At 37.1% G+C, this 108985-nt stretch overlaps 4 protein-coding genes and 1 long non-coding RNA gene across 6 annotated transcripts; 3 read left to right on the top strand and 2 right to left on the bottom strand.

The window, feature by feature from the left end:
• Positions 1-8878: 8878 nt before the first annotated feature.
• Positions 8879-21830, top strand: LOC139132445 (uncharacterized). The gene is made up of 5 exons (XM_070698790.1): positions 8879-9032; positions 10132-10156; positions 18804-19019; positions 20544-20762; positions 21574-21830. The coding sequence occupies exons 1-5, from the start codon at positions 8991-8993 to the stop codon at positions 21813-21815; spliced, it is 744 nt and encodes a 247-aa protein (XP_070554891.1). The 5' UTR covers positions 8879-8990; the 3' UTR covers positions 21816-21830.
• Positions 21831-22322: 492 nt separating this feature from the next.
• On the top strand, positions 22323-25722 carry LOC139132583 (uncharacterized). Its single transcript, XM_070698875.1, has 5 exons — positions 22323-22326; positions 22606-22824; positions 23645-23863; positions 24677-24894; positions 25522-25722. The coding sequence occupies exons 1-4, from the start codon at positions 22323-22325 to the stop codon at positions 24892-24894; spliced, it is 660 nt and encodes a 219-aa protein (XP_070554976.1). The 3' UTR covers positions 25522-25722.
• Positions 25723-32965: 7243 nt separating this feature from the next.
• On the bottom strand, positions 32966-51220 carry LOC139132816 (uncharacterized). The gene is made up of 14 exons (XM_070699076.1): positions 50990-51220; positions 50282-50430; positions 49561-49768; positions 48894-49051; positions 48366-48564; positions 47863-48011; positions 46720-46873; positions 46169-46311; positions 43756-44069; positions 43147-43211; positions 40327-40478; positions 35197-35377; positions 34763-34935; positions 32966-34654 (listed from the first exon to the last, which is right to left on the bottom strand). The coding sequence occupies exons 1-14, from the start codon at positions 51084-51086 to the stop codon at positions 34409-34411; spliced, it is 2388 nt and encodes a 795-aa protein (XP_070555177.1). The 5' UTR covers positions 51087-51220; the 3' UTR covers positions 32966-34408.
• Positions 51221-51378: 158 nt separating this feature from the next.
• LOC139132449 (uncharacterized) lies at positions 51379-66832 on the bottom strand. Of its 2 annotated transcripts, none has more exons than XR_011552298.1 (4): positions 66743-66832; positions 60250-60429; positions 53078-53315; positions 51379-51635 (listed from the first exon to the last, which is right to left on the bottom strand). It is a non-coding gene; the product is annotated as an uncharacterized lncRNA (long non-coding RNA). The 2 variants fall into 2 exon arrangements; XR_011552296.1 differs by lacking the exon at positions 51379-51635 and adding an exon at positions 52492-52552.
• A 7767-nt stretch (positions 66833-74599) lies between these two features.
• On the top strand, positions 74600-91792 carry LOC139132444 (uncharacterized). The gene is made up of 5 exons (XM_070698789.1): positions 74600-74737; positions 80770-80794; positions 83233-83448; positions 85683-85900; positions 91597-91792. The coding sequence occupies exons 1-4, from the start codon at positions 74696-74698 to the stop codon at positions 85898-85900; spliced, it is 501 nt and encodes a 166-aa protein (XP_070554890.1). The 5' UTR covers positions 74600-74695; the 3' UTR covers positions 91597-91792.
• The last annotated feature ends 17193 nt before the right edge of the window (positions 91793-108985 follow it).

Here is a 108985-nt window from a genome sequence, read left to right as displayed (position 1 = left end):
CTAATTTCTTTTTGTCACTTCTAACGAAAGTTCAATGTAACACGATTGGAACTAATTTGGGAGATTAGTATCGTTTGTTTGTTTGTTTAAACTTGTTCTCATTCAGGTTTTTACTAAAATAACTAGTTAAAAGTGTTGCGCTATGTTCTTCTCGTAAGATCCTTACCAAGCCTTCACATACCTTGGCCACTGAGGGACGCTTCAAGATAAGCTGTTTTCTGGCTTTTTGATACAGCATTCTTATACAATTAATACATCAAGTGGATAAAATTGTATTGCCAAACATTCGAAATCATAGAGAGGACATGCAAATTAGGACTTTACATTACGTCATTTGAACGTAAGCAAACTTTCGGATTTCCTTGATATGAACTCCGGGAACATACGAAATATGTAAAATATCTTCACGTGATGAATTTTTAATTGACCTCTGGTATTTTTTTCTAAAACGGGCAAAACGGCATTTGGTAATCTGAATGCAGTTTCATTGACACATATATAAAAACAGTAAATGTGAACAGGGCATCCACATCTGTATGGTAAGAGGTAAATAGAAATGAAAGTGTAGGTGAAAAATATAATGTTGAGCTTTTCCATTTTACTTTGACTTCATGTTTGATGTCTTCAATTGTATCTCGGCGATATATTCTATACATCAATCTGTAAACTATAAAACTGTCCTCACCCACGGGACTGTGCCTTTTACCAGACCTACCAGACTTTTAACCTGTGCTTATGTGGCATTTGTCTTGAGCACGAAATGCGCCAAGAGCGCAGGTAATTGCAGGTTTCTCGATCGTAATTGAGAAGAATTGTGTACAAAATGTTTTATCCACAAACTTTATAGGTTTATCTATACATGGTAGACATGCCGGATATCTTGGAAAAATCTCCAATGGTTCGAATCGAAATAACCTCAAAGGTAGTTATAATCTACTAAATTTACGTATTTTTGTTTGAAGTGAAATGCAATATATCTTAAGTTAGGACTTTGACATTTTAAGAGTACTTTGCTGGCCTGCTTTCTCGTATGGCTTGGAACAAGTGAATTATTTTTCATAGTCTTGCTTCTGCAAAATTATGTCTTAATGTATATAATAATTAATGTTACAGAACAAAGTCAAGGACATTTTCATGAATATTCCACTGTGTTTTATATCCCAAGATAAGGTGTTGCAAATATCTCAAATAACAGATCTTCAAAGAACAGCTATCTGAACAACAGAAACTCCTAAAATAAATACAGTTTATAGCTTATGTAGCAGAGCTGTAGAACCACAAGGAAAGTTGTTAAAAATCATCGATATAAATGTCCCTACAGATTACGTTCTAGTACAATATGTATATTAATTAATGTTTTGACTTATTCGATTTAGTTCTATTTATATTACCTTGAAAAATTAATTGCAGTCAGTTCAACCTTTATCACAGGCCTTAGACAATGTTGTTTGTTCAATGTTTTTGAACAATTGTTCCAGTATTTATCTCCTTCAGCGTGTGCAAAATACAGCAGCTAAAATCGTTTCCCCGTCAAAATAGCTAGACCATATTATTCCAGTCCCCCAGCACCTTTATTGTATACCAGTTCATTTCAAACTTGACTAATTCTACTTCTGACAGACATAACCCTCAATGGTCATACTTCAGTATACATTCAGGATTTTATTAAGCTCTGGAAACCTGTTTAGTTTAGTTGGCTTTATATAACCATTAATACACCTCGTTGAAATTTGCTTTGGCAGATCTAGCAATCCTCAAGGGTCAGTTCGAACAATCACTGTTGTTACTATTCGTTCTTTCTGTGGGGAGTTTGCTTCGTGAACTCGCCTGCTGAGAGGTACCTGAGGATCTTCAGTGTATTGACTACACGAGACGGCCAGAGTTCGTTTGTACTACGTAGACTTTATTTCTCTGTAGACAAGCTTGACAGTTGCCATCGCCCAAGATACGCTTCTCCCATAGTCTAAATGTCTTGGGTCCGCTATGTTCCTCTCTCTCAAGCAACTATCTTCGAGTAACTATCCTCGTTGTATTGGTTTAGAATGGGATTTTAAATGTTATCTTTAAGGCGTGGCTTTGATCATACGATAGACATGAATTAAAGATAAAATGATACATCCAATCATAAACATCAATCCAGGTCTTGATCTTAAATTGACATTTTACCATTAATATGCAAACGTAATTGACTACCTTCATGATTCTTAATATAATTCAAATATATTCTTGTTTTCATCCAGACTTCCATAAACGTCCTCGTAAAACGTAATTAGCGTTATTGTGCGTTTGTCTCAAATATGGTTGGTATGCATATTGACTTATAATTGAGATCTTGTTGTTTTAATTAATTATTTTACTGGTATCAATGACCGCTAGGTTCATTAACCTTTGTGTGGGATAAACCATCTCCGTAATACTGTAACCAGTGAAACGTAGCCATTTCCATTTTATGCTTAATACAGAGATATAAGTGACGAAAGTCACCTTCAGTTCTGATCAGCATCTGCAGTGATCAAATAAAAAAACTTGGTTCTAGTCTGTGACTTGTCAATGTTCGAGTGGGGTGAACGTGATGATTTGTATTCTAAATTCATGTGAAACGCGTGAGTAGGGTGAAGCAATGGATGGAGTGAATGCTATACAGGGAAGTTTCTGTACCGGAATCATTAGACAGAAACTAACTCACTACTGCGCAGACTCAAACACAAAGCATTCAATCGCTAGGAAAACCTGACAAGGGCTGCCAAATTCAGAAAAAGTTGGTATGGAATAGGAGAGACACAAAGAAACTAGTACAGATGATTTTATTTAGAAATTCACCGACTTGAACCAACTCTATGCTCGGCCCTCTCCTGTTCATAATCTACACCTCTCCTCTTGGCAAACTTGTTGGCCAACACAATCTACATTTTCATCAATATGCAGATGAAAATCAGCTCTACCTGTTTCTTCATCTTAAAGATTCGTAATCTGCAGTCACCTCAATAGGAACCTGTATCACAGGCCTTGTACACAATGTTGTTTGTTCAATGTTGTTGATAGTATTTCTCTCCTTCAGCGTGAACAAAATACAGCAGCTAGAATCGTTTATCCGTCAAAACAGCTAGACCATATTATTCCAGTCCCCCAGCACCTTTACTGTATACCAGTTCATTTCAGACTTGACTAATTCTACTACTGACTTACATAACCCTCAATGGCCATGCTCCATTCTACATTCAGGATTTAATTAAGCTCTGGAAACCTGTTTAGTTTAGTTGGCTTTATATAACCATTAATACACCTCGTTGAAATTTGCTTTGGCAGATCTACAGGTGCCGCCAACTAAGCTGTTCGTGCAAAAAGAGATTCGTGCGCAATTTTTCAACTGGCGGGCAAATTTCAAAACTAATCAGCGGGCGGGGAGAAAAAGTCAGTATTTACTGTAGACGGAGAAGAAATTTCATTTTTTCAGTGGGCGGGGAGAAAATTTTTTACAGTGGGTAACGGAAAATACGGAGAGGGAGGGGAAAGTCGTGCTTGATAGAACTTGTGGGGAGATATAAGCGCCTAACTTAGAGGGGCGCAATGTTCTAAGGTATAGTACTAGCTGATTTCAAGGTTTTGCGCTGTCTTTGATTGCCTAGAGGACATTACGTGGGCAATGAGGAATGTCAGTGGTGGGGAGAGGACAGTGGGGAGCTTGTATTGTTGTAGGGAGTGGGGAGCAGGCAGACTATAGATACTGGAGGGCAGTGGGCGTCAAAATTCAGTGGGAGGGCATTTTTCCCATGTTTGCTAGTGGGAAGGCAGTAACGAACAGTTCTAATTTCCCCTCCAAATTTTAGATCAAGGTAAAAAAAAGTAAAATCGGTATAGCAGCCTTCAAAACATGTTTTGTCATGATTTTGCGAAACTGATGAAATCTACCAGTTGGCGGCACCTAGATCTAGCGATCCTCAAGGGTCAGCTCGAAAATAACAGTAACCAGTGAAACGTAGCCATTCCATTTTATGCTGAGTACATAGATAGAAGTGACAAAAGTCACCTTCAGTTCTGATCCGCATCTGCAGTGATCCAATAAAAAAACTTGGTTCAAGTCTGTGATTTGTCGATGTCCGAGGGGGTGAACGTGATGATTTGTATTCTAAATTCATGTGAAACGCGTGAGTAGGGTGAAGCAATGGATGGAGTGAATGCTATACAGGGAAGTTTCTGTACCGGAATCATTAGACAGAAACTAACTCACTACTGCGCAGACTCAAACACAAAGCATTCAATCGCTAGGAAAACCTGACAAGGGCTGCCAAATTCAGAAAAAAGTTGGTATGGAATAGGAGAGACACAAAGAAACTAGTACAGATGATTTTATTTAGAAATTCACCGACTTGAACCAACTCTATGCTCGGCCCACTCCTGTTCATAATCTACACCTCTCCTCTTGGCAAACTTGTTGGCCAACACAATCTACATTTTCATCAATATGCAGATGAAAATCAGCTCTACCTGTTTCTTCATCTTAAAGATTCGTAATCTGCAGTCACCTCAATAGGAACCTGTATCACAGGCCTTGTACACAATGTTGTTTGTTCAATGTTGTTGATAGTATTTCTCTCCTTCAGCGTGCGCAAAATACAGCAGCTAAAATCTTTTCCCGTTAAAACAGCTGGACCACATTATTCTAGTCCCCCAGCACCTTTACTGTATACCAGTTCATTTCAGACTTGACTAATTCTACTACTGACTTACATAACCCACAATGGTCATGCTCCATTCTACATTCAGGATTTAATTATTCTCTGGAAACCTGTTTAGTTTAGTTGGCTTTATATAACCATTAATGCACTTCGTTGAAATTCCTCTTGGCAAACTTTTGACCAGCATAATCTACATTTTCATCAATGTAAAGATGAAAATCACCTCTACCAGTCCCTTTCTCTTAAAGATTCGTAATGTGCAGTCACTTCTATAGGAAACTGTATCACAGGCCTTGGACAATGTTTATTGTTCAAGGTTGTTGAACAATTGTTCCACTATTTCTCTCCTTCAGCGTGCGCAAAATACAGCAGCTATAGAATCGTTTATCCGTCAAAACAGTTACACCATATACCATATTATTCAAGTTCCCCGGCACCTTAACTGTATACCAGTTCATTTCAGACTTGTCTAATTCTGCTACAGACTTACATAACCCCCAATTGCCAAACTCCAGTCTACATTCAGGATTTAATTAAGCTCTGGAAAACTGGTTGTGTACTTCGCGCGGAATCGAAAACTCAGATGTACGTATCCCCGTATAGACTCACTAGTTTGTCAAGACATTCAATGTACACCGACTCAACCACCCCTCTGAGAATAACATGATTGTTTATCGAATTTGGCGTGTTATCAATATTTCAATTGATTGATTGCATGAGTTTGAATATCGAAACATGGAAACGTGACGTTTGCAATTTTAATCTAAGTGCAGAGATAAAAGTGGCAATGGTCACCCTGAGATGAAATCAGCATCTACGGACCTGGTTGAAAGCAACTAGTCAGTGCTTTAAAAATACAAGCGTATACCTGCAATATCTAATCAGTACGAAAATATGGTTCGATGGCGTGACAACCAATAAACGCACATGATCAGAATCATGCAATGTTTGACGATAGCACATAAATATCAGACTTTCAAAACAAAAAGTACATCGACGACCGTGTGAGAAAAATACTACAGTTAATCCTAGAATTCTGTCAGCAGTTATGCGTATACCACTATATTTTGATTAAATTTGCATCACTACAGGTAAGTTCTTTCACATACGATCATATTGTGGTGGTCAGCTCTGGTGCTTTATCGAAAGGCAAGAAACCACCTGTATCGTTACACTCTTACCTAAAGATCAATGCTATGCAATTTAGAAGAAAACTATTAAGTAATAGATATCATTACTTTGTACTTGAAGTAATCTGTTTATTTATAACGCTCTACTTAGCATTGAGCAATGTAATTTCCCACAAGGACATCTGTATACTTCGATATATATAGAACGTACCTGCACTATTCCTATCGACACGGAATGATTAGAATATACTGGTGCTTTTCATCACAAATCCAATTTAGAGATCTGACTGAATGCCTAACTAATGATGCCACCATCCCGCTATAAAACAGCAAGTCCAGCCGCTCAAAATGCTGGTCGTTACCCTTAATATAGTAACAAGTCGAATGTCTAGAGTCAATCGTTTGGGATTATTTTCTGTATGTTTGCCCCGATCACAGTCCCTCTATTTGAATATTACTCACTTGAGTAAATCGGTCGCTCTCTAAATGTGTAAATAAATATAAAAAATAGATGGGTTTTGATGATTTTAAAAATAGAGTTACTATATGACTTTTTTTGAATTGCTACGGGGGGAATTTCCTGAAAAGAATACGCTGTTCTAGAATCAAGTCAAGGGAGATTGACATATCATAAGTAAATAACTAAATCGGCTACATGTGAGTGATAGTCAAAACACAAACTCCTAAAATAAATACAGTTTATAGCAGAGCTGTAGAACTAGAGGACAAGTTATTAAAAATCATCAATATAAATGCAGATTACTTTCTAGTACAATATGTATATTAATTAGTGTTTTGATTTATTCGGTTTAGTTAGATGTATATTACCATTAATACAGCTCGTTGAAATGTTTTGCAGGATCTAGCGATCCTCAAAGGTAAGTTCGAACAATAACTGTAACCAGTGAAATATTCCGTGGCACATTTCGGCCCACCAATAAACCAATTTGCACCTTCGAAAAAGAAAATCAAAATGGAGCTAATTTTCAATTTTTAAAGGGTTAATAATCTTGATTATTAACATTTAGGCCTATTTTTTAATTTAAAACTTTGGTCTTAAATTGAAATATAGGAAATAGGTATATACTGCTGTTAGGATGGCACGTTGCGGCTATTCAAATTTCCTATAACAAACTCTATTTCCAACAGTGCATATTTTCCTATAGTATCTATCTTTGGTCTAGGAATGCATCAAATTTTGACGGTTGTTCAATGGATCGAGTACCGAACATACCAAGAACAATTGTGTTGCTGCTGGAAAGGAAAGTCCAACAGAATCAGTTTGGCCTGACCTGCTAAAGTTTTGGGCGCTTTTCGTCAATGTCTCAAACTTATACGTTGTGGAAAAAATTGTGACAGCCATCAGCCCAATGGGAGTGTGGCACCCAATTAAATTTTATCTGATTACTTTATTCAGCTGTCTATCCTGAAGCTTGTACGCGACATTGTTCTCCGCATAATGATCTTAGTACGTAATAGTTTTTAAACCATATACTGGCCCACTTTATGAATTAGATCCGTTACAACCCGATCCAAATCTTGACCTTGAGGGCGTTTCACAGTAAGTGAGACTACCCACAATTCCCCTTGATTTATGTGCCAGACATTATTTGCTAAAGGCCTCTTCAATTTTATCATTTTCTGAACAATTCGAAACTTAGAATTTAATTTAAGGATTATTGGTTAAAACTATGTTCCAAAATTATTGATCATGTTTAAAATTCAGGAGTAAATTGAATAAGAATTCGATGTTTGAAGGTGCTAAAAATTGTACACTTGTCAAGGTAAAGTTATCAGCAACTAAGATGGTCTCATTATACCACCTGTCAGACGTGTTAATTTCCTTTATTACATACATTCAAAAAAATCAATGCCCTTTCTTTCGCCAAAACAGATGCAATATTCCCTTAGTTTCCTTGAAAATATTGCATAAGGCTGTCAAAAATCTATGTTGACGAAATCACAAATTGCTATCTCCTCTGCGGAAAAGGGGTTGATCTTCTCATTATTCACAGTCAGAAATTAGAGAATTATGATTATCAAAACTATGGTCCCAGAATTTTGAAATATGGGCCGAGCTGTTCTGTGTACAGAAGAAATGTGCTTCAGTTCAGTGAGTGATTTCCGTGTGTATGGATCATGGAGAATTGTGGGTAGCCTCACTTACTGTGCGTTTGATATCATGTTTTGAGAAGGTGTCGTCTTTCACTTCATTCAGAAATACCACTTGAACTGGGCAAAATATTTTGAGATGAACACTTATTTCACGGTGACTTCTTCCTTTATCAACCATTTCTTGAATTTCTTGTGGCGGAACGCACTAATTTAAATTCATTGCCTGAAGTAAACATACTCTACCAACCAAAGAACAGTGTTTCCTTCTCTTCCAGTATAACTATGTTGGTCGTGAGACGATGTTAATCTCTGCTAATTTTTAAAATTATGTTGTGCAATTATCGTTACCGCGAGTCCCCGAAGTACATTTGTTACACCTTTATTCCAATTCGATACATTTATTTCCGCCATAGCATCCAAAGATTCAAAAGATATTGCGCCAAGCCCCAAATAAAATGGGAAGATTGGGTATTTAGGATATTGGAAATTGAAAAAATCGGAAATGTGCACTGTGGGATATAGAGTTTGTCAGAGGAAAATTTGAATGGCCGCAAAGTGCCATCCTCATAACACTATACACCTATTTCCTATATTTCAATCTCAGACCAAAGATTTTAAATTTTAAAATAGGCCTAAAAGTTAATAATCAAATTGATAAAAGCATTTCAAAATTGAAAATTAGCTCCATTTCGATTTTCTTTTGTTAGGTACAAATTGGTTTTTTGGTTGGCCGAAATATGCCACAGATTTGAAACGTAGCCATTTCCATTTTATGCTTAGTACAGAGATGGAAGTGACAACAGTCACCTTCAGTTCTGACCAGCATCTACTGTGATCCAATTAAAAAAAACTGCAAATAGTCAGCGCTGTGTGAATACAACCATGCCTGCAATATTCACAGTGGTACGACAATAGGAGAGGTTATACCAATAAACACGCGGGATGGTTTTATTAGTGCATGCCTAACGATAGCATAAATATATATATGTGTGTACCAGACTTCAACCAAACATTTCAACTCCTGCAGTTTGAACAAAGGTAGTGCAGAGAATCTTACAATTCGATCACCATGCGTAGCCAATTTATTTTCATGATATTGGCATTCATTCAGGTAAGTAATAAAACTGAACTAAACTTTACTTTGGTGTTCAAAGTTGGTACGTCGTTCACAGTCAAATAATTGTCTGTGGTTTTGTTACTTCTTGTAAAGAGCGAAATGATTTCTCATCAGCAATTGACCCACAGTATCTCATTCACCGTTTATTCTTTTCAGCATTATGCACTACTTTCTCACATTTAATCTCTTGCGAAAGATTATTAATGTACAGATAGGCATAATTGTGAATTTGAAAAATCAATAATGGATTGGAACTTGAAATTGGCCATTCTACTATTCTGTTTTCCTATAGCAAATATCTATACTGGAAGGCCAAACTGTGCCATTGATTTCTTGCTTTGGTATATTGCTATAGTAGTCAGGTAATTGTTGATGTTGTTTTAATATTGTTTATAAAGATTAAAGTGTATATTATACAACACTTTCACCTTAATTCATCTTGTCGCTCTGTATATGTATTTCCTTCGATCAAAATATTAATTAAAACACCGGCCTCGTAATTTTATCAAACAGCTTTAAAACGTTTTTTCTAGGTTCAAAATTAAATGCGACATTCGAACATTGTAAGATAGCGTTTTTATCCGTCAAATGATATAAGAATTTGAATTTTGTAAAAAATATCTCGTGGTTATCTTACTACTAAAAGTATGAAGTCAAATATATTTTTGTCAAATATTGACACATATATGATGGTATTTGCTTGTTCAAAAAGAATGCAATGAAACAATATACCGGCAGAGCAACTATAATTAACCTGGATGTGATTTTTTCGGTGATGAAAGTCTTGCATAGGACAGTTGTCTACATTTTCATACGGCTCGACATGTAAAAACGCACCAACAGCTTAAGGAATCTGACTGCATCTTCCCGCCGCCGACGACTGGAGGAAGATCAGCGAACAGTTAATTCGAGTAAAATAATTGTTCGATTTGAAAAATGGTACACGATTTCATTTTGAAGTCAGTGTTGGTAAGTACCAATAAAATTACCTTGAGAAATAAAAATTAAACTACGGTAAACCTCAGTTGCATTCTAATCAAACCTCGGTCATTGTATTTGTCAATTGCCAACGTCGTCTTTCTGTCTTTTACAGGTCTTTCCAGGCTTGGTAAGATCAGGTGAGTGCAGAACGATACCGGAATACCTGGTGCATGTGGTATTTAAATACTGTAAAATCAACGCCTAAGCCCTACCATCCTTCAACCAGATGGTATTTTATTGAAATTCAATGTATTGGGCTTGACTTCTTATTTCTAGCCATATTTAATTCGTTGAACGGTTTTAACAGAGACCATAGCCCGTTGTTAATGATTTTGTCACTGATATAGTTCTGAAATCAAATTCGACCAAGACCAAAATCATGTATATTTCTTCCAAACGGATCAAAGTCCATCCAAGCGAAAAGTCATAGACAAAGCTTGTATCAAGTATGTCGTTGAATACATGCATCTCGGTTCTATTTCGGTAGATAGGCTTTGATGGGAAAGAAATGCAGTAAAACTTACAACGCATTTTTTACCATTTGGTGTTTACAAATCCCCGCTATCACGTCCAAACATATTTTTTACACATTGCCGTACCAGCACACAAAATAAAACATTATTATTATTATTATTATTATTATTATTATTATTATTGTACTTGGGCCTCAGCCCAAGTACATTTGTTTTCATTCCGTGGGAAAAAACTGTAAGGTATAACCATTTCTGGCTGAGACCAGGGAGGGCAAAATGTATTGGCTTCATCTTTCTTGGCATAATAAATGGCGTAATGATGTTAACTGAATGGAAGTGCTGCTCTCAGCCAGTCTTGAATAAGTGAGATGTGAATATAAATGCTTCTCTATCTGAGTTTTTGCCACAAAATCTTCTGAATATAATCAAAATGTGCATCGAAATGCAACAATTAATGCACCCTCCGTTTACTAGGCGATGGCACGACCCTTGCTACACCCACTGGACGAGCCAAAGTGGGAGGGTAATTTCGGTTTGGTCGAACAGGAGGGCTCGAGACCAGAATTTAACATTTAAACTTGAAACATGTTTAATCACTGACAAGATGTGGATTAGTGTTAATCAAAGAGAAAGTTTGAAAAGGAAAGGTTTTATATCCCGGACACAATGAAAAACATTACGACTGGAAACTGTACCCCCGGTTGAGAATAGTAACGCCCACAGCGATGGAGAACATTATCCTTGAGCTGAGAAAACCAGACCATCATTTCGAAATAGAGCTGCAGATTCGAGAAGCTCGTTAAAAATAGCTAGGTACACCCCATAAGGGTGGTTTCGAGTCTTGAGGGCAAATTTCGCCTCCTTCATTTAGAAATCGTACGTTTGTTTTTCCAGGGGAACACATCATTTGACACAAAATTTGCATGAAAAGGGGTCGCCAGTAAGCACGTGGTCAAATCTGGCATAAGAAACAATATGAAATGTTGGGTAAAGCCAGTCCAAAATAAACTGATTTGAACTTTTGTGTTTTGTAATTTATACCACTGCAGTAACATGACTTTTTTTTGACAACATCACACAATGTAATACGTTTTGAAACTGAATACTCCGACGTATTCTGTGTACCCTTTGCTAAAAAATACGGTATGCCGATTACCATGTAAGGAGATGATGACGTCAAGACAGATTTGTAGTGCGTTTGGTCTTGGATGGTGCATGGTGCACGAAGTTTTGTCGAGGTAGCTTGTGTATTTATATTCTAAATGGGAGATATTAGGGTCGATCTAAAAGGCCGAAAAATGTTATGATACTCTAAGCGAGCTGAACTCCAATGCGAATGGTTGGATAATTTGGAGGATGTCTAGACTGATCTCGTCTCATTTATTTGGCGGTCAGTATTGAATTTCAACTGCGTCACAAGTTTGTGTCGAACGGTCAACGAACGATATTTTAGAAATCTGGAGACATGGCACATCGCAGTTTTATTTTAGTATTTTATATTTTACAAAAGATGTAAGAAGCAATGATTTTGTTGAAAATTCTGAAAAAATATAGGAAGATTTGATCGCGAACACATTTTCACTTGGGGGTCAACTAGCCCTGCGTACGATGCTGTGTGTTCCGCTACAGCTAACCGCCCCGAACACCACAGCCCTGCAAAGACCCGTACGTTGGGTCGGTGACTTCAAATCCATTTTGGGACTTGACGTAAAAAGCCAAATTACTGCCGAAATTCAGCGTTCTTGGGCCCAAGTCGTATCCCAGCCTACCTCAGCTACTCGATCGCTTCCAAAAATGACAGTCTTTTATTCACTTCTCGTAAATAACCGTCGATGTCGGCAACTCTCTCGCTGGCCCTGCGTACGATGCTGTGTGTTAGCTGTAGCACATAGCATCGTACGCAGGGCTAGGGGTCAACATGGGGTCGCAGCCATGTTGCCTCAAAACTTATTTCTGTCTGCACTCAAAACTCAAAAATGTCGCATATGAACCTGAAAAATCGATGTAATTTTGTCAAACTTCGGCGAAATTTCAGCCTATAGACAAAATTTCATCTAGGTAAGGTAAATTTACTGAAATTTGATCGACAAATAATCCTGAGCTTTGAACGTGACAGCTCGCCTTCTCCGGGAAGTCATGCATCCGGCCACAGTCGCTCGAGAGCTATTCAGCTCTGGGACTATTCGCCCCATAGACGAGTATACAGAAGCGAGAAATACCTCGCTTCTGTATACTCGTCTATGGGGCGAATAGTCCCAGAGCTGAATAGCTCTCGAGCGACTGTGATCCGGCCAGCTGCCCATATGGCCGGGTGCATGAGATTGTTTTCAAGCGACGGCGGCAGACAGTACGGGGCTCTGGATATGAACCTACCGCCGGTGTAGCTGTAATAACTGTTGCGTTGTTTTTAATCACCACGGACGAAGTCCGAGGGACTTATAGGTTTGGTCATGTCCGTGCGTCCGTCCGTCCGTTCACGCCTACAGTACCCAACCCCATACAGATGCACGTCGATTTGTTTCACAATGCTATCAAATTTGGCCGTGTTAGAGGACTTTTTAGTTTACACCTCCATAGACTCCCATGTATAAGGCAGTTCTCCATAGACTCGCATGTATGATGCCAAGAAAAATAAAAATTTAGTTTCTCATCGTATTCATATTGCCTAAAGGATGCAGTGACACAGTTTTTTTGTCCCCACGGATAAAGTCCAGGGGGCTTATAGATTGGCTCATATCCGTCAGTGAGTGCATCAGTGAGTCCATCGGTTCACGCAGATATCTCAGACATCTTGACAAAATATCATGTGACCTTGGTGACCTTTGACCTCAAATATACATTATTGTCCATGACTCAGTAACCACAAGTGCTAAACCTTTCATATTTGGTATGATGGGACACCTTATGATGCCACATATTGTACTCCATTAATTATGTGCATATCTAATTATGAGCGAGCCAATAGAGCAAGAGGTCTGATTTCTGTATATAGGGATAAGTTAACAATATAATTTGTTTGACAAAACTTCACGTGACCTCAATGACCTTTGACCTCAAATATACATATTTGTCCACAACTCAGTAACCACAAGTGCTACACCCTTCATATTTGGTATGAAAGGACACCTTATGACACCATATATTGTACCTCATTAATTATGTGCATATCTTATTTTGAGCGAGCCAATAGAGCTAGAGGTCTGATTTTTGGTATATAGGAATAACTTAGCAATACAATTATTATGACAAAATGTGACGTGACCTCAATGACCTTTGACCTCAAATATATATATTTGTCCACAACTCAGTAACCACAAGTGCTACATCCTTCATATTTGGTATGATACGACACCTTATGACACCACATATTGTACCTCATTAATTATGCACATATATAATTTTGAGCGCGCCAATAGAGCTGGAGGTCTGATTTTTGGTATATAGGAATAACTTAGCAATACAATTATTTTGACAAAATGTCACGTGACCTCGATGACCTTTGACCTCAAATATATATATTTGTCCACAACTCAGTAACCACAAGTGCTACACCCTTCATAAATGGTATGATGGGACACCTTATGACACCACATATTGTACCTCATTAATTATGCACATATCTAATTCTGAGCAAGCCAATAGAGCTGGATGTCCGATTTTTGGTATATAGGGATAACTATAGGGTAGAAATCTAAATATGCCCATCTAAATATTAGACATCTACCATCGAGAACAAAAGAAATTTGCTGTAATTTGAATATTTAAGGAGTTTAAGCAATTCCCGCTATAATAAAGAACCCCTGCCTCAAACTCCACAAAAGTTGCTAGACATATTTTGCCGTTGTCATGCCATTGCTTCGTTTAATAACCAGTTAATCAAATGCCTCATTGACAGGAGGAAATTCAAGACCATATTTGAATAGTAGTATATATTGTCCTCAAAATTACTCTATCACGGCCCAAGTACTCATTGCCTTCAGCAATACTGCCTTGTTATTATTATTATTATTATTATTATTATTATTATACTTTATTTCTCGAGGGTAATCTGATTACAATAGATAAATATCGTAATTTACATCAGAGCCCTCCAGAGCTGTACAAAAGCTCAAGGAGATGTGAGAAAAGTACAGTTCGTATAAACAATAAATACAAATTTTAATGATCTAATCCAGATCAGAATCTTCGTTACAAAATTTCATGAAGAGATAACTGTGCAAAGCAGATTTAAATGACAACAAACTTTCACAATTACGAATAGACACAGGACTAGAATTCCAAATTTTCGTAGCTCGAAAAGCAAACGACCTTTGACCCATGGTAGTCCTGAACCTTGGTGGGTAAAGGTCACCAGCGCTTACACTTCTAGTACTTAAACGATTCATTTCAAAAAAAGGTCGGAAAATATCTCTAATAGAGCTGGGTGCTAGGTCATTAAGAGCTTTGAAAGACATAATAGCCGTGAAGTACACAATGCGAAAATCAACTGGTAACCAATGCAAACTGATAAGCAGAGATCGAGAGGAAAATGTCATGTCCACACCAAGATTGACCCTGCTAGCTCTTTTCTGAAGTTTATACAAACGTTGCAGATTTGTCTTATACGTATTACCCCATACAATACAGCAGTAATCAATCAAAGAAAGAAAAAAAATATAAACCAATAAAAGTACATTTCTTTGGCAAGTAGCGCGAAGTCGTCTAAGAACACCTAGTCTGGTCGAAATCTTTTTACAAAGATCATTTATGTGGTCGTCCCAACTTAAAGTGTTGTCTATTTTTACACCAAGTAGTTTGTGGCTAGTAACATCGTCTATTCTAGTGTTATTAATATGGATATAAAACACAATGTCAGAGTCAAAAAACTTTGATTTTGGGGGAAGATGCAACAACCATACACTTTGTTTTTGTAGCATTGATAGCCATGTTATTGTTATAGACCCAATTTGAAACTGGAAGAAGATCTCCGTTCATTCGATTTTCAATGTGATTAATATCAATACCTGAAACACACATGGTCTGGTCATCAGCAAACATATTTAAACTTCCCGAATTGAGACAAAGCAGAATATCATTAATAAACATTAGGAATAAGAGGGAGTCTAAAATAGAACCTTGAGGAACTCCACTTGCCATCGGCATAACATCAGAGTGTGCTCCCATGTACGTGACAAATTGTCTACGCCCTGAAAGGTAGGAACAGAACCACTTTAGTGACAGTTCGGAAAGCCTGTACATAGAAAGTTTTGTAAGCAATATTTCATGGTCAACGAGATCGAAGGCTTTACGTAAATCTAAATACATAACACCACTGTATAAACCCTCATCCATATTCTGTAACAGCTGATCAGTAAACTTGGGTAAAGCGGTGTGACAAGAGTGATGTTGTCTGAAACCTGACTGTGAATCGACAATAAGTTTGTATGACTCAAGAAATTATAAAGACTAATATATACATGCTTTTCCAGAATTTTGGAAAGAACTGGTAAAAGGGACATAGTCTATAGTTGTTAACATCGTGCTTAGTTCCTCCCTTATGTATTGGAATAACCTTGGCACATTTAAAACAATCAGGAAATACACCTCTGTTAATAGACGTATTAAATATATCGGTAACAGATTCTGCAAAACAAGTGACACCAAACTTCTAAAGCTTTGGAGAAATATTATCGCTACCAGCTGATTTAAATTCATTCAATAAAGAAAGCTGCACTTCAACAAATTTAACGGACATCGCAGGGATGTGGAAATCGACCATGTTATCACTAGTTTGAGAAATAACCCAATCGCCAACTTTGAATAAGGCTAAAATCATCAGGTGTTGGACTGAGAGAATGGCGATACTTACTAACAATACCAGTAAAGTGAGTATTAAATGCCGGGGCAATATTCTTATGAGTAGTAAGTGTATTCCCCTCATACTGAATGAAAGGGTTTTGAGATCTGGAATCACCATGGGAGGGAATTTCGTTGATTGATCGCCAAATAACTGAGGGGTTTCTGGAATTGTTCCTAAAAATGTCACGATAATACTCTCGCTTTGCATAGGAAATCGAATGCACAACTCTATTTCTCAAAGATCTATAAAGTGACCAATCATTGGGGGACTTAGAGCGGGTTTCTTTAACAAGATGATAATCTCTTACATGAATAAGATAAAGAATGTCTGCTGTAAACCACGGTGGTTGTCTGAGTCTTTTCACTCGCTTTTCAATAAAATGAGCATGCGCATTACAGACATGATTAAAACAATTGATCCACTGATCAAAGAGAACTTTGACATCATCTATAACAGAACCACGAGGCCATTTGGTAGCCTTTGAAGTATGAATAAAATCATCAACGGAAAAATTACAAAACTGCCTGCATTTAACAGAAATATGTGATCCAGTGGAAACGTTGTTACCATGGAGACGTCTCACTACACAAACAGGATAGTGATCGGAAATGCCTACTTTGGGTACAAAAACACTTGAACTATTCATTGCACAGCTCACATATATTTGATCAATAAGAGAACCCGATAGAGGGCGAGTAGGAACATTAACAAGTTGCTCAAAATTTAGGGACTCCATGGCTTGTAAATAATGTGTTTTGTTGAAGCTTTGAACATCCTATATTGTTGCTGGTACGGTGATGTGAAAGGCTGGACCTAAAATAGAAGAAACATAGAATATGCATTTTATAAACAAATGTTTCAAGATTTTCTTTAAACAACAGACCAGCATTCTCACTCAATATGAAATAATACTCTCCACGGATGGTCATTCAATCGTGAAGCCGAGATAAAACAATTGTCAGAACACGATGAGTCATAACATCTTCAAATTATCGCCCCCGCAGTGTCAGCACTCTTGTTTTTGAAAACAAATATGGCTAAGATTGATCAATTGGATGATAAATGTCGAGTCAATTCAACTCGATTCGTTGTGCACTATTCCATCAAAATTCAATCAGGTTAATTTCTGTTAATGTCTCAACTTTCAATCATATATGGGTAAATAACGGTAATATTGTATTAAAGTTTGTCATACTGTAACACATAATTTGTTTGAAATAAACTATAGATCTCGCAGTCATAAGAAGATCAGTTAACCATTGTCAAATCACCTGTATGTATTTGCATCCTTTGCCTTTCACATCGGACACCATGTTTGTACTAAAACTCTAACAATTACGGAAAATCCGAGCTCAATACCTCACAGAAGTTCATCGCTTATCGCTCAAGTTCAAGAATGATGATCCGTTTGATATATGAGCATGGCGAGGTTTATGTGCTCAATTTACAAAGTGGAATTTATTTCGTACTTAGAAAAGTTTTATATGATCGTGGGATTTTGAGAGATTTCAACAGTCATTACTATGCATATTAACGACTTACTGAACTGTATTTGACGTAGTGCTATTTGCTGATTATATTCGAAGTAATGTTATTTTGTTGAACATTTGTCCACACGAGTCTGGTTTTAACTTGCTTTTAAAAGCACTAGGAGATTTAATATATAGGTACAAATTTCATTATTTCTCTAAGGCCTCTAGTTTAGACTCTATATCTTATAAGTATCCTACTGAGTGGCCGTGTACGAGTGTTTAGTCCCTAGACTTCTTCTGGAACTTAGTTGTCATCATTAGATGTGTGTTCAAAGCCGCATTAACATCGTACTTGCATGAGTCCGAATTAGCCATATTGCCCTCTGCGAACTCGCCTTTTTTGTTGGTAAGAATGTAAAAACCTCTACGATTAACTATAACCATAGAAGTGTAATAATCTAATATTCTCTTAAGTTCTCTGAAATTCTCAAATGAAAGAATTTATTCATTGCATTTGGACGACATGAAAAACTAATAGTAGCTAAATATTGTCACAATCTTAAATCATAATGCATATATATATATATATATATATATATATATATATATATATATATATATATATATATATATATATATATATATAATATAGTTATTAGTGTGACAATAATGCAACAGTTACCGTACAACCTGCACAGCACCGTCCAGAGTAGCAGACCCTTGTTGTAGAGAACCACAAAACCTAAATGTTAAGATAAGACGAGTGCTGATTATATTACCATGACACACACACACATATACACAGCCACACACAGCCACACACACACACACACACACACACACACACACACACACACACACACACACACATATATATATATATATATATATATATATATATATATATATATATATATATATATATATATATATATATATATATATAGGCCTATATATGATCTTATAGAAATGTAACTCTTATTAAATTCTTCCATCAAAGACGATTGTGAAATACAATATGGCTACCGTAGACCTGGCAACGACTTGAACAATGGGAATCAAAACGATAAAGATAGTGCCGAGGAGTGTTGTGAAGATTGCAGAAATACTGAGGGATGCGTCGCTTGGACTCTGACACCAAAGAAGAAATGCTGGTTGAAACACACCATTGGCGAAAAACGATCTCAATGTGGCTATAGAACTGGCATAATCATACGTAAGTATAAAATTATTCAACATTTTCAAGGTTTTACTATGATTTGCGTTGTGTTTTTACGCAACACATGTGTGAAGGAATTTAGATATATAGTTATTGCTTCTCGGTTCCGAGTTCCTTGTACAAAACTATTATCTTCATTCAATAAATACAAATCAAAATATACTGCACTTCTAACAACATGCCATGCTTTATTAATGTTGTTTTGTGTAGAGACCAAACGGAATTAACATTTTCCAATGCAATGTCATCCCGGTCGAGGGCCTTGAACATTGCAACAAGATAATATTAATTCCTTCAAATTTTCGAGTATAAGCCAATTTATCTTTTTACGCTCTTTATACTGATCATAAAGTCGTGAGGTTGTACATGAAGGTTTACTTGGAATGTCTGCTGTAACTGTGCATGAGAAGTATTCAAAGAATTAATGTATTTTATTTGTTGGAGCTTTCTCCAAAGAAATGTAAGGCATATCAAAAAGACACACGCAATGGCAGCTGGATAGACTTTGTACATGTACTGATTGTTTGGTATGTAAATATAAAATGGTATTTCAAGGTATTTATGTCCATGACATTAGTCCAAGTATGAAGTATTTTTTCACAACCTGCTCTCAAAAGCAACATAAGATACCGACTGTCTTTGTTCGTTGATGCAACATATAAAAAACTAACAGCGTCGTCAATAACAATAATATACATTACTAACATATGGCAATCGTGATTATCATATACCATTCACGTGCCTGTGTAAAGCTATGGAAGAAAGCGCCCTCAGATCCGTGTATTTTGTTTACGTATCACGCCCCGGCCCGGTGCCCAAATATGGGCAATCGCGTGCATTTCTGGACTATCTCGATTCTGGTTACTACGCGCGTTGCTATCCACAAACGTTCTATTCCTACACAAAGCAAGCACGAGATTTTGAAAACGTCTGCTCGCTCAGATCGTAGTTGCGCGTGGCGACAGTGGAGCCGCGCCGGTAACATCGGCTTTTATTTCTAAATTCTAATGAAACCCTGTGTATACTAAGTGCGTGCCTGTTCAGTATAAATGACAAGAAACTGACGTTACGCTTGATTTAAGCATTGATCTCTGTTGGTCACGTAATAGTACGCATTTTGCTTTGCGCGTTCTAGATTTCTGCAGGTAAACAAATGACGTCATTATGTATGTCAATCCGCGACGGGAAGCGGCCATCATATTTATGAAAAACTGACACAATGGCGATGAATTTTTGATATTGCGCGCATTTTAATCTCCTAAACAATGTTGAATATTATGTAAACTACATCATTCCATAATGCATACGGTAAACCCTTTACGGCCCTGATACGACTTTTGCGGCCCTTGGTCGTACGGCGTACGGCCCCTCTCACGCTCGGGCCCTTCCGCCGGACGAACTCGGGCCGCAAAAGTCGTATCAGGGCCGTAAAGATTAAAAATCAATAAGTAATGGTATAACATAAATGTTGTAACAGCACAGTCATCGTTAACATCGAAATACCATTTCGTGAACTTTAAGGTCCAAGTTGTGAAATCGAAGAAAACCTTCGCAGACCGGGCAACGACTTGAATAATGGTAATCAAAACATCAAAGCTAGTGCTGAAGAATGCTGTGAAGATTGCAAAAATACTGACAGATGCGTTGCTTGGACCCTAACTCCAAAGAATGCATGTTGGTTGAAACACACTATCATTGACGCGAAGGCAGGCAATGGCTACCAAACTGGCACAATTACACGTAAGATATACGGGACATTTTAGAATTTTATGATTTAAACCAGATTCGCATTTGTAAGTCATTTTCAATTTACATATCGGCATCTCCTATCTCACTACCGCACTCAATATATATGTTTGTAATATACCCTGAGGGTATTGCTGTTGCAAAGAGACTGTGTATCTTATTGTCGTTTCAACATCGCCCGTTTATTGCCAGAAAAAGACTATTACCAGACAAGCATGACTAATTTACTATGGCCGTTATTATTATAATCAGATTATCCTTTAGAAGGCTTTCCGAAGTTGTTTGTTTGGACACATTCACTTTATATTTAAGTTATTCGAAATTCAGGCTTTCCATTAATGGGTTCAAACACTTTTGAGTCCGTTTTTTTCGTTGATTTTATGACAAAAGATATTCTGAATAAAAACTTTCACGAAGCCCAAAGGTTTTTGTAACCACTTTAAGAAATCAAGTATAATACATACAAATTCTTTACCCGTTCACCCTATTCCCTGTAAGCAAGTTCAGACTCAGGTTGATAACGATGGGTTGGGAACAAACCATGCCTGTGAAAGGGGTTATGACTGATCTGGAAGCGTTAACCAATAGTCTAAAATTACAATAACATTTACCTATGGTTATCGTTTTACTCGCAATCTAGTGCATCTGTATCCTGTACCATTCCATTACAACAAAATCATTCCATAACCATTCCGTTACAGCAAAAAGTGTGGGTAGGATAGGGTATATAAAAAAGGTGCATTGTTCGTAAAGCACATTAGCAAAGTTATTTTAATTATTTAAATGTTATTTCAAATACTTTAAGGTTCAAATTGTGAAATCGAAGAAAACCTTCGCAGACCGGGCAACGACTTGAATAATGGTAATCAAAACATCAAAGCTAGTGCTGAAGAATGCTGTGAAGATTGCAAAAATACTGACAGATGCGTTGCTTGGACCCTAACTCCAAAGAATGCATGTTGGTTGAAACACACTATCATTGACGCGCAGGCAGGCAATGGCTACCAAACTGGCACAATTACACGTAAGATATACGGGACATTTTAGAATTTTATGATTTAAACCAGATTCGTATTTGTAAGTCATTTTCAATTTTCATATCGGCATCTCCTATCTCACTACCGCACTCAATATATATGTTTGTAATATACTCTGAGGGTATTGCTGTTGCAAAGAGATTGTGTATCTTATTGTCGTTTCAACATCGCCCGTTTATTGCCAGAAAAGACTATTACCAGACAACCGTGACTAATTTACTATGGCCGTTATTATTATAATCAGATTATCCTTTAGAAGGCTTTCCGAAGTTGTTTGTTTGGACACATTCACTTTATATTTAAGTTATTCGAAATTCAGGCTTTCCATTAATGGGTTCAAACACTTTTGAGTCCGTTTTTTTTCGTTGATTTTATGACAAAAAGATATTCTGAATAAAAACTTTCACGAAGCCCAAAGGTTTTTGTAACCACTTTAAGAAATCAAGTACAATACATACAAATTCTTAACCTGTTCACCTAATTCCCTGTAAGCAAGTTCAGATTCACGGTGATAACGATGCGTTGGGAACAAACCATGGCTGTGAAAGAGGTATTGACTGATCTGGAAGCGTTAATCAATAGTCTAAAATTACAATAACATTCACTTCTGGTTATCGTTTTACTCGCAATCTAGTGCATCTGTATCCTGCACCATTTCATTGCAACAAAATCATTCCATAACCATTCCGTTACAGCAAAAAGTGTGGGTAGGATAGGGTATATGAAAAAAGGTGCATTGTTCGTAAAGCACATAAGCAAAGTTATTTTAATTATTTAAATGTTATTTCAAATACTTTAAGATTCAAATTGTGAAATCGAAGAAAACCTTCGCAGACCGGGCAACGACTTGAATAATGGTAATCAAAACATCAAAGCTAGTGCTGAAGAATGCTGTGAAGATTGCAAAAATACTGACAGATGCGTTGCTTGGACCCTAACTCCAAAGAATGCATGTTGGTTGAAACACACTATCATTGACGCGAAGGCAGGCAATGGCTACCAAACTGGCACAATTACACGTAAGATATACGGGACATTTTAGAATTTTATGATTTAAACCAGATTCGCATTTGTATGTCATTTTCAATTTCCATATACACCGGCATCTCCTATCTCACTACCGCACTCAATATATATGTTTGTAATATACTCTGAGGGTATTGCTGTTGCAAAGAGATTGTGTATCTTATTGTCGTTTCAACATCGCCCGTTTATTGCCAGAAAAGACTATTACCAGACAACCGTGACTAATTTACTATGGCCGTTATTATTATAATCAGATTATCCTTTAGAAGGCTTTTCGAAGTTGTTTGTTTGGACACATTCACTTTATATTCAAGTTATTCGAAATTCAGGCTTTCCCTTAATTGGTTCAAACACTTTTGAGTCCCTATTTTTCGTTGATTTTATGTAAAACAAAGATATTCGGAATAAAACTTTGACGGTGCCCAAAGGTTTTTATAACCATTTTAAGAAATCAAGTAAAATACATACAAATTCTTAACCTGTTCACCTAATTCCCTAGTAAGCAAGTTCAGATTCAGGTTGATAACGATGGGTTGGGAACAAACCATGGCTGTGAAAGGGGTATTGACTGATCTGGAAGCATTAATCAATAGTCTAAAATTACAATAACATTCACTTCTGGTTATCGTTTTACTCGCAATCTAGTGCATCTGTATCCTGCACCATTTCATTGCAACAAAATCATTCAATCCATAACCATTCCGTTACAGCAAAAAGTGTGGGTAGGATAGGGTATATAAAAAGGCGCATTGTTCGTAAAGCACATTAGCAAAGTTATTTTAATTATTTAAATGTTATTTCAAATACTTTAAGGTTCAAATTGTGAAATCGAAGAAAACCTTCGCAGACCGGGCAACGACTTGAATAATGGTAATCAAAACATCAAAGCTAGTGCTGAAGAATGCTGTGAAGATTGCAAAAATACTGACAGATGCGTTGCTTGGACCCTAACTCCAAAGAATGCATGTTGGTTGAAACACACTATCATTGACGCGCAGGCAGGCAATGGCTACCAAACTGGCACAATTACACGTAAGATATACGGGACATTTTAGAATTTTATGATTTAAACCAGATTCGTATTTGTAAGTCATTTTCAATTTTCATATCGGCATCTCCTATCTCACTACCGCACTCAATATATATGTTTGTAATATACTCTGAGGGTATTGCTGTTGCAAAGAGACTGTGTATCTTATTGTCGTTTCAACATCGCCCGTTTATTGCCAGAAAAAGACTATTACCAGACAAGCATGACTAATTCACTATGGCCGTTATTATTATAATCAGATTATCCTTTAGAAGGCTTTCCGAAGTTGTTTGTTTGGACACATTCACTTTATATTTAAGTTATTCGAAATTCAGGCTTTCCATTAATGGGTTCAAACACTTTTGAGTCCGTTTTTTTCGTTGATTTTATGACAAAAAGATATTCTGAATAAAAACTTTCACGAAGCCCAAAGGTTTTTGTAACCACTTTAAGAAATCAAGTACAATACATACAAATTCTTAACCTGTTCACCTAATTCCCTGTAAGCAAGTTCAGATTCACGGTGATAACGATGCGTTGGGAACAAACCATGGCTGTGAAAGAGGTATTGACTGATCTGGAAGCGTTAATCAATAGTCTAAAATTACAATAACATTCACTTCTGGTTATCGTTTTACTCGCAATCTAGTGCATCTGTATCCTGCACCATTTCATTGCAACAAAATCATTCCATAACCATTCCGTTACAGCAAAAAGTGTGGGTAGGATAGGGTATATGAAAAAAGGTGCATTGTTCGTAAAGCACATAAGCAAAGTTATTTTAATTATTTAAATGTTATTTCAAATACTTTAAGGTTCAAATTGTGAAATCGAAGAAAACCTTCGCAGACCGGGCAACGACTTGAATAATGGTAATCAAAACATCAAAGCTAGTGCTGAAGAATGCTGTGAAGATTGCAAAAATACTGACAGATGCGTTGCTTGGACCCTAACTCCAAAGAATGCATGTTGGTTGAAACACACTATCATTGACGCGAAGGCAGGCAATGGCTACCAAACTGGCACAGTTTAGGTAAGTAGCTATACTGCAGTCCGATTATCTTTGAGAGGTATAACATTGGTTGTTAGTTTACGCGTAGATTTTTGAGCCAATGTCTATACGTCTGTCCTTCGATGTTTGTTAGCAATCATACTGAACTTGTTATTGGAGGGTAAAAGATACCGAATAGTATGTCAAAAATGTATTGCAATTTTTGCTCAACTGTGTAGTAAATGTAATCTGCGGGGAACGATATGTCAGTAACCATTATCATCTCCACATAACGCCCGCTATGGTGTAATTTTAATAACATTCGTTTATACTGTTATCTTAAAGTGTATAACGTCGAACAAAACCCTTGAAGAAGGTCGACTGTTGTCATGTGTAATCTTTTCTCTTCAGTTAATCTAATAACTTGTGTCTTCCATCTTTCCTTCTGAAGCTGTTTACTGAACTTTTTAGAAATGTGTAAAAAGGTTCTAGTCTTGTGTACGGTTTCTCATCCAAGGGATCGAATTGGCTCAGCTGATATGAAAATTGCTGAAGTGTTGTTACTCATTTTCATTTGAACTGACGTTTGGAGTGTGAGTATATAGAGAAATAAATATAACATATGCCTTAAAAGAACTGACAGAGTCTGTGTTTTTCATTGCATTTCAGGACAAGTGTGATGGACGTGATAATAGTAAACAAAGGAAGTGGAATAAAAGTATACTATATCCTGTATCTTATCACTAAATATTGAATTTGCAAATACTATGAATTCTGTATGCATGTCATTCTTAATCTCTGCTAACACAGCAGACACTTTCAGGCTTTATTAAAAATAAAATGGTCGCCCATTTTCTCTAATGACCACAAGGCACTGTTTTCGTCTGCTCATTTGTCTCCCCTATACCTTCGAAATGAAAGAGGTGTAAACAAAGTAGCTGAGCACAATCTCCCAATTACCAATTCAACTGGACAAAGGAGAAAGGATGCAATGCTGCCGCCATATCCTTATCAAAGTTACCATGACAAGATGCAATTCAAAACAAAACAATAAAACCAAAATAATAAAACTAAGTCAGTGATACTTCTCATTCCTTTGGTTTTATTCCAACGGTTTCATTCCCAAGGAATGTTTTGTGCATGTGTCGATATCCGCAGTAACGTATCCAACAGTTCAAGGTGGATTTTTCAAAAATGTCAGGTCTTCTTTCAGAATCTGCCTTTCACCAGGTGATTACACTTTACTTACCTATTTAATTTATGACAAGATAAGTCCTTTCAGAACTTGCTATAGACTTGCTCCAAGTCGGTGGGCATGTAAGTATCAAAACATTAATAACTTGAAGGACTTAAACATCAGCAGACCGTCACGCTGAGTGATAGGCTGTTGCGTAGATGGTGGGTGAACACCTTGGCCCAGTAACTCAGCTGCCAAGAAAAGCCTTGCGACTGGGGCCAGTCTGGACTTGCCGCAAGAGCGAGATTCCTGTATGACAGATTGTAGTGCATGCGAGAACGTGTAAAGTTCTTTGCATAAAATATCTGCGAGTAATTATCATTTATCACCTGAATATTTGTTTCTGCGAAACACGGCTTTCTGGATCAAAAACGACATTTCTCAAAGTTAAGTAAACCTCCCATCCTCCTTTTTCTGTGGAAAACACATGATATAAGAGATAGTTTCTAGTTTGTGCTTTTCACAATTAACGACACTTTAACCTCAGGCATGTTGAGCGAGACTTTTCCGGTCTGGACAGACTTGCTTCAAGATGATGACTAGATAACTACATATCCCACTTCCTTGTCCATTTCGATATAGTGGCAAAGCAAAAAAATAGTGAAAATCATTTCCTGGCTCCAATTATGATAAACAAGTGTGTTCCACCAATAGACTGGCTATTCTCAACATCAATGGGTAAAAGATGTTAAGTTTATATGACACCTCAAGTTGCACTTTCCTGAAATCGGGCATGCGCAGCTGGTTGTCTGTGATTCAAATTTGGAAATAAAAAAGTCAGCTTTACTTCTCTTGTGAGTTACAGTGTCCAAATATGACAGTAGTGAGACAAGTGACTGTTTCTTATCAGAAAAGCCTGGTCTGGTCTGATCCCCTACCCTATTTCTACCATTCCCACAGGGTATTAAAAGCAACATTCGTCTAGAAGTTGCGAATATGATAAATGTCAGATATTTAACTTTTTTTCAATATACAAACCTTACCAGTGTCGAGTGCGTGCCTATTAGCTTACCGTCGCTATCTATGTATAGTATTTCAAAGAAAACAGTCAATATCTGTTAATTGCCCTCCCTATGGCCAAAAAATAAATAAATAACTCTTGCTGTTCCGATAACATGGTTTTCAAACATAGCGTAGATAGGTCGGCAGAAACTTTTTTCAAAAATATTTTTATTTTTAAATATGCATTTTTCATGGGTTCAGGGCCGTCAAACACTGACCAAAACATTTCCAGAATGTGTATCATATGTGTAAAAAGGAAAAAACATAAGAGACATCATCGCTCAAGCCAAAATCTATGAAAGCCCATAAGGGATATTTTTTGTGAGAAAAAATAAATTATTATCTCGTGCGCACGAGATACTATCTTGTGCGCACGTGAAAGTATCTGGTGCGCACCAGATAGTATCAGGTGCGCACCAGATACTTTCTCGTGGCCACAAGATAGTTTCTCGTGCGCACGTGATAGTATCTGGTGCGCACGTGATAGTATCTCGTGGCCAAGGGATAGTATCTGGTGCGCACGAGATACTATCTGGTGCGCACCAGATAGTATCTCGTGCGCACTAGAAAATAACTATCTCATGGCCACGAGATACTATCACGAGCGCACCAGATACTATCGCGTGCGCACGAGAAACCATCTCGTGGCCACGAGACGGTAGCTTGTGCGCACGAGATACTATCTGGTGCGCACCTGATACTTTCACGTGCGCACAAGATAGTATCTCGTGCGCATGAGATAATAATTTTTTTCCTCACAAAAAAATGTCACTTACGGGCTTTCATAAAAATGAAATGCCAAATCACGAACGCGTTATTTCACGGGTTTTTGTTTCCTTTTTTACTTTCATATTTGCGTAGCTCGAAAAAGTTTAAGGTCGGCAGGTAAAAAATAGGGTAGGTCGTTTTATCGGAACAGCGATTTTGTTCAGCCTAAATTCCTACTATCTTATGAGCTGCTAACGAGTTATTTGGTCAGAGCGATAAGCCCCCTGCGTCGGTGATCGGCAGAACAAATTAATGAAGGGGATTATGGAAGGCAATTAATTAACAGATATAGACTGTTTTCTTTGAAATATTATACAGACAGATAGCTAGGGTAAAATAATAGGCGCACACTAGACACAGGTGAGGAAATCTGAACTGGTCTTGATGTTGAAGTTGTTAAGTGTCAATGTCATGCAAAATTGCTATCTAAAGGCATCATTCACGACTAAATATTTAAGCAATGATTAAGAAGTATAGAGAGTTCATATGTATCATGAAGTCAACAAATTTATAGACATCAAACAACAAATGCGCTTAAGATAAATTACAATGATTTTTACATCTACTCAGCTTTCATTGATTCGTCCGGAATACGTGGGTACTACACCCCAAAGCTGCAAATAACATAATTTCAACTTGAAAATATCGGAGGTTAAACCGCATTGAGTCCAATCAATATATTATTGACTTCATTTTCATAAAACTTTGTATGGCTACTTCTTGCAAATCAGATAAGGGCTCATGAATCATAAAATATAACGAATATGAAACACGATCGTTTTTTCTGTCTGGTAACTTGAAGACCTCAAATCGTCATGGTTTTACGCAATCTCCGTACAGAGACTGCAGAGCAGCGTGGATAAATACGACCTTACTAGGGAGTCTCGGCAGTAGCCACACTCGGAGACCCTCTAGCTTGATAAGAATTATCCACGCCGCACTGCTGCCACACAGCTCTTCAATCTCTGTGTGGAGATAGGGTTTTATGTGCGTCATAATTACAAACAATCATTGTCTTGCTCCTCCCTCAAAAAAACAACAACACAAAGTGAGTTAGTTTGCAAACTTTTCTTTACAATCTCAGATTATACTTTTAACTTTGAAGTCGTGATGCATCGATAGACCTCCTTGACATTTAAGTATCTTTTCGCGACTCATAGATTTTGCAGCCCATTATAATCTGTCTTCTACTTGTACCGAACAAAATTTTGATGTAAAACGCATGCTCGTTGTACTGTTTCCTTCAAGATTTCTATACTACTCGGGTGTAATCTCATAGACAGCAGTTTCATCCTTGTGTAGGGCTACTGCAAGATTTTACAGGAGAAATAAAGTGTAAAAACAGAGTTTTTAAACCTTTTTTCTGACTTAGTGTAAGATAGTAAATGTGATTACTTATGATTATTTATGATAATTCCTCACAAATGATCTCTAACGATTCATTCCATGGAAAATATGGAGTCAGACCATTTAGTTTCTTCAACTCCGAAGCTAGTTTCGAAAAAAATACTGCGGGACAGTGAATTTTTACAGTAATACCTGCAATGATGCTTTTTATGCTTCTGCTTGGATTCGAAACATTTTCATTTTAATTTCAGGGTAGCAATGGTACAAGCATCACTATATTTGCCAGCCCGTTACACTCTCATCTGGCGAGAGTTAAATTACAGGCACGTCACTTCCGGGAGGGCGTTGAGAAAGATATCATCAGCGAGGATGACACATACGACTTTAACCTGCAGGAAATGCGTCACCTTAAGGAACCAGCCATCGTACAGCCGGCAAGTTCAGTTAAATGCACTGGCTTTGCCATCAATGTATAACACTTGTTCAACACAAAGAATGTGACTCGGAGCAAATAAAAACGAGTTTCAATTACCTGTTGTAAATTGAACAGTATTTTTTATTCCAAAATACTTCATATGGACCACTCCATACTTGCTTAAAGAGAACTGCCTTTGTTCAAGCTTAACGTTATATTTTATGGTAATTATCTACAAATGTATAAATATAAGATTTTTCCTGTTGATAATATCCCATTATTAGTGTCTGAATCTTCATAGAGTAAGCTGCGTTGACCATCTTTCTTCAATTTAAAATTAAGTTGTTGAACGAAAACAAAATCTCCTCAATTTTGCTCGGCCGGTATTAATCTGATGAACGAAGTCATAGGCAATGGCTTTCTATTAGTGCAAGATACGGGGCATATGTTGGCATTGATTTATGAAAATTATATTAATAAGCATGGTTTCGATATTGAAATTTTATGCTATTCATGTGCCCGGAATCTTGCATTGTATAGCGGCTGCGCTCTGAACAAACATAAACCTGACTGCCATGGCCTTTTTTATATCTCCGCTGCTCTTACCACAAGCTGTGACTTGACAAATGACAGGGTAGCGATAATACCAGAATCACTATATCTAAAAGCACGTGACAGAGTAGTCTCAAACTATGCACAGTTGTTCTAGGAAAGTATAGTCAGGATTTGTTTTTACGAAATGCATATCTCCTTCATTTTGCGATTCTCCGTGACAGAGGGCGGACGTACGACACACTATATTCATGTGTAACATGCATCATATGTTCGTAGAGGTATGAAATGCAAGTAGTAATATCGTACACAGATGACATAAGTTACTGAAAGGCAACAAACAAAGAAAAAGTCACTGCTTATTGTCTATATGTTGCTATCAGGAAATTCACGACGTGAAAGTTTCTCTTCTTTTCTGAATTTGTAGGGAGATCGTTTAATATTTGAATGTACCTACAACACTTAGAGCAGAACGAACATGACATATGTAAGTAGAAAAATATATCCTTGTAAGCACGTACATTTCAATGTAACGAGGGATCGACGTAAAATATTCGGTATGTGTAATTGTCTTGACTGTAATTATTTCAGACCCGTAGTTTCATAAGGGTGGCTTGTCGACGACTAGCGAGATATGTCTCTCTTATTTGTACTACTATCCTCGCATTCAACTGGCCAGATGTGAAAGTTTACCTATGATTGAATTTGCGATGAACGCATGCTGTAACGTCACCAAGATCTCATTTGCGTAAGTACCTTTTGTCCATTCTGCCATTCAGCTCAAATTCCTAATCTTCGAAAAAAAAGTCAGCCTAGGAAAAATTTAAGCGGACTTCAACAAACGCGGGAACGTTTTCTTGGTTTCATCATGTAATAATAAGTCTGTTTCTTGTGAAACTGTGTGATACCAAGTCGAATTGGTCGGAGTTGGATTGGTGAGCACATCCTATATATGTAATGTCCGATGCTAACTTATTCTGAACTGAAATCAACTTGTTGGTATTGTGTCGGCTAGTCTGGTATTTTAATTTCAAGTTAGATAATTTAAAGAATAGAATAAGAAAGTGTAACTGCTTTTTAGGAACAATACATACTGAAATTGTTAATTTGTTCGAGGTATTTCCCCTTTAATAAAACAATATCATCATGCCACGCAACAACAGGTCATTTATACGAGACAATCATGCTTGGTTGTTAAACAGTCATGTATTAAACAGTCGTGTATTAATTGTACATAGACATTTACAATGTAAACACAGGTGTTTCTTTACACCTATATAGGCCAGCACAACTCGCATGACACTCCTGCAACTGCTTTACTCCGTCAAGAGAAACGATGCTTGTTATGGATAACAGTATCCCCTTTCTTCCAGTACAGAAACCTTGGGAATTTATGCTTACACTCTACACAAAATGATTAACAGTATCATATGGAATAAGTTATTTCTCATCAGATGGCGGGGTATAAATTCAGTAGAATTGTAAATGTCCCTTCCACGCACTTCATTTTTCTTTCAAGCACCGCCCTAAACCCTCATGTTGGTGCCGTCAATTCTTCATGGTGGAATGCTTGCTGTGATATAATTCTAGAAATAAATCAGCCAGGACAATATCAATACTATTGCGAACTTGAAGACCTCTGTTTATCATCTCTGTTTACTTCAAGTGATCATATCTGGTACAATATTTAATGTAATTTACGATAACAAAAACTTAAGAAATAACTCGATTCATGTAAAGAACACACTGCGAAAGGAAACTTTATTGTCGTTCCCCGGAAAATGAAGATGTTGGTTGCTCGTACAGACTTTTCATTTCAATTTTGGAAAACTGAAAGCAGACTTTAAGCAAAAGTGATCCTCGCGGGCTGAAAAATAAAATTAACTACACGATTCGTCATCTACCCTGTCGTCCCATGGACCTTTTTTGTCTATTTTGACGTAGTCTCTGGCACATACAGGGATTGGGTATTCGCAAGCGCCTACGGCGAGACCTTCGGCACTCTCGGTAATGCCTGCGGCATTCCTAGCTCACACCTTCCTCGCTATAAACTTGCGAATCCCCCGTACATAAATAATAGACGGAAAGGCACGAGGGACTATCGAAAGACACGGCTTAAGGGGCTTTTAGGCCGGGTAACAGGAGGCAACGCAGTCAGGCGACGTGACTGATGCAGTTACGGAGGCAGCAGTTACAGAGCAGTTACAACTCGTTGCCAGTTTTCTTGCAAAGCTTAAGCGGCGCATTAGTGAAGAGCCGACCATATTTTACAGATTAAAGTCAGCCTACCATCAAATTGTTCTCTCGGCCATAGTAAACTCCTGTAGAATTCGACAATTAAGATTTTAAATCGTCGAATTATAAGAAAACCAGTTCCGACTAAATAATTTTACGGGTCGAATTAGTAATTTAGGACAATTTGGAAATTTCATAGAGTCATATTTGTGATGTGATGACGGCTTCGGGTAACTACTTCATGCAAGGTGAATTTGCTGAGGTTCCGACATTGACATATTCACATTTTACTTAAACATTTTGTGATTTATTCTCCAGGCTGTCACAATTGAAATGTACAAAGTATACTTCGTGCAATCAATAGAATACTCTTCAACAGGGGCTGCTAACTAGCAAGTGTTATTCATTGTTTTAAACATGAGAAATATGAATTTCCAAGCTAATGTAAAGTGGCTGCAGCCACTTAACAGTAACTTTACAGTAGCCATTTCAATCGTACAAAGGCTACATTCTGATTTCGGTTAATTGTATATAAAACTAAAGATTGTGCAACAGATGTGGCTAATTTTGTAATTGTTTATTTAAGTTCCACTTTAAAATTTGTCATGAATCACCGATAAAAACAAACGACCATTAACTATGATATCAAATGGGAGAACTGATGAACGTCTCGATAAAAGAAAATGAAACATTCATCGCCTGGCATTTTTTATTTTGTGCCAAGTAGACATTGTGACATTTTTGGCCTTATGCTACATTAATTGACATGGGATTCCATACAAATATGTACAGTACTGTGTACAGAACATGCAAGTGTGTATAACACGATATAAGTCTACTGCGCTTACAATTATTTACGGAATGTATATTTATCAGAATGTTTTGCTTGTTTTATGGCGTTTACCCTTTTTTACTTTTTGTCAATCACAGATAATGTTACGGTATCACTCATTAACAATATTATTCTGTAGAGCTTTGAGATTTGATCCCATGACATATTTAATGTATGCCAACTATGTAATCTGTTGTCAAAATTATAAAAAACAACTTTAAACTGTCAAATTATAAAAACAACTTTAAACTATCAAAGTTGTGGTCATTGCCAATGTGGTTGAGCACCTGAGAAATACTTAGCTCGGGATGACATGCTTATCATCCCAAAGAATGATGCCAAGCAAACCTCGGTGCACAAGGAAGGTGAACCAACGATCTCTGTTTCGAAAAGAATGCATCGTAAAAAAGAAATTTCCTACAATACACACCACATTAATAAACGGAATTTATTCAGATGACATGTCAAAATAACCAACTTGAACGATGTGATTTCATAGGAAAAGAGCTAAAATGACAAACAAAGACAATATTTTGTTGTTTAATTTCATTGAATCGCATTATGTAATATTGAATATGTTTCAAAAAATTTGAAATAAACAAACAACCAACAGATATTGAAGTAAAATTTCTGTAAAATTAGTTGATATTCATGTAATATTTATCCTGCACGATAAATTCTTTAATGTCCCACGAACAACGTACTCCTCCGCTCATAAAATAATAATCAAGCAAACGCCGACATTTGAAAGGAAGCCTATATCCAAGTAACATCAATTGGACTTAATTATAAATCTTTTTAAATGTATTAAAGAGGTTAGAATTCCTCTTTGCCATTGATATGTCATTCTTGCACATGATTAGAAAAATATAAATTGTTGATTCAAAGCATCTTTAAAAAAAGTCTCATGAAACTGAATTGAAGAGCAATTATATATCTACGTAATATTCACACTTTACATTCAAGCCAAAGTAAAAGAAAAGAACCAAAAAAATAAAATGATGTCAAGGTTAATTGAAATGATAATACTACGTTCTGATTGCTGCAATTGAGACACTTGTTCGCATCTTTTATTCTCGGCCTTTGGTGATAAGTAATTTTTACATAGCCAAGATGAAATCTTTAAACTCACAGTCAAGCGTGCAAATTACAGTATTTCCGGTTTCCCTCAATGCTTTAACATTGGAAGTTTGACGGGTAAAGGGTTCGTTAATTGCGAGACGGTGTTGACCAATGGGGTCACCTTTTTCCGGATTGATATGACCTTTATTCGCAGAGACGATCTCGTCTGGTCAACTCCAACTTCTTCTTCTTCACTATTCCATGAAACAACATATTTATTTCTGCCTCTTCCTGCTTTCATTTTATAGATACCGAATGAAAAGTTGACTTTTATCTTCATATTCTTCGAAGCCTAAAGGTATAGATAAGATAGAAAACCATAATGATGTTAGTATTCAAACATTGTATGTCGAATGCTATATTAAACATACTTCGAGTATATTGTAGAGGTAATTCCTACCTTTTTCCCATGTTCCTTGTTTAACTGTCCTATAAGATCCATGCATTCGCTAAAGCAGAGGTTATCCCTTTCTTTAAATCTAAACTTGTATGTCTTCAGATGTGTATTGAATGCTTCTTCCGTGAGTTCTTTCACTTTATCTTCCCGAAGTACTGGCAAGTTATCTGAGACTCCTAGAAGTCAAAGGTGAAGAAAAATATCATACAGGGGATGTGATCGCGGTACAAACAAACCCACATGTGCACTAACGCTTATGGAAATACACGTTCGTCTATGCGCGTTTACACACGCGGGTTTGTTTGTACCGTTGTCCATTCGAATTCCGGGTTTTACCTATTTCGATAGTTATTGGTTGCGCAATTTAAGTAGAACATATTGTTGACGAAGAACAGGGATGAGGTGGAATTGTCATATGTCTTAACACAATCACTAACCTTTCTGACGTCCGAATATCGTTTTCCTTGTGTCACTTTTAGAAGGTGGTAGCGTGTTTTCTTCCACGATGATTTCTTGTTTGTCGTTAAGTGCTATGTTAAATTTGTTTTCTCTATTCCCAGACATAAGAACGACCTTTGTTCCATCACACAAGATGTTTAATACTGCGTCACTCCTTACCTGCGTATTGGATAAACACATTTGAGAAATATTTATTAATAATCTACACTGTAGAAATATTTTGACGACTTTTAATTGTTAATATAAATTGATGTTGCGCATTAATTTCATGATTTGTCTTTAAGTGAACTTAAAAGCTAAAATCCATCTGACTAAACGCAACAGATAGTTGTCGGTGGTACACACTACGACTTATGATCAAAAACTGAAATTTCAACTCAGAATACGCATGATAGACGCAAATTTCTCGCCTGAATTACAGAGTGGGCCCCTTTTTCATGCATTGCAGGCCAAACTTACCAATAACTTTAGTACTTTAAGAACGACGCAAAACAAGAAGGGGCTGAAAACAATTGTACGACCAGGCGCCAGGCACCTTGCCTCTGCAATTGTTTTCAGTGAGAGACTACACATCCAACTCCTAATAACCATTTATATGAGTATTATCAATTTTAATCTTAGTTTTAGCTATAAAGTAAATAACTTTCACTAATTTTGTAAGCAATATCCTTAGACTGTCTAGGGATGGTATGATCACTTTTCTTTGGACAAGGCTTTTCATTTGTATATGACATGCATCCTGAACATGCTAATAGGTCTTCTTAGTGTTTTAGCGGGGAAAATGCAGCACTGTTGCTAACTTGTTTCTGATTGGCCTAAGTCTTTTTTTTTCAGGGTAATGTGCACCAGATGTTCTACAATCGTATGCTGCAACCTGTCTAATTCCCGATTAATATTTTTAATCCACGTTCAAACCAGTCTTGCCAACTCTCTGCCGCCGTCGCATGGTCAGGGTAATGTCCCTTGCCAGCATGGATATCACTTCCGTTCACGAAGAGAGAAATACGCACGTGACATTTCAAAATATTTGCGAAACGAGAGTACCAAAAACTATAAAGTCTAACACAAATTGGCCTTGCGCTGCTCAAATTCGGAAAGATTGTTGTGACAACAGAAAACCTCAAGGTGTTTCAGTTTCGGAACATGACAGAGCTCCCATTGATTTCAGTGAGATGAGTGCCGCCGAACTAAACTTTGCCTTTGATTGCAATTATTGTTGAAGTCTGCAACGAGTTTGGGAAAAGGCTGATCCCGAGATGATAAACGACGAGGAGAGATTGTGGGATCGCGGCGTATTCAACACTGACACAGCACGAGGTTTGTCATTACTTTTATAACTGTTCGGACTTAGAGCTATGGATGAGAACGCAAAGCTCCAAGCGAACCAGTTTCACATTGAGTTCGATGAAAAAGGGCGAAAGTTTCTGCAGTATGAAGGACGGCTGTATACGACTTGTACTAGTAACATCAAATCCAAACCTAAAAGGTAATCAGACAATATTCTCATCTAACTAATGAGCGGTGTATTGTGCCAATACATGAACAATATCTCGCCCTCATTGGTTTTTCGGGTCGTTTTTATCGGAGACCAATGTCAAATCGAGATACTGGGATATAGCGTTTTCGCAGCAAACTGTCGGCGTTAATACACTCCGGAACCTGAAGAACATGTATAAGGATGTCGGGATCGATTGCGAGGCTGAAAAACAAATCACAGAGGTAAAGTTACATGTTGTACGAGACTATACGAACAGGGAGTTTATGAACAATCGATCACCGGGAGAAGCGGCCATCGATCGGCATCAGTCAGAAGCTACAAACGGCCATTGGAAGACATTATGCAAAATATTGTATATGCCCTCAAGCCGCCTAAGCCAAAACAACAAAAGGTGCTCTCGGAAAGGAAGAAAAAGAAACTGGTCTTCCTCAAGAAAAGAGAAGGCAAGCCCTCGACTCATGAAAACGTTCTGCACATTATTGTTCCCGACGGCAATGATTCGGTCCGTTCAAAGCGATCCGGAAGAAAGTGACGATTACTTTTGATTTCTAATGTGTTGTGTAAATTGCAAGTGAAAGATGTGCTATTTGAATTAAATTTGAATTGGTACAACAATGAATACATTGTAGTCTGTTGCATGCCATCTTTTCAGGTGGCAGCATCCTGCCAACCAATCAGAAGCAAGGATCGTGCCATGGATTATGGCTATAACTCACTTCTGAAGAGTAGGTTATGGTTTATAATCCACGGCGATCCAGGTCTCTGACAGGGTCTTGTCGTGTGATAAATCATACCATATATAGTTATCATGTAGGCTTTTTAAGGGAATTATGAGATCTTAGACGAAAATGACTTGGCCTTAATCACAATTCAAGTTGTCGAATTCTCGAAGGTGTAATGAAAAAGATGCAAGCTGAACTGGTTAAGTTGCAACTTCGGGTAGAAAACTGCAGGACGTAAATTTTGAAATGTCACTCTTTTGACTTAACTTTTAATACCCAAGTTCATTTGAATGATTTATTCTATATAAAAGCCATGGAGTTTTCGATATAACAACCCTCGGTCTTTGTATAACAAATCAGAAATCGTAATGGATTTGTATTGCGTATAATACTCCATTTTCTTGCATTTTAAGTAAAGCATTTCATAAACTCAGTTTTGTGTGTTTTCTAGATTTTACCCTACGATTTCCCTGTGATTCATGCCCTCCATACTATTGTGATTCGCATTATGATCGTCATGGTCGATTGCCACGAGACAGTTTTTAAAGTAGAGCATAATGCCACATTCACCTTCAAGTTTACAAATTGGATCGAAAATTTCATCTGTATTCACAAGTGCTTCAATCTATATAAACTCTGAAAAATTGATGCGTCGAGGCAGAGGTTCTGCAAATTTATTTGGGTAGCTGACTTTCGTACTCAGGGTTCCGTACCTTCATTTTCAGCGAAAGATGAGCCGTACCTTGTATTTCTGCATTGATTTTACGCTACCAACAAACCTGATCCATGGCCTCATTCTTATGATGGGGTGGGGGGGGACATATGTTATACACACGACCGACTGCGTACATAATAGAATGCTAGCCAAATTTCGGCATCTGCTGAAACACGGCCGTACACAACTGGAATGATGAATACAAAATAAGTTATTCAATACTTTCCTCTTTCTTCACTGTTTCGCAGGTCATTCAGCCTGTACTACTTGCGAAAGGGGCTGTTTTGATCGCATTGGTAGACTGGCTTTGGCAGCACAGCTTGTCTGTTCTTGTGCGTACGCGGCAGTTACTAGCTGGCCGAAAAAGCCATCGAGTTCTCCCATGATCTAAGCGACAGTCTGCCCTAGTACATTGCTTCAATTTCGCGACCTCACCACTTATGCAACAGCCTGCTTCTTCATTCCTTAAATTTACTCTGTTTTAATATTTATATGTCCACAGACTTAGGGCAAATCTATCGCGCTGGCAGCGTGATCTTAGACATCTTTGATAGCAAGAGAATTCAAAGAGAAGCACATCAAGAAATCACGCAGCACACAAGTCTGAGCAATCTGCTGCTACACAGACTGCTCGTACCTTTTACTCTGAACTGTATGGCTCAACTTGGATTGACGCTATTAGTCATCAATGGCTATGCATTCCAACACGATCGCCCTATAAAGTCTTATCACGATATGAAAGTGCCCAGATGTAATGGAAGTGTGTTGCTAAGTATAAGACCAATCGTAAGCCCGTTCTTGCTTCAAGGCATTGAAGAAGCTTAGTAATGTAGGTCGTAATTGCTTTTCGTTGGACGTGTGGCGAAATTTACATCCATCCATCCATACATACATACATACATACACTATAGATACACAGTATATACTATTCTGCGTGTTCCTGTCTCTGTTATGCGTGTTTCCACTTAGTGCGGGCGGCGCTGGATGGTTCCATCCCCAGGGGAGGGGCATGATAGTTTGACAGAAGGTATGTGCTGTCGCCACGAGAACAGATACCTTCTGTGAAACTATCATGCCCCTCCTCTACGAATGGAACCATCCAGCGCACTAAGTGGAAACACGCATAACAGAAACAGGAACACGCAGAACCACGCGCGGGTCGACAGGAACATCAGAAGCAAAGCAACGGAAATAAAGAACACATGAAGCGTGAAACTCTGAGTAACGCCTAAGTCCTGTTTTCCACTTCTATCAATTTTTACCATACATACATATATATATATATATATATATATATATATATATATATATATATATATATATATATATATATATATATATATGCCTGTATGCATACACACACTCATACATACACTCAGACAGACAGGCAGACAGACAAACAGACACACACACACACACATACATGCATGCATGCATACATACATACATACATACATACATACATACATACATACATACATACATACATACATACATACATACATACATACATACATACATACATACATACATACATACATACATACATACATACATACATACATACATACATACATACATACATAGATAGATAGATAGATAGATAGATAGATAGATAGATAGATAGATAGATAGATAGATAGATAGATACATACATACATACATACATACATACATACATACATACATACATACATACATACATACATACATACATACATACATACACATACATACATACTACATACATACATACATAGATAGATAAATAGATACATAGATACATACATACGTACTTACATACATACATACATACATACATACATACATACATACATACATACATACATACATACATACATACATACATACATACATACGCACGCACGCACGCACACACACACACACACACACACACACACACACACATACATACATACATACATACATGCACGCACGCACGCACGCACAACACACACACACACACACACACACACACACACACACACACACACATACATACTACATACATACATACATCTACATACACACACATACATACATACATACATACATACATACATACATACATACATACATACATACATACATACATACATACATACATACATACATACATGCATACACACATACACACATACATGGTTTTTACCTCTAAAGTTCTTTCTCGTAGAAAGGAGTTTGCGTACGATAGACATTTCTTCATTCTTTCACTCTGGAATTCTTCCGACAGCATTTTTCCTTCTATCTTATTTATACTGTCCATTCCAATCGGACTTTGACAAACCAGTTCATAAATCGTTTCTGTAATGTAAATTTTTCATCATTGGTATTGTGTTGACCAAACTGTTTGCTGTTTCAACGTAAGTTATAGAAAGATTACCTGGTTTCACACAGAATTTTTATGACACAAGTAAACTGCATCAAAAGCAATGTAGAATGCTCCTCTCGCTCGTGTCGTGTAATTTTTTTTAAAACTTGGATTCAGAAGCATTTCAATTTAGCACTGTCCATCTCACATTAAATCCCACTTATTCGAACAAAACTAAATCTCTCATTGTAAAATTTACCAGGGTTAACATTATGCGCTTTGACCCTATCAAATCACCGACTGTTGCGGAACGACCTGTTGTGATCAAACACATGATGTTAGTACCTGTGCGTTCAACATATACGCGCTAGCCAACACTGCATTCACAGTCAGACTACATATTTTGGGATAGCGAAGGTTCCTCGTTATAAATATCTTTTGTCATTCAATATTTTAAAGTAAGGTTAAATATAACTTTGTGAAGAATAGAATGCCATTGAGACCGCAATATGAAATGCTGCTCATAAGCAATCATTTATGGAAGATATAACGATCAATAAGTTATGCTACTACCAGGTTTTGGGAGATTATCTGTTACCTGGTGATGCAACACCTGCCTGTCAAAGGGCAAACTTCTTACTTTCCTCTGTCAGGCTCTGATCATGCTTTCAACCTTACAACTTTCCATAACCTACATGGGATAACATTCTGCCTTCCAAGAACAGCGAGTACCGATTAATACCCGTTAACATGAGCCAAAGATTCGGATATTGTGAGGTGCTCTTTCAAGAAGTCAAAAGTCACAATATTTTCATCAACTGTATGGCCCAATTAATTTACATTGAGACCAAAACCCGTAAGTGTAGTGTAAATCCTTCTAGTGTTGATCAACGCTTACCCTGTGTGCAGGAAGATATGTCTTTTGTAGTCACATCAAATTTGAATTTTAAATTTCAAAGATCATAACTGGTATTATATCACATTTGTCCCTATCAGAGAACTCTTTTCATTTTGAATACTATGGATACCACCATTATTTACTCATGAGTAGCAGTAAGTGTCCGATAATAAGGCCAACAAGGTATTTACTCTGCTAAGTATCCGCGAGGATGGGTTTTCTGATGTTTTCTGGGAAAACGTGACAATTGTTCTTTTAGAATTGTCCTCTCTTGGCCGTGTTCTCTTGCAAATGTAGCCACAAAGAATATATGGCTTTTGCTTTGTTGAGAACGATCATGTTTCAAAAATTGAATGTAAAAATTTTAAACTGTGTCTTACACTCATAGCATAGCTCTCACGTGCAATCGATAAACAGTGTGCATGCGAGAAAAAAATCATCCATACAAAATTTCTTAAACAAAATCACAGGGAACAGGAACATTGACATAGCATGATTCATATTTTCAACAAACTGAGACAGAATTAGGACGAAGCAAACAAAAGAATTGCGTCATATTTTTCACTCCATAAAATATACAATAAAATAGAAGGATGTGAGGGATATAAACGGACGAGACATCTTGGTAAAAGCTACAATCAAAACGGCGAAAACGAAAACTATCCGTTCGATCAATCAAATACTAAGCGATTGAATCACAATAACACACTTGTAAGTTCGTTACCAAAGGAACAAAAGCATTCATGAAACAAGGACACGAGAACACAACACAATTACACGAACGATGAAGAAATCAAACACGCAGATTCGAAAGGTACCTGGATGCGAAGCCGCAATCCCCTAACTCTTGCATTAGATTTTGTCGATATAGGTTAAGACTGTCTACCGGTGCTTAACTGTTGCTCCTTGTTTTTTTTATTAATTTAATCAGTTTGGTTTGAGCAATGAGTTTTGCTGATGAGTAATCGGCACCTTAGGGATGGATATAAAACAACAGTAAACTGCAATGTTACGAATGAACAAGCCCTTTCCATGTGACAAAAGTCAAACACTACATACGTAGCTGGGTTTCACTACAGTATTACAAATTAAACGATCGGCTAACACAAAACCTAAACGACATATTGTACCCGAAACATTACCAGAGAAACTGGCGGAAGCTCGCCTTCCACTGTAACTACAAATAAAACAAATAATGCGTAATAAAACACACCGAAGAGATTGAAATTATACTACACGGCCACTTTGCGAAGTTGAACTATCCAAAGGAGGCTACAATTATCAACAAAAAGGCATCTTCTCTCATTCACACCAGAAAAAGGGAACGGGGACAGACTATTCAGCTACCTTGTAATTCTTACCGGGACACAGGACATACTAACTACAACAATAAATGTAACATCGATGAAAGTAAGCATTATTTGTTTGAAGGTTTTAAATGACTATGTTGATCTATTTCTGATCCTCTTACAAATATATTCTTAGAATGTGTTATATCGTGAAAGAATGTTCACATTGTACATAAATTTTTTAAATACAACGCCAAGTATATAAGCGTATGTTAAATCTTCATGTTTGTCAGCTGTTTACTTGCCTATCTTTTCACATTTTGAGTGGACTCATAACAGAAAATTCACTTACTTTAGACTAAAGTTAGGATGCTAAAGCCAGCTTTAAATTTATCTGCTCATGTATGTTTTACAGATATATATCATTAGTAATGGTAGTAAGGGTTAATGCGACATTTTTAACAAATGACATACCATCGTCGATGGTTTTGACGGTAACTGAATGCTGTTCATCACCAACTTGATCTTCGGCGGCTTCCCTGATTGTGTAAAAAGAAGCAGGTAAAAAGATGATATTCGACAAGAAAAATATAAGTTTTCTTACAAAGATAAAATGATTTAATTTGTTGCTTCGCTGCAGCTAATTAACATTTCTTCATTGTCGGTGTAAAGTTCAATGGAAATGAATCTAGCAACAGTCAGCTTTCTTTGCTCATATTTGATTCATTAACACAGTGATTTGTAAAGCTGAATAATTTCCATTTCAAGATATGTAGTAAATGAAAATGTTTATTGTTTATTCTTGTTTAGGATAGCTTTAGTTCCGCGGAACACGTTGCAAGTCATCAAATAATTGAAGAATTAAATATCAATGAAATCATCGTTTCCTGCAACTGACAAAGTTTAATTCATTTCAAGTTTGTGGCCTCGGTCGACAGCGTTCGTGGTTCCGATGTTTTAAATAAAGTTCATACATAACTTATCAAACTAGACAGAAAATTTGTAACCAACCCTTGTTCCTTTCACTGATTTATACATTCGCCACGTGAAATCAGCACCACGAATTGACTGTTAGGTACTTACGACACCGAGGACTGTCGCTGCAAATCCTGCTCTTGCAAATGACACTCAGACGCTGTTGCTGCTGTCCTTGGTACTGGGTATTTCTGATGTGAAGATTCTGACATCCGCGTGTCTTCTTCTTCACTTTCATCACTCGTTTCACTTTGTTCGCTATTGTGGCTGCTCACGTTTCCATCTGATTGTGACATGGCGTGGTGTACTGGCTGTCCCGTGTGATCCATCGCCACGTGAAATATGTATTTAGGAAAATTTCCAGTCTTGAATATAACGTTGGATTTCTTACAGTGCACCGTGATCATTGCATCATGCCACTCCTAAAGCAAACAGAACATTATATTTTATATATATATATATATATATATATATATATATATATATATATATATATATATCACATGAACTAGCCCGTATCTCCACCTGTGTTCCTGCAATGGTACCGTTCGTACGTGCACGTCACGTCGCGATACAAACCGATTTGTCGTGATCGATGCCGCGCTCTCGTTGCATTTTGACAAAAAGGTGACCCGATAAATCCAGATATGGAAACACAGAAGGCATGTCCGACGAAATTTCGAGTCGCTAAAGCTTTAGCTATTCCCAAGAATCGAATGAGGATACCGTCGATCGTTTTAAAGGCTCAGTAACGTCACGGCTCCAGTCGTAAGGCTCAATGTGGACGTCGTCGCGTCGTACCTGGCGATCGCTACTCGGCAAGCGACGTCGTACCTGGCGATCCCGGTTGGCGATAAACCCGAAAGATACACCTCAACGAAAGTTCAATTTAATAAATGAGTTCCGTATAATCTTCGGGAATGCGACATAGAAGGCACAACCATAAAGTCATTCCGGACGAACAATTTCCTTCATCACACAAATTCCGTTGTTTCTCGATCGGAATCAAACCTGCAGCGTAAGGCCGTAGTGAAGACATAAGCTGTCGACATGTAGCCTTAACTCTGCAGTGCAGCGCTGTAGAATCGGATGTATTTCGAAAGTTGACTCGGACGACACTCACAACAGAACAGAGTTATCGTCAAGTAACAAAATTGGGATGTACCTAAGGGCGATATATGTGTCACGGCAAACATCAAAGTCCGTATAAGACAAAAACATTGACGACCCAGATGGCCGTGCCAACTACAAGCGTATAAGCTTACACTTTGTGTGTCATTGATCTGAATCTTTCGGGGCAGACAAGAATGATAACTACTGTTTCGATCGTGTCATTGTATATTTAACTTCAAAAATATGATCGTAAATATTCTAAACTACTCAAAATACTATTGTTATCCGTCGCTACCGCGGTGAAAGCTATGTCTGCCGATGGCAGACTTGCCTTGGCATCCGTCCAGCGCGAGACAATGGTTGACACGCGCACGAGACCGAATCCGTATGTCTGATTGGTGGAGATACCATTCAGTGGATGAAAATTTAGGCTTAATCGGATTTATGAATTCGAAAGTATACCTGTAAATATTTGCTCATCTCCTTGGTGACAGGCCGCTTTACTCATTAAATAAAACTAATCCGCGTAAATAAAACACACAATCGCGATAAAAATCATGCACTTTGTTACATTAATTTTGATCCATCGACATCAAAGAAAACTAAGAAGACTGTTCATGTGATAAATATATAATTCCATGGAATTTTTCTCTGTTTGACGTCATCGTATACTCGCGTTTTTCGCGGAGCCGCATAACTTTTCGCCTTCGGCTCGAAGTTGTACGGCTCCGCGAAAAACGCTTGTATACGATGACGTCAAACAGAGAAAAATACCATGGGAATATATATATATATATATATATATATATATATATATATATATATATATATATATATATATATATATATATATATATATATAAGTGTGTGTGTTTGTGTGTGTTAATCCTGCATTTACGCAAGAGGATTGTAAAGTCCACAAAATCACTATAAGCAAAATGCCAAATAATGTGTTGCAGACACAAGATTTAATGCTTTTAGTTGTTCGTTATACTTTAACATAAAGTGTAGGGTAACATTTACTGTCGATACAAACCAACTGGAAGCAAGAACCAGGGTTTCTTAATAACAGTAAGATAAGGGCCTGTGGGTCATTAAATCTTCAGCCAAAATTTGTCAAGAAGAGGGGTATTTGTTTAATGAACATATCATGATTGAAATCGAATATTTTTTTCTCAGCAATTTTTATACTTCACGAACGATGTCATTTTTTTTTTATTGTTCTTGAAAATGTAGTTCACAAAATTGCGGTAAATCTGGCATTGCACTGATCGAGGTTTTTTGTGGCACTAAAAATCAAATTAAGCTTAATATTCCTACAGACAAACGGTTGAGTTGAGGTGAGCATATAGGAGTTATGATGCAAACTGATTGTTTTAGACTACAAGTGCATCTCAGATTCTAATACCTGTTTTTTATCATTTCTTATAAGAACATAGCAATATTCTATACAGCGTCGGTCTTCATCGCTAAGGACACCCTTTTCCATTTCTCTCAGGACTTGGCTCACGCAATCAAAACTAATACGTGGTGTGCAGATTCTTTCGATATCTAAATAATGAAAGTCAGTTAACGAAAAGAAAACTGTGAAATTAGTACATAAAAACTGATGCGGCAATAATATTGCATGGGAAAAATTAAGTTTGAGTCACTTAATACACGCATGTAAAGTAAATGTAGGAATTGCTTTTTGCTTTTTTAACTTTACAGGATTTTACATACATCCTGCGATTTGGATGCACATGCCGATTGTTTGATGATATTGTACTTACTGCAGATAGATAGATAGATAGATAGATAGATAGATAGATAGATAGATAGATAAATAGATAGATAGATAGATAGATAGATAGATAGATAGATAGATACATACATACATACGTACATACATACATACATACATACATACATACATACATACATACATACATACATACATACATACATACATATACTTACCGCCTTCATACTGGTCATAGTCATACGAAATAATATCATAAACTGGTTTGAGATCGGAATCTATAGAAATAGCAAACTTGTTTCTCTCGTCACCTGATGCGAAGACCATAGTCTTGTTTGCACCTTTCAGTGTTATCCGAGCATTTGTCCATATCTTTTGGAAGGGAAATTGAAACATCAAGGTCTTACAAAATTCACGATATCACTTGCTTTCATTTGCAGAACAAACCCGATTACACGTCATGCAAATAGGCAGTAGTTATCATTTCTTTACTCAACCTTATACAATGCCGGGAAGGATGCCTACGGCAGACGGATATTTACATCAATCCTTCATCGTATCCTGGCCTGAATTTGGTTACATGGCTGTAAATACCATCATGAAATTGACAAAAAACAAAAACAAAACAACCCAAAAAACCTAAGAAATGTTGTGGTGTAGGTGTGATAACTTTGCAAGCCAAGCACGATAAAGCTGTTTCAAATTCTTTTAATCATGCTTTACGAAATGCCTGAAACAAAGGCTGCTATCAAAAAAATCTGACAAAATACTATCAGACATATTGAATAGGTTTACAATAGCAGTTAAATGACATCTTTTGCACTCTATCTTTGCATTGCCACAACCGAACAAGTAGTTATGCTAGCACATTATAAGCCGGCACCATGTCTTCCATCCAACGATAGAATTCTCAACATTGAAATACGAAGGAGATGAGAAGACGGTCAAATAAATACTGAATTCCGTAAACGATCTACCCAGAGAATTTACACATATATAAATCCACTTCACATACACTGATTGTGCCTAGTTTAATTACTCTGCTGACACTGCATGCGATGTTTGTATTTTCGTGTCACAAACGACAAGGAAGGAAGTTATTCCTATCTCCATGGTGCGTTATATTTTTTCGGAGCCTAATGTTACGTGAAAATTATCCCAGTAACGGATAAATTGCTTTTTAATCTGCAAATTGATTGAAGAGGCAGTAAGTCTGCAGAAGCCAAACATCAGAACTTGTGCAAGCAGCATCTTTTGATGTGTCTATTAATTTCAAAGGCCGTTGAGATGTGCGTAGTTCTTCTATCCATTGATAAATGATAGAATGCTTTGATACATAAACTTGATTTCATAACACTCACCTTTAAAGTATGTCTCTCAATTAAGGAATAGCAATGGCGAAGGCATTTAAGAATGTCGACTTGTGCATCCATTCCTTGACTTGTGCATTCTCTTACAGCGTCATAAATATGTTCATATCTTATCTGAGGCTCACATGATCTTGGTGATTCTGAGGAAAGGAATGTAAGTATAGTTTTAATATTCACAATGTTAAGGCCATGGTCTACTTCAAGTGTAGTTTATGATTAAAAAAAACATTTTATAAGCGATATTATTTCATCACATTTTTGTAAAGCATATTAGGAATTCAAACATTTTATGTCGCACTCCTGTAGATTTGACTAGAATAATTGCTCTAACTTTGCAAAATCTTTAGTAAGCGCGCGAGGAATGAATAGGCTAAATCATGAGAATATTTGTGCAATTACTTACTTTTTAGTAGAGAGTCGGTATTGTACTAATCATTTTATCCAAGATTTGCGAGCTTAAAATGTGAAAGGAAATTGAAATTATTGTGTAATACCGATATGTAGCGGTGATGAACCATTGTAAGCAGACTTCGGTCTGTCTTGTTTGCTGCTTGAAGGATCGCTTAAGGAAATGATACGATGAATTGGCTCTCCGTTTTCATTCGATGTTACTTCGAACAGGTTGGTCTCAACACCTGATATGAAAATGACTTCTATTTCGCAGTGCACAGTAATCTTTGCATCTTGCAATACCTACATGTAGATAAAGGGGAACTGGTTTAAATCGACGTACCCTCGCTGCCTATTTGCTATATGTGTAGTATAACATTCACGTTGAATTGAATCTAAGGTATGCAGTACAAGACAATGCTAGGCATGAAGTGTCTACTAATCAATAGTTTCAGAAGTAAACTAAGGCATGAGTCAAAATATTCATAGAATGACTGCCTTTCCTTTTCTTGCGTTTTCGACAATATATTATATATTCTGCACAAAAATGTAGGCGCTGTTCACAAAAGGTAGTTCGCGATGACCAATGTCAACATGAAATGTTGACTGAAAGTAGATAAACAAATAAATACCCTTTCGTCCCATTTTGCAATAAGAGTGTTGCAATGTCGTAGGCATAACTTATCTTCTTCCTGAAGTTGTCCTATGATTGACTCAATAGCTACGGTTGCCTCCTGAATGTCCTTGAAACTGATAGATGGGTAGCACTTCTTTATATATGGGTTAAGCCCTACAAAAAGGTTGATTTATATATTATTTTCCATCTTACTGCTCTACAATAGTCGTCATTATCAACTGAGTTTCACTTGATAAATGTTGTCGACACTGAGAGAGAGAGAACGACGTGACATGCCTTCTATGTAAGGGACTGTGAACGTAAGGTTTCCATTACGAATAACGATCAGGGTGCACTTGAGTGAAAGTAAATTTGAACTTTCTAACACTGTGATTAGGAATACTAGATAACGGAAAAACTACAACATGCAAGCACATCCACGTAACTGCTTCCAGATGACGTAAATTAAGTTAAAGTAAATAAAAATTATCAAATTTCAAATGCAATTTTCTTTGTTATTTTAAAGTTGACTCTTTTTGAAGAATTATTTACATGACATCGTATCAACTTTGTCAGAGTGAGTTAAATATGCGTTTACTCTTATGAAGTTCACATAGTACACCCAACAATAGCATTGCATTACCCTAATAATACAGACAACACATTAATGGCATCGAATTTACCTCCGTTTGTCACTTGCTCTTTGGTGGCACCTGTGGTTTTTGCCCCAGTTCTTATATTTTCATCGATAAAATCTGCATAAGAAATTACATTGTAAACAGGTTTCCTTTCGCCGTCCAACGTAATTATAAACTCGTTCCTCTGGTCACCTGATTTGAAAACCACACTTTTCGTTGTACCATTTATTGCGATCCTTGCATTTTCCAAAGTCTGGCAATGTACAAAAAAGAAGTTAAAGTGTTGATCAAGATCTGAGTTTCTACTTGGAAGCAGGATATCTAAAATTCTGAAATTGTCATCCGACCGTAAACGTTGCAAGTTTCGTCTCAACATCATATGTCAAGCAAATATCTGATGTTCCAATTATTTCCCAAGAATGAAAGTCATAAGCAGATGTCTGTCCTTTACTACGATATGATCAAATCCAAGTCATAAATTTTGAATGGAAGCTGATGAACATTTTATGCATCTAGTAAGTTGATGAGTCAAATGTAAGTTTTGCGTTGTATTGTATGTTTTATATAGACACAAATACACTAATACCACACGCAAAGAAACGACATTTAATAGCAACGATTAAATTAAAGCTATGAAAAAATATTCAACAGCTGATGTGTGGAAAGGGCTTCACCTTTCTACGACTCCTGACTTATTTCAATTATATCATAAAATCAAATCCTACCGAACAAATTTATAAACGAAATAATGCCTTAGTCAACATACCTTACCACCATGTCTTTCGATTAAGGTTTGGCAGTGGCGCAGACATTCAAAGTCACCAGAGCAAATGGTTCCCCCACTCTTTTCGCATTCTCTTATAAAGTCATTGATATGCTTGTATGTTATTCTAGGGTCACAGGATATTACAGTACCTGCGAACAAAAATCAATACTTTTAACTAAACTATTAGCAATAAATGTGAAGATTTCTGTACCTAGATTTCCCACATGAAATGGTAAATAATTTCTTTGACATGGATATTCCTTGCAGGGAACTCTAAGGGAACTCTTTATGTAGATCCCAGACCACAAACAAATGTCATTATCATATACCTACATTCACGTGCCTGTGTAAAGCTATGGGGAAAAGCGCCCTCACATCCATGCATTTTTTACGGTGCCCAAATAAAAGGAATCGCGCGCATTTCTGAACTATCTCGATTGTAGTTGCTACGTGCGTTGCTATCCGCAAACGTTCCATTCATACACAAAGCTAGCGCAAGATTAGGAAAACGTCTGCTTACCCAGATCGTGGTTGCGCGTGGCGACAGTGGAGCCGCGACGATGACATTGGCTTGGTCGTACAGTGTACGGGCCCGAGCGCTCGAGGGCCCTTCCGTCGTACGACCTCGGGCCGCAAAAGCCGTATCAGCGCCGTAATGATTAATATCAACCCTTTCGCCGCGTGTGAAGAGTAATACTTGAGTCATACCTGGGGTAAGAGGTGGCGTATCGAGGGAAATGCTCTCCGTTACGGGCTTTTCTCTGTCTGGAACCTCATTTTCACGAACATTATCCCTACTGTTCATGGATAAAACACGATGGAAAGGTTTCCCATTGTCATCATTTGCCACTTCAAATTGATTGGTCTGCACTCCGGATGTAAAAACTATATGTTTACTTTTGCAGTACACTGTTATCTTGGCATTTCTAAATACCTGTGATAGTAACAAGTAAATCATCAAGTTAATAAGCACAAGCAATACATAAATTGAAAAACAGTCTTCTGTTACTCTCTGGTGGGATAAGTTAAAATATTGACATAAAGATGGTGTGACTTTATTCCAAAAGTGATGACCTTGGCCTGGAATCTGAGCTGCTGCATGATAATTGCCGTCATCTGGCAAAAAGTGAACGGTTATTCATTCGGTAGGCGCCAGCATATACACTCAGTCTAAAAAAATGGCAATTTTTGAAGATAACATTATGGAGTTCAAGAAGCCCATTGAAAAACAAACATAACCAAAGTTTGTCTTCTTCTCTGATGGAGCCAGTTGGAAATTCCATCTGTGCAATGACTTCACAAATGTCTTGAAAGCCAATTAAAGGATCACACTTCTTAACATACATTTCAGCGTCTGCAATACAGCCAAACGCACATTACAATACGTTTTGCTATCACAATGTAAGTCAATTAGATACTTGTATGTGTATGAGTATGAGTATATACGGCCAATCCCATACGTATCTATGTACGTATGTATGTATGTATGTATGTATGTATGTATGTATGTATGTATGTATGTATGTATGTATGTATGTATGTATGTATGTATGTATGTATGTATGTATGTATGTATGTATGTATGTATGTATGTATGTATGTATGTATGTACGTATGTACGTACGTACGTACATACGTACGTACGTACGTCTGTATGTATGTACGTATCGATGGATGTATGTATCGATGGATGTATGTATGTATGTATTCGAAGGATGTATTGATTTATGCATGTATGTATCGATGGATTGATGGATGGATGGATAGATGGATGCCCCTTCACTCTGTCTGCCTGTCTGTCTACATCTTGATGGATGGATGGATTGATTGTTTCATATAATTTATGTCCATTACTTGCTTGTTGGCCTATACTATACTCCAAAGTGATGGACATGGTGATACCGTAAATAAAGCTTGAGTCTTAACTGCAAGAACGTCCTATGGCAAATAGTGTAATAATGTGCAGTTTTCTGAAATAAATAACAAGAGTTATCTTTTAATGAACAACTTGCAGATTATATTTTTACTTTATATAAACAAAGAAATGCCTAGTTATATTTATTATTAGCTACTATTATTATACTGCAGTATTACTTTATGTCTATTGAAGAAAATTTTAACTTATTTTTGTATCACACTTTTATTGCCACAAATGTGATGTCAATCTTATATTTACAAGCAAGCAATAAAAATATTATTATATTATATACCATCTGTTTCGGCAAAGAAGTTATTTCGTGATCCATCACTTCAGAACTTGGAATCTTGGACCTTCAGATATCAATACAATAGTCCATTTTATTACTACTTTATTGGCTGTACGTAGACCCTGCCATTGCATTGGTAGCTTACTACACTGAATTGGTAGTAATATCAACCACATCACCTACTTCGAATTTCTGTGTGTGATTTCGACGATCATGGTGATCACGAGCATGACACTGTTAATTAAGTTTGATTTACTTTAAGATGTCTTCAAGTCTCTCATAAAACTCGGCATTTTCTTATAAATATCCGTTTAATTCACAATTGACATTGATCCTCTAGCTGTAAGGTCCAGGAATTTACTTTCTAACTAACTTTTTGATTTTCACAGTATACAGTAAATTTTCATCATATTAAGGTTATAAACTCGACGTAGTCTGCTGATGATCAAGAAATCGTGGTCAAAATGTTACCCTGTGTATCTCAGCTGCCCACCAAATCGAATATTCTGTTGATATCTTTCTTTTACTTGCACATGCGGTCATGTTTATTTGTACTATGAGCTTTACAGAAATAAATATAGATACTTACCGTTAATTTCGTGTTTAGATTCCGTCTTAGCAGATTCGATTTGTTGAGAACCAAGGTCATTCAGTGAAAGACACAATGGCGATTTACTTCTTCCAATGGCACCTGTACTGGTTAACTCAGATGAGAGTGGGTTGCCTGCATCGTCAATGCCTACTTCGTACATATAAAATTGGTCACCAGCTGATAGCTTCACTGTCATGAATCGTTCGCGTACAACAATCGCTGCATCCGTCCATATCTGTGTAACGTAAACGATGTTCCTTAACTATAATTGCTTTACTTATTATAAGTACAGTTTCTTACTGCACTTTTCTCACAGAGTGCATCGGACCTTCGAGGCCACCAATACTTTGTTAAACTTATTTTAGAAACTATGTTACTTTGCTTCTTAAGTTTAAAACGGTTTCTGTTTATATGAGTATGCACACCACATTACAAGTTTACAACATGGCAGTTAGTTTTCTTGAGATTATTCTTGTCTACGAATCTCAGTAAGGGGATACATCAAAATCAAAACATGTAAGAATGCCATGGCATCCGAGTATATGTCAAAATATGCTTGGCTGGACTGGAACGTGCTGCTGATTACCCCGTGACTATCAGACTGCAGATGCAGCAACTGGCAACTGTCGAAGTGCCGTATAGGTGCTGTGGCACTTACATCATAACAAGGGTCTATATCATGTTCAAGTTCAGAAAAAATAAAATGCTTTGAAGTTTACAATACTCTACGACCAAATTTATTGTGAAGATTGGCCGGGTTCAGTAAATATTCAGTTCTACCCCATGACAATCTCACTTTAATTTGAAACCAGGTCATCATTTATTTTATTTCCACACTGTCTACTACAATCTAAACGTTAATTCGTCGACCTGCCACATCCATGGTCTCTCATGCCAGTTAGTTAGATGCAGCAACCTGCATCTAACTAAAGTCTCGATATTTGGTTACATCGTTTTGTGTTGAAAGGTATTGTGCTCTTAGGGCCTATGAAGCCTCGAGAATGATACGAAAATTGCATTTTGTTAAATTATAGCTGCCAATTATTATTATTATTATTATTATTATTATTATTATTATTATTATTATTATTATTATTATTATTATTATTATTGCATTTTATTTAAAGAGTGTAGTCTGATTGCAATATATTAATTGCCATCAAAGCCCTCCTATGTAAAGAAGCAAAAAATACACTGACACATCACCAAATAATCAAAAACATATATGAAATGGGTGGAACGAAAATGTCGAAGTCTAAAAACAGGCTAATCTAGCTAAGTCAAGACCTTCTTTGTGAAAAGATAAACTCATGTAATTCTGATTTAAACATCAACAAGGCATCACAGTTTCGGATAGATGAGGGAAAGGAATTACAAAGTGTAGTAGCTCGATACACAAATGATCTTTGACCCATGCCTGTCCCAAACATTGGTGGGTAAAGGTTACCATTACTAGAACTACGAGTATTTAAACGATCCATTTTGAGAGAGTTTCACTAATATAGCTTGGTGCGAGTCATTTAAAGTTTGAAAGTCATAGCAGCAGTGAAATATACAATACGAAAATCAATACATTTAAACGAAAATATCATAAATCAAAAAAAAAATATCTGGAATTGTGCGTACTGTAATACACTGGTATGCGCATGATAGGATGGTAGGCCTCTCCATTCTACGCCGGCGCTTTTTAATCTGCGCATTCAATCTGCACTCCTTTCCTGCGCTCTTGACCTGTGATTAGTCTGATTTTATTAGTGTTGTATAAAACTGAAACATTTACCAATCTATAGCGAACAGCTGGATCGTAATAAAAATGAACAATGCACCAAAAACACGTTTCAATGTCTAAATATTATGTATACACTCACCAATATGTTCAGTTTACGGCATTTTAGCTGTTTTGCGATATAATTAGGCGAGGTGCCAATACATATGGTAAAACTTGCACCATCTTAGGTTACTGGAAGTCCCTATTTTCCAATCCAACGTCCTCTTCAAATTATTACGAACGCGACACTGAGTACATAATAAAGCGTCAGCTATTTCACAGAATTTACAGATAGCAATAACTGATGAAAAACGACCAAACCTTGTAAGCGTGAAGGCCTTTGTCACGGTTGAATCCAACGACGTTCATCGTTAAATTGTGTTCTACTCATAAAGATAATTAAACTGCATGTAACTCCTTAAGGGCTATTATGACTACATTATCTGACGGAAGAAAAGATTATGACTACATTATCTGACGGGAGAAAAGAATGAAGTAATTGATCGAGGTGATCAAACTTGACGTAAAAGACTAGAAGCCATTCTGCGCTTCTGGTTTTCTCATAACAAAAACTAAAAATGTTGTGAAAATTACAAACGTATGGACTCGCATTAGTCATGGTCAGTTTACTTTTTTATTGTGTATTCAAATAACGAAGGAAGAAGGGTTTTGCTGAACCCAGGAATCATGTGCTATATTTGCATCGATCTTGATAACTTTTGATATAGAAAATATAGCTTCAACAGGGGAGGTGACAATCAGTAGTCTTATTAATATTTTTCTCATCGACATCGCGACCTTTAATCAACATCAACTGATATAAGGCCAGCACCACTTTGCCGTTAGCGTAATGGTTCATACACAAGTTGATCGCTTTTGACTTTAAATCAGTTTATTTTGGATAGTTTGCGGGAGAACCTTTTACAATATAGTGAACAAAAAACTGAAGGCATTATTTTGCTGCTACACAGGAAATTAAGTTCAAGGTCTAGTTTAATCTTAGGAACAATCGACCTTTTACTACTTTTCCAAGAATACGTCATGCGAACTCAGAGAGTTGCCAAGCAACATGACGTTCGACCATAACCGACATATTTTATTCCTGCATGGGCACGGCCGATCGCTACTTCTTGTCATGATAGCAGAGTTGGACCTCGACCTTCCACCTTTTTAGTCCTATCTCACACGATCACAGCCTTTAATAATTACAACTCCGTACAAGCAAGTTCATTGTTCTTGTCCGACGTCCGTGCACATATGAAGTTAAAGGCAGCATGTGACAGAAGCACTGCTGATGTAATGCTAACTCGAAGGGTATTGCCTGTAAATTGACGAGCCAAATATGCAAATTCGATGCTGTCAGAACGCGAATTGGAGACAGTTTTTTTGAATAGACATAAAATGCTGCGTTGCTCGAATCCTGGGCGCGGGGTGGGGGTAGTCCCATAGAAGGAGTTTAGGTATGTGCCGTCTGAATGTACTTGTTTTGACGAAAAACTTCAAAACATTTGTCGGTGACCCGGGGTGACGTGACCCCCTCCACCTCGAATGACCGTAACTTGGCAACAAATGACGTCAAATCCTGTGAAACGAGGTCCTTAACTATGGGTTGATAACGAGAATCCCCTATCGACGCGAAGAAGTTATAACTACATGTAACTATAGGACGAATTCTTTCGGTCGTCCGCCCACTTGAACTTACTCTACATCCAATATTGACATTATGTCACATTTTGAATTATCCTGTTCTAACCTAGCCAGCTATCAATTTAGAAATGTAAAAGATATAATTAAGACATAGATATTTATGGAGAGAAAGGAAGACAGAGACAGACACAGAGAGAGACAGAGAGGGGAGGGAGAGGGGGAGACAGAGAGAGACCGTTCTAAAGTGAACATTCTACGTCATCAACCTAAGTTACTTTTTTTCATTTTTGTGTTGTAAACAAATGTCAAAAGTCATAGTTGCAGGGTTTGCAATTGGACGACATTTCAGGAAAATTTAACAGTAAAGTGCTGATTTCCCAATTTATCCTCGAGTCTGAATTTCTGTCGATAAGTTGTCAGAGTTACCACTGTACTCGGAAGCTCGCGATTCTGCCCAGCATTACTACCCTTAGATGTCCAAATGTCCTTTGTAGACGGCTAATAAGCAATTTATAAAGGATAGCTATACAGATTTAATTTTTTAATTTTACTTGCAGCCAAGTTCCAGTCGTTCATAGAGGTACAAGGATGAAATGATGACATATTTTAGGAGGAGTAGAATGTGCAAGGATCACGTGCAATTCGATTAAAATCATATGTAGAGATGGCGATGTTTCCACCTTTGGTCGGTCTTTGTTTCTCGTTGGGTGTAATGAGGCAATTATCAGCCGACGAGAAGAGCAAAGGACAAAGGACAATCAAAAGTGAAAACGTCGCATTCTCCATGTATCTTATTTTAATCAGACTGTGGTCAAGCGCTCCGACCTTGCCGTATATAGGTCCATGACCTTGACGGATAGGTCCATATACACGCGGATCATCATCGAGTGATCGCACTATCCAATCTTATGATCATATAAAGAGATCCTCAAATGACAATACAGAAACATAGCTACTTTGAACAAGCTCTTTGTCGATTTCACCACAATTTATTGCGGGCATGTTGTTTGCAGACCTACACTGTAAAGTTAAGTGTTCAGGATAGAACACCAATGAAACGCCTTTTGTAACACTTTTTGAACGCGTCTAGACGTTCAGAAATTTAACACTACGTGTTCAACCAATGTTCAATTTTTGAACACACGTGTGCAGATTTTAACACTACGTGTTCATCAGACATTATTTTGAACACCATGGTGTTCCATATCTGAACACATGTAGCACATGAAATGTGTTCAAAAAATTGAACGCATTTACGCGTTCAAAGGGCTGTAACACTTTTTGAAGGTTAGAACACATGATATTCACTTGTTGAACACCTTTCATTTTGGACATTAAAGGGATGTTCAAGCCTGGAAATAACAAAACATACCACTGATATTCAGTAAAATTATTTTATTTAAAAATACACAAAAATTCCTTGAGTAAAATACAAGTATTTAGTGTAAATTGGGCAAATAAACATGGCCACTTTGTAAAGTTTGTCAGAGGAAAAGAAAATCCACATAAACACTGTAGATCGTTTTCAAACAATATGAACAAAGTAATGACAAAACAGGTTTTACTTAAATATTGTGGATTACGCTATATGTTCATACTTGTAAAAACGTACAAAAACATCTGTTCTGAAAAAGCTCAAAATTTGGCTTACTTGAATATATCACATTCTGATAATTTCTTATGTCTTAAAAATGTCTGAAATGTCTTTAATATCTCAAAAATACAAATTTGCGTATTTCATCATAACTTGCATATATATGATTAGGATAACCCCTGGAAACCTGTACTCAAGATGTTAAAGAAATCGTACAGGCCGTTTTGAAGAAAAAGCTTGGGATGTAAAAATTTGAGGACGATGCCATACATTCACCTATGATATAAGCTCTGCGTCCTTAACAGCAAAGCTAAAAACAGTAACAAATCGAGAACAAAAGACGTGTTGATCTACAATACAAAATAATCTAAGATTTGGTAGCAGGCTATGATCAACTAAATATTACTGGAGCATCAGCCTTCAAAGACGTGAAGTCTCCTTCAGCAGATGCAAGGGTGGAATGAACATTTGAAGCAGAAAACGACAGAAAATTCAGAGTGAAAATTTCAGAAAATTCAGAAATTCAGAGTGTACATTTTTCACTGTGAATTTTCTGTCGCTTTCTGCTTAAATTCTTCATTCCACCCTTGCATCTGATAAGGGAGACTACACGTATTTGAAAGCTCATTCTCCAGTAACATTTAGTTGATCATAGCGTTCTACCAAAGCTCAGATAAATTCAGAACAAAAATACAGAAACTTATCAAAATTCAGTTACTGACCCTCGAAAGTTTAAATCAACATTAGAGATGAACTGAGGTTCTCAAGCTTGTTTCCAGACAGCTACCTGTACACTCATCTTCTTCAATTTCTGTACCATCAGCTTCTGTAACAACTCTTCAATTTCACGTTAATCCAACTTTTCACATCCTGAAAATAATGCAACAATAGGTAATATGGCGACATGAGACTTCAAATGAAAGACAAGGTGGCTTTATAAGGTTAAGGAAAAGGGGTGACCTTGGTATACAGTGCCCCTTTCGATAATGTTACAAAATATTGGCTTCTTCTTGTCATCAACAAATGAAAAGTAAAAGAAAAGCCAACTCTCATATGCTGAAACAATAGAGTGTACACTCTGCGATATTTAACTAATGTTTTACATTTACATGCGATTTTGATTACTAAAAGACAAATATTAGCTGTGATTACGCAGCGGTTATGTGCCATATCGATCGCGCTCGGGTCAAAGGTCATCGCTAAAATTCTGCGTGATGACCCTTGACCCGAGTGCGATCGATATGCCATGGCCTAAAACGTATTCACAGCTCGTGTATGGTCTACGAGCCACTGAAACAAAAAAAAGGATTCTTCACGTATTTTAGCTATTCCAAAGTACTATGCAAATAATTTCAAAGTATAATAATAAAGATGCTTCAAAATTTAACACCCTTTACTATTTTGGAGAGAAAACTTACCCTTTCTGGTCTTGTTTCAGCACGATCATGACTTCAGCGTGCGTTTAAAAGAAAAATGTCGCAACTTCCGTTTTGATGCATGACGGGATACGAAAAGGCACCAAATTTGAACACCAAGTGTTTGAAGTAGAACGCCTCTTGCACGCCGATGTTAAAATTAAAACGTTCATGGTGGTTATCTGATTTTCTTTTCAAAATTTCAAATTTCAACCCGTAATAAACGTGTAAAATTATTTTGTATACTACCCTTGTTTAGAAAAAACATGCTTTCAGCAATTTTAGACCGGAAATATTTTTCACTTAGTGGGAAATTCGTTACATCAAAATCCGTGTAACGTTTGCCGGACAGCGAGGCAGTAGTAAATTTAATAGCCACAGTAAAGTGAAAAACACTAAAGATCGTTAATTGTTTTACAGTTTTGTAAAATTTCTGTAATGCTGAGTTTTTGAACACTTGATGGAGATGGTTGTTAACACTCCGTGTTCAGGTTTAGAACATCATTGTCAATAATATGAACACTATGTTAAAACTATGAACACTAGCCGTTCAAATTTGAGCACCGAAATCTACATTTTGAACGCGTAAAGACGCGTCTGGCGTCCGCTATTTTTACAGTGTACTGAGGGAACGCGCGAGCTCAGATTATGGGCGTAGATCGACAGCGCAGATTGAGATGTGCGGGAGCAGAAAAGGTGCACAGTCTATAGATTTCTGACCCCTCATTGCTTATTTACAACTCACTTCTTGCGGTTGTCTGACCAACAACCGTTTGCAATATCTCAGGCACTTTATCTCATTCTCGTCGAGAGGTCTCTTTGTTCGTTCCAAGTACTGAATGGTGTCGCTGACATCCTTTAGTGATATCCCAGAACTACTGCTGCATTCCTTTTCGTACTCTATGTACGGCTTCATCATTCAAGTCTGAGAGGGAAACAGATTGGTAGACATAAATTTGTAAATCGCCATTGATGACGTTTAACGACAAACATGTAAAGACAGTACTGATATAGCGGGCAGTTACTGTACTGATGCGAAATTCACTGCGATATCAAAGAAGAAAACACTATGCAGAAATACACGGTAGACAAGTTGATACAAAAGATAAACAGTATACGTATAGCCAAAATGGTATCACATGTTTGTTACAACTTATATACAGGTTGCAGTTATGTTGACGGGATGCACATAGGTATCGTGCATGAAACACATCGTCACTCTGTAAAAATGAAAGGTGCACAAGCGCATTATGTCACCGTGTAGATATAAATCAGAATCTTTCAGGATGTATTACTTAGTATCTCTATTTTAACCATGTTCTTGGTTGAAAGTTTCAATCACGGCTTCGATAGTGCTATATAGTTTTATATTAACTAAAGATACCGAGTTGCCGCCAAATGCCATAATCTTTAGGTCAGACTCTGAATGATAAATGTGATGCTTGTTTTCCAGAGTATGACACGGGTGGCTTTTATCAACAAAACCTTTTACCTACAGACGCTACTTATCCCAGAAGTTATCAAGAAGATAGTTTGATGCTACTTTGTCAAAATATTTTTCAACATATATTTGCTCAACATTGGCTTGGGCAAGGGGTTAATTTAATTGAGACTACTCTCGGCATGACACTGATGAAAAGTTCGATCCTTATCTTATCACACGTCATGAATGTAGCGGATGTATTGTACGTACACTGTAAAGTTAAGTGTTAAAGGATAGAACACCAATTAAACGCCTTTTTGTAACACTTTTTGAACGCCTCTAGACGTTCAGAAATTTAACACTACGTGTTCAACCAACGTTCAATTTTTGAACATGCGTGTGCAGATTTTGAACGCTACGTGTTCATCAGACATTATATTGAACACCATAGTGTTCCATATCTGAACACACGTTGCACAGGAAATGTGTTCAAAAAATTGAACGCTTTTTTTTACGCGTTCAAAGGGCTGTAACACTTTTTGAACGCATGGACGCCGTTCAACGATAAGTGTGTTAAAGGCTAGAACACATGATGCGCGCTTGTTGAACACCTTTAATTTTGGGCGTTCACAGGGTGTTCAAGCCTTAAAATAACATTACAGACCATTGATATCCAGTAAAATTATTTCTTCTTCTAAAAATACACGAAACATTTCTAGAGTAAAATACAATAATTTACTGTAAAATGGGCAAATAAACATTGCAACTTTGTATGTAAAGTTTGTCACAGGAAAAAACCAACAGTGTTAACACCTTCCTATCAAAAACATAAGCAATAAAACTCACCATATTGTGGATGACGTTTTATGTTCATACTTGTTTAAAATGTACAAAAATATTCTGAAAAAGCTCAAAATTTGGCATATTATTGTGTTGAAAAGTATATGTATGAAATGCATACTCCATTTTTGTAAGATGTTTTTTTAAAGACATTTCCTCTTGTAAAGACAATTGTAAATTTTGAAGAAAAAAGAAGTTAGTCAAGGCTTCTCTGGTGCACATGGTATATAGTTGTCAACACTAAAGTAAACACAACATGTCAAGTTGTCAAAGTGTCACAGTAAGGCACAACATGCAGAAAGTGGGGAAAGTGGGTCCTTGGCAGGGTAAAACCTATTTCCTTGTCCAACAAAGTCCTTCATAAACAGAAAGGTTTGTTTGTGTGTAATATCTTTAAATGAATCCTAAAATAAATCGGTGACATTTCAAAAATCTACTATTCAGAAATTAAAAGCAAGTTACTAAAGACCTTTCAAATTGTGGTGTACCCTACTATTAATTTGTATACACATTTTCTTACCAAAAATGGTAAAAATCACCCTTAAAATTAAAAAATGTACATTTCATCATACTTGCATATATCACATTCTGGTAGTCCCTAATGTCTTAAAATGTCTGAAATGTCTTTAATGTCCTAAAATAACAAAGTTGCAAATTTCTGCATAATTTGAACAATCTGAAAAGACTATCAGTAGAGATCTATGTCCTACTTGAAATATCAAAACTATTCGATTAGCAGTTTTGAAATAGATTTTTTAAAGATTTTTTGACCAAAAAATGACAAAATTGCCATGAAATATAAAATTTGAATATTTCATCACAACTAGCACAAATTTGACTAAGGTCATTTTTAGGGACATGTTTACCAAATATTGAAGACGGCAGAAAAGTAGGAGAAGATTTTTGCCAAAGAATAGCAAAATTAGCCTCAAAAATATAAATTTGCATATTTCTCACAATTTGAACATATCAGATTAGGGTAATCCCTCGGGACCTGTAATCCAAATATTAAAGGATTCGTACAGGCTGTTTTGAAGAAAAACCTTTAAATGTACAAATTTGAGGACATTGCTGCACATCCACGTATTAAGCTGATAGCAAAGCTAAAAACCAGTGTTGAGAGACGTGTTGAGCTACAATACAAAATAATCTACGGTTTGGTAGCACGCTATGATCAACTAAATGTTACAAGGGCATAAGCTTTCAAAGACGTGAATTCTCCTTCATCAGATGCAAGAGGGGTGAAAAATTGAAGCAGAAAGTGACAGAAAATTCAGAGTGAAAATTTCAGAAAAATCAGTAATTCAGAGTGGACATTTTACTCTGAATGGTCTGTCGCTTTCAGCTTTAATTTAAATAAGGGAGACTACACGTCTGTGAAAGCTTATTCTCCGGCAACATTTAGTTGATCATAGCATGCTACCAAAGCTTGGATTAATTCAGAACAAAAATACAGAAATTTATCAAAATTCAGTTACTGACCCTTGGAAGTTTAAATCTACATTAGAGATGAACTGAGGTTCTCAAGCTTGTTTCCAGACAGCTACCTGTACACTCATCTTCTTCGTTATCTGTACCACCAGCTTCTATAACAGCTCTTCGATTTTCAGTTCCACATCCTGAAAAAATGCAACAATAGGTAATATGGCGAGATGAAACTTTAAATGAAAGAAAAGTGGCTGATTAGGTTAAGGAAAAGGGGAGACTTTTCATATACAGTGCCTCTCTTCAATACTGTTACAAAATATTTGCTGCTTCTTGTCATCAACTGATTAAAATAAAAAAGCCAAACTCCCATATGCTGAAACAATACATTGTATACTCTACGATGTTCAACTGATGTTTTACATGCGATTGTGTCTACTAAAAGACATGTGTTAGCAGTGATTACGCAGCAGTACTATGCAAGGCGTATCGATCGCGCTCAGGTCAAGGTTATCGCTACAGATGTGTTTTGATGACCCTTGACCCGAGTGAGATCGATCGATAGGCTATGGCCAAAAGTACCACTGCGTAGTCACAGCTAATTGTTGGTATAGCAGCCATGAAAGAAAAAAAAGGTTTCCTCACGTAGTTAAGCTATTTCAAGGTACAATACAATTAATTTCAAAGGACGATAATATAGATGCTTCAAAAATCTAATACCTTTTACTATTTTGGAGAGGAAACTTACCCTTTCTGGTCTTGCTTCGCACGATCACGACTTCAGGGTGCGCTTACAAGAAAAATGTCGCAACTTCCGTTTTGATGCATCATGGGATAGGAAAAGGCACCAAACTTGAACCACAAGTGTTTAGAAGTAGAACGCCTCTTGCACGCCGATGTTAAAATTAAAAACGTTCATGGTGGTTTTCTGATTTTCTTTTCTAATTTTTGAACTTTCAACCCGTAATAAACGTGTAAAATTTTTTTGTATACTTCCTTTTTTAGAAAAAAACATGCTTTCACTGCAATTGTAGGCCGGAAATATTTTTCACTTAGTGTGAAATCGTTACACCAAAATCCGTGTACGTTTACCGGACAGTGAAGCAATAGTAAATTTCATATAGCCACTGTAAAGTAAAAAGCACAAAAGACTGTCAATTGTTTCACAGTATTGTAAAATTTCTGTGATGCAGAGTTTTTGAACACTTGAAGGAGATCATTGTTAACACATAGTGTTCAGATTTAGAACATCAATGTTAATATTATGAACACTGGTGTTAACAATATGAACACTAGCCGTTCAAATTTGAACACCGACATGTACATTTTGAACGCGTAAAGACGCGTCTAGCGTCCGCTATTTTTACAGTGTAGAGATTCGTGATCGGAGGCACCTTTGGGCAGAAGTTAGGGTACCGGACTCAGTGAGTTCAGGACCCGGTAGGTCCAGAGTAATGGACTCACTGTCAGAGGATGGTGAGTTCGAGATTCCAACACGGTGTTGGTGCCCCTGAGCAAGGCACGTTACTCCTCATTGCTCCATTTTGTAGTGGGTTGTGGGCACCTCATCCTGCAAATGGGTTCGCTTGTTGGATAAGTAATGAAATAAAATAATATAGAAAATAAAGATCTGTCGATCCTATCGTTAAGGTTTCTTAAATGTGAACTACTCTTGTCTTTTGAACCTGTACACGTATACCCACTTTTTCCTGCTGTGCGATCAAAATAGCATCTGACCGTTGTCCTAGAAATCAATTTCAAGAAAGTATGCGGATCTCAGAGTTATTTCCTGTCTGATGAAGCTGCACATCATAAAATGAGAACAGTTCAATCCACACGTCAAGAAACCTGTGTGCTTTCTTTTCCACGGGGTGAGCTCGTAATATCTGTAAATTAATTCTTAGTTTTTGATGGCAGTCAAAATATGCTCTTGGGACAATCAGGGGTTAGTTAGTCTTGTTTGGGAGGTCAAACTTTAGGGCGAAATAGTCGTAATCTTACTTAACCCATTTACTTACTATTGCTATTCTTTACATCACTAGAAATTAAACTAAAACTCTACTGATTACAGAATTTTTAAATTAAAAGATATTAATCAAGTACTTTACGATTGTCGTGAAAATAAACTGCTCGATGTGCCTTGGTGGGAACTCATCTATCAACTGGATGACGTTCCTGTGAAATCTGTTCTGAATTCTGCTTGTTATATAAGCATGAGTCAACAATTTTTTCCTCCTTAATGGTCGCATTTGTTAATGAAATCGAGTTCAGTTTATGGACAATGCTGGCTGCTATGTTGCTTGTTTGTGTGTATCAATGGCGTTAAAGATCCGATAGAAGCGCTTGCGTAATTGTACGCTTTAACCGAGTTCACATGTTTACGAACGACTTCAAAAACTCAAGAAAGTTACGCATACTGCTGTCATAGACCCGGTACAGGGCCGCCAGATCCAGCAGAGAAACATTTTTCTTTATTACATGCCTCGTATATCGAACGTCGCGCGCTCCATAGGATTCAATGGTAACTCGTCGATGACGTCTCGGGTCGCATAGTCATCATTGGACTGAAGGTGAATTGGAACTATTTTCAACTTTACAACTTTTTATGTAAAAATGTCGAAATTTCATGTTTTGCAAAGGAATTCGGTTTTGGAAAATTTTGCAGAAAAAATTGATAAACCGCATAACAGTAGTTTAAATATATCATTGCGCCATTCGATGATGAAAATCATTCCATTGTTAACAGATTTTCGTCTAAGAAGATGAAAATAAAGCATTGGATTATCATTTACCAATAAATCTAAATATTTTGAGTGAAAATTGTGTAAGAGAGGCATGTAATAAAAACATTATAGCCCAAACATGGGACTATGTACCCTCGGGGCAGGAAACTATTTGCCCTCCTTACGTCGGGCAAATGGTCACCTGCCCTCGGGCACATAGTCCCATGTTTGGGCTATAATATATAATATTCGCTACAATGAAAAGAAAAACTGATTGTTATATTCATCGCAAGTACTGTGAGCTCACTTTAAACTTGTACGAGCAGTCTCATCTCTAAGCGTCAGTGAAAGATTGACAGCTTTTCTACGATACATGAATCGCGTATCTGCTTCAAAGGACACCTCCTTAAGGCGATTTTCTACTAAAATCTTATTAGTTTAGAAAGTGAAATTACATTTTACGGGTAGAAATGCTGTTCTATTGTGCAATAAAACATATTCGTGGCATATCTATTATTTTTGTCTTTCACGCATTTAGGCAGATTTCACATCGACGTTGTTATTCACTCATGTTGGCACTCTAAATGGCAGCAGGAATCGGTCTCTGATCTTAGCGATCTCGTACAGTTGTGTATGTTTTAACGTGTCCGTCAATCGTAGTAGTCTTCGATGTGCGTTCCTCTGTACGTCCTAGTAGTGAGCAACGTCCTAGACTACATCAGACCGGAAAGTTTCATGCATTTGCATTAAGCGGTAATTCTAGTCATGTTTATACATGAAACAAATGCACGTAATGAGGCGTTTGTTGTAAGAAAGCTACCACTTACCGTTACGATAGATGATTAAATCCACGCGAATAGTACGACCATAAAGTCGTGCTATCATACTAGCCGAAAACCTACCCCAAGAGAAGTTTATTGATAATGTGGTGCGATTTGAAGTCCTGGTATCTCGTGATTGACTAGATAAGACGATTGTTTACAGCGGGTGATATAAGAGAGAAAAGGTCATGCAATGAAGTTTACACAATGTTAGAAGGTTCCAACGCTGTTAGAAACATCGGAATTACAGATACACATTAATACCCATAGCAACGGTATTTATTAGAAACTGGAGGAATTGAACTCAAAAAGTACTAAACCTATAGTATGCACAGCGTACTTTGACATGTATTATGATAAGTAATTTCTTCAAAACGTTTGCATTGTGAACAGATTGAAAATTAAACACCCTAACAATGAAAGAATTTCGTAATGTAAAGCGTTTATTCGTATTTTGTAGGGAAAATGTTGTAAGTGTCCAGCTTTGATCAAAACGGCGTCAAAAGATTTTTTATTTCTTATGGCCATATTTTGACTACCGGCAGATAAAATTTGATCAAAATGGCAGACCAATTTACCATAAAATATTACAAATTATTCTCACAATTCTGAACACCTAAACATGGATGTTGTCAGCGACTTTAACAGCCGCAACAATAGACATAATTAATGAATTAAAAAAATGAAAATAACTTGGAGCCTTTAGAAAATAATCTTGTTGACCATACTGTGTACTGACTTATAATTTGATGTAAACAACCTCAGTGTTATGACTGTTATTATTGCCATCATATATAATCTTTGCTCGAACCAAACCGGAACTCAAATTGAAATCTCTCTTTTCATTATACGATTAACTCAAACAATTTCTTTTCAGTGTTTGAGAAATCATGTACAAAATAACGTTGAGTTTAGACTGTGTCGGAGATGTCATTAATAACTTCAGTGTGTTAATAGTAGTGCCCCAAGTAGCTCTGTATGTGGTCACATAACGACTGGGGCCCCTTTTCTTACATTTGTCTCTTCGGATTCAAGCATGTGATAAGAAAACCTTTCACTCATTAAAACTCTTATCCTAAAGGTATTAGTGATTCTGTAAAATGGTGATAAAATAAGACGAAGTGAGCGTTTCTTTTCATTGTATATTTTTCAGAGAAGAGAAAAAGTTTAGAAAAGAAACAATTCAATTCAAGACTAAGTTGAAGTCTGTAATATATATTTTCGTATACTATAAGCCTATATATTCGCTTCATACAAATTTATGTACTTTTGAATAAACAGCCTGATCGTATACTAACCCAGTTTTCTCGACATTGTGAATGAATACGGTAACTTAGTGACATGAAAGACAGAGTCATATACTGCAAGATGTTGACCGACTGATTCCTGATAAGGTCAACACATTAGCGCATAAGGCAGTGTTTTATTAACTTACAATAGTGTATGGTCAAGTGATCGGATGTCACAATTAAAGTGTTATGTAATAGAGAGGAGGAGACCGTTTATATAATATAATACCTTGATGCACTTCTTTATTGGAAATATCACAGATATCATCAAAAAGGATGCATAAATTTCGCGCTTCTCCCTATAGTATAATGTGCTCGGTTATGTTCAGTGTGCTATAAGACTGACATTGCCACTTGAATGCCGAATTAGAAAACGTAGTATTTATCGCACTGACGGTATTCTGTCCTGTATCGACAAGAACTTTTACTTCATACTGCAGGTACTTGCGACAGTTGCGTTTTCATGTCCTGGTGTAATTTCATCGTCAGTCTGAGAACTATCTGTCATCTAGCTTTCATCGCTGTGCCATCTTTACTGTTGTCAGCCATGGCTTTAGCTTTTGCGGTTGACCCTACATTTACCATGTGTCAGGGCCATGGCATATTTATAAACTCTCTTAGCATCGTAATTTGCAAAATACCTGAGATTTAGGTAATGCTTGAAAATTGTTGTTCATGTTGTTCCCTCTGTTTGTGTCTTTTAATAAGAGGGTAAATTATTATGTACCAGTTCATTCGACTTTCTAGTCCACGCCTTACCCGTGTATCCTATTTTAACATAGAAATCGACTTAGCCATGAAGTCCGAAGTATACAGGGTTGCCGAACTATAATTAGTCATCAAGGACGTGACGTTGTTTAATATGTAATGGAAAACAGAGCTATTCATGAAAAACTACATACATCTGGTAAAAACCTAACAGTGTGAGCTAAAATTAGAATAGAAACATATTTCGACTGCACGGCTTCAGATTTTCCTTATCTGTTCCATTATAACCATTGGAGACGCTATTTCCCTATTTAATTGAAATTGTGATGTTCTTGTTCATCTGTATGCGGGCTTTGTCAGGCTCATATAACTTACTAATGTTTGCCTTCAAAAGTCTTACTGTGAACGTAAAAATGTTCATTGACTGACTGCAGTGCATGCGTACATTGCAACACAACTTGTGTATGTGTGGAACTTTATCCGTGTTTCTGATCCAATCAGTTCACGTCTTGTTGTTTCTCAAGGTGACATCTCCAGATCTTATGTCGCCTAATATTTGAACATAAACTCCCTATTAACATTCACGGAGTAAATGACTGACCGTCATGATTTGGGCCATAGTACAGTTCAGTGTCCGGTATAAAGCTTGATACAGCTAATTATTGACCAATTGATGTCGAATGATGCATCGTCAGCTCGCATGTACATAGATGGTACGTTTCGCCCGACTTTGTCAAAGAGAAGCTTATCACACTTACCAGAGCATGTTACTCACAACATTTACAGGCAGAAGTATCTGGACATGACAAGACTTAATCATGGTGGTCACACACACGTTTTATCGAGAAAATTTTCCGAATTTTTGTCAAAACGACGAATATTCACTTGTCCATTGTAAAAGTTCAACTTCAAAGGCATCCTCAGTAGACTCCTCCGATTAGGCCTATGTGAACATCGCAAAATGTACGATCATTAATCACGATGTTGACTTTTCTATAATACATCGTTCTGACGTTTACCGAGAGAGTTCAAATAGCAGCCACCAAGACATTGTCCCGTTAAAATCGCTGTCGATCTGTGGAGAAAGTTGTAATTGTAATTGCAACACCGCTTCGAGTATGAACTTTGGATAATATGGGCATGGAAAGACGGTACAAAGTGAATCCTTGCGTAAGTGGCATACGCCGGAAGCAGGTCGTTCGTTTGACAGATAGGTGATACCAATTAGATTATCACAATTTTCCACGAGCTTGCTTGGCGGAATTCCAAAACGATAATCAACGAACAGACAAAAGTGCGAAAGTTCAAATATCAGCATCAAGATACAGATATTGTTGATCTGGAAAGCGCTATAATTGTAATATTGTGTCTAAAGCCCGCGCGATAGGGCAGGGGTTTGAATTAACGCCGTGCTCAGGTGAGAGTTTGTTTGGCATCGTTATGGCTAACGACTATATTTATTGCATTGTCGGGTCAAGAAATTATAGTAGTGCGTGCGTTATAATTTTGCCCTCGAATGACGCTCGGGTTGATATCTGAACACGCCTTCCATATTATGAATTTTAACTTCGAGTAACACGAGCAGCAAAATCGGCACAACGGCAATCCCTTCGATGTACGCTCGTATGGCGGGTCGTTTTTTCGTAGCTTTGATGCCGAAATTTAAAAAATAAAAAAAATATCAAAATTTTACAGTGTTAGAGTCTTTGGTTATTATGAATTGGTGGATCGGGGGGTCGTTATGCCACAATTCATAATTTTAGAGTTGTCATGAATAACATTTTGGGTTTTCTCCGAGATTATGAACAAGGCATATTTGTTTTCATCAAGTTTCTCTTCCCCTGTAAATGTGGCGTTCAATTTCCGAAACCTTCTGGACCCCTCCTGTACGAAATGTGGAGTGAGGTCAACGCCGAGAGCAATAGTAGCTTTCACGTGGATAAACCACCACAACCGCGACTGGGGTAATGGCGATTTTAAATTGATTTATTTCTTTGTCGTCTCTTTCGTGGAGAAAAACTAACTATTAGTTGAGTTAAGTGTACATGGCTATGATATGGATAGTGCACGTAAACTCTGCAGTGTGAGCCTAACAATTATTTCAGATTTTCGTAGTTCGAGCAACAAAACGCCATTTCGTGAATTAGCCATATTTTGGCGTAGGTATACTTAGCAAAACATTCAAACGTAGAATAAAAGTAACCATCCTAGTGGATGGGGGCGGTAGTATCAAACGGTGCGTGAAAACAGAGGACCGACACATCCACCATGATTGCAATTGTAACTTTTCTTACATTTCAACAATCAAGCTACAAAACAGTGAAGATTCTTATGTAATTCTGTGAAAATTAAAGAAGATAGTAAGATGCGAACCAAACTAGAAATTGGGAGAGGCGATACTTTCAAGTATTGCTCTCTAAAATCTATAGAACATTCATAAGAAATTTTTGTGAATGACACCATAGTAGTGAAAGAAAAATATCACAAACAGTGTTCAAGTTGCAGAAGCAGTAGAATACTTTCATGTGCAAAACCTGGAAATTGGATAAAAACACTTCAGTGATTTTGTTATTTCCATACCTTTTGCATTTCAAAAGTTATCAAAAGTTTCGGACACTCCAAATTTCTAATTCATTAATAAAATAACCTCGTTTCAGTTGAATTTATTGATGTCATATGACAGCAGCTGTTCCTTCCTTAAAACGACAGGAAGGCAGACTTATTTCGAAACAAGTTGTTTATCCTTCCTTCAACTTACCTAAGTTTCGTTTACGCCCGCTTGCGAACTTAAAGATTTAATCTTGCCTTACTCATCATGCAGTTCGCGCTCTTCCCGAACTTTCTTATTATTCCCGAACTTATTAGTAAGTAAGGGTATTAGATTTTGATCTCACGCGTTATTCAATGAGTACGATTTGCGAGATTTTCGAAATTGCTCCCGAAAACGTTTTGACAAGTACCTGTGACTGCTTTACTATCAAATCCGGATATAATAATGGACACTGAAATCGATCTAAATATTATCACACCTGTGTAATTGGTTTGTAAAGCTTTTCCAAAATTACAGGATCGGTAATTGCAGTTAAGTTGTGGCCAACAATAGACGAATGATAGTGTTGTTTCACAGTATTGTAACTGTTGAGATAGAGCAATAAAACCTGTTGGCTGGTAGAAACTGATTAGTGTCTGTGTGTGTAGGGTAAAGATTTCCTGACTTTCCATCCCTGTACAATTCGACAACTTTCTTCAGTACAGCTCCTGGTGTACGTACACCTCTTTTCCCATGGATTGTGATTTTTTTGCCCGAGAACTTCATGCATAGCAAAAGCAACAAGAGTCTAATGACAACTCGATCCTGACTAAACCGTGATAAAATGTAACTAAAAGAGGCGGTATAGGAATTTAATATGATTCTGTATAGCAGAATTGCACCACAAAGTGTACTCCCTGGTATGTTTTTATTGTGGGTCCATAAAAGATCTTTGATTTTCACCGCAGGTACAACAAGTCAGTGAAACTTTTGAGGCAAATTGTGGAACAACTTTACAAACCAATCACACAAGTGTGATAACATTTACATCAATTTCAGTGTCCATTCTTATCCGATTTGAACCTTCAATGGCCAACTTCGGATATTAATCTGCTAAGTTTTCAACGTTAAAAGAAATGATCCTCTTCTAACGGCGGCTTAATGAGGCAACGTGAGTATTTTTTTATGTTCATACCTTTAATTATTTTATTTCGTACCTGTAATTTTTATTTTATACCCGTAATTTTTTTTACCTGTAATTTTTTTCATTTAATGCCTTTTATTTTAATTTCTGCCTATAATATTTATTTCATACCTATAATTTTTTATTTCATACCTGTCTTTATTATTTCATACCGTTAATTTTTATTTCATGCCTGTCATATTTTTCATTCCTGTATTTTTAGTTTTGTGACCTTTGAACCTACCAGAACTGATCGCTTTCAGCCTGGGTCAAAAGTCTACTTTCACCTCAAATATGACATTGTTGAAGTCAACAAATGCCCTCAGAACGAACGGCATTTTATTCACTTCACGCTGAAAACGCTTGTTTTCCGTACTGTGGTACATAATCGATGGCTGTCACAAGTCCTATATAATTTGAGCTGTCGTCATCACCCGTTTTCCAGCAAATTTTCAGTTTCAAGCATGAAGTGAGTTGATTCCGATTGTGTTTGAGTAGTGTATGTAGATAGAGATACTTGTTTGATTTGAGAATGTTAAATTTTGGGCAAAACTCGGCTTTTGACACAGGATAGTGACGATCAGTACTTCAAGTACTTGTTGCTGTTGTGGGTTCAAAGGTCACAAAACTGAAAAAAAAAAACGTTCGAGATGAAAGAATGCTTTGATAATCTATCGTAAGGGAAACGTGACCAGATATCACAGGTGTATGCGGTAGATATATCGACTGTGAAATTGCCATCTTCCCATCGTTCCTCGATCGATGTTTGAGGATAATAACGATTCCTACGCTGATGTGAAGAAATCGTAGACAGCTCCTGGCAATGTGAATGTAATGCGATATCACACAGCGTTGAGTACCTACCAAGGAATATTAAAATATATCAGCAAACCGAAAAGAAGCAGACTTTATTTTAGGTCACGTGTCGACCCAAACGGCGGCTGAAGAATGCTGTATCAAGCTTGTTCGGCCAAACACTCCATTTGAATTTTTAATCACCAGATTTAATATATATAATATTTATGTATCAGTCAGGAAGACGTATGAAAATGAGCAGTCAGAACGTACCTGCAATATTCCTATAAATACGGAATGTTTAGGACGTACTGGTGGTTCTCATCATAAATCAAATACAGTGACCGGACTGAATACATGTAGCCAGAACTGTTGCCACCGGCCGGGCTAAAAATCAGCTAGTCCATGTACTAAAAATTGTAGTCATTTACAATCTTGATTGAACAATCTGTCGTTTACTTAGGTATAAAGAGTTGAAGTGCTAGAGTTTGAATCTGCGTTGGGAGGTGACTGACTACGTTCTGGGAAGTTCCTGAACAGGAAACACTGGTACTGTTTATGAATCAAGTGAGAGGGAAACGGTCAGAGTTTTAAGGTAGTAAGCGCCTCAAAAGTGAAAGACTGAAACTTGTGCCCAAACATTCCTCAGTGACACTTTCAACCTTTCTGTCATGGAATCAAGAACAAAACTCAGTAGTCCAATGCAAATTTTTGTACTACAGATACAAGTAACCTTAAATTTACCTATATTTAAACTTTAAAATTGCCACCATCAATTTTTAACTCTATGGCGAAAAATAAAATTTTCGATTTGCGAAAAAACTGTGAAATCAAAGAGATTTTTTCTGTCTGAGAGCTTTAAAATGAGCTCCCACAAGTGGTAGATCAGAGGAGAATTGTAGGAGTTTGAAAGTCCCGATGCGTATTCTACTTTAAGTGTGTTATTATGAAAAAATCCTAAAAGCAGGGCTGCAGGAAAGCGTCCGCATTAGACAATTTTAAAAACTATCTCTATGAATGTCACTGAAGATTGCATTCAAGCAAATTATGTATATTAATTATTTTAGGCTTTTATACAACGAATGGTGAAATTTGCTTTGATATACCTACTTTCATTCAATGGTCAGTTCGAACAATTACTTTAACCCGTGAAATGCAGCGTTTTCCATTTTTAGGCTAAGTACAGAGATAGAAGTGACAATGATCACGTTCACTTCCGACCAGCATCTACAGTAATCCGAAAGGAAACTTCAAATAGTCAGCGGTGCGTGAATACAACCATGCCTGCAATATTCACAGTGGCATGACAATAGGAGAGCTTCAAACAATAAACGCGCAGGATGGTTTTATGGGTGCACACTTAACGATAGCATATAAATATCAAACTTCAGCAAAACACTGTAACTACCGCAGTTTGAGAAAAGTAAAATAGTGAATCTTACAATTCGATCACCATGCGTAGCCAAGTTATTTTCATGATATTGGCATCAATTAAGGTAAGTAATTAAAACCAAGTAACCTTTACTTTGGCATTCAACGTTGCTGTGTCGTTCACAGTCATAGAAAGGTTACCACCATTGGTATCGTTACTTCTTGTGAAGAATTAAATGTTCTCCAGCAGTGAATTGAGTCACAGTAAATCATATCTCAACCCTATGGAATCTAAATTCGCTATCTATTCTTTACAGCATTATCAACTGATTTCCCACATTGAATCTCTGATGAAAGATTTTCAGATAGGCATAGTAATGAATTAGCAAAATGAATAATCGTTTGAAAAGACACTTTTGCAATGCTGCTTGTAGAGACAAATTCATTCATTGGTAGGCCGAAACGCGCCATTGATTTCTAGCTTTAATAAAATGCTGTTATTCAGGTAATTTCCTACGTAGTTTTAAGGTTATCCATAAAGACTAAAATGTATTTTACAATGCTCTTACATTAATGTCACTACAGTTTTGCATTGATTCGGCACCGTTGACCTGTGGTTAGGGTAACGGACTCACTATCAGAGGATGGTGAGTTCGAGACCCGGTTCAAGTCCCGGTAGGTCCAGAGCTGTGGACTCACTGTCGGAGGACGATGAGTTCCAAACTCTAACACGGTCTTGTGCCCCTGAACAAGGCACTTTACTCCTCAGGGTACCTCATTCTGTAATTGGGCTAACGCCTGAATTAGCAAAATGGGCTTAACTGATGGACTGATATATTATTAAGGCTGTTTATTTTCTTTGATCAAAAAATGATCTTTGATCATTTGATTCAACAGTCTTACAATTTTTTATAACTTTTGTCTTGGTTCAGAACTTGATGACACATTCGGACATTGTATGATTGCGTTAGTATGCGCCAAATGATATAAGAATTTGAATTTTGATGGATATCTTAGAAAAATAGAATTCAAATATTTTTTTTCAAATATCAACACATACACACTGTCCATTTACTTGTTCAAAAATAAATACAATGGAATGATACAGATTTATTACAGTGTACCCGGATGTGATCTCTTAGATAGAGGAAATCTCGTAAGTAAATAATCGCGTTTTGTAGGCACTGCAAATGTGAAAATAGAAACAGAAAAACAGCTGTTGTGATTCTCGGAATTGACATATTGTAAGCTATACCTATGCTATGCTTAGTTTGAAAAGAAATGGCCACTTCTGCTATATGGCATGAATTTTGGGGCGACAACCCCTCTTTCCTAGATCGATTGATTTCTTTGTCGTCTTTCGTAAGTCCAGATATGAGGCTAAGAAACGTAAAAAGTAAGGCCAAAAGCAGGCAATTCATGCGTGTTTTCACTGTATAATATTAAGAAATATCTACTTAAAACAATGTTTACAGTTGCGCAATTACCGACGTATTACCGTGTACGTTACATAATAATCATAAAAGACACCATATTCCACTTATTGGATAAATTTTTAGCCGAAACCGAAGAACCCGGTGAGTCTTTGTCAATGGTGCTTTTTTTCTGTATATCCTAAATATAGTATTTGGCTAAATTTGTATTTTTTGCTTTCAAACGGAGAGAGCGACGTAAACGTGACCTAGAGATGTAGTCCATTTGGAATTTCTTTTGTCAATTGCTTTTGTCATAATTGTAGTCCTCATATGTGTCCAGGTAACTTTATAATTATTGTATAATGTATTGTACTATAGGCCGGAGGCCAAAGTACCGAAATAAACAAATAATAACAAGGCAGTATTGCTGAAGGCAATGAGTACTTGGGCCGTGGTAAAGTAATTTTGAGGACAATATATACTACTATTCAAATATGGTCTTGAATTTCTCCTGTCAATGAGGCATTTGATTAACTGGTTATTAAACGAAGCAATGGCATGACAACGGCAAAATATGTCTAGCAACTTTTGTGGAGTTTGAGGCAGGGGTTCTTTATTTATAGCGGGAATTGCTTAAACTCCTTAAATATTCAAATTACAGCAAATTTCTTTTGTTCTCGATGGTAGATGTCTAATATTTAGATGGGCATATTTAGATTTCTACCCTATAGTTTTCCCTATATACCAAAAATCGGACATCCAGCTCTATTGGCTTGCTCAGAATTAGATGTGCGCATAATTAATGAGGTACAATATGTGGTGTCATAAGGTGTCCCATCATACCATTTATGAAGGGTGTAGCACTTGTGGTTACTGAGTTGTGGACAAATATATATATTGAGGTCAAAGGTCATTGAGGTCACGTCACATTTTGTCATATAATTGTATGCTAAGTTATTCCTATATACCAAAAATCAGACCTCTAGTTCTATTGGCTCGCTCAAAATAAGATATGCACATAATTAATGAGGTACAATATATGGTGTCATAAGGTGTCCTTTCATACCAAATATGAAGGGTGTAGCACTTGTGGTTACTGAGTTGTGGACAAATATGTATATTTTAGGTCAAAGGTCATTGAGGTCACTTGAAGTTTTGTCAAACAAATTATATTGTTAACTTATCCCTATATACTAGTACCAGAAATCAGACCTCTTGCTCTATTGGCTCGCTCATAATAAGATATGCACATAATTAATGGGGTACAATATGTGGCGTCATAAGGTGTCCCATCATACCAAATATGAAAGGTTTAGCACTTGTGGTTACTGAGTTATGGACAATAATGTATATTTCAGGTCAAAGGTCACCAAGGTCACATGATATTTTGTCAAAATGTCTGAGATATCTGCGTGAACCGATGGACTCACTGATGGACTCACGGACGGATATGAGCCAATCTATAAGCCCCCTGGACTTTATCCGTTGGGACAAAAAAACTGTGTCACTGCATCCTTTAGGCAATATGAATACAATGAGAAACTAATTTTTATTTTTCTTGGCATCATACATGCGAGTCTATGGAGAACTGCCTTATACATGGGAGTCTATGGAGGTGTAAACTAAAAAGTCCTCTAACACGGCCAAATTTGATAGCATTGTGAAACAAATCGACGTGCATCTGTATGGGGTTGGGTACTAGGCGTGAACGGACGCACGGACGCACGGACATGACCAAACCTATAAGTCCCCGCGGACTTCGTCCGTGGTAATTAAAAACAACGCAACAGTTATTACAGCTACACCGGCGGTAGGTTCATATCCAGAGCCCCGTACGGTCTGCCGCCGTCGCTTGAAAACAATCTCATGCACCCGGCCATATGGGCAGCTGGCCGGATGCATGACTTCCCGGAGAAGGCGAGCTGTCACGTTCAAGCTCAGGATTATTTGTCGATCAAATTTCAATAAATTTACCTTACCTAGATGAAATTTTGTCTATAGGCTGAAATTTCGCCGAAGTTTGACAAAATTACATCGATTTTTCAGGTTCATATGCGACATTTTTGAGTTTTGAGTGCAGACAGAAATAAGTTTGAGGCAACATGGCTGCGACCCCATGTTGACCCCTAGCCCTGCGTACGATGCTATGTGCTACAGCTAACACACAGCTTCGTACGCAGGGCCAGCGAGAGAGTTGCCGACATCGACGGTTATTTACGAGAAGTGAATAAAAGACTGTCATTTTTGGAAGCGATCGAGTAGCTGAGGTAGGTTGGGATACGACTTGGGCCCAAGAACGCTGAATTTCGGCAGTAATTTGGCTTTTTACGTCAAGTTTCAAAATGGATTTGAAGTCACCGACCCAACGTACGGGTCTTTGCAGGGCTGTGGTGAGCCGGCGGTTAGCTGTAGCGGAACACACAGCATCGTACGCAGGGCTAGTTGACCCCCAGTGAAATGTGTTCGCGATCAAATCTTCCTATATTTTTTTCAGAATTTCAACAAAATCATTGCTTCTTACATCTTTTGTAAAATATAAAATACTAAAATAAAACTGCGATGTGCAATGTCTCCAGATTTCTAAAATATCGTTCGTTGACCGTTCGACGCAAACTTGTGACGCAGTTGAAATTCAATACTGACCGCCAAATAATCTTTATGAGACGAGATCAGTCTAGACATCCTCCAAATTATCCAACCATTCGCATTGGAGTTCAGCTCGCTTAGAGTATCATAACATTTTTCGGCCTTCTTTTAGATCGACCCTAATATCTCCCATTTAGGAAATAAATACACAAGCTACCTCGACAAAACTTCGTGCACCATCCAAGACCAAACGCACTACAAATCTGTCTTGACGTCATCATCTCCTTACATGGTAATCGGCATACCGTATTTTTTAGCAAAGGGGACACAGAATACGTCGGAGTATTCAGTTTCAAAACGTATTACATTGTGTGATGTTGTCAAAAAAAGTCATGTTACTGCAGTGGTATAAATTACAAAACACAAAAGTTCAAATCAGTTTATTTTGGACTGGCTTTACCCAACATTTCATATTGTTTCTTATGCCAGATTTGACCACGTGCTTACTGGCGACCCCTTTTCATGCAAATTTTGTGTCAAATGATGTGTTCCCTGGAAAAACAAACGTACGATTTCTAAATGAAAGAGGCGAAATTTGCCCTCAAGACTCGAAACCACCCCTTTGGGTGTACCTAGCTATTTTTAACGAGCTTCTCGAATCTGCAGCTCTATTTCGAAATGATGGTCTGGTTTTCTCAGCTCAAGGATAAGTGTTCTCCATCGCTGTGGGCATTACTATTCTCAACCGGGGGTACAGTTTCCAGTCGTAATGTTTTTCATTGTGTCCGGGATATAAAACCTTTCCTTTTCAAACTTTCTCTTTGATTAACACTAATCCACATCTTGTCAGTGATTAAACATGTTTCAAGTTTAAATGTTAAATTCTGGTCTCGAGCCCTCCTGTTCGACAAACCGAAATTACCCCTCCCACTTTGGCTCGTCCAGTGGGTGTAGCAAGGGTCGTGCCATCGCCTAGGAAACGGAGGGTGCATTAATTGTTGCATTTCGATGCACATTTTGATTATATTCAGAAGATTTTGTGGCCAAAACTCAGATAGAGAAGCATTTATATTCACATCTCACTTATTCAAGACTGGCTGAGAGCAGCACTTCCATTCAGTTAACATCATTACGCCATTTATTATGCCAAGAAAGATGAAGCCAATACATTTTGCCCTCCCTGGTCTCAGCCAGAAATGGTTATACCTTACAGTTTTTCCCACGGAATGAAAACAAATGTACTTGGGCTGAGGCCAAGTACAATAATTATGAAGATCAATGATTTCGTGGTTTTTCAAGAAATGTACATTTAAATTTAGTCGTAATACTGATGATTCATTACGATTGCATTTACTGACCAGATTCATTTCCTTCGAAATACTTGTGTCAAAGTACCATGAGATAAGTATTTTTATACATTTTGCATTTTCATCACTTTTCTCCCATGATTATTAAGTGGTTGGCTTATTTTCACGAAACGAAATTTTGAAACAAGCAAAAGTGAATGATAAAATGCTTAGTTGACATCATGATTACATGACTATATGGGTATTTCTTAAGGAGTGTTACCTTACCATTTAGCACAAAATAGCATCATCATATATTCCCACTCGTAAGTATAGGTATTCTTTTATACAAACTGCTGTCTGACACACGCGTACGTATACTCACAGTTCTGAAAGTGTAGGCAGGTGGCAGGTTTTTTTTCCATATTCTGCAGTTCTCAACTTTTTCGCGATTCAGTACTTTAAGATTATTAACCAAAAGGTGAATCTTGAAAACATTTTCAATTTCTGTACATTTATAGAGATAGTTAGTGAGCATTTCTTGTAGTCTTATAGTTTTGGTAGGACTCTTGTCTACATTTTCAAATTAAATATGCGATAATAAGCGAGAAACTCGTCATGAAAAAACGCATCAACAGCTTAAAGAATGTAATTCCTTTGACACAGACGACTGGGAGATCAGCGAACAGTTAATTCGGGTAAAATTTTTGTTCGATTTGAAAAATAGTACACTGTCGATTTGATTTTGAACTCAATACCATAAAATTATCATGAGTACATAAAAATTTAATCACGTTAAACTTTGGCTTCTAATTACACCTCTGTCATTTTATTTGTCAATTGCCAACGTCGTCTTTATCTTTTTTACAGATTTTGCCTCTCTTGGTAAGATCAGGTGAGTGCACAACGATATACCAGCCTTCAACCAGATGGTCTTTCATTTAAAGTCAATGTATTGGGCTCGACTTCTTTTCCAGCTATATTTAATTCTTTGAACGATTTTAACAGAAAACATCTATTAGCCAGTTGTTAATGATTTGTCAATTGTTATAATGAAAGTTCTCAAATCAAATTTGACCCAGACCAAACTCATGTATATTTCTTCAAAAAAGATAAAATTTCATCCAAGTGCACATTCATAGACAAAGCTTGTATAATGTTTGTCGTTGAATACGGGTATCTCAGTTCTATTTCGGAAGATAGGTTTTGATGGGAAAGAAATGCAAATTGGGCCTATATGCAGTAAAACTTACAACGCATTTTGTATCAATTCGGTGTTTACAAATCCCCGCTATCACTTCCTTACATATTTTTTACTCATCACCGTACCAGCAAACAAAATAGAATGTTCAAAGCTTTTAACATTCTATATTGTTTGCTGGTACGGCAATTTAAAAGGATGGACCTAAAATAGGAGAAACATAGAATATGCATTTTATTGAACATCTGTTTCAAGATTTTCTGTAAACAACAGAACAGCATTCTCACTCAATATGAAACAATACTCAACAGGAATGGTCATTCAATCGTGAAGCCATAATAAAAAAATATCAGAACATGATGAGTCAAATTCTACTAAAATCGCCCCCTCAGTGTTAGGACTCTTTGATTTTGAAAACAAATATGGCAAAGATTTATCAATTGGATGATAAATGCCGATTCAATTCAATTCGATTCTCTGTGCACTATTTCACCAAAATACAATCGGGTTAATTTCTGTTAATGCCACAACTGTCAATCATAAATAGGTAAATAACAGTAATATCTATTGAATTTTGTCATATTGTACCACACAATTTGTTTGAAATAATACACTGATCTCGCAGTTATAAGAAGATCAGTTACCCAACGGCCACATCACGTGTATGTTTTGCATCCTTTGCTTTTCACATCAGACACCTTGTTTGTATGTTTAGCACAACCAAAAAGTCTAACAGTTTACCGAAAGTCAGAGCTCAATCCCTCACAGAAGTTCATCGCTTCTCGCTCAGGTCCAAGAACCATAATAAGTTTGATATAGGAGCATGGCGAGGTTAATGTGCTCAATTCACAAAGTGGAATTTATTTCGTAGTTAGAACGTTTACAATATCTTATATTATCACATGCACAAGCCAAGTTTGTCGTCTCCGAACAAAAAATACGGGATTTATTCTCTGGTCGTTCTACGTCACGACAACCCGCGTCTATGTCATCAGTTTCGGTGCGTGGGACCTTTTTTTGTCGATCTTCGGTGTGCTCGTAAATATGTAAACAAACAACATGGCGGCCGATGTTTCTCCCACGATCAAAATCATGTAATGAAATCGATATTTTCACAGACTACGACATTACTAATCGGAACAATGTAAATGAGTGTATCGCCTGTATATTCCGAAGGAATTACGTGAATAATTTGTGGAAACAACGAACTCGAAGCTGGTCGCGTATACCGTGGGTTCCGTACGCATTGCAAACAGGGTCAGGCGCGACGTGTACAGTGTTCGCGCCGTCGAGATTCAGTCAATATTTGTTCCCGAAAAATAGCGTATCTTCGTCTGTTATAAATTTCTAGGACTATGCTATCTTTGAAATAGAGTATAACTTTGCGGAAGGTAGCCTACGTGTAGACCGAGAGCTGTCATTTGCCCCACACACGAACGAACGTGAGCGCTACCCCACACGACGGACGACTGGAAATGATTGACAACTTGTGCACGGCGTACTGATATTTATTCCTAAAGTAGTTCAAAAGTTTAAACGCGGAATCGTCATGGAAAACTTATTTTATTTCGCAAAAAATAACGAATTCTTGGCTTGTGCATGTGATAAGTATATTATAAGATATATATTATATTGTGTTGCAGGTGAGTATGCATATTCAAATATGCATACTCACCTGCAACACAATATAAACAGTCCCATTCCCGCCATATCCTCACTCCTGATGATTGCTTAGCGCATGAAACAGCCTGTAGAGTGACAACTACAAGTTCCTAGATTCTCTGTATTACTGCCCTGCAGAAATGCATTGAGCACTATACTTTGCCTGCATTGACAAGCAAACCTTTTTCGTATATATATATATATATATATATATATATATATATATATATATATATATATATATATATATATATATATATATATATATATATATATATACAGTTATTACTGTGACAATGATTTAATAGTTACCTTACAATCTGCACACTACAGTCCAGAGTAGCAAACCCTGTTGTAGAGAACTACAAAAACTAAATGTTAAGAAAAGGCGAGCGCTGATTAGTATTGCCATGACATATATATAGATGATCTTATAGAAATGTAATTCTTATTAAATTCTTCCATCAAAGACGATTGTGAAATAGAATATGGCTACCGTAGACCTGGCAACGACTTGAACAATGGGAACAAAAACAATAAAGATAGCGCTGAGGAATGTTGTGAAGATTGCAAAAATACTGAGGGATGCGTCGCTTGGACTCTGACACCAAAGAAGAAATGCTGGTTGAAACACACCATTGGCGACAAGCGATCTCAATGTGGGTATAAAACTGGCACAGTCACACGTATGTATAAAATTATTCAACTTGTTAAAGGTTTTACTCGAATTTGCGTTGTGTTTTTACTCTAAACATGTGTGAGGGAATTGCGATATTTAGTTATTGCTTCTCGGTCCCTTGTACAAAATTATTTTCTTCAAACAATGAACAGAAATCAAAATATACTGCACTTCGAACAACATGCCATGCTTTATTAATACTGTTTTGTGTAGAGACCAAACGGACTTAACATTTTCCAATGTACAATGTCAATGTCATCCCGGAGAAGGGCCGTGAACATTGCAACAAGATATTAATTCCTTCAAATTTTCGAGTGTCAAGCCAATCTATCTTTTTACGCTCTTTATACTGATCATAAAATCGTGAGACTGTTCATGAACGTTTACTTCGAATATCTGCTATAACTGTGCATGAGAAATATTTCAAAGAATTGATGTATTTTATTTGTTGTAGCTTTCTCCAAAGAAAATGTAAGGCATATCAAAAACACACACATAACGGATAAACTTGGTACTGAATCTTTCCGATGTAAATATAAAATAGTTTTTCAAGGTGTTTATCTCCATGACATTAGTCCAAGTAGGAATTATTTTTTCACAATCTGCCCTCAAAATCTACGTGAGATACCGACTGTCTTTGTTCGCTGATGCAACAATTACTAAAGTAACAACAATAATTTTCATCACTAACATATGGCAATGTTGAACAACCAATAGCCAATGATATCACATGAACTGGCCCGTATCTCCACCTGTGTGACGTACACCCGCCAAATCCACACATGGAAACATAGAAGGCATGTCCAGCGAACTTTCGAGCCGCTAAAACTATAGCTATCAGCGAGAATCGAATGGGGATACCTTCGATCGTTTTTTAACGGCTCGGTAACGTCGCGTCGCGGCTAGGCTCCAGTCGAGTTGTAAAGGCAAGGCTCAAGGTGGAAGTCGTACCTGTAGTAACCGGCAATCCCGGTTGGCGATAAACCTGAAATCTACACCTCAAAGTAAGTTCAACTGAATAAATGAGTACCGTATAATCTTCGGGAAAGTGACATAGAAGGCAAAAGCATAAAGTCATTCGACTAACGACGATAAATGTCCTTCATCACACAAAAAGTTCCGTAAAATTCTCGCTCGGAATCAAACCCGCAGCAAATTAGGGCTGTAGCGAAGACATAAGCTGTCGAGCTGTAGTCTAACTCTTCAGTGCAGCACTGTTGAATCCGATGTATTTCGAAAGTTGACTCAGACAACACACACAACAGAAAGGAGTTTCCGTCAAGTAATAAAATTAGGATGTATCTACGGGCGAGATATGTGTCACTGCAAACATCAAAGTCCGTCAGACGAAAACATTGACGACCGAGATCAGGATCCGAGTTGACATCGGCGGAGACCGGTGACGCCAGCGTTGTGGCCAAACAAACATGAAATGTGGCCTACTATTTGTGTCATCGAATTGAATCTTTCGCGCTCGTCGAAAGGTCGAAAACTTGTGTGATTTTTTCTAAAGCCACAGCATCTCTAAGAATGAGAATCACTGTTTCGATCGTGTCGTTGCATTTTACTTCATATGTATGTATGTATGTATGTATGTATGTATGTATGTATGTATGTATGTATGTATGTATGTATGTATGTATGTATGTATGTATGTATGTATGTGTAGTGTGTGTGTGTTGATGCATGTTTGTGCGAAATTATATGTATACGTATATATATATATATATATATATATATATATATATATATATATATTATATATCCTCTCTCTATATACATTTTCCATCTTTTCTATCTCTAAAAAGAGCTTGATTGTGTAAATTATTTTTTTTTACATTTGGCGTTTGGTAGATGACGCGCCGCTTTACCCGTTCAATGAAAGTAATCCTTGTAAATAAAACACAAATCGCGACGAAATTCATGCAATTTGTTACAATAATTTTGATTCCTCCATGTCAAACGAAAAATAAGAAGACTCTTCATGTGATAAATATATAATCCCAGGGTATTTTTCTCTGTTTGACGTCATCGTACACTCGTGTTTTTCGCGGAGCCGCACAACTTCTCGCCTTCGGCTCGAAGTTGTACGGCTCTGCGAAAAACACTGATACGATGACGTCAAACAGAGAAAAACACCATGGGATTATATATAAGTATAAAAGAATTGTTGCAATTTGTTCAAACGAAGTAACAGCACAGTCATCGTTAACATCTAAATACCATTTCATGAACTTTAAGGACCACCTTGTGAAATCGAAGAAAACCTTCGCAGACCGGGCAACGACCTGAATAACGGTAATCAAAACATCAAAGCTAGTGCTCAAGCATGCTGTGAAGATTGCAAACATACTGACAGATGCGTTGCTTGGACCCTAACTCCACAGAATGCATGTTGGTTGAAACACACTGTCATTGACGCGCAGGCAGATGATGGCTACCAAACTGGCACAGTTTAGGTAAGTAGCTATACTGCAGTCCGATTGTCTTTGTAAGGTATAACATGGGTCGTTAGTTTACGCATAGATTTTTGATCTAATGTCTATACGTCTGTCCTTCGATGTTTGTTAGCAATCATACTGAACTTGTTATTGGAGCGTAAAAGATACCGAATAGTGTGTCAAAAATTCATTGCATTTTTTTTAGTAAATGTAATCTGCGAGGAACGATATGTCAGTAACCATTATCATCTCCACATAGCGCCCGCTATGGTGTAATTTTAATAACATTCGTTTATACTGTTATCTTAAAGTGTATAACATCGAACAAAACTCTTGAAGGTCGACTGTTGTCAAATGTAATTTTTTCTCTTCAGTTAATCTAATAACTTTTGCCTTCCATCTTTCCGAGATACCTTCTGAAGCTATTTACTGAACTTTTTAGAAATGTGTAAAAAGGCAAAAAGGTTCTAGTCTTGTGTACGGTTTCTCATCCAAGGGATCGAATTTGCTCAGCTGATATGAAAATTGCTGTACTTATTAGTCCCCACGGACACCGTCCGGGGGGACTCACCGGTTTGGTCATGTCCGTGCGTCCGTCCGTTCACGCAGATATCTCAGAGATGCCTCGAACGATTTCATTCAAACTGAGTACAAGGATTACTTCATATGTCATACATATGAACGTTGATTTGTTATGTGACACGATCCAATATGGCGGTCGTGCGGCCATTTTGTTACGATTTTTTCATTCACGGAGCCATAACTCACACGTCTCAACCGATTTTATTCAAAGTTGGTACAAGGACTTTGACCTATATCATGCATATGAACGTCAATTTGTTTCACGATATGATCCAATATGGCCGCATGGCAGCCATTTTGTTACAATTTTTTATGTATAGAGCCATAACTCAGGCACATCTCAACCGATTTTATTCAAAGTTGGTACAAGGACAATTACTTATATCAGCTTATTCGATATGCAAGAGCATGCAGTTTATATGGTGATTTTGTAGAAAGACATGGCCATCTCTCTTACAAACTGTTAAATCAAGGTTACACCAGAGCAAGACTTGTCTTAGACTCTCCACAGTCGCTGTGCCTTGTTTTGTGCGCGCCCAAAGTGGGCCTGCATTCGAAGGCTACGCTGTGCAGCTGTGAGCACGCGCTGCCAGACACAGCGACTGTCAGTTCTTGCAAGGATATGAATATTCATAAAGATAGTGACGTCAAAAGAAAAACCTATCTAACTGGGCTTAGTGAATATTATACCTATACACGCGGTATGTTTTTATTTGTCATTTTACATTTTATTTTGCTATGGTACTTGTCATTTGTTTTGATAGACGGATGCGTAGAGTTCTATAAAGTACCCGGATCAGGCAGAAATCCGACCGGTCGCTTGCAAGAACGTCCAGGCCCTGGGATTCGCGTCGCGTCTCTGAAGGGCGCGCGCATTCCAATAGGGAAGAACGCGAATCGCAGGGTCTCTGCCAGACTAGACTTGTCTCTACATCCTTTCAAATATACTCCAGTTGGCCATGTCATCACTAGTGATCTGAACTTGGTTGAACATCACCACCTTCGTAAGATATTATCTTGTGGACCCAAGTTCAGAGAACCTCGTAGGATCAAATGGAACCATAATTGTAAGATCATTATGGACTGTTGAAGAATATGCCAGGAAATGGGCTAAAAGGGAGGATGTAGAGCTTGACACACTGTTAGAATGGGTCAAATATGTGAGGAAAATAGTTCGTGGCCGTATTGGTCGACTAAAATCACATGTTTGCAGAAGACCCTATTCTGTATTTAAAGATCCTGATGCTGTTAAGTGTTTAAATGATATCCATGACAAATATGTTGTCGTCCCTGCTGATAAAGCTGCCAATAACATTGTATTTGTCTGTAAGAAGTATTATTTTGAATGTCTTATAGACGAACTTGGTGTAACTAGGACCTCCACCAACTCCACTTACAGACAATCAATGTTCAACAAATCTGAAATTTTGGCAAATCATAAGTCATTCATGGATAATTTTAATATTACAACAAAGGATGACCATATTAAGTTGCCTAGCTTACACTGGATACCAAAGCTCCACAAAACACCTTACAAAGCTAGGTTTATCGCAGGATTTTCAAAATGTTCAACAACAGAGTTATCGAAGATACTGACTTCTGTTCTTTGTACTGTTAAACGGGGACTTCAAGCATACTGTAATGTTGTCTTTTCTCGGAGTGGTATAAATCAAATGTGGATATTAAACAATTCGAAGGAACTCTTGGAAAATTTGAAATCTAGATCTGTTTCAAAAATAACATCTATTAAATCTGGCGATTTTTCAACATTGTATACCACAATACCACATGATAAATTGAAAGAACGCTTGAAACACATCATCAACCACGCATTTTTCTACAAAAACGGTTCACGCTGTTTCAAATATTTTGTATTGGGGTATAATTCTACATATTGTGTTAAACATATTACTAACGCTAAAGTGTTTTATACCGAGAAAGACATTATCAGTATGCATTATTTCCGCATTGATAACATATTTTTTGAATTTGGAGGACACACTTTCCAACAGTGTATAGGAATTCCTATGGGCACTAACTGTGCTTCCTTACTTGCCGACTTATTTCTGTTCTCATACGAGGCAGAATTTATCCAGAACCTTAGCAAGCAGAAAAAGGTCTCTGTAACTCGAACTCTCAACCTTACATTTAGATACATAGACGATGTTAATTCATTGAATAACTCTGAATTCAGTAAATATCTCGCTATGATTTATCCTCCAGAACTGTAGATTAAAAAAACTACAGAAACGGCCTCTTCTGCTTCATATCTGGACATTTTACTTGAATTTGACTCTAATGGTCACCTTTCTACTAGGCTATATGACAAGAGAGATGATTTCAACTTTAGTATAATCAATTTTCCAAACCTGATCAGTAATATTCCACTCTCATCTGCTCATGGGTATACATTTCCCAGCTTATTCGATATGCAAGAGCATGCAGTTCATATGGGGATATTGTAGAGAGACATGGCCATCTCTCTTACAAACTGTTAAATCAAGGTTACACCAGAGCAAGACTTGTCTCTACATTCAAACGCTTTTTTGGCAGGTATTGCAAGCTTGTAGATAAATACAATATCTCTCTTCGACAAATGATCACTGATGGCATCGGTGACATGGGGCCTTAGTTGGTGACCACTACCTATCTGACTTACTGTTTGATATATGGCGGGTGCCACATGTGGGGCAGGATGGGCTTACTATTTTCGAAACACCTGACATCACTTCTTGGTCTTTTGGCCAGAGGTCCATATATCTTTCTTTCATGAATTTGACTTTGTTTGTGTGTCGTCTATTTACTGACTGTTCTGTGCTGTTTTGTGTCTATGTTTACAACTATTGTCTTACAAATTCTGACCTAGTGTAATTGGATTAATGATTGGTATGATTGCGATTATTATACATATTCACGTCAATTTGTTTCACGAAATGATCGAATATGGCCGTATGGCGGCCATTTTGTTACAATTTTTTCACGTACGAAGCCATAACTCAGGCACATCTCAATCGATTGTATTGAAAGCTGGTACAAGGACATCGACCTATGTCATGCATATCCACATTTATTTGTTTTTTGATAAGATCCAATATGGCCGCTGCGCGGCCATTTTGTTACGATTTTTTCATTCACGGAGCCATAACTCAAGCACAGCTCAACCGATTTTATTCAAAGTTTATACAAAGATATTGATCTATATCATACGTATGCACATCAATTTGTTTCACGATATGATCCAATATGGCCGTATGGCGGCCATTTTGTTACAATTTTTTTATGTACGGAGCCATAACTCAGGCAAGTCTCAACTGATTTTATTCAAAGTTAGTACAAGTACATTGACCTATGTCATGCATATCCACATAGATTTGTTTTGTTATAATAGGTCATGCATATCCACATTGATTTGTTTTGTGATAAGATCCGATATGGCCACCATGCGGCCATTTTGTTACGATTTTTCATGCATGGAGCCATAACTCAGGCACATCTAAACAGATTTATTCAAAGTTGGTACAAGGACATTGACCTATATCATACTTATGCACATCAATTTGTTTCACAATGTGATCCTATATGGCCGCATGGCAGCCATTTGTTACATCTTTTCATGTTCTTAGCCATAACTCAGACATGTATCATAGGATTTTATTCAAAGTTGGAACAAGGACATTGACGTATGTCATTAATATGAATGTGAATTGGTTTCACAGTCCAATGCAATATGGCTGCCTTGTGGCCATTTTGTTATAATTTTGTCATGTCCTGAGCCATAATTTGGATATTTATCAACTGATTTTTTTTTCAAAGTTGGTACAAGGACATTGACGTATGTCATTAATATGAATGTGAATTGGTTTCACAGTCCAATGCAATATAATGGCTGCATGGTCACCAACATCATTCAAAGTTGGCACAAGGACATTGACCTATGTCATACATATGCACATCAATTTGTTTAACGGCATGTAGAAGTACCATGTCAATTATTAAATTTTCGTAATTAGTCTGATATTTCAAGAAATACTGCATCAAATTTCATGAAACTTGGTATAAATGTTAAGGTCACATTGCTTTAACAGGGAAAAGATATTTATCAGTGTCAAGTTAATTAATTTGTAATTGCATATGTAATGAACTTGCCTAATTAGAGTAACATATCCACAAATACTGTGTTAAATTTGATGAAAACTCGGTACAGATTTTGATCTCATAGTGTTGTAAATACAAATCAATGTCACTTAGTGGTATCATTTATATATATATATATATATATATATATATATATATATATATATATATATATATATATATATATATATAATATATATATATATATATATTTATATATATATATATATATAATATATATATATAGACTATATATTATATATATATAATCTCCACTCTTTTTTGGGAGTGGAGATTTAGCCGACTGGTTCTGTCTCAGGCCTCTCGGCTAGGCGACTGATGCCGTATGTTGTGGGTTCGAATCCGATTGAAAACTATCCGTATATATATATATATATATATACAAAATGTATACAATGTGCCCTCCCGGTTATCACCATATATATATATATATATATAATTTATATATATATATATATATATATATATATATATATATATATATATATATATATATATATATATATATATATATATATATATATATAAATATAAATTAATTGCTAGTTTGCATTTTCATGATGGATTTTTGTTTTTAGGGTGAATGTCCAAAGTACTGCATCAAACTTTATGAAATATGGTGCCGGTGATAATCTGTCAGTGATAGAATAGGATGCAAAAATGTTTGGGAGCATCCTGTCGATTAAGTGCTAATTGATTCATTTTAATGACCTTTTGTAATTGGTACGACGGCTTACATCGGTTTTATGTTTCCACCACCATAGAATCTCATTTTGGCCACTAAGCTCCTTCTGTATCGGAGTATTTTTAATCAAAGACCTAATTAATTAAAATACCTATTAACACTTGGGGACTGTGTCATTGTCAATGACTTGTTTCCATTCGAACTGACGTTTGGAGTGTGAATGCATAGAGAAAAAAACAGAACATATGGCTTAAAAGAACTGACAGGGTCTGTGTTTTTCATTGCATTTCAGAACATGTGATGGACGTGATAAAAGTAAACAAAGGAAGTGGAATGCAAGACTCTATCCTGTATCTGATCACTAAATATTGAATTTGCAAATACTATGCATATTGTATACGTGACATTCTTAATCTCTGCTAACACAACAGACACTTTCAGGCTTTATTGAAAATAAAATGGTCGGCAATTTTCTCTAATTATCACAAGGCACTGTTTTCGTCTGCTCATTTGTCCCCCTACCCCTTCGAAATGAAAGAGGTGTAAACAAATTAGCTGATCACAATGTCCTAATTACCAATTCTACTGGACAAAGGAGGGAAGAAGAGAACTCACTGCCTTGCTCAAGAATGCAATGCTGCCGCCATATCCGTATCAAACAACATACCATAACAAGCTACCATAACAAGCTGTAATGAAAAACAAAACAATAAAACCAAAACAATAAAACCAAGTCAGTGATACTGCTCTTTCCTTTGGTTTTATTCCCACGGTTTCATTTCCAAGGAATGTTTTGTGCATGTGTCGTGCATGTGCATATCAGCAGTAACGTATCCAACAGTACAAGGTGGACTTTTCAAAAAAGTCAGTCTTCTTTTAGAATCTGCCTTTCACCAGGTGATTACACTTTGCTTACCTATTTAATTTACGACAAATAGGTCCTTTCAGAACTTGCTATAGACTTGCTCCAAGTCTGTGGGCATGTAAGTATCAAAACATAAATAACTTTAAGGACTAAACATCAGCAGACCGTCACGCTGAGTGGTACGCTGTTGCGTAGATGGTGGGGTGAACACCTTGGCCCAGTAACTAAGCTGTCAAGAAAAGCATTGCGACTGGCGCCAGTCTGGACTTGCCAGAGCGAGATTCCTGTACGACAGATTGTAGTGCATGCGAAAACGTGTGAAGTTCTTTTCACAAAATATCTGCGAGTAATTATCATTTAGCACCTGAATATTTGTTTCTGCGAAACAAAGCTTTCTGGATCATAAACGCCATTTATCAAAGTTAAGTAAACCTCCCAGCCCCCTTTTTCTGCGGAAAACACATGATATAAGAGATAGTTTCTAGTTTGTGCTTTTCACAAATGACGACACTTTGAACCATAGGCACTCAACGCGAGACTTCTCCCGTCTATGTATGGACAGACTTGCTTCAAGAGGATGACTAGATAACTACATATCCCACTTCCTTGTCCATTTCGATATTGTGGCAAAGCAAAAATTAGTGAAAATCATTTTCTGGCTCCAATTACGATAAGCAAGTGTGTTCCATCAATATACTTGCTATTATCAACATCAATGGGTAAAAGATGTTAAATTTATATGACACCTCAAGTTGCACTTTCTTGAAATCGGGCATGCGCAGCTGGTTGTCCGTGATTCACATTTGGAAATAAAAAAGTCAGCTTTACTTCTATTGTGAGTGACAGTGTCCAAATATGACAGCAGTGAGACAAGTGACTGTTGCTTATCAGAAAAGCCTGGTCTGGTCCCCTACCCTATTTCTACCACAAATATGATACATATATGTCAGATATCAAACTTTTTTTCAATATACAAGCCTTACCAGTGTCGAGTGCGTGCCTATTACCTTACCGTCGCTATCTCTGTACAGTATTTCAAAGAAAACAGTCAATATCTGTTAATTGCCCTCCCTAAGGCCCAAAAAATAAATTGTGCTGTTCCGATAACATGGTTTTCAAAAATAGGGTAGGTAGGTCGGCAGAAACCTTTATTCAAAAATATTGTTATTTTTCAATAAGTATTTTTCAGGGGTTCAGGGCTGTCAAACACTGGCCACAACATTTCCAGAAAACTGTATCATATGTGTACAATGTAAAAGGAAAAAAACATAAAAGACATCCTCGCTCAAGCAAAAATCAAATGCCAAGTAACGAACGCGTTATTTCACGGGTTTTTCTTTCCTTTTTTTCTTTCCTTTGTTTCCTTTTCTTTTCCTTGTTTACGTAGCTCTAAAAAGTTTAGGCTCGGCAGGTAAAGTAGGGCAGGTCGTTTTATCGGAACAGCACATTTTGTCGTCAGAGCGATAAGCCCCCTGCGTCGGTGATCGGCAGAACAAATTAATGAAGGGGATTAGGGAGGGCAATTGACAGATATGGATTGTTTTCTTTGAAATACTATACAGACAGATAGCTAGGGTAAAATAATAGGCGCACCTAGACACAGGTGAGGCTTTTATAATTCATAACTTCTGAGAAATATTGCTTGCAATACCCTGTTTTTCTGCCGCTGGATGCGCTGCTAACGAAAACAGGGTCAGGTATGGGCTAATGTTTCAGTCAGAATTTTGATTGCATATTAATAAGAACAGTCACCTGGCAAGATCCAGTGATCAGCACATCAGTACAGTGCAGTAGCAAGCTGGAAATTTAGATGATGAAACATCGAACGTTGAAGTTATTTGCTAAGCTTCACTTTTAAGTCTCCGACTCTGTTCTTCTTTGATGGCATTTAGTGCTGAAATGACGATAATCGTCTCTGTTTGCCTTTGGCATGTGCTGCAATGACTCAAAAATAAATGATTTTTTGTTTTTCATTCATTGTCGACATAGGATGCTTGGTTCGGGAAACTATTAAGGTAAAGTTATACCATGGGCATATGAAATCTAAATTATAAGGTAGCTCCAAGTTGGAAATAATTCAACACAATAATTGCACTGGTACTATTGACCAATGACAGCCAAGCTTTCTCATTCCTGACCTAGTTTCGTTAGCAGCGCAGCCAGCGGCAGAAATGGGTCAGTTCAGTTCAGTTCAGTTCACTTCAGTATAATAGGGATTGAATATCTTGCGATAATAACATCCCATGTCAGATCCTATTGATGGTACTGAAGTATTAAACTATTCACATCCTTCGAAAGTACTACATAGTCCGGTAATGTGTTCCACTCATCAACAATGCGAAGGGAAAAGGAGTATTTGCGGATATCCACTCTACACAATTTCTTTTGCAGTTTCTCTACATGTCCTCTTGTAGTTTTAGACAAACAACGATCCATTACTATGTTGCAGTCACCTATATTATTCAAAATCTTGTACACTTCTATCATATCACCTTTCACACGACAATTTTCCAAGGTAGTTAATTCAAGTGAGGATAATCTTTCAAAATACGATTTGCCTCTACATTCTTGGATAGCCTTGGTGAAACGAGCCTGAACTTTCTCCAATAAACATATATCCTTTTGTAACCAAGGAGACCACGCTTGAACAGCACGCTCCAGGCGAGGCCTCACAAATTGCTTATAAAGCCTGAGCATGATATCTCTTGTGTGGGATGTGAATGGTCTCTTGATCATACCAATTACACGATTTGCCCTTTTAACTGCCTCTGAACACTGGCGACTGGGTTTTAAACTTCTGTGCACATAACTCCGATATCCTTTTCTTCCTCAACTTCTTCCAGAAGAACATTGCCCATTTCATAATTCCATTTGTGATTATCACGTCCAACATGGATAACTTTGCACTTGTCAATATTAAATTTAATCAACCATTTATTAGACCAGTCCACTAGATGATCCAAATCCCCCTGTAACATTACGTGATCATTAAAGCTATGAATTTCTCTATAAATCTTTGTGTCATCGGCAAATTTCTTAAGACGTGCATGAATACTGTCATCGATATCGTTTATAAATATGACAAACAGAACAGGCCCTAATATGGATCCTTGTAGTACACCAGTGGTCACTGGTTTCAATGAAGAACATTTACCACTTACGACCACTCTTTGCTGCCGATTACAGAGCCATTCCTGTATCCATCCTGAGATGTCTTCCATTATTCCATGTATATGCAATTTATGAATCAACCTCTTGTGTGGAACCTTATCAAATGCCTTGGCAAAGTCTAAATAAATGATGTCAACTGGAAACCCTTTGTCAGCATACTCTGTTATGTCTTCGAGAAATTCAAGCAAGTTAGTCAGGCATGATTTACCAGATGCAAATCCATGTTGAGATGTGTTAATCAACCGATGCACTTTCAAATGGCTGATAATACTGTCCCTCAGGCATGATTCCATAAGCTTGCACACAACTGATGTAAAACTCCCATGTCTGTAGTTACCTGGTACTGTTTTCTTCCCCTTTTTAAATATCGGACATACATTAGCCATCTTCCAATCAGATGGTATATGTCTTTCCTTCAAGGATCTACTAAATAGTATTGATAGTGGAAAAGTTGGTTCCTCTTTACACTCGATCAACATTCTATTCGCTATTTTGTCTGGACCTGCAGCTTTGTTTGCATCTAAGTTCCCAATCTTTGTCTTTATCATGCTCTCTTCAAATACTATGTTTGACAGTGTTTCTGAGGTACATCTATCTTGCATATTTATATTTGCTGGAGGTGGTGGATCTCTTTCACATGTGAATACAGATGAGAAGAAATCATTTAACAGTTCTGCTTTCCAACTGCTTGAAGAAATCACTTCTCCATTTTCCTTTGGTAACAGTCTATGGTTTCCTTTGTCTTTTGCTTTGAACGCACATAAACACAATTGGAACTATTTTGCGATTATAAGATGAACAGTAAAAGTCACAGAATATGCTTTCTAAGAGAGAGTTCACTCAAAGTATTAGTAATTATCAATTTTTCTAGTGAAAATATCAAAACTGTAATTATCGAATTAAATGTCAAACTAGTACAAAAATTGTAGTATTTAAAGCCATCTGCTTTCCAAAAATTGTAAATTTATCCTTTTTGACAATTTTTAAGGATAATTCATCTCATTGATACACATTCTTGAAAATGTCAAGATTAAAGGTCAAAACTTGCCAATGCTGTATTGTTTAGAGGACCTGGATGCATTTGAAGGTTTCAGGATCATATCTGATTGGTTCTTTACTATTTCAAAGTGCCTCTCTAGGCCAGTCCTTAAAACAGTGTTTAGGGGTCATATCCAAGTGGTCCATTAAAATGATTAAGGGACACATCAGGGTGGTCCCCGAAAGTTTCAATGACTCAACTGGATGGTCCCTGAAAGTTTCAAGGTCACATTAGGATAGTCCTTGAAAGATTCAGGGACACCTGAGGTTGGTCCCTGAAAGTTTCAAGGGCTCATCCGGGTGGTCCCTGAATGTTTCAAGGACTCGTCTTGGCAGTCTTTGAAAGTTTCAAGGTCCCATTAGGATTATCCTTGAAAGATTCAGGGACACCTCAGGTTGGTTCCTGACAGTTTAAAGGACTCATACAGTCTTTGTCATGTTCACGCTACGATCACAGTTGCTGACATTATTGTCGAGATCAGGAACAGCAATGTCACTCCACAAAGGCCATGGTAACAGACATCAAATTCATCGGTGATATCCAGTATTCCGTTGCTCTCAATGTAGCCCTGTCATTAAATAATCGGAGTAATGGACGTCCTATATTCAGTGAGCTTTGTGGTGGCAAATACTAGATTTTTATACCACTCGGTCATGGCATGACATATAACTGTCAAAATGTTCTCAGTGACGGTTACGACGCGAGAAACGTAATTTATCAGTTGATTGGACAACATCACAAATATTGTGGAAGTTGCCTGAGACATCATGAAGGTTTGTCAAGTCTAGCCGCTCACGGTCATTTCTTCTTTACGTGTGATTTTGGTCAGTGACACGAAAATCTGTAGGTTCTGTTGTAATTGTATTTCAAACTTGGATCTTCCTGCATTCACATCACTGCAATGTTTTTCCGGATAGAAGCGGCAGTTCGCACCGGACAAACGAATTTTTCCTGAACAGCTAAGTTATGTCAATGGAATATACCAAGAGGGAGAACCAAAATCGATCCCATTCGAGTTTGTGACATGGAGTTTAAGGCTGCTAAATTCAACAAAGGTAATGTTACAGAGGTTATAAACATTGCTATGAGGGTGTGTACCTACACTTGTTAACTTATATCTAGTGACCAATATGTCAACAAATCATAGACAAAACCATGAATCAAATGATAATGATACCGACATAGCAGCGTGAGTCGGTTAAATCACACATGATATCCACATGTACAGAGAATGATATGGTGAGTTTATATTTTACTTGCATGTAAACAGCCACTCTATATAAGAGGTATATGTTTACGGATACTAGATAAGGATCAACGCCAGGCAGTATCTAACATCGATGGATAAGAATTGAACGCTATTAGCTTGGAAGACTTAAGCCACTACTCTGTTTCTATACCCCGACATGAATGTTCAATCAAACAATGCCGCATTTTATTATATTGAATTGCAATTCATGTTTTTATTTTTCAGATGTAACAAAGCCTCTGGTAGATGTTAGAAGAAAGTTGTTTGAGCCCATTAAAGAAAGTCACCGTGAAAGTGATGACGTTAAACATGGAAGGTTTTTCTATGGGTTACAAACCGTCGTTCCCGGAGGATGTTACGAGGCCATGTATGACAAAAAGTTAAAGATTTTCGAGTCTGACGAAGTAATCGTTGAGAATGTTGCGATCGACGAACCGGACTGTACTAGTACCTTGCTAGTTGACCCTCTTTCACCACACGAGAATATAATTCTTAAACTTGCAGATAGTAGCACTACGAAAGAAGAAGTACTATCCAAAATCGAAGAAACCAAATTTACTGATTATGACGTCAGCTCCATAGAAAAAACCAGATATGAACTGAATATGCTCACGTGTTTTACAACAGGTTCATTAATAGTAGTGCGCTTCACAAAACAATGAGATATATGTTATCACTATATGTAGCAGGTTTTTTTTCAACTTCGCACAGTACTCTCAGAGTTTAATCACTAATTACAACACTTTATTTAATATGCAAATGAGCTGTAAATTAACTTGACACTGCTCAATGCTTCATGATACAATTAGATATCCATCAGATCAACATTTGTAGCACGTTTTATTTAATTTAATGCTGTGACTTTAGAGTAATGTCACTAATTACAAAGTTCATTAAATATGCAAATAAACCCTAAATTAACTTGATACTGTTCAATGATTCATAGCACAATTAAATATTTATCTAATCAATTTCTGTAGCACGTTTCACAAAGCTTTGATGCCGAAATTTCAGAGTTATATACCTATTTACAAAGTTTATTAAATATGCAAATGAACCCTTAATTAACTTTACACTACTAAATGCTTTACAATACAGTTAGATATCTGTCGTATCAGTATGTGCAGCAGTTTTCATCACATTTGATGCAGTTATTTCGGAGTTATATGACTAATTATCAGACTTCATGAAATATGCAAATGAGCTAATTATTAACTTGACACTGCTCAATGTTTCTCAGTGCAATTGGATATTTATCAGATCAACATCTGTAGCAAGTTTCATCAAATTTAACGCTGTAATTTTGGAGTAATATCACTAATTACAAAGTTCATTAAATATGCAAATGAACCCTTAATTAACTTCACACAACAAAATGCTCTACACCACAATTAGATATTTGTCGGATCAGTATCTGCAGCAGATTTCATCACATTTGGTGCAGTTATTTTGGAGTTATATCACTAATTACAAAACTTCATAAAATATGCAAATGACCTATTTGTTAACTTTACACTGCCAAATGCTTCTCAATTCAATTAGATATTTATCAAAACAATATTTGTACACAATTTCACTGACTTGGGTGCCGTAATTTCAGAGTTATATACCTAATTACAAAGTTCATTAAATATGCAAATGAACCCTTAATTAATTTCACACTACTGAATGCTTTACACTACAGTTATATATCAGTTGGATCAGTATCTGCAGCAGATTTCATCACATTTGGTGAAGTTATATTGGCGTTATATGACTAATTACAAACCTTCATAAAATATGCAAATGAGCTAGTTATTAACTTGACACTGCCTAATGCCTCTTAGTATAATTAGATATATCAGGTCAATATTTGTTGCAAGTATCATCAAGTTTAGTGCAGGAATTTCAGAGTTATCTCATTAATAACAAAAGTTCATTAAATATGCAAATGAGAAGATAATTGACATAACACTCACAGTATCATTATAATGTTCTTAGATTGTCATCTGTGAAAAGTTTCATGAAATGTGGTGCAGTATTTCTTGATATATGTCTACACTGTTATTACCGTCTCCACAGGGAAACCATTGTACGTAAAAAAAAACAATATTGCATAACTTCATTAATATGCAAGCCACACTAACCAAAATCTAATCAGTTCTTGCAAGTAGCATATGGTACCTGTGTACCAAATCTGACTTGAATCCGTTCAGGCGTTTTTGAGTTATCGTGTAAACAGACACACACACACTAACACACACACACACACACACACACGGACAGACAGACAGACATCGCTATGACATTAGCCCACGTGTTTACACACGTGAGCTAAAAATGATAGGTCAGGCTGAGAACAATCTTAGGAAAGAACAGCGCAAAGGACGCATTACCGCATCTACATTTTATTCGGTATATACGAAAGTCAACACTGTAAAATCAGAAAAATATTTCAATATTAACTCTTTCGCACGGTCATTCATTGAGTGCTCTCCGTGGCAAGAGAAAATCCCAGCAATAAAACATGGTCGCACTTTGGAAGTAGAAGCAAAGAAAAAGTACGTTGGCATCATGAAAACCCACGTCAACTTTAACTATAGAGAATGTGGGTTTTTTATTGATAAACAAAAACCGTATCTTGGTGCGTCACCTGACCTTATTGTAGGTTGTGAATGCTGCGGTACGGGTTTGCTTGAGTGCAAGTGTCCGTACAGTATTCGACACAAATGTCAGTCAGAGTTCAATGTAAATTATCTCATAGCTGATGCGCAAGGTGATGTCCAGATGAAAAAGAACCATCAGTATTATGCACAGATTCAGGGACAAATGGCCATCGTTAGTGCTAAGTGGTGTGATTTAATGATTTACACCTACGCAGGATATTACTTAAAAATAATTGACTTTGATCAAGATTATTGGTTTGACATTTTGTTGAATTTACAATTTTTCTTTCGAACATATTTGGCTGAAAAGTTAATTAGTGTAAAAATTGGTCATTGAAATAAACTTAATAACGAAACTAACGATGTTTAAATGTGTTTGTATTCCAGATAATGTCGAGTGAAGGCACGTTTCGTGTTTTAAGAATATCCTCGTCGGTGGTACTATGTAGATCGAGGATCAGATTCCATTTTAATGATTGTGTGCTACTCTTAGAAAAAATTTCAGTCCTTTCACATGGACAATCCGTATTCTTGACTTCTTGACTTGATTCTTGACTCATACAATTGTTTTTTCAGGCGTCAACATCCTTACCTTAATGAGAGAGATGCGAATTAAGCTTAATCAACATTAGCGTCAATAACTTTTATTTAAACAATTTTGGATACAAATTACAAATAGCTGCACATATTACTATTATATCATCAGCTTTATCTAACAAAGTTATAGGCATTTCATGTTTCAATATACGAACATATTTCCTTCTGCTGATTGCCTGCTCAACAAATATACGTAAGTTGGCTATTACCTTCGTCTTTGCAATTTCAGATTTTGTCATTTGAGCATTACCTCGTTTACCGGGTGGGATATATAGCCTACAATTACGAATTAAGGTAGTGACTCAGGTTCGTTGGTTAATTTTAGCGATTTTGTGATTATTTCATATTCTGAACTCCTGGAATATGATCTTTGTTTTAGAGAAAACTGTGAGGTAACATTGTACTTGGAAGTGTCTAAATTTTTGTAAAAACACGGCCTTCTAACCACTGCGCGAGTTATTATTTTCTTTTTGTTTTAACGGTCCGGATTACTGTCAGCATTATCGTTATACCTTAAAGGAGATTATGTAAATTTTTACGCACTAAGTTGCGCATGCGCGCACGTCTTCATAAGAGACGCTATTCCAACAGGGCTGACGACAGCCGGCAGTATAAGCGGTGTAGAAAACGTAAACGGGGGCCAAAGAGACTCTATTTAATCTTCACTGGAAAATATGGTTCTAAAACAGCAGCCCATATTTTGGACTTAGTGTTTAAAGTGTCAATCCGACACTGTTATGTCGGTCTAGAGCACAGCAACGTACGCGAAACGTCGCTTCACGATCGGCACTATCTGTGGTCAAGAGAGTGTCGCTGGGTGTCGCGACACGTCGCCGTTTCAGTTTTACAATCAGTGAATCTGTCGAGTATCGCCTCGGTCGTTTATTTTAAGTCATGAAGAATCGCTTTCACGTGTAACTGAAGTTGATTTTGGTTTCATACCCGGGACCATCATAGTACATGTCACAGTCGAAAGCAAAATAGCGCACGAAAACCACGGTATCATTCCTGATGGTAAGCAAAAAGACTGCAGCAGATCACATGTGAAAACTGCAATAGCAAGTGCGACTTACTCGCATTCCTTGAACTTCTCAACTACAGAATTTTTTTAGAGCATCGAGAGTTGGTCGTCTCATCTTCGAAAGCAAGCAAGCAAGTGACATCCTGTACTTAGGCACAAAAATCGGCGCTAATATGAACTTGACAACCATTTCACACTGGTACGTGCATAAATTACGGGCTATGAGACCGGAAGTAGAGCGCTTGCGACCAAGCCAACGCGCGTCGTCGGCAGAACGCAGACATGTAAACCATTCCGGCTGTATTTTTTAAAACTTTTCTAGTCTTCTAACCAGACTCTAACCGTTACCAAACAGTGTACAGTTAATATGATAATAAGCTAGATACGTATTTGACAAACAGATTATGCCCTGAATTATCTTTATAGTGTTTATCGTGTAAATAGTACCCACCCGCTTACGCTGACCAGCCTCACGTTTCTACGCACAATTTTCAATGTTCAGGACTTGTCTGAAATTCTCCAATCTGATGCCAAATATTTAACCTAGACCCAGATCGAATGAATTTTTTTTAAACGCACAAAAATCTGACTTTTTCGGCGATTTTGTTTGAAAAATGGGACGTTTACACAAATCGTCGATTTTGTCAGTTCCGATTGTTGCTATGTATGCGCACCTTCAAATGAGTGTAAGTCGGCGACGCGTGGGCGGATTTCCCCATTTTTTCGCATGCTAACACTTCATGATTAGACCTGAAAAACCGTGTTTTAGATTTTTGATACACCCCCCTGAAAGGACGATAACTTGACAAACGTGAACAAAAGCCGTTAATTTATGCGAAAATCCGACAGTTCACACTTTGAAGGCTCACTGTGCAGAAACAAAAGCGAATTTCAAAAATCAAAAAAAAGTTTTTCCCCCAGTATATCCAGCTGTCTAGTGCCGTTAACAGATCACTTAGAGGTGCTGCCAATTATTACTCATACTTTTTTAAGTGAAAAAACTCAAAATCACACGTTTTTGACTTAAACAAAAATACGAATGCATGTTTTGACAACTGAACAAAATTTTTACCTTCATCAAATATAGACCTAACAGAAACTGTACCACATGTTGGGTGTGAGACCCCGTTGTTAATGTGAAACTTTTGATTGAAAATATGTGTCCACGAATCTGAGTCACTATCTTAAAAGGTCGTCTGCTATCGTAAATCCCCTATCTGCCATCACTTCATCATTGTATTCAAGAATATCATAAAGTCCACACTCTCGTGTCAGATGAACATCAGATGTTCTACCACACCATGCCCGAGAAACAAAATTTATCGTACCACATGGCATGATAGAAAGTAGCAATTTAATAGTTTGGTGATGTTTATATTCTGAAAACGTGGCAGCACGTGAAACGGGATCACTAGGAGTTTCTATGAAGACCTCAGTGCACAGTCTATGATGTGCCTTACGTTCCTGTACATGTTTTCAAATCTCATTGGTAAATGTTGCATTGCTATTTCTTTAGATGGGTTGTGAGTGAGAAATTTCAATTCTCTTGACAATAATCTGACCCGTGTGTTAATGATTTTACTCAAACTTCCCACACTGATGCCGAAACGATATGCTAAATCTACATTCGTACTATTGAGCCTCAGCTTAATTAGGACCAACAAGAATCCGTCTTTTGGTTTCAACACACGACGGGGACCAGATTTTACTGGTGTTCGGGCAAATTGTCGCGGGGTCCATGGCAATAAGTAATTTTTGATACTTTATCTTTTAATATTTCTTCAAATAAAAAGTCGAAAGTTTTGCGGTTCGGTAAGACAGTGAAAGCCTTGATTTTTCTGTCATCCCTTAACTTTGTGTGGCATAACGACTGTCTTTCGTTATTTGACAATTTTGCGTTTAAGATTACTGACTTCTCGTTGTAAAACACCTATACTTTGTCTCAGAGTTTTAATCTCTTTATCTCTATTGCTCGTTTCCTGTTTACATGATTCTTTGTCACACTGTGTACTTTCAAAGGTAGTAAAATAATCATGATCGTGTTTACTTAAAATTAAAGTTTTCTCATTCGTATTATGCATATTGTTCAAAGAAAATGTATCTGTCCTCGGAACTTTCGCACTATACATGAGATAAACATTTGACTCGGGCATTGTCGTGTTATCACTGTCACATCCATACTCGGGCGATAATAACTGTGAAATCGTTGATGACATTTCGGTGACGATTCTTGATTTCTTCTGAGGTATGGGCGTGTTTTTTTGTGAACTGGCGCTTTTCTCGTCATCTTCGTGCTTACATTATAACCCAGATTAAGAACTGGGTCTGGATTCTCTGCGGTTGGCTTTCCATCCGGGAAGTGATCTGAACATACCCTTGAATATCGACTTGGTGTCCAATTATTGCCTCTGTAGTGTTTTCTATTTATCAGTTTTTCCCATCGAAGCCGCCCTTCTTTATAAGAAAGTTCAGTGGGGAATGGATGCAGTTGAAAAAGTGTTGGACAGTCACAACTACTTTGACCAAGATTACACATGTGTACTGCACAGTATTTGGTCATCCATTTCTCAAATTTGGCACCGCTGTTTGCACAGCCTACAACAAGACAATTTCTGTGTCCAGGCATGCTAAAATTGAAAAATCAATTATCAAACTGAAGTACGCCTAATGCCCAATAAAATAGTCTCTCGTAGTTTTTTTTCTTTGTATGAACCCAACACAACGAGCTCGGTTCAATATGTCAAAAATCTATAGTATACGAATGTACCCTATCATACCATGGAGGTTTAACTTCATCATGCTCACACAGAAATCAAAATGAAAACTAAACGCGAGTACCTTTCTGTGTGGTACGTCCATGCTCTGAACTATACACTAGGGCCTACTCGGAGGTTACAACGGGAACAGCCTGGGCGAAACTATTGGGTAATAATTACGAAACTGACGCCAGTATCGAGTCCGCTTGTTACTCCAGAAAAATATGTATTGCTGTTTTGTCAATAATATTTGAATCGAAACTAGGCTTATTAACCATATCGCCATGGCGTCATGCAGTCATGGAGTGATCGTGGCTGGACGTCTTTTTGCGCCGATTATCATTTGTTTCCCGCCGTAAACGATGAGTCGGCCGACTGAATTTTCATTCGGAAATTTATCAAAGACATGTTCGGTAATAAATGCGAATTCTGCACATTTATGAAATATACAATATCATACATAATTGTCATTAGATAAAACTATTTGAAAAAAAGAATCTAAACAATCGATAACTTTCCTGACGGGCGAGCAAGTGGACTTCCGTGTTATTGTTTACGTTCTACTGTATGAGCAGCTATGGTTACGTAAGTCAGTTTATGCCCACTTGACCCTTGACCCTACTTACCATGCATCGCGCATTGGAGGGTCACCTGACATTCGAAACTCTTGTATTCGGTGTCTCGCATTACGAGAAACATACCATTGACCACATCTCTAAATTAATCATGAAGACTGTAACTTACTACCACAGTATTTTAAACGGTGGGAAAACTTTACGGCATAAAAGAGCAACATGTACCTTACCCGGGACCTTTCACAATCGCGCGATGCGCCCTAGGTGTCCCTGTAGGTTGAAATGGAATATGCCATCATGAAATAATTATTTGCGAATTGTTTACTGTTAAGACTGGGGTTGCGTCGGCCAGCGACAACAGCATACTTCAACGAGCGAGTACATTACCATTAATTGTCAAGACTGCTCGTCTAAATCGACTGAAGGTTCAGCCACTGCCAAGTTCATCACATTTATGCCAGGGAGAACATGTCTTGTAGATCTTGTCGCGTGATACATACGCCGGCCGACCAGTCACATATTGGAGCGATTAGGACGCCGGGTTAAGCCATTACATAATCTGAACCTCGACCATCATGAATACTTTTAGTGCGGAATATTGACGCTCTATGTGCATGATTCCTCTGTCTGTAAGCTTTACCAAGTAATGCTTGTGAATGCACACGGTCACATCAGGATAGTCCTTGAAAGATTCAGGGTCTCATATGGGTGGTTCCTGAAAGTTTCAAGGACTCTGCAGGATGGTCCCTGAAAGTTTCAACTTCACACCAGGATAGCCCTTGAAAGATTCAGGGTCACATCTGGGTGGTCCCTGAAAGTTTCAAGGACTCATTAGGGTGGTCCCTAAAAGTTTCAAAACAGATGATGTTGATTACATTTCTTTGCATCTACCAAAACTAGTTAATTTTTAATAGAAGGGCTGAAATAGTTCAGTGATTTTTTAAATTCTCAGCATTGATTAGCACACTCACAAGAAAAGGGTAGTTTAATCAAATTTACCAGGTCTCATTTCCTTGTATATAAAATGAATAAATGTACAAGACATTTTCTTAAAATCTACCAAATCATTTGAGGGAGATCACCAAAAACACATACACTACAGCAGAACTGATTTGGGTAGAGGTAGAAGCCCACTTTCCCATCGAAAATGTAAAATTTTATCATGCATCGTTTAGTGAGAATAGCAAATGCCTACAAATCAACCTTGGAAAGGGAATTCGTATTTTCACTTAAACCTAAACAAAATTGATAAATCAGTTACATTTAATGGGTTCTCCTTTTCCTGAGAGTGCGAAAAGCAAGACAAAAATGTAAAATTTGTTCGAGATGTATTTGATGATTGTTCAATTATCAATAATTTATAAAATTTGTCCCTGTCTTTGCACACAAACACTGTTAGATTGATGATTTTCACATAAAATATAACAAAATGCTCAAGATCTGATAATCACAAAATAGTTCCAATTGTGTTCATATGAATAAAATAGCCTGGGATTCTCCTTAACTTTAGACACCAACCTCTGTTCATATGTGAGCTTTGCCTCTTTCACTGTTCTTGTAGTTACATTCCTATGCATTTTAGTATTTCTCAAAGTCATTACAATCACCAGAGATACAAAACTTTTTCCACAATTTATGTTTCTTCCTTATCACATGCAGTACATCCCTTGATAGCCATTTTGGTCTATTGTGTGTTAGTCTTGTCTTTAATGGTATGTGCTTACCCGCTGCTTCTATCACCTTTTCTTTGAAAGATGCCCTATCTGCAAACACTGATTAAGCATTCCAGGTTCTGAAGAGAATAATAAATCAAGGCAGTTTGGTACCCTCGTTGGAAAATCAACATGTTGTGTTAAGCGGCAGTCCTGTATGAAATCCAGAAATGCTTCTCCATGTTGTCCGCTACTCATTTGAGACCATTCGATATCTGGGAAATTAAAGTCTCCAACCATTACCATGTGATTTCGAGACATCTGAGTCACAATATCCAACAGCCGTTTGTTGTTTTCTTTATCACTACTAGGTGCCCTGTACACTGTACCAAATACAAGTTGAGATGATGAGGCAGGTAGTTGTATTGTAAACTACACTGAATTTGTAAATGAAGAAATGTCCGGATAATTTATTTCAATGGCATCAATACCGGTCTTCACATAGACTATCAGTTGATTCAAAATTGAAAGTGATTATAGAAACTTAAGGTCATGTTTCAATATGTCCACAGTGAGGAGAAAATGTATGTACACTCAAACAGTATGAAAAATGTACTTTTCCGAAACGCAATAGAAAGTCCGAATTTAATCCTGAACCTGTTATATATATATATATATATATATATATATATATATATATATATATATATATATATATATATATATATATATATATATATATATATATATATATATATATACATACGCATATTGGCCATACATATGTATGCATACATAGACATAATCATCACACGCCATACGCGCACGCAAATAGTGTATTCATTCATACATGTAGAATGCATACATACATACATACATACATACATACATACATACATACATACATACATACATACATACACACACACACACACACACACACACATACATACATACATACATACATACATACATACATACATACATACATACATACATACATACATACATACATACATACATACATATTTACATACATACATACATACATACATATTTACATACATACATACATACATACATAGAGCCTGGACTTTGGTCGAAAATTTACATTGAGCCTCGCTTTCGAGACATACAGTTGAAAACATTTACATTCAACCTCGTTTTCATGCAGCTGCAAAATGTTATATATATAGGGCCTCGTGTTTATGCAGCACCAAAATTTTATATATAGGACCTCGTTTTCATACAGCTGCAAAATTCGTGACGTGTTTGCCTTGCAGCGCTATTTCTAGCTTAACATGCTAATCGTGCCTCGTGAACTTTGGCTCGCGGCACGCGGATTGTGGCTCACGGAACTCGGCACGCGGCATGTGAATTAGACTTACCCCACTGATCAGGGCTGTTCATAGAAGAAAGGACAGGGCGTCGACCATAGAGCGCTCGTTCACTCAGGTTACTGCAGTCGGCTGTGGAACCTACTTTCGCGGTCTACAAAGTCAAGAGAATAAAGACAAAAATTTAATACTGAAATTGTGGTGCGATAAACCCATGCACAATGATGGTTGAAGGTAAATTTGGGTAAAAAGACAGCAATTCTTAGTATTGGGCTTTCCTCGGGGCATTCGACGCAAGGAGCATGGCAGTACACAAGAGCATTATGTTTCCAACTGTCCATCTTTCGTAGAACTCTTCCCAAAATCCAGTGTAGCAATCTCGTATGACACCAATTCCGGTTGTTTCCTCCAAATCTCCTTTTGGTAACATCAACTTAAAATTAGGATAATCATTTATAATGTCTGGATCAGAGAATGCATTGAGAATGTCATCTCCTATATTGCTTCGATGTATAAGTAATCTTCGAGTTTCATTCAGGTCACTATTAACTTGACATTGGGTCGATTGGTAAGGATCACAAGATATTTTCGGGAGCAAGACCAATCTTGAATACCCTCTTGTCCGCTACAAATTTCCTCAATATTTGAAACATCATTACGGGCTTGTGGAGGTATGGTTGAACAATTTCCCTGTGTAGAATTGGAATCATAGCTGTCTTTTTCGATTGAGTTAACGGTTTTATCAGACTAGCAAGGTGGACCTTCATTGCCATC

The sequence above is a fragment of the Ptychodera flava genome, chromosome 5, assembly GCF_041260155.1.
Source record: "Ptychodera flava strain L36383 chromosome 5, AS_Pfla_20210202, whole genome shotgun sequence".
Lineage (NCBI taxonomy): Eukaryota > Metazoa > Hemichordata > Enteropneusta > Ptychoderidae > Ptychodera > Ptychodera flava.
The sequence above is the reverse complement of the archived record's forward strand: the minus strand, read 5'-3'. Positions and strand labels throughout refer to the sequence as shown.

Excerpts from the sequence above, each read along its gene's own strand:
- LOC139132445 (XM_070698790.1), top strand. The coding sequence starts at position 8,991 with ATGCGTAGCCAATTTATTTTCATGATATTGGCATTCATTCAG. Across the intron at positions 9,033-10,131 it reads TGATATTGGCATTCATTCAG|GTCTTTCCAGGCTTGGTAAG; the intron begins GTAAGTAATAAA and ends TGTCTTTTACAG. Across the intron at positions 19,020-20,543 it reads TAGAACTGGCATAATCATAC|GTCCAAGTTGTGAAATCGAA; the intron begins GTAAGTATAAAA and ends GTGAACTTTAAG.
- LOC139132816 (XM_070699076.1), bottom strand. The coding sequence starts at position 51,086 with ATGAACAGTAGGGATAATGTTCGTGAAAATGAGGTTCCAGACAGAGAA. Across the intron at positions 48,565-48,893 it reads TTGCAAAATGGGACGAAAGG|GTATTGCAAGATGCAAAGAT; the intron begins GTATTTATTTGT and ends ATCTACATGTAG. Across the intron at positions 48,012-48,365 it reads TTCATCACCGCTACATATCG|AATCACCAAGATCATGTGAG; the intron begins GTATTACACAAT and ends TCCTTTCCTCAG.
- LOC139132444 (XM_070698789.1), top strand. The coding sequence starts at position 74,696 with ATGCGTAGCCAAGTTATTTTCATGATATTGGCATCAATTAAG. Across the intron at positions 80,795-83,232 it reads GCCTCTCTTGGTAAGATCAG|ACGATTGTGAAATAGAATAT; the intron begins GTGAGTGCACAA and ends CTTCCATCAAAG. Across the intron at positions 83,449-85,682 it reads TAAAACTGGCACAGTCACAC|GACCACCTTGTGAAATCGAA; the intron begins GTATGTATAAAA and ends ATGAACTTTAAG.
- LOC139132583 (XM_070698875.1), top strand. Across the intron at positions 22,825-23,644 it reads CCAAACTGGCACAATTACAC|GTTCAAATTGTGAAATCGAA; the intron begins GTAAGATATACG and ends AAATACTTTAAG. Across the intron at positions 23,864-24,676 it reads CCAAACTGGCACAATTACAC|GTTCAAATTGTGAAATCGAA; the intron begins GTAAGATATACG and ends AAATACTTTAAG.